The following is a 137,373-nucleotide window of genomic DNA, read 5'->3' on the forward strand; positions in this document are numbered from 1 at the left end:
GTGACTGACAAGGGCTTAATTTCCAAAATACACAAACAGCTCATATAATTTGACAAAAAAAAAAAAAAAAACACCAAAAAAACAAACAACTCAATTGAAAAATGAGCAGAAGACCTAGAGACTTTTGTCCAAAGGAGAGATACAGATGGCCAATAGGCACATGAAAAGATGCTCAACATCACTAATTATTAGAGAAATTAAAATCAAAACTATAATGAGGTACCATCTCATGATGGTCAGAATGGCCATCATTAAAAAGCCTACATATAATAAATGCTGGAGAGGGTGTGGAGAAAAGGGAACCCTCCTACACTGTTGGTGGGAATGTAAGTTGATACAGCCACTGTGGAAAACAGTATGGAGGTTCCTCAGAAAATTAAAAATAGAATTACCTTATGGTCCAGCAATCCCTCTCTTGGGCATATATCCAGAAAAAACATGGTTCAAAAAGATAGATGCACCCCTATGTTTACAGCAGCATGGTTTACACTAGCCAAGACATGGAAACCATCTAAATATCCATCGACAGATGAGAGGATAAAGATGAAATACATATATACAATGGAATACTACTCAGTCATAAAAAGAACAAAACAATGCCATTTGCTGCAACATGGATGCAACAAGAGATTATCACACTAAGTGAAGTAAGTCAGAAAGAGAAAGATAAATACCATATGATATCACTTACATGCGGAATCTAAAATAAGACACATGAACCTATCTATGAAACAGGAAAAAAAAATTAGGGACAGAGAAAATAGACTGATGGTTGCCAAGGAGGGGGGAATGGGAGACAGCAGGAAAGTCTGGGATTAGTAGATGCAAACTGGCATATATAGAGTGGATAAACAACAAGGTCCTACTGTATAGCAGAGGGAACTATACTCAATACCCTGTGATAAACCATAATGGAAAAGAAAATGAAAAAGAATGTACATGTATGTATAACTGAGTCACTTTGCTGGTAACAGCAGTAATTAAAACAACACTCTAATTCAACTTTACTTCAATAAAAAATAAATCAACAAGAAACTGAAATCTGCTGAGTGTGGCTGGTTTCTGCAGAGTACCAAGGCCCCTAGGCCTTCCAGTGGAACAAGATGTCACCTACTCCCTCATCCTTTCCCTTGTCTGAGGTTGTCTCTTCCTTCTTTCATTCACTCAGCCTAATGAGGCCATGTTCACCATCCACATCTTTAGGCTCAAGACTGTCTCTACTCAGGCCTCCAGATGGCCACCTTCTTGCTGTGTCCTTTTCTCTGTGTGTGCACAAACCTGGTGTATCTCATGTGTCCCCAAATTTACTCTTTTTATAAAACCAGTCAAATTGGATTAGGACTCACTCTAATGGCCTCATTTAACTTAATAACCTTTTTCAAGGTCCCATTTCCAAATGTACAGTCACATTATGAAGCAACAGATGTTAGCATATGAAATCAGGGGGTTATGATTCAGCCCATAACCCCACTGCTCCACTGCTGGAAGATTTTTCTTTCTGGTTGCCCTGCGATTCACTGTGTGGAAAATGGCATGAACCACAGAGAAAGCCAGTGACCACAGGGTCTTCTACTTCCTAAAACCATGCCTGCCTCAAACCAAGAGAGAAGAGAAATAGTCTTAGGGTCTGCACGCCCTTATGCATACCTACACCTTGTTGCAGAGATACATGGTTCATGTCCTAGGATCTGAAGCAACTTCCCAAGTTTTAAGAGTGACAGAGGAAATTTCTACTAGAGGCAGCTGTACCCTATTTTTTACCTTAGGATCACATGGGAAAGAGTCAAACCTTTGACCGTCAGACAAAGGCGTCTTCGAAAATCTCGATTGCTTTAGAGGCAAACGACAATGTAATAATAGAGCCAAGACAAGAGGAAGTAAAAGAACTCTGCAAGGCACAGTTAGTAGCATTCTGAAAATTAGTGTTTCTTGTTTGCTTCAAACCTTCTTCTTCTACTGGGCCTTGCTTAGTGTTAACAGGTCCTGTTTGCCAGGGGCTCTAGGTCAGTTCACTGAACGCCAGTTGTTTCCATTTTACCTTCCTAGTTGCTGACAGGTCCACCCCCTTCCCCTCCCTCTTATCAAGTTTCTTCACTTGTTTCTAATCTGTCTCAGTTCTCCCACTGCCGTTGGTTCTCACTTCCCTCAGTCCTTTCAAGCACTTTTGGTTTCTCCAAACCCTCTGCCCTTTCTCTTTCACTCATCAATCCCAGCCTGGCCAAATCACCCCCAGGCCCACAGACCCTTCACCTTACTCTCCAGTCCTTGATCCACTCCCACTACATCATTCCCTAGCCCTGCCCACTCTATCCTAGCTCCCCCTACCACCCCAAAGGAAATACAATCTCCCCCCCCCCTCCGCCCCGGCCAAACTTAAACTTTTTATTTTTTATTGGGGTATAGCCAAATAACAATGTTGTGGTAGTTTCAGGTGACCAGCAAAGGGACCCAGTCATACACATACATATATCTCTTCTCCCCCGAACTCCCACTCCCGAGGCTGGCACATAACACTGAGTAGAGTTCCATGTGCTCTACAACAGGTCCTTGTTGGTTATCCATTTTGAATAAAGCAATATGTACATGACCTTCCCAAACTCCCTAACTATCCCTTCCTCTTGGCAATCATAAGATTGTTTTTTGAGTCAACATAGACTTTTTAAAGGTGATTTTTTTTTTTTTTTTTTTTTTTTTGGCTGCACTGGGTCTTTGTTGATGCCCAAGGGCTTTCTCTAGTTGCAGTGCACAGGCGTCTTATTGCTGTTGACTTCTCTTGTTGCAGAGCACAGGCTCTAGGATGTGTGGGCTCGGTAGTTGTGGTTCCCGAGCTCTAGAGCACAAACTCAGGAGTTGTGGCACACGTGCTTAGGTGCTCTGAAGCATGTGGGATCTTTCCTGTACCAGGGATTGAACCTGTCTCTTGAATTGGCAGGCAGATTCTTTACCACTGAGCCACCAGGGAAGCCCCCAACTGTATTTCTGAATCTGTGAACTGCCTGTTCATATTCTTTGTCCATTTTTCAATTTGGTTGCTTTTTTCTTATTGATTTATATATTTGTGCTCTGTCTTTTATCTTTTATATATTCTCATGAATATTTTCTCTTAGATGTTCCTTCTCTTCTAACTAACTGGGTTTGCAATAGACTGAACAGCCTTTAAAATGCTGTCATGCCATTATAATGGAATTCTGAACAACTAAGATTTTGCAGAAATGTTCAAAGGTTGTTTTAAAAATTCCATCCAGTAAGAATTGTTGTAAACTTTATAAACAGCAAAAACAGCAAGTAAATATGGTGTATGGATCAGTAAATTGGGTTTCAGCAAATGGGTCTGCTTCTTCTACCAACATATATCTCAATACCACAAAATGTGACTGCATTTATTTGTTTTATATGTCTATTTCCCCTTCATATTCATTGCCTGTACTCATTGCTTTTAGTTACACAGCAATTCATTTTATTGTGGAAAGACTTAAAATACACATATGTGTGTGCACAACTGTAGCAAACATTTTTGTGCTTGCCAACAGGCATTCCCCCCTCACCCATGATAGCCAAGTCCAGATTTTGTTCAGGTATCCCCTCAAATTTGTTAATTGGATTATATAATTCTTTAGTTTTCTACTTGGTTTATGAATCTCTGAGAAAGTAACATTAAGAAGAGGGGTAGGAGAAACCCAGAAACATGATTTCAGAGCCCCAGGTCCTCAGGGTGACATGGGAGCAGGTTCACTCACTCAGTGACAGTGTAGTGAGCCTGCCTTTGTACCTGTTATGGGTTCCATTTAGAAGGTGCTCATACAAGTTCTGAAAGGGGTCTAAAGTGGATTCAGTGTGTGGCAGTTTACAGAACTGGTGAGCCGGCACACCTAGTTGATATCTATTCTTGTATGGGCTTTAGGTGAGGGAACTTAGCAAAGATGTGATGCATGACAGGCACTGCTATCCTGCTTGATCTTAGGGGAGAAGGGACTAACCCAGAGAAGGGAAGGTCTTTTCATGAGGGGCTCTGTACAACTTGAATTGACAGCCTTGTGAATGGAGAGACTGCATATGTGACAAGAGGTCAGGGGACTCTCAGGTTACAAGTCAAATATCACAAATATGTTGTTGACACAGACTCAGAGCCATGAGCATAACATTCTTTAGAGTCCAACAGTGCACACTTGGGTCCAACACGCCAGATGAATATGCTGAAGAACAGAAAAAACGCTTACATAGAGGAAGAGGAATCTTCTCTTCCATGTGTTCAATTTTTGTAATAAAATATTCCACATACAAAAAATTTAATATGTAAGAGATAAAGAAGGTGAATAAACATTGCATATCAATCAGCTAGCATAAGAAACAGAACATTACCAATCCCCTTGAAGACCATATGCACATTTCTGTTTAATACTCTGAACTGAAAACTGAACACGATGCCTACACCTCACTTCACATGTCACTGGCCAGAACTGCACTGCAAGCCCATACCTAAACATGTCATTTCAAGGGTGACAGGATGTTTGTGACTGCTTAGACAGTAGTTTTCAAACTTTTTTGTCTCAGAACCCCTTTCCATTCTTAGAAATTATTGAGGATACCAAAGAGCTTTTGTTAATGTGGATTATATCTATCCGTCAGGACCATATCAGAAATTGAAACTAAGAAACTTTTAAAATGTTTCATTTAAAATTACAATAATAAATCCAATACTTGTTAATGAACACACATACACTTTTTAAGAAAAAAATACTTTCCAAAACAAAAAGTAATTAGTACTTTACTAGTAACTAGTACTTTACATTTTTGCAACTCTGTCTGGCTTAATAGAAGACAGCTGAATTCTCATACTTGCTTCATCATTCCAGTTGGTTCTAATATCATTTTGGGTGAAGTATATGAAGAAAATTTGACCTCACAGAGATAAGTAGTTGGAAATGAGGGGAGAATTTCAAGCCTTTTCAGGTAATTTTGGATATTCTTATTTGCACGCTAACTCGCTTCAGTCACGTCCAACTCTTTCTGACCCTATAGACTGTAGCCCACCAGGCTCCACTGTCCACAGGATTTACCAGGCAAGAATACTGGAGTGGGTTGCCATGCCCTCCTCCAAGGGATCTTCCTGATCCAGAGATCAAAAACGTCGCTACATCTCCCAGATTGCGGGTGGGTGGGTTCTTTACCACTAGTGCCACCTGGGAAGCCCCATTTTGTTTGATATCATGCCGAAACCCAACATATGACAGCTTCTTAAAGGTTAGTAGCAATGTGGAATCTAAAACTGCATCAATGAACTCTTCATACTCTGTGACATTAAAAATCCATTGGGCTATCTTGCAATTGGAATAGCTTTTTGTTTTTTTTCAACCCATGCATCGTAGTTTTGTGACATCATGCATTGGGCATTTGGAAAATATTGGGTCACTAAATGTAGTGCTATTAAAATATGTCCATGTATTAGGTCCTCTTCCCTTTAGGAAGTAGAACTTAATTTCCCCCTTCTTGAGGGGGACTGTACACATGATTCACTTCTAAAGAATAGAATGTGGTAAAAAGTATAGAATGTGACTTATGAGGATAGACCATAAAAGACACTGATGCTTTTATCTTGCTCCCTTGATCTTGGGTCACTTGCACTGGGTGAAGCTAGTTGCCATGTTGTGAGGATACTCAAAGTCCTATGGAAAGGTACATGGGGTGAGATACCCAGTCTCCTGCCACCAGCTATGTGAGTGTACCATCCTGGAAGCAGATACTGTAGCTCCAGTCAGGCTTTCAGACGACTGCAGCCTCAAGAGACAGACATCTTGACAGCAATGTGTAGGTGAGTGAAACCCAAAGTTAGAACCACCTACATAAGTTACTCCCAAATTTGTGATCCACAGAAATCAAAAGATAATAAGTTTTCTTGTTTTAAATCACTATGTTTTGGAGTAATCAGTTATTCAACAACAGATATCTAATATAGTGAGCTTTGCAGATCTTCCAAATGTTGACACACATTTCATTATTTGACATATTTTTGAAATCACATTCACTAACATCACCACCAAGCTCATCAGAAGAATCTTTTAAGCATGTAAAGCTGTGAAGATATTTACATGGTAGCTTGGGTTTCCCTGGGATTCCCTGGTAGCTCAGCTGGTAAAGAATCCCCCTGCAATGCAGGAGACCCTGGTTCGATCCCTGGGTCAGAAAGTTCCCCTGCAGAAGGGATAGGCTATCCACTCCAGTATTCTTGGGCTTCCCTGGTGGCTCAGATGGTAAAGAACCTGCCTGCAATGTGGGAGACCTGGGTTGGGAAGATCCCCTGGAGGCGCGTATGGCAACCCACTCAAGTATTCTTTCCTGGAGAATTCTCAGGAGCCTGGGACAGAGGAACCTGGGGGACTATAGTCCATGGGGTCACAAAGAGTCAAACACAACTGAGTGATTAAGCACAGCACAACATGGGTTTCCCTGGTGACTCAGGTGGTAAAGAATCCCCCTACAATGCAGGAGACCTGAGCTTGAACCCTGGGTGGGGAAGATCCCCTGGACAAGGGAATGGCTACCCACTTTAGTATACATGCCTAGAGAACTCCATGGCCGGAGGAAAACCTGGAGAGGCTACAGTCCATGGGGTCACAGAGTCAGACATGACTGAGTGACTAAGCATGTGCGTGCACACATACACACACACACTCACATGGCAGATACGTTTTTCAAATTCTAATTTTTGCTTGAAAGGCCACATTTTATCATTGTCAACAATAATCTCAGTTGCTTCTCTTGAAGTGACAAGTCGACTTTTATTTTCTAGAAAACTTCTACTAAATACCCAAGTCCAAAAAAATCACTGTTGTCCAGTCATTCAGACACAAGAGATGATTTTTCAAAGAGAATCTAGCTCAGCTAGCAAATCAAACAAGCACAGAATTGCTTTTAGTTGAGCAAGTGACATTTACTACTGCCTCCAGGGGAGGAGTCCCACTGCATGGAGGCTAGCAGTTGGTATAACAACATCTGCCACCACAGTATCAGCCCCAGGGTGTCAACCTGCTCCACGGCTGCAGGTGCTGGTGTTGCAAGAAGACACAATTCACATGGACAATGTGTGAACAATGCTTTACTCTTTACCAGTGAAGAGAAAGAGCACGATCCGTTTCACTGATGACAGTCCCCATGGCCAGCAGATCTGTATGCACTCTTCTTGTGCTGCAAGCAAAGGGCCCAGTTCTCTCCCTGCTGCAGACAGATACAACAGTAGGGTTAGCTGGGTGTCACGTGATGCACACGGTTAAGCAGAACAAAGAAGTACACATCCAGTCCAGAACAGGGAAAGATATTCCCAAACAAAGGGATAGGCCGAGCCCAGACTGTAAGAGCTCTTTGTATCTTTGTAAGGAAATGTTCTGGGCCCACAGCACATTCTTAAACAACAGTACAGGGGTTGAAAGACTGAGCATGTATCTACCTTTTCTAACACTTTTTTCAAGATGAACATAGTTATCTTGAGATGCAGCAGACTTGCTTTATTATAGTTCCCATTCTGTCACACAGAATAACAAAAGGACACAGAATTGAGTAAAAGGAACACCTTTTTACAACTTCATTAAGGACATTCTGTTAATAGAAGAAACAACAGGCCCCAAATGGAGTCACTTGTGCTAAGCCCCATGTCAGCAAACCAAGACTTAATACCTAACCTAACAGCAGTTTCAGCTTCTCCCTGGAATGTGACCTTTAGCCAGTCAGTGTAAAATTTTGAGTAGCAATGATGAGGTAATCCTGATAAACCCCTGTGTTTCACCAAAGGAAGATGATCTTGCTTGAAACTCTGAAAAATGTGTTCATCTGCCTGTTTAGGGATACAAATAGTTGTCTTTTAAGACCTCTCACCCCCTTTCACCTATACTCTAACCCTCCCATTTTGCTTCAGTAACTGTCAGTCCCTTAAATGTCCACAGTTCCTTCTTAGTCCACTCCTTTCCTTCTATTTTCTTCTTTTCCTCCAAATGGTCCAGACCCTCTTTCTCATTTCAGTCCTATCAATTTCTCCCATTTCTAGCCAGGATGCTCTAAGTAGCTTCTAAGTAGCAAGATGAAAATAGGCAGCAGGGCCCAGATAAGGTGTTGCTGGGGTCTGAGGGAATGAAGCTGGGACTGGAGGGTCTGAGGAAGGGGGAGCTGACTTTGTACAGAATCCAAGCATTTAAGGATATGTGCTGTACCGGTCCTATATAGACATAGGGCTGGGGCCACTGGAAACATCTTGGGAACCACAACAACAGGTCAGGATCCACAAATTTCTCCCTTCCATGCTACTGTCCACACCTGTCCCCACAGCCCACAGCTTCGATTCCTGCAGTTACTGCTAGAAAAAGCAAAGTTATGAGATCAACACGGGGAGCCCTGTGGGTTATGCCCTTTTTGGCCAGGTCTTCACTTCTTCCCAGTGCAAGACAGGCAATGCAGCATTGGGAATAAGCTTTACCCAAGACCAAGACCATTGGAAGGACTGATGCTGAAGCTGAAACTCCAATACTTTGCCCACCTGATGCGAAGAAATGACTCCTTGGAAAAGACCCTGATGCTGGGAAAGACTGAAGGCAGGAGAAGGGGACGACAGCGGATGAAATGGTTGGATGGCATCATCTACTCGATGGACATGAGTTTGAGCAAGCTCTGGGAGTTGGTGATGGACAGGGAAGCCTGGCGTGCTGCAGTCCATAGGATCGCAAAGAGTCGGACGCGACTGAGCGACAGAACTGAACTGAACTGAACTGAAGGCCATCGAGCCACCGGCCTCTATTCCCAGGGTCGCCCAGAGGTGGGGACAGAGCACGCAGCGGTGGCAGTGCACGGCGGCTTTGGGTCTGGTCGTACGCGCCAGAGGGAAAGCGGAATAATGCACTGAAAGGCTGTTGCCAGGTCCTTTCCCTCTGACGTCCCGGTTTCTGACTCACTGACGACCCCTGGAGGTAGACAATCCGTAAAACCTCTTCCACCCTCTCGGCCACCGACTCCACCACCAGGCTCACCCTAACTTCCGGTTTCATGAAAAGAGCGCAGTTCCGGGGTGGGGCCCCGCGCGGCCTTGTGGGAAATAGAATCTTGTCAGGAGGATTCTGGGAGTCGTAGTTCCTACTGGTCCTTATGCGCACGCGCATTTTCGTCTTCGCCTCCCTGGGCTTCAGATGCTTCGCCGGGCGGGAAAGAGACACGTGAGCTCGTGTGTGGCTGGCCTGTAACTTGCGGCGGCTCAGGCTTTGTCCTCTGGGGAGGGGTCCCCAAGTGGAACGTGACGGACGGACTTGGATCCTCTGTCAATTACAATTGCCAGTTGTAATCGGGCAATTACAGCGGCAAGTGATAATCGCCGAGATGCAAGGTGTAGGAGCAGTGCGTAAAGGCTGGGAGGACAAGGCATCGGAGCCAAAGCTTGGGGGTGCGGAATAGAACCAGGCCCAAGGGCGACGCATTTAAAGAACAGGGCCTCGAGAGCGCAGAGTGCCCAGCGAGGAGGGCCGCGGTCGTGAAAAGACCCCGAGTCACACGGAGGGAGGTGGGCGTTATCCCCTGACAGTGTAAAACTGTTGTGGGTTTCGGTGGGGCGCGCTGCCTAGGCATTCCAACTTCAGAAAAATAAGGGCAGTGTGGCTGCTCTCCGGAGGGGTCTCAAGGGGAGGGCATTGAAGACCGAGTAGTAGTCCAGGGGGAGGCGATGGGATCCGATGGTGGCAGTGGACTGAGGGGATGAGGAGGATGGGCGGTTCAAGGAGAGAGGGGAGTTGAGGATTCTGGGACTTCTCGTGTGGGCCTCTGGCAGGTCTGTAGATTACCTCACTTAGTGAAATTCTTACTCAGAATCTGTTTCGACTCATTCACAGTGGGCATGGGTGTGGTGGGGTGGAAGGATAAGTGCTGTGTGTGAAGTTTCCAGAGAGAGGCCCAAGGATGTCAAGGTGTGTCCTTTGGCTTTGCAGGTTACATGGAGCCCAACATGCAGGGCACGCTCAGCTCTGGGCAGAGGGCTCTTTGTGCTGAGAGGAAGGATACACCCCACCCACCCTCGCCGAAGACTTGAGGGGTCCAGGAGTGAGTACGCAAGTGCAAATACATTGACAAAGCTATTCAGATGTATACTGACACAAAGAACCACACGGCTGTGTTATACGCACCCTTGTGAGCACAGGGGTGTGTAAATAAACACATAGCTACTCATAACCACATGCTCACCATACTCCCTACCCCAGACAAAGACCCTAGTAAATGTATCCTTCCTCTCAGCTCAAAGAGCCCTCTGCCCAGAGCTGAGCGTGCCCTGCATGTTGGGCTCCATGTAACCTGACATCCTTGGGCCTCTCTCTGGAAACTTCATACACAGCATTTATCCTTCGACCCCACCACACCCATGCCCAGTGTGACTCTCTAACCCTTCCTACCTTAATCTTCCCACCACCCTGGACTGATGTCAGAGAGAAATGGGGCTTGAATTTAGCTAAGGGTTTTTCCTGTCTGAATGTGTTTGCTGCGGATCTTCCCAGAGCTATAGTTCTGAAGATATTTGTGTGTGCTGGATTCTTTGGAGATTCCAATGAACGCTGTGACCCGTCTTCCAGGATAACACGTCTCTTTGTATCCACACTATCTGGAAAACAAAATTGAAACCCACCATGGAGCCCTGGTTAAGAACCTCTGTAGAGGTAGATAAGAAGGTCAGTTTCCTGGTTGTCCCCTCTGGAGTCTTCAGGTGGCTCTAGAGGGGAGAAGAGTAGGCCCCCAAGTTCGAAGAGGAATCAGAGTATGAGGAAGGGGCAGTCTCTCCTCCCACCCAACTGTAGCTTTAGTGATGGAGCCAGGCCCTCTGTCTTGCCAGACCTCAGCTGGGCAGTCAGTCATAAACACTAAATGGTTAGTGGGAGAGTCAGCCAGACAGGTAGTTCAAGCTTGGTTGTTGTCGTTCAGTTGCTAAGTCGTGTCTGACTCTTTGTGACCCCATGGACTAGCATGCCAGGCCTCTCTGTCCCTCGTTATCTCCTGAAGTTTGCCCAAGTTCACGTCCCTTGAATCAGTGATGCTATCCAACCATCTCATCCTCTGTTGCCCCCTTCTCCTTTTGCCTTCAATCTTTCCCAGCATCACGATCTTTTCCAATAAGTTGGCTATTTGAATCAGGTGGCCAAAGTATGAAGCTAAAGCTCCAATACTTTGGCCACCTGATGCAAACAGTTTAAGCTTTCAGGTGTTTAATTATGTAGGCTTAGTAGTTCAGTTAGAAAGACAGTAGGTTGGGACTTCCCTTGTGGTCCAGAGGTTAAGAATCTACCTGCCAATGCAGGGAACTGGAACTCAATCCCTGGTTCAGGGAGATCCCACATGCTGCAGAGCAACTAAGCCTGTGTGCCTAGAGCCTTTGCTCTGCAACAAGAGAAGCCATCACAATGAGAAGCCCACGTACCACAACGAAGCGTAGCCCCTAGAGAAAGCCTGTGCACAGCAACAAAGACCCAGAGCAGTAAAAAAAAAAAAAAAAAATTAATGATGAAAAAAAAAAAAAAGACAGTAGGTCAATCAAATGATTTGTGACTTAGAAACTTAATCAGCCAACCAGCCAGTACTCAGGATTAATTTTTCAGATGGACACTAGTCCAACAGGATCCATCATTTAGAAGGTCAATTTAATGGTCTGTCCATCAGGGAGCCAGTTATGAGACGGCCAAAGAGCTGGTTCATCAGTTAGATAAAAGGGCAGTTGGGGTGAGACTATATGGAGACAGAATGCCTCTTCTTGTTACATCTTGAAGACAGTGTAGGTAGGTGGAGAGAAGAGTTGACTCCTAGGCCACAAGAGGGAGCTTCAGCTTGCTGGGAAAGAGGGCTCATCTGTGCGTGAATATGTGCTAACTCGCTTCTCAGTTGACTATTTGCAGGAAAAAGAGGAAAAACTGCCGAACAAGGGGCAGGCTGAGTTGCCACTAGAGGGCAGTGTGGCACCCCCTTCATTGGCACAAGCAGTTTTGCATTTGTGGGAGCCCCAGTCTCTGACCAGTTTCTGAAGAAAGGGTCCTGAAAGGATTTATCATTTGGGGAGTGCCTAACTAAGACACACTCGGCTCCATGCTGGAAGAAAGCAGCTAGCTGTCCACCAGAAGGGCTTGCCTTTCCTGGGCCCTGGGGAGGAGGGAGGTTGGAGGAGTGCCTCACTGGTGGGCGCCCGGAACAGGGAGGGGTGCAGCTCCCTAAAGTAGAGGCACGGAGAGCAAGAAGTCCCCTGTTGAGATGCACATCACTTCCTGGGTTGCTTTTCCTTCAGTGCCTCTTGGGGCCACAGAGGAGCCAGACCCATGGCCTCAGCCTCCAGACTCCCATTCATTTGCTGAACTTTGGTCAGCTGCTGCTTCTGCAGTGGGCAGTAACTCTAACTCAAGCAGGAAGCTGGGGATTAGACAGAGATGATGAAGGAGACGAGGAAAGGATGAGCAATGAGCTTCCTCTCCCTTGGGAAACCATTGAGATGTTTATAATAAGGTGTCACTTTGCTTTTTATCAAAGCACAAATGCAGGACTCAGAAGAATTGAGTTCTTTTTTTCCCCAAAGGGAAGTGCATGAGCCTGGGGAGCTATACCTCCCAGTTATGCCTAGAGCATAATGCTGTGCCTCCAGGTGGCTTCCTGGCTTAAAAAATGGGCAGGGACATATTCTAGATCTGGCTGGTTTTGGTAACTCAGCACAGTTAAAAGAAAGAGTAAGTGGGGGGCAGTAATGGAGGGTTCATTGGGAGGATGACCCACGCTGCCCAGGGTTTTACCTGTACTCTCTCGTGGGAGGTGTCATCCTGGTTTTCAGATGAGGAATCCAATGCCTGAGGCCTTATACCTGGGAAGTGATACAGAACTGGTCTTGAACTCTATGTGGCTCAGTGGTAAAGAATCTGCCTGCCAACACAGGAGATGTAGGTTCATTCCCTGGGTCGAGAAGATCCCCTGGAGGAAGAAATGGCAACCCACTCCAGTATTCTTGCCTGGGAAAGCCCATGGACAGAGGAGTCTGATGGACTACAGTCCATGGAGTCACAAAGAATCGGACACGACTGAGCAACCGAGCACGCAGGTAAGGCGACACAGGCAGGAGAGGGAGGGTGAAGGGCGGGAGGTCGCCAGGTCCCGAGGAAGTTTCTAGGGGGGCTCTGGAGATATGTTTTAATTTCATTTTTAATGAAAAATTAAAATACGTCTCACCAGTTGTCTTATGCCAGTTCAGAAGAACCACATCTCATTTCTGGTAGCTTTCCATGGCCAGTGTCTACTATGTGACCACACAGCTCTAAACATCACCATTTGAAGGTCAGTATCTTTGATTAAAATGTTTACTTTAGGGTTTCCCTGGTGGCTCAGTGGTAAAGAATCCGCCTGCCAGTGCAGGAGACGTGGGTTTGATCCCTGATCTGAGAAGATCCCACATGCCACGGGGCAGCCAAGCCCGTGTGCTACAACTTTCGAGCCTGTGCTGTAGAGCCTGCGAACTGCAGCTGCCGAGTCCATGTGCCACAACTCTGAAGCCCAAGTGCCCTAGAGCCCGCGCTCTGCGGCCAGAGAGGCCACTGCGGTGAGAAGCCTGCACGCTGCAGTGAGAGAGGAGCCCGCGCAGCAGCAAAGATCTAGCACAGCCATAAGCAAATAAGATTGTTTTTAAAAATGTTTACTTTGGACAGTCAGGAAAAGCTGGATATGCATCCTGAATCAACGCAATGATACAATTGCTATTCAATCCTGCCAGCTACTTTCAAAGCTGGTCGTTTTGTTGTGGAAAGATTAAATTGATAAACTCAGTCAGCTGACTAATGATTTTATAAAGCTACCTGGCTGTCAAAATGCTAAAATGTTTGTTGTGTTAGGAATACTATATAAATATTCTTTTAGTAAAATCTCAAAAGAAACAAGGGAATTACTTTAAAAATATTAAAAAGTATGTCTCATCTATATCATGAAATCATGAAATATTATGCTATGGCTATAAAAGAGCTATCTTTCTTTCTTTCTCTTTCTTCCTTTCCCCCACCTTTCCTCTCAACGTGGAAATCTCTAAGACATACTGTTAAGAGAAGCAAGTTGATGAGAAATATCTCTAAGACATACTGTTAAAGGAAACAAAATATATTTTGAGGGAAGGAAGTCACAGGACAATATAGGTTAAATAATCTTGTTCCCATTTAAAAATTTATATATATATATATATATGTATGTATCTGCAAGTTAAATTCCTGGAAGAATATTTTTCAAGCGGCTCATTGTGTTCTCTCTGAAGGTAGGATTAGAGAACGTCACCTTTGAAGTTGTTTTCAGTATTGTTTGACTGTTTCCCAATGTGCACGTATTAATTTTAATCATGAAAACAACAAAGCTGAATATGCAGTGTGCACACCCACACTTGCCATAATCTAAGTCATTGAGACCATCGCCCTGAAACCAAGGACAAGCTCCAGCACCCTCAGCTGGGTGCTCAGTGTTTGTTTATAGAAAGGAAATGGGTCAGAACTAGATAATGAGGAGGATAGTTTAATGCCATGCATACCCAGTGTCTTAGGAGGCAAAACCTCTGCACTTTTAATGTTGGCTTTTATGCAAAATATCCACCTTTAACAAAACAGATGTTGCAAAATTGATTTTTAAAATATCTTCTGGTTCACCTTTACTTTAAAATCTTCAAGCTGTGTTTAGCAGTTCTGATTCAGATAGATTGCAAGTGGGAGCCAAAAAAAAAAAAAAAAAACTTGCATAGGCTTTAAATATTCAAGAGACAACACACAGCAAGGAGATCAAACCAGTCCATCCTAAAGGAAATCAACCCTGAGTATTTATTGGAAGGACTGATGCTGAAGCTGAAGCTCCAATGCTTTGGCCACCTGATAAGAGCCAACTTATTGGAAAAGACCCTGATGCTGAGAAAGATTGAGGGCAGGAGGAGAAGGGGATGACAGAGGATGAGATGGTTGGATGGCATCACTGACTCCAGGGACATGAGTTTAAGCAAGCTCTGGGAGATAGTGAAGGACAGGGAAGCCTGGTGTGCTGCAGTCCATGGGGTCACAAAGAGTTGAACATGACTTATTGACTGAACAACAACAACACATGATTTTCAGCAATAAAAAAAGACTTTGAGATAAACTATCACCCAGTCCAAGGCCACCAGCTGTGACACACCCTTGACCACCAAGTCCTGATGCTGCTGTCAGAGAAGGAAGCTGTAGCCCCTCTGTGGCCCAGGGTAGGACTCTGTCCCTCCCGGTCACCCTAGCAGGCCCGGCTTGGCCTATTGCTAGTCACACTGGGCCTCCCTTCCCCACGTGTACTGTAGAGTTTTCTAATTTAAAATGCTTTTATTTATTAAAAGATAAAACAATTAAAACTCACTTGAAACAGAGTGACATAGGTACAAACCATGAGTTACATGTATGAGTATTCTTCAAAAATTTATTAATAGAAACAGATGTATTCAAATGAAACACTGGACAAAAACAGACAAAAAAGGCTGGAATGGCAACGACATTGGAGAATCTCACTTTACATTTCTTTGCACAGAACTAGCACCATTTTAGGCAGAAATCACAGATTTAATTATAATTGCTTCTAATGTATAAAATACCTTATAAAGATTATTTAACTATCTAGTAACAAAGTTCTTCCAAAAACTTATTTAAAAATCAATCTGAATTTACCATTTGAAATTGACAAAAATGGTTTAAAAATTGATCCAATTCTACTGCTTGTCAAAGGGAATGAGCCATCATTAGTTTTATTGGGAGAAAGTGCCTGAATTCAGCTTCTGGTTCCCTTCTAACCACCAAGCAGATACAGTAAATTGAATATTTCATAGGAATAAGAGCACGTCTAAAACTGATCTTAGAAAATATTTTCCTAGACTATAAAAATACTAAATGGAATACAAAAATTTCAGCATGTACAGCAAATAGACTACAGCAGACAAATATTGAAGACATACTCGAAACTATCTTATACCACAATCATCATGAACATCAAGTATTATTCTAATAACTTTTTATGATTCATTCTGATTCAATGTTTGTTTCCCCTCAAGTTTTGTTGTAATGTCAGATACAGAACAGATTCTGTGTTTCTAGCAGAAGTTACTGGAGGCACCACTGAATAATTCTGGGTATTCAACTGGTTCTCTCAAAAAGTGCTGAAAGTGCAATTGTAGTACAGCCTGTTTCTTAGAATGGGGGTCAGCAAACTACAGCCCTCAGACTACAGCTGGCCCACTGCCTCGCTTGTGTGGCCTGTGACAGCCACGCTGAACTCATTCATGGGCCATCTGTGGTTGCCTTCATGTTGCAAGAGCAGAGTCGGGCAGCTGTGACAGGTGCTATAGGTGGCCTTTTGGTCCAGAGTCTATATTTACTATGTGGCCCTTTATGGAAAAAGTTTGCCCACCCCCGTTTTAAATCAATCACTTCAGGAAACCATTCACTGAACAAGGACAAGGTGAGGCTGTCCCAGATGAAGAGGAGGTTTGGCTGAGGTTTGCTGGTTCCATCACACAGTACCAAGGCAGATCAAAAGAAGACACATTTGAATTGGCAACTTTGGGCACTGAAATATTATTCTGGCATCCAAGCAAAGTCTAGCTGGGATAAAGTACCTTCCTTTCTCTGTGAACTGACCACTGTGTACCAAGTTACTCACGTACCCAATTACAGCAACATACTCCCTGTTCAACCCCAAATCCATGTGGGCCCCAAGCATGATTTCTGGCCTTTAAAAACTACCTTGTACCTTTAGCAGCCGACAGAACTAGAAGCGGACCTTCCCCATCCCTTCGAATTGGCGTAGATTCTCGGCGCTGCATCGTGTACCTTTTAGAATCCTTCCCTGTGACATGCTTCATAATAATTGGTACTACCACCACCCAGGGCCACAAACATGTCCTTTTTGATGAAGCGGACTAAATTTTCTAGGGGACACATGGGCTTGGGAGACCGCCTGTGGTGGTCCTGGCAGAATGAAGTGTGGAACGTGATGTCAACACCGTCATAGAGGATCCGGACGGAGTGCTCACGGGGCTTCTCCCTGTCCTGCCAGAGCTCAAAGACCAACCTGGCCGCAAACCTCGGGAACCTGGCTCCCGTAAGGCCCAAGGCACTGAGAATCGGGGCCAGAGTAACGTCATGAGCAGAGTAGAGAGTGAAAAGCCCTTCCTTCCTGCCCTCTGCTGTATGCTGCATGCGGCTGACAGTTTGGTTCAGGATAGGGTGGGCGCCCAGGAGCGCGTACCCCAGGTACAGCTTCTTCTCCTGCCTTTCTCTCTCATCCTCTATCTGATGCGTCTTGATCACCTTGAAGTGGTCCATGGTGATACAGCCGTTCTTGGTGCAGGGGAAGCTGACGTTGTGGCAGAAGAGGCAGAGCAGGGAGTCTATGGGGTTGGCAGCCCGGAGCTGCTTGGTGGGGATGTCCACGATCCGGGCCATCTCCTCGTAGGTCCTTTCTAGCTGCCTGTTATTCAAACGTAATAGGTACTGCCGGCGCTGCTCCTTCTCCAGGTACTGGTTCCTCAGTGGGCAATAGCAGTTCCCAGAGCAGAACAGAGCACTGGGCTGGTGCCTAAAATAAACCTTCTTCCAGTCAAAATCCGGCAGAAAGCCATAGAGCAGAGCCAGCCCACTCTGCAGCGTCCGGCTCTTGCCGGTGGTCTCTAAGTGAAGCTGCTCTGCAGCCCAGTCACTCGGCAGGAGCTTGTGTTTCTTCAGGTAGATGTCCCTCAGCAGCTGGCCGTTCTGCAGGTGCTGCACGACCCCTGAAACACAAGAGCGCCACACGCTTGTCTCACCACCAGCTCAGTGAAAGGGCCAGCCAGGGGAGTCAAGGCTCGCCCAGTGCTGGAAGGCTTCAGACACTGCATGGTTGCATCCTCGAGCCTGGCCCCCACTGCGAGGGACCCTCCAGAAGGGGCTCCCACCAGCATGTGAAGGGATTACACACAAAGGGGTGAGCAGAGTGGGGCCCTGTCCTCTGGACCCACGCCTTTCCATCTGTCTGCCTCCATCCCTCCTCTGGAGGAGGGCTGTGACTGGGGGGGCTCAGAGGTAAAACCAGCCTGCTGGTGGAGGTGCAGGGGGTAATGGAGACTAAGGAGAGCTTTCTCCCTCCTGCCCAGGGACAGATCGTTCGTCAGAGTGCCTGGGAGCTCACAGAAATCAGTCAGGCAAGGAGAACAAGTCATATCTTGGCTGCCCAGTTCCCTCCTTCATGCCACACTCCCTACTCCCCCAGTCCAAGGCTCTCTGCTCACTTCCTGGGTCCATTCTGCCCAGTCCTGCCCTTTAACCTGCTCATCAGCAACGATCCTCTCCCTGCACAGATATGGAATGATCTCCCAGGTACCTAGATGGAATATTTGGGGGGGAAAAGCAAATTGCAGAACAGTGTGTTTACTATGCTCCTTTTAAATAAAAATGAGGGGAAAAATAAGAATGTGTATAGGCAGCCGCCTGTGTTTTGTATAAAGAAACTTTGGAAGGGCGCACCATGGTTATCTAGGGGTGACAGGGGCACAGAAATGGGGGTGATGGTGAAAGAACAGGGATAGCAGCATGATTTTTAAGTTTCGCTTTAGTAGTTACAGTTTTGAACTACAGACAGGAACTATGCCACAGTACAATTAAAACAAAACAAAATCAAACACTGAAAAAGCCTTATCTTCAAGTAGGAGAAGGCAATCCAAGATAAGAGCAAGCTCACCCTCCAGCCAACAGGATGTTGGGATGGCCTTTAAGTGTGAGATCTGAGTTCCCTGAGAGTGTAAACCTCAGGCAGGCCCTGTGACCCGTGATGCCACTTATGCAGATGCCTGACTGGTCTGCAAAGCCCAACCACAAAGACAAGACAACTTCAGGCTGAAATGTGTGGGACAGAGGGAACTGTGTTGGCCCAGGAAGGGGAACAGCTCAGGGGGAGAAAAAAAACCATGAAGGCTATCTAGGTCCCACTCTGAATGAAGAGTATTGAGAGCAGAGTCCCCTCAGAGATCTGCGCTGGGACAGGTCTTAGCATTTCCAGATGACTTGCACAGAGGGGCCAACACCCAGAGTCTGTGCCTGGCCCCCAGTTCCTTCTGGGCCCACCTGGCATTCTGAGGCCACCTATGCTTACTGTGCACCAGACCTTTCTCCTTTAATCCTCACAAAAACCCAACAAAGAAAGCAAAAGGAAACTGAGGCCCAAGCCATTTACAGTTAAGATATGGCCGAGCCAGAGCTCCAGCTCCCATCTGGGCCCAGCCTGTGCTCTTAGTCCCGGCTCACGTCACCTCCTCCCTACACTTCAGGCTGAAATATTCAGGGTGTCTCCTCCTCTCCAAACACAACTCGCATCTTCATAACTTGGTTACTGCCCTTCCCTTTCTCTCCCAGTGAAATGCTCATCCTGACCCCAATACTATAATTCCTTTCTGTCCTTCTCTTTCTCCCCCAGGTGGAATTAATCATTCCCTCCTGTTCACACAGACTGCTGGACCTCTGAGGCATTCACTGCATCTGCCGAGCCTAGCATGTGCTAGAACTGTGCTCGGCACTTTACACACACTATCAATGTGTGTATCAATGCAACTTGCCCCCAGCTCTGTCGGGAATATGTTACCTGCCCCACTTCACAGGTCTGTTTACTCCAAAGCCTGTGTTATTCTGCCCGAACCTGCAGCTTGCAGCAGCACCCTCGGAGGCTTCCATGCGCTGTGCCATCCAGCTGCCCTCCTCCCCTACACACGGCAGCTGCTAAAGCACCTGGGACGGAGTAGACGCTAATGATCAGCTGCATCTTACATGGTTCCTGTGAGGTCCCCAAAGTGTGCACTCATAAATGATTATTCTAACAGCGATGCAAGATTTCAAATAGGAGATAAAAGTGACCATTAAAAGAGACCAAGGGAATAGGAGCAAACTACCACAAATAAGATTTCTAGGGTAAGGCTAATTTTAAAAACAATGATGCTAATAGGTCAATTGGAAAGAAAGATGGGGATGTGCGGGGAGCCAGCCTGCTAAAGGCCCAAATAGGCCCTGGGAAAAGGCCTTGAAAGAGGCCATTCCCTGTCCCGCCACCCCATGATAAAGTAGTAAAATATTTGCTGGGCCTCCTTTGTTCTTCCTTGAGAAAAACGTAGTAGTGACCTTCACTTAGTAGTTTACTTTGGGAATGCCAAAAACAAGATGTAAGCTTCTGCAATCACTTAAAACAAAGAATTGTATTGATGCGACAAACACCAGATGGCATTTTTTATGAATTATGTTTTCTGCTTGTACTAGTATAAAAGTAGCTGTTTTACTCAATAAAATCGCTGACTTGCCTAAAGAGCATTCAGCCCTCTCGACCCCATCCTTTACTATCATCTTTTTTTTTCTCAGGCTTCCGTGTGGTTGCGGTCGGGACTTGTTCATTTTGCCGGCTGGTCCCAGCAGGGATGAATAAACTATTTGATGCAATTACCCTGACCTCCCAGCCAGTTGATGGACACTGACCCTCAAGGACACCATCAGATTGTCTCAAGAACGTGAATGTATAAGTTCATCTCTACATGTGGCCAGGACTGTCTCCATTGACAGACACACAGCAAAACCATAGCGGCAGGGACAGTCAGCTTTTTTATCGCTGGGACCAGTCTCTGGAGGCCTAGTCATAGCTTGCCCTTAGAGTCTGTGAGTCATCCTCAGTCTTTATAATAAATGTCCTTTTTGGGAGGGGCTTGAGTTGGTTTCTGTTACTCACCACCAGTGGTTCTCAGCAAGCACGGTTCTGCCCTCAGGGAGGGTTTGGGTTGTCACAGTAACACGGGGAGGAGCGCTGCTGACCCCTTGCGTGTGGGGCCCAAGGACTGGACAGTCTTCACAAGGGACTGTTCTCTGTTCCGAATAACTTTTGAAGTACAAGACATCCCCATATGTGAAAATCCTTCAAGTTTTAATACTTTAATCCTTGAAGTTTTAATACTTCAATTTCAAAACTGTTTTTTTGTGTTTACAGACATATAGCCATTTTTGTATAACATTAACATCTACTGAATTTTCCAAAAATAAATTAAGGGGCATCTGTCTTTTGTTTTGATCACATTTGTCAAATAAATCATGTCCTGATATATGGGGTATTAAGAGTCATCAGTGCACATCCTTTGATCATTCTGCATTTGTAGCTGTCACCACACCCATCTACATTTATGTGCAAGCAATTGATTACTTCATTTTCTTTTCTAACAAAGGTGTGCTCAGACATTTATACTGAGATATATAGAATTACATAATAAAATCATTTCCTTTTGTTTCTACTTCATATTATAGGTAGGATACCTGATATAACTGTTTTGTAAAATTATGTATATAGAATGGTTATATTTGAATTTCACTTTGGGATAGTTCAGGGAGCACCACAAAATACTTAATAAAAGGGGGCTCTGGTTCTGGTAGGAGGAGGACTCCTATTTTTATTTATTTGTTTTTAAAATATTTATTCATTTGGCTGCTCCAGGTCTTAGTTGCAGCATACAAGATCTTCACTTGTGGCACATGGGATAGAATTCCCTGTTCAGGGACTGAACCTGGGTTCCCTGCATTGGGAGCACAGAGTCTTAGCCATGGACCACAAGGGAAATCCCAGGACTCCTGTTTTAAACTAATGCAGAGCTTGTGCACGTGGAACTAATTAGCAAAAGCTTTTGACAAAACTCCCTATTCAAGGCTAGTCCTCCAGAGCCTTCATCTTGCCCCACTTGGTCACTTACTATCTTCTCCCCAGTAATAACAGTTTTCAAAACATGGGGAAGCCATTGGGGTTTGATGGACCTTCTTTCCATCAAAGCTGAGGTCCTAAGATACTGGTGGATAAAGAAACAGAGTATGGCCTATAGGTCATCCTGATTCCTCCAGAAAGACCAGTGACCACACAAAGGCCCTCTGAGGTCTCAGACTGAAGAAGAGGAAAGCTGAAATCTCTCCGGGGCACCAGTTCTTTCTCGTCCCAACCCACAGTTAACTCACCAACCTATGCTGACAGTGAACTGGCTGCACAACAGTATGAACAGGGCTGCAGAGGGAGAGGTGGCTTTTGTGAGGAATACACTTGCAGACTCCATGCATGGTGGGGCTCTGCCATAGGCATGTCCCTCAGATCTGGGGCATTAAAACCTTTTAGCTGTTTTGTCTGAAGTATCTGGGAACATAGGACTGGTTACATACATCATGATCTATCCACAGTGGAAGAATATGCAACTATCAGAAATTATGTTGTTGATGAACATTTATTGGGAGGGAAAGATTATCACGATATATTATTAAGTGAAAAAGTGGGCTACAAAATAGTGCTGAAGAAGATACAACCTGTGAGAATGAGTGTGTGTGTGTGTGTGTGTTGTGTGCGCGTGCGCATACCCTTGACTGCATAGATATTAACACAAGAAGAAAGGTTATTAATTTCTTTGGTGAGATTATGAGTGCTTTAAATTCATCTTTCTTTTGCTTAACTGTCACCCCTACTTTCTCTTCCATGAATATATATATTTTTAATAATAGGAGAAAAGGCTATTTTTAATATTTAGAAATCAGACGGGACTTCCCTGGTTGGAGCAGTGGGTAGGAATCCACATGCCAAAGCAGGGGGCATGGGTTTGATCCTTGTTTGATCTGGGAAGATCCCACATGCCTCAGATCAACTAAGCCTGTGCTCCACAACTACTGAGCCCACACATGAGAACAGTCACTGAAATGAGAAGCTCGTGCACTGCAATGAAGAGTAGCCCCCACTTGTTGCAACTAGAGAAAGCCTGTACACAGCAATGAAGACCCAGTGCAACCAAAAAAATAAACATATTTTAAAAAAGAAGTGTTTAATGAGATACCTTGGTGGGCTCACAGCTGCTTGAGGTACAGTGCTGACTCACCCCCACGCCCACAGCGTCTCACCCGAGGCCCCGCTGCATGCGTCCACCACACACAGGAGTGGGTGGAAGAGTAAGTGGAAGAATGGTCATTGCACTTACCTGTCTGCGTGAGCTCTCCCATCTCACACAGCTGGTGACTAGAGTAAAGAGGCAGCGAGTGCAAGGGGCTTTCAAAAGAGGCTCCAGATCCTTTTGACATGTGACTCACAAAAGCCTCCAGTTTAGAGTGATACGGCTTCCTAAAGAAACAACACAGAGTTAGCGGTCAATGTGCTCTGATTTCAGCTGCAACAAGCAGTATCCCAAGTGAGCCATGCCCTTTCTCACCTGCAATAATAGTACATTCCAATCTCATGATTACTCGCCTGCTGACACCTACATATAAAACGCCCACTCTGTAAGGCCAGCCTGAGCCCCTGTCATCTCCCAGAGTGCCCACCATTCTCAAGCCCTGTGGGGGTTAGTGCTGACCTCACGCACTCTGTTCCCCACACCGACCTTACAGGCAGCCAAGCCTAGATTGGTGGTTGACCTCAATTTCTCCCTTCCCCGACCTTGCCCATGTGCCCTCCTGGGCTGCTCTGCTCCTCTCTCGTATCCCTGCATCCCCGAGTAGGTTTTGGCTCAGAGAGCTTTTGTCTAGATGGCGTGGGCTCCTCCTCGACCCTCCTGCAGCCTAATCTTGCCTTCTTCACAGGCAGTGAGGTCAACACAGGAGGCAACCCTAGCTGTCACCGCTCCGTGCCACCTTTCCAAGGAGCCTCATGTGGCCATTAGTCTACTCTGGCCCTGCCTCACTCTGAGGCCCAGGGTTCCCCAATGCTGTTCTCTGGCCACACGTAGCATCTGCCTTCCATACCCCACACTTGTTCTTGCACCGTTCCAAGACTTTCCACATGCTGCCTCTTCCTCCTAGAAAAGGCAACTCAACTTTCACTGGGGTAACCTTTAATCCTTAACTTAGGTGACCTCTGGAAAATCTCTTGAGAAGAAAATTAACTGATTAGGATAACCCATATCTCTACAGCTCACTGTGCATTTTGCACATATGGTATCTCACTGCATGTGGGGTGATAATGAAGAGTGGAAAAAAATAGGTTATTTATGAGATCTTATGAAATTTATAGTATTATTTATATTTCTGCCATGAAGTCACATGTGGTAAATCAAGATTTATCAGTCTAATCACAAATACACAATTTCCCTGAATAATGAAATGACCTATGAATATATACAAACATTTTCTCTGAATAATGAGATGACCTATGAATATACACACCTTTCCCTTGAATAATGAAATGGCCTATGACTGTTTATACATTGTCCAGCTGAACAGAGGTGGACAGATAGAGCAGTTCCCAACTAAGCTAAAGCAGCATGAAAAGAAGCAAAGATAAATTGTTTAATGGCAGACCCCTGCTGTCTGAAAACCTAATTAACTTTGGCAATGCTTTTACAATGGCTGCCAAAATGGGTTTATTATCTTTTGAAAACATAAAGCTAAAAAAAAAACCCATTACAAAAATATGTTTTAGGGAATGCTAATCCTGACATACAGTATATAGTCTAATAAATCACCCCGTATTGCTACAAGACATTACGGCTTTCCATAAAAACAGAGGATGTTATTTTCCCTGAGGCTGAAACACATATATATTTGCAAACTGGGAAATAAAATGTCCAGACTGATAATGAGGCTGCCGAAACGAATACACATAAACAAAGGCTATCTATCAACAGGAGTCAAATAATCTGCTCCAGGCCATTATTTCAGGTTGATGATGTTTGAGGATCTAAAAAAGCTTTGCTACCAATTTTAGAAATAAAATTTCCCCACTGACAGTGTTGGCTGGGAGGTCCAGGTTTTCAGGGAATCTGATTGGTTAATGATGCATTAATATCTAAGTGTATTCATGGAAACCTGTTTTTGATATGGAAAAATGACAATTCATGAAAGAAAAACTTCAGTTACGGATAATATAACAAAAGACTGAGTCTTTTAATCAGGAAGAGGACCAGGTAACCTGAGTCCTTGGGCCTGTCCTGGATCTGAATGATCAGGCCCTGAGGCAGGAGATGTATGGGCCCCAGACTGAGCAGCTGGCATCTGTCTCCTGAGAACAGATATTTCAAGATAAAGATAATGGCAGGAGCAAGAGGGAGCGGAGTCCTGCTTGGACTAAAGATAAAGAGACCACATATTACTCTTTCTTGAGGTCAGAGACCCCCAAACTATGCATGCAAAGAAAGGATCCTTAGGAGAGGGGGTGCTAGACCAAAATATGTTCTGTCACCTTCCCTGAGACCTCTGCGCTGCAATCTATCTTGGCTAAAAGATGCACGTGCACACATCGGAGGGCCCTTAGCCAGATCAACTATGGATTTAAAGCCAGACACAGCAAGATGACTGGCCGGAGGAAACCCAGAACTGCCTCCCAAAGCACAGGACTCTCTTTCTCTCTCTGAGCCAGTCCATGCTTCCTCTGCACATATATTCTCTCTAATAAACATTTTAGTTGTCTCACTACTTTTCATCTCTTTGCTAAATTCCTCAAAGCAGACAAGAACCAGGGAGCACAGCAGCCCAGATTCAAACCCTGGTAGGGGAACTGAGATTCTTGCTTCAAGCCATCACAGCCGAGGCCATCCCACAGCCTCCCAAGATCAGTTCTTCCCACCTCATATACTGCTCCATCCCTGGAGTTGAGAGGGTCCCTAGCACACAGGAGATAAATCAAAAACACATGTACATGAATTCAACTGGAAGTGCCCCACACTTAGATGCTTCAAGAAAAGTCCAAGCTTTCTATAATCTGCAGCAATGAATATAGAAAGTTCCCATAGTTTATTAATATATCCAGATTTCGATGGAAATACTAAAAACAAAGGCAATTGTAAGTGAGCCTTAGTTATATGACAGACTCTCTCTGGTCAAATTTTAGTCTCCTCTGAACCCTCTTCCCAACCAGGCCTCGATCTTTGGATTTATACCTGTCTTTGCATTGCCCATTTTTAGCAAAAATCCTGCTACAGTCAGTTTAGCCAGAATCTCTCACTCTTTCTTTTTTCTTTGGTGTGCTGGGTCTTTGCTGTGATGCAGGCTTTTCTCTGGTTACAGTGTCAGGACTTCTCATTAAGGTGACTTCTCTTGTTGCAGAGCACAGGCTCCAGGTACACAGGCCCAGTAGTTGTGGTGCAAGGGCTTAGTTGCCCCGAGGCATGCAGGATCTTAGTTCCCTGATCAGGGATCAAACCCACGTCTCCTGTATTCTTTACCATTGGACCACTAGGGAAGCCCAGAATCTCCCACTCTTGGTATCTGATCACCCTTGCTACCTGATCAAATTCCTCAACCCCAGTGGTATCTGATCACCCTGGTCTGCTTTCATCAAGAATCCTGTTGAGTCAGTTAACTAGAATCCCCTCACCCCGATGTGTCCTCATAGTAACTCTCCCTCGACTGACCCCCACCCTGCTCCTTGGCTAAAAAGCCCCACTTGTCTATGCTCTATCTGGAACTGAGCTCGGTTCTGTCCCTACTGTATTAACTCCTCAATAAGATCTGTTTTTACAGCTTTCTCTGCTCTTCAGCTCTGGTTTTTCTTTAACAGTTAGATACTAAAAACTATTCTCTGCTTCTTGGGAACTTTGTTAGATCCCATTTTTGAGATCCTAGCGGTAAGTAGCGGAGAAGGCAATGGCACCCCACTCCAGTACTCTTGCCTGGAAAATCTCATGGACGGAGGAGCCTGGTAGGCTGCAGTCCATGGGGTCACTAAGAGTCAGATATGCCTGAGCGACTTCACTTTCACTTTTCACCTTCATGCATTGGAGAAGGAAATGGCAACCCGCTCCAGTGTTCTTGTCTGGAGAATCCCAGGGATGGGGGAGCCTGGTGGGCTGCCGTCTATGGGGTTGCACAGAGTTGGACACGACTGAAGCCACTTAGCAGCAGCAGCAGTAAATAGAGTCACATGACTAAGTATTTGCCAGTGGAATGGAAGGATGTATGCGAATCTGTGTTTCGGCTTTCAGATCATGGGTGTGCCCCCTCCACACTCTCTTCCTTCCCTCTGGCCATGATTCAGGTACCCTGGCAACCCAGGTGCAGTCAAGTACACATCCCTAGGGCATGGTGGGAGCAACAACCTAGAAGGAACCTGGGGCCCTGAATGATCAAGTAAAGTAAAATTATACAACCTGGAATACTCATCTCAGAGCTTCATGCAAGAGATAAACTTCTGTTATTTAGGCAAAGCATTCTTGGTTCCCCTTTTCATTTTCTACAGCAAGTCCCCTACATACAAATGAGTTCTATTCTGACAGCACATTCATAAGCCCAACAAAGTTAGCTTAAGAAGTCAACTAACACAATCAGCTATATAGTAGTGTACTGCAATAGGTTTATAATACTTTTCACACAAATAATACATAAAAACAAATGCAAAAAATAAAGACTTTTAATCTTACCATACAGTACCTTGAAAAGTAAGATAGTACCAGCTACGTCACCATTGCTTTTACTCTTGCTTCCAGACATGCTGGGCTTGAAATAAAGCTACTGTACTACTGTACTCTATATAGTACTGTGAAGTACACAAGAGCACACCACCTGTACAGGCTGCTCACACACGGCAATGTACAGCAGACAGGTGAACAAGCCTACATGATTGGACATGTGAACACATGTTCATGTCTTCAAAAATTTGAAACTTAAAGGTTCATATGTAGAGGCCTTACTGTTTTATTTTTTGGCCATGCTACACAGCTTGCAGGATCTTAGTTATCTGACCAGGGACTGAACCTGGGCCCATGGCAGTGAAAGCAGAGTCCTAACCACTGGCCCATCAGAGAATTCTCCTCCGTTCTCTTTATTATAACAGCATGCACAAAAATGACTGTATCTGTGATGATGAATTTTTCTTCAGGAAATACCCATGTTATTGTATTCTCACTGGAAATCTACTTTCACATTGAAAATAGAAAGAGCCAGCAGTGCTACCATCTTAAGCCTTCAAACTATTTGCTTCAGAGTTCTTATTTACATTTTATATACATTTTCACAGCTATTTATTACACAAAGCTCTAGACAAAAGCCCTAAGGCTAATCCACACGTATATAAGAAAATGTATTGTGCTTTAGCTATCATTTGAGCAATCAGTGAGTTCTGCACAGACTAGTAAGACAAGCTGAGAGAGGTATAAGACCAGTGACACTGTTATTCAAAAAAGCAACTCAAAAAAGCCTGCATCACTCTCCATCCCCCTTCTGATGTCTATGTCAGAAGTTTTCTCTGTCCCTTTTTACACTTTAATAAAACTGCTACAAAAGTTCTTGAGTGATCAAGGCTGGTCCTGGGTTCTGAAGCTGTATCTTCTTCAGAGATCATGAATCCGACATCATTCACTGCAAGCTATCATCTTGGAGGCTTGTCTGGGATCTTCAGGACAAGTTCAGGTCCTCCTTTTGCCTGGCCAGGTGCTAATTGGGACTGGATCCCTCAGTCATGCTGGCTTGCTCCAGACAGGACCCACTGGATGTGTGGCTCTTACCTATGGGCATGGCTTCCCCCTGGCTGGATAGGGAGATGCACCCTAGGTCTAGATTTTATTCATGACTTCATGTTTTCAGTTTCCAGAGAAGCCTGCTAATCTGCCATGCCTTAAAACTCACTGGACAAGACTATAGAAGTGATGCTAGACAAAAAGTAAATTCAAGCAATTTTTAAAATTCAAGTTCAAAATGGGTCATAAAACAACAGAGACAACTTGCAACATCAACAAAGCATTTGGCCCATGAACTGCTAATGAATGTACAGTGCAGGGGTGGTTCAAGAAGTTTTGCAAAGGAGACGAGAGCCTTGAAGATGAGAAGCATAGTGACTGACCACCAAAAATTGACATTGGCCAACTGAGGGCAGTCATCAAAGCTGGCCTCCTTACAACTACACAAGAAGTTGCCCAAGAACTCAACGTTGACATTCTATGGACATTTGGCATTTGAAAGAAAGGTGAAAAAACTTGTAAGTGGGTGCCTCATGAGCTGACTGAAAATAAAAACATCATTGTTTTGAAAAAAAAAAAAAAAGCCTGCATGGCTGGAAACCAGAAAAAGTTCATGCCACAGATTTTTACAGTTTATGCCAATTAAAGAATTTATTATTTTATGTTATTAATAAAGTAAAATGCTAAAAAAAGATAAACTTAATATACTTTTATCAGTCTTTGGTTTTCTGGGCTTTTTTGCTCTATCTGATGTGATTACCCTCCTCACTCCCCCTTCCTGAAACTCTCCTTCCTCAGCTCTTATAACATCGCTCTCTTGCCTTCTTCCTGTTTGCAATTTCTCTATCTCCTTCAGGGATGCTTCTTTCTCTTGGTGCTATAATTGGCTGGTGCTCCTAGGACTCTATTTTTGGCCCATTCCTCACTCCACAGGCTCTGTGTATGACACCATTCAAGCCCACAGCTTCAGCTACCGTTTACATGCTGAACTCTCAAATCAACCTCCACCTCCCTGCAGGACAATGTTCCTGAGCCCCACAACTACTCATGAAGAGGCAGCTTCCACCATAAAGACTCTGAGTCACGGGAGGTGTCCTTGTAAAGGGAAACATTGGGGTGTCTGGCTCCTGCTGCTGTCAGCTTGGTGCACCCCCACCTGCCAGCCCAGAAGTCTCCTTCACCAGATGGGAGTAATGGGTGCACTTTAGAATGCTCTGCCTCAGAGGAGGCTATAAAATTAATAACTCGTGAAGATGAACTGGCACCTGGGAAGGCAACAGGCCCAGCTGGTGACCCAGATCCACAGTCCCAGAGGACAAAGACACCCAGACTGGGTCCCCTTTGCTGGAACACCTCCTCACTCTTACGCGAAATGTGTGTTTCTAATGACAAGTCAACATTTATTGTTATAAAAGATGGAATTCATTAAATGCCATTAATTAATTAAACATGTATATTCTACCCACATTCTAGAAAAGATTGAAAGTAGCTCCTAAAAATACAGAATATGGACTAAAATAGACCTTCCCTGATGGCTCAGTGGGTAAAGAGTCTGCCTGCAATGTTCGAGACACAAGAGATGCAGGTTCAATCCCTGGGTCAGGAAGATCCCATGCAGAAGGAAACGGCAACCCACTCCAGTATTCTTGCCTGGGAAACCCCACGGGCAGAGGAGCCTGGTGGGCTACCGTCCATGGGGTCACCCAGAGTCGGACATGACTAAGCGACTAAGCATACACACGGCACACATTCTATCCACTTTCTAGAAAAGACTGAAAGTAGCTCCTAAAAATACAGAATGTGGACTAATATAGTAGAACAAGGCCAAAAAGTCAAGACCAAAGGAAATGACGCAGAGATGGCTGAGGCAGCTGGTTCCTGGGAACTGCGCCTCTCAGGTGGGGGCTGCAGAAGTGGCCTCGTCATGGGGTCCTGCCATTGCTGTGGCAGAATGAGGGGCCCTGGGACCTGACCTGGTCTTGTGACCACAACCACTCAGAGAGGAAAAAATGCCGGGCCTGGGAGACTCCAGGCTGCTGCAGTGAATGAAACACCATTGCTCAAATTCTCAGCGGGGACAAGGTTCTGAGCTTTACTCCATCACCGCAGTTAGACCTCACAGGATTTCACAGCCGAGGCTCAAATCTACTATGATAGACTCATGAGAGGCAATGATGACCTGTGATTCTCACTGGGCTCCTGAATTCATTCTGCAACCGACCCAGTCCAACAACCAGGCTCGGGCTGGGCACCAGAGATATAGAAGGAGTGAGACCCAATGCCCTGCAGAGTCAGTGGTGTGGGAGGACAGAAACGAAACAAGGATGCTGGGAGGAGAGCCTGCTGGTAGGGAGGAAGCAAGCCTGCTGCCCAGCGGCCCCGCCAAGTGGGCTCCTTCCCTGGGAACAGCCAGGTGACCCCCAGAGCCCTCAGGGTGCCCAGGGGCCTTCCAGCATCAGCTGATTGGCCTGGGGGCAGACCCATTGTCCCACCTGAGAATTTGCAGCCCAGAGAAAGGCAAGCAGAAGCTAAGAGCTGCCCACTGGAGCAGGGTACCTCCCACCAAGCCTTTGAGGCTGATCTGGGTGCAGCCACCTCAGAGGCCCAGTGCTCCATCTGTCTCTGGGTTGTTCGAAGTCCTGTACAATGACAAGACTGAGTCAGCTGTTAACACACTGAAGCTCTGCTCTACCGAAGGAGAGAAGCCACTTCCCCTAGCCGCCCTCCCGCCACCCTGGATGCTCCAGCCCAGAAACTAAAGGGTTAACACCCAGCACAGCACGTGGCCTCTATCCCTGCCCTAATCATAAGGCTGGTTAAGGTCTGGTCATTAAATATTTTGTTCTGAGGCCCTTCCTGCACATCCCCCTTTTTGGGTTGAGTGAGACAGTGGTGGTGCCTGATACAAACAGAAGCCCTCCTAACGCAGTGGGAGAGGTTTCCTGGAAGGGGTGCAATCTCAGAGGGTCTTGGAGGAGCTATAGGAGGGGACCAGCAAGCTGAACAACAGGTACAAAGGCCTGAAGGGTAAAGAGCTGGCAGGCAGTGGTGGGCAGGGGCAGAGGGTCCCAGCAGAAAGGCTGCACAGAGGGCTAGAGATGAGGAAGAAAGCCAATGACTGCACACGGGCTGGACTCCACCTAGGTTTTCCAGGCTGTGGGACATGAAGACATGCATCCATGCTTGTTAATCACAGAAAAGACGACACAGATTCCTAGGCTTCGAACGTTGTGATCTCCAGCAGGAAATGAAAGCCTAGAATCATGTGGCATTCCATGATGTTTTTACAAAAAATGGTTCACTTCATCTTCCCCATGATATTAGACAATAAGAAGGCTGAGATGCAAAGGGTTAACCTGGAACTCCCGGGTTCACACTGCAGTCCACTGTGAATGGACAGTCCTGGCTGCTGGGAGGTAATGGTTCCACCCACAGCACTCCATCACCATAACATCTTCCCCACAGAGTCCTTCCCCATCTCCCCCCCGCATTCAGTAAGCTCTGCCTGGGAGACAATGAGCCCTCAACACACTTGTTGAGGCCCGGCCCATCACTTTGCTGCTAACCGTGCCTCTCACTTTAGAGCCATGCCATTTCCACATGCACACTTCTACTCTCTTTTCAAGTATTTTTCATCCTAAAGGCTGTCACCCAAGAGCAGGTTGTCTCTCCTCCTGTGAAGAATGAAAAGCCTGACATAACACCTTCCCTGTAAGTGACTCTGCAGCTGGTGATGTTCAGCCTTCTCATCCCACTTACTCCTCACCCCAACTCTGCATGCTCAGCAGCGTCATCCCCATTTCAGGAACAGAAGGCTGAGACCCAGAGAGACTAAGGGACTTACCTGCAGCCCTGAATGGAACAGCCACGCCAGGGTCTGAGGACTCCTGGCCCAGCGGTCATTGCACCATGTCTCAGCTGTTTTTTAAACTAAACAACAGCAGGGAGGGAGACCGTAGATAGCACACTGGCCAGCACTCAAATCTCAGCTTATCTGCTGTGTGGCCTCAGGCAGATGTCCTCAGCTCTCTGGGCCTCTGTCCTCTCAACTGTGAGATGGGATTAACCTGCAGGATTGTTCTGAAGATCCAAATCCTGGCAAACAGTACTCACTGGATGTGTGCAGGCCACTCCCCCATCCTGTCATCCTGCTTTGAATAGTTTTCCAGTCACCCTTTTGATCTGAAAAGAGATTCTTCTCAATGACTTTTAAGAAAAGTGCGATTTACCTGTTAGCCACCAGAGTGCAGTCAATTTCCGGGCGCTTCGTTTTGGGAATGGCGTACAGGGGGTACCTGTCCCCGTGTCGAATGAACACGTGCACAGAGACCAGCTTAAAATGATGTGGAGCATGGCCTGCGTGAGAAAAGCACGTTGCCTGGCTGTCACTCAGGAACAGTTTACACTTTCAGCTCGCAGAGGCCGGGAGGGGTGACCATGGTGGAGGGGTGCCATGCTGGGATGGAGTGCGGGGGGCCCTCTGACTACCTCACAAGGAAGGGCAGAGGAACGTGAGAAGGCTGCTTATGCCCCAGAGTCCCAGCACTCACAGGGAGGCTTTGGGGTGTGGCTGGGGGCTGGAGATCAGTGGAGTGGGGGCAAGACTGCTCAGGTAGCCTCTCACATCCATAGACTAGGGGGAGGCCCATGGAAGTAATGGAAACCATGCCTTGCTTTAAGTCTTTCTCTTGTGAAACAAGACTGGGCAGAAAGAGGTAACTAAACATCTTCTTTGATATACTTTCAGAAAAACAAAAGTCAACAGAGAAATCATATTTTCCTACACCTTTAATGCCAGACACCAGCAGGGTATGATGTGGGAGTCCTAAGCCCTGAGAGAGCCCGCCTGGGAAAGGGTTGAGCTGAGGGTGACCCCCTAAAGCCCTTCAAGGTCACCTCTCTGCTCATTCTCACTGGAAATCAGGATGACAGCAAATAACTGTGGAGGCATTCTCATGCGCCTCATGCTGCTCAAAGCAGTTACTTAGTCCTCCCAGCAGCCCTGTGAGTAGGGATGGCTTGTTATGCCCATTTTACAGATGAGGAAACTAAGACCTGGGAACTCATTCAAGGGCACAGCCCAGTGGCAACTGTAGGATTGGAGCCCCGGCTGTCTAGCTCCTTAAATGCCTTGTGAAGATGCTACCATGTCGGGCAGCGCAGCTGGCCTACCTTCCATGCTGCGCTCAGCCACACCTGGAATGTTGCAGTACAAAAGGGCTTCATATACCGGGTCCATCACGGGGGGCTCCGTTGCAGGGTCAGGCATGATTCTCTTTCGATTCTTGCTGGTCACTCCATTCTTGGTTGTCGACACTGGGATCAGGTGGACTGCAGGGAAAGCAAAGTAGGTCAGGAAACGTGTGATCATGGAGGGCACACGCCAGCTAGAGGACCCCAGAGGGCAGCTGGATTTTCACCGGAATTCACCTCTGTCTCAGAATTAGGCTGGACTTCAATGCATCAATAGCAAAATGTCAGCTTCCCATTCAAGAACTTGCCGGGGTCCAGCCCCAGCAGGATCCAGGGGAACCCTCAGGATGAACGGCGTCGGCGAATGACAGAGAGAAGGAGAGAGAGAGAGAGAGACACCAGACCAGGAAGGTGCGGCAGAGTCTGGCAGTTGTTTTATTTTCCACCATAGCCTTTAAACCCTAAGTTGGTACATTTCTAAGGGGCAGATAAGCATACAGACTTAGTTTAACATTATATCAGCTTGTGCTTCACGAAACCAGGTGTGCTCTGTCTATTTTTTGTTTATGAGCTTCTTTTCCCATAGATTTTTTGTACATTATCTTCTGGCCTTGAGGTTAGCAGAAAACAGAAGGTTGGCAGTCTCATGGTACAGCAAGTTGTAACATAATGGAAATACAATCTTGTTAACATAAAAGACAGTCCTTTTGCAGAAATTCTCAGCTAAATTTATCTAAAAAGTTTAACACACAAAGACTCTGTGGCTCTGGAGAGGCAGCCCCTGTTTAGCACTCCTGGTTAAAGCTAACAATTATCTTATTGTTTTTACACTAGGGCTAAACTCTTATTTTACTATATCTTTAACTATATTAACAATAGTTTCCACTGCACAACCTCAGCACATTAACATCAGTCAAACATTGATCTAATAACCATTTTTAAAACAATATTTTTTGCATTTTTTAATAGGGCTTCTTCACCCCCCAAAGGGCTCTGTGCCTATTAGGGCCTTATTAATGGTTAATCTCTATGTATAATATCTTTTGGCTTTCAGGCCTGTTGACAATTTATGACTTGCACCTGGCGCAACTTTAAGCAACTTCAGTAGCCGACCCTGTCTTTTTTGTGGTTAGTCTATTTTCTATTAGGTGTCATCTCCATGGGAACTAGATAGGATTACATTTTTTACAGAACAGAAATGCAAAGGATTGCAAAAACAGCAGATATGGCACAAAATAGGCTCTTAGTCTAAAAGTTAATTACCTGCAAGAAGTCGCCAGCTAATCTCTATCTAAACTATTTTCTATTAGGCGTATATGTGGCTATAATATTCGTGGAGCTTTTCTCACCCCGCGAAGGGGCCTATGCTTAATAGTTTCTTTTGTTAGTGTACTGTGCTTAGGATGTTTAGGACAATCAAGAGCATTTTGTGCAATGAGATTACACATTTATCAAACAAGCCAGAATGTCAGCAAAAGGGTTTGAATTGAAGCATTTCCTTCATCCCTGGCCTCTTCATAGGGTACCAGCGTCCAGGAGATGTATTAATTAGCTTTTAAGTTGGTCTTTATTCAGTGAAAGAGGAGCAGGAGAGCTCTCGGCAGGCAACACAAGAATCTGCAGCAGGGCAAATAAGAACAGCAGCAGAAAAGGGGGGAGGATATAGGGTAGGGTAGAGGCCGAGGCCAACCTGGAGGGTCCCTTATGCTAGACGGCCTTGCCTGTCAGGTATTTTTCCTCGTGACCTCATCATGGATGGGGTCCCGGACAGCCTTGCCTGCCCGGTATTTTCTTCATGACCTCGTCATGGACGGGACCCCCCGTAATGGCTCCCGGCATCAACTCTTTTAAAAATGTTTTTTTAATTTATTTTTTAATTGAAGGAAAACTGCTTTACAATGTGTCATTTTCTGCCGTACAACAACACAAATCAGGCATAATTATGTATGTGTGCTGTGCTCGGTCATTTCAGTCATGTCCAACTCTTTGCAACCTAGGGACTGCAGCCAGCCAGGCTCCTCTGTCCATGGGATTCTCCAGGCAAGAGTACTGGAGTGGGTTGCTGAGCCCTCCTCCAAGGGATCTTCCCGACCCAGGAATCAAACCCCTATCTCCAGCGTCTCCTGCACTGCAGGCAGGTTCTTTACCCACTGAGCCACCTCGGAAGCCCATAATTATATATAAATATCTTTTAAAAATACTTATTTATTTGGCTGTATTAGGTCTTAGTTGTAGCACATGGGATCTTCATAGCAGTGTGCAGACTCCCTAGTTTTGGCAAACAGGCTTAGTTGCTCTGTGGCATATGGGATCTTAGTTCCCTGACGAGGGATCGAACCCGTGTCTCCTGCACTGGAAGATGGATTCTGAACCACTGGACAACCAGAGAAGCCTTGAGTCCCCCCAAGCCCTGCCTCTTTCTCAACACCCTCACCCTCCCCTTGTCAATAATTATCTATGCGACACCAGGTGGGTCACCCAGAGAGAGGGGGCCTCACCCACAGTGGGGAAGGAAGAACTTATTAACGTCATGCAATCTGATTACTTTGTTCTGAACACCCTTTGAATTCTGGTAAACACTGAGGCAGAAAGCCATTACCTACCGAGTGCCTATGAAGTGCTAGACATGCGTCTGTCATATCTCATTTAATACCATCTGCCTTGCACTCTGGGGCCCTCTGAGTCCAAGCATGGATAGCTTATTCTCAAGAGACTATTTTACAGTGAAGAGAGCCACAGACCCAAGGCAAGGCCGAGGCAACTGCCCGAGGTGTATGTGCTGGAGGGAAGACATCTCAAGCTCACCCATCTGTTCTCAGGCCAGATGCTCCCCCACCCCCATCTGCTGACTGTCAAGGATGGACACTGCAGTCTGTTATGCTTGTCCAGCCAGCACCCCTCTTTCTGTTGGGGAACCACTCCTTCCCTGCCATGTGGTTCAGCTGAACTGCCAGGCACAATGTCAAGTATAATACAGACAAGAGGAGGGGACTCCTTTTCTCCTGGACACTGATATCTAAGAACAGAAACCCAGAGCTGCCCCAGTCATTCGTCCCTCCATGGACAGCCTCTGCCTGCAGTGGCCAGAGCAACAAATGAGGAGAGTTATCAGAGACAAAGAGGAAGGAAGATCTGAGGACATCCATCCTCGGGGCCCTGGGTCCAGATGTGGCTGAAGTGCCCATTCGATGTCCCAGTTTTGTAAGTCGAGAAAGTCTACTTATTATTTAAGCTAGTCTGACTTGGGCTTCTGTTCCTTTCAACCAAATGAGTGCTGGTTTATACATTTTATCAATTATTTATAAGCAGAAGTCAGTCCATCTCTTAGGTTAGTAGTACTCAATCTTTCAAAGAGTTCTCAATTTGGAACTACCTACAATAATAATCATTGTATTTTTAGCATCACCAACTGAGCAAATATGTGGAAACAGGTGTGCCCATGAATCATTAAGAGGAGATGAAAAAGAGGTAGCAAGAATACACAGAAGAACTGTATAAAAAATGTTCCTAATGACCCAGATAATCACTCACCTACAGCCAGACATCCTGGAGTGTGAAGTCAAATGAGCCTGAGGAACCATTACTACAATAAAGTTAGTAGAGGTGATGGAATTCCAGTTGAACTATATAAAATCATAAAAGATGCTGTTAAAAAGTGCTTGACTCAATATGTCAGCAAATCAGTAGTGGCCACAGGACTGGAAAAGGTCAGTTTTCATTCCAATCCCAAGAAAGGCAATGCCCAAAAATGTTCAAATTACCACACAATTGCACACATTTCACATGCTTGCAAGATTATGCTCAAAATCCCTCAAGCTAGGCTTCAAACAGTATGTGAACTTAGAACTTCCAGATGTAAAAGTTGGAATTAGAGAAGTCAGAAGAACCAGAGATCAAATCGCCAACATCCATTGGATCATAGAAAAAGTAAGAGAATTCCAAAAAAATCTACTTCTGCTTCATTGACTACGCTAAAACCTTTGTGTGTATCACCACAAACTGTGGAAAATTCTTAAAAAGATGGAAACACCCGACCACCTTACCTGCCTCCTGAGAAATGTGTATGCAGGTCAAGAAACAACAGTTAGTACTGGACATGGAACAACAGACTGGTTCCAAATTGGGAAAGGAGTACGTCAAGGCTGCATATTGTCACCCTGATTATTGAACTTATATTTTGAGTACATCATGCGAAATGCCAGGCTGGATGAATCACTGGCTGGAATCAAGATTGCCAGGGGAAATATCACCAACCTTAGACATGCAAATGATACAACTTTAATGGCAGAAAGTGAACAGGAACTAAAGAGCCTCTTGAGGAAGGTGAAAGAGGAGAGTGAAAAGGCTGGCTTAAAACTCAACATTCAGAAACTAAGATCATGTCATCTGGTCCCATCACTTCATGGGAAATAGATGGGGAAACAATGAAAGTGACAGACTTTATTTTCTTGGGCTCCAAAATCACTGTGGATGGTGATTGCAGCCGTGAAATTAAAAGATGCTTGCTCCTTAGAAGAAAAGCTGACATAACCTAAACAGCATATTAAAAAGCAGAGACACCACTTTACCGACAAAGGTCTGTATAGTCAAAGCTATGGTTTTTCCAGTAGTCATGTACGGATGTGAGAGTTGGACCATAAAGAATGCTGAGCGCTGAAGAATTGATGTTGTTTGAACTGTGGTGTTGGAGAAGACTCTTGAGAGTGCCTTGTACAGCAATGAGATCAAATCAGTCAATCCTAAAGGAAATCAATCCTGAGTATTCACTGGAAGGACTGATGCTGAAGCCAAAGCTCCAAAACTTTGGCCACTTGATGTGAAGAACCGATACACTGGAAAAGATCCTGATGCTGGGTATTGAGGGCAAGAGGAGAAGAGGACGACAGACAATAAGACGGTTGGATGGCATCACTGACCCAATGGACATAAATCTGAGCAAGCTCAGGGAGATAGTGAAGGACAGGGACGCCAGGTGTGCTGCAGTTCATAGGGTGGCAGAGAGTTGAACATGACTTGGCAACTGAACAACAACAACAAGGAATCCTTTAACTTCTTATTAATCATCATATAATATAAATGCATACATTTGAACAATAGCTAAAACAGGGTTCAATCACCAGTCTAAATCAACTTAAATTCCCTAACTACTTCTACAAATTTTCCTAATAGTTAAAGCTTCCCTTTGGCAAACATGTTATAAACAAAGGTATAAGATAAGCAATCCACTGAGAAGAAAATATTTACAACATATATAACAAACTATTTAATATTCAAAGTGCACAAATCTCCTAAAATTGAAAAATTAAAAAGGATATGAGCAGGCTAATTATAGAAAAATAAAAACCAGGGCAATAAACATACAAAAAAATGTTCAATATTATACATACTTTAAAAATACAAATGGTTATTCAGAGACATTCCTGGGTACAGGCTAGTCAGTTACAATTAAAGTTGACTCTTTTTCAGTTAAAAAAAAAAAATACAAATGAAACAATAGGATAGGATTACCTCCATCCTACCAGATTAGAAATCCACATTTTAACAATAATATCAGTATTGGCCAGGGTTTGAAACCTACATTTCCCTATATTTCAGGTGACAGAGGAAGTTAAAAGGACTTTTGGGAAGGAGTATTTGCCAATCACCACCAAAATGTTACATGTACTTTATTCATGACCCTATTATTCTATCTCTTGAAATCTATTCGACAAAAATATCAATTCCCATCACCAAGACATATGGCCAGAGAGATTCACTGCAGCACACTCTGCAGCTGCTGCTGCTAAGTCGCTTCAGTCGTGTCCGACTCTGTGCGACCCCATAGACGGCAGCCCACCAGGCTCCCCCGTCCCTGGGATTCTCCAGGCAAGAACACTGGAGTGGGTTGCCATTTCCTTCTCCAATGCATAAAAGTGAAAGGTGAAAGTGAGGTCGCTCAATTGTGTCCGACTCTTAGCAACCCCATGGACTGCAGCCCACCAGGCTCCTCCATCCATGGGATTTTCCAGGCAAGAGTACTGGAGTGGGTGCAGCACTGTATATAATATAACAACACAAAAAGGGAAATGACCTAAATATCTTTTATCAGCAGAACAGAATGTAACACCCACAGTGGAATATTCTGCCAAGGTTAAAAAGAATGAAAAAGAATAAAAGATTCTTTGATTTTTGTGAATAAACCAAGTCACTGGATATTTACATAATCCTTTTTATGGAAAGAAAAAATTAACCATAAGTTTATGAATATATAGGCATTTTTATTATGCAAATGAACAGAAAAATGTCTACAAGGACATTCCCCAAAAGTGCCTTTGGGGAATGGGTAGAATGGGGTGTAAAGAAGTATTTTCACTTGTTTTTCTGTGACTGTCTACATTGTTTTATAAATCCACACACATACATATATAGATACCGATATATATTCACAATAAACATATGTTATATATTACCTACATTCTATATGTATACAAATACATGTATATTTTAGCATGTCCAGGTATAATGATACTTTTTTTTCAATAAGCGTATTTTCATTCATTACTTATGATGAAACAACAATCACAGAGCTAGAGTTGGCCCTTCACCAACTAAAGGAGCCCTTCAGTTTGTCCTAAACCCATGTTCTTCCTAACAGGAAGGTCTGGAACTGCTAACACACAGCTCAAGTATCCAAAGGTCATTTACCATGGTGGGGAGGATTTGTGCCAGAGCAAGAGGACAATAAAAAGTATATGTCATAATCAGCCTCCAATTAAAATAAATAAGTTAATTTAAAAACAAAGAAAGGGGCTTCCGTGGTGGCTCAGAGAGACCTGGGTTCAATCCCTGGGTCGGGAAGATCCCCTGAAGAAGGAAATAGCAACCCACTCCAGTATTCTTGCCTGGAGAATCCTGTGGACAGAGGAGTCTGGTACAGGTTACAGGCCATGCAGTCACAAAGAGTCGGACATGTAATAATTAAAGAACATGTCATAATTAGCCTCCAATTAAAATAAATAATTTAAAAGTAAAATAAAGAAGGTGAAAAAAACAAGTACATGTCCTAAGGCAGCATGTTAATGACCCAGCCCTTCCAGCCACGTGGCACCCCTCAGTTCTTGACTCTGCTCTTTTATTAAGCGGTACCAGGTGCTGGCCCCTTGGCCATGCCTGTGGGCACACTCCCTTTGAATCTGGGCCACTTAGCTGAAGCTGAGGAGACATAATAATACAAGTGACCCTGGGACGGAGGGGCACGGGTCCCTGAGCATCCCAGAGTCCTCACAGTTTGCTGGTTTATTTGAGGGCACATGTGGTGAGGCCTGTTGGAACTGCTATAAGCTGAGTGTTTGCTGTGCTTGCTCAGACGTGCTCAGTCATGTCCAACTCTTTGCAACCGTATGGACTGTAGCCTGCCAGGCTTCTCTTCCCATGGCATGTTCCTGGCAAGAATACTGGAGCAGGTTGCCATTACCTACTGCACGGATCTTCTGGGCCCATGGGTCGACCTGCATCTCCTGGGTCTCCTGTGCTGGCAGGTAGATTCTTTACCATTGCACCATTTGGGAAGCCCAAGCTGAGTGTTCATGCTCCCCCAAATTCACATGTTAAAATCCTAACTGCCAATGTGATGGTATTTGGAGGTGGGGCCTTGGGGAGTAATTCAGTCAAGAGGGTGGAGTCCTCATGAATGGGATTAGTGCCATTATAAGAGAGATCCCAGAGAGCTGCCACCCTCATTTCTGTGATGTGAGGTTACAGCAAAAAGGGGGCTACAGGCAGACTCAGGTGTAAGGGAGCATCCTGGGGCTGAAGGACGCTGCTTCTTCTGGCAGGCCTCCCCAGCCCTGAGGACACATAGGAGCTCTGCTGATCCCACGCAGCTCATATGTCACTGGGCAAGAAAAAGGAACTGTAGGCGCATCAGAAGGAACAGTGGGCAGTCAAACAGATGGAAGAATAATGAGGTGTAAGGAGGTGTCATGCAGGGGTAGAAAGCTCCACGAACAGACATTAGTGCCCTGGGGCCACTGTATCACTGTGGCCAACACAATGACACAATAGGAGACCCTTTTATTAATAATTAACTCGGTATCAATGGGCACATGTTTTCTTTGTGGTGTGATTTCCCAATAGAAGACTTCACACGCCACCTGGGGATATGAGTCTCTCCCATTTATGCCTGTTGTACCTGCCCATCGCATCTATACTCACTTTCATCCCGTCATCACATCCATAAACCTTCTTGTATAAAAAGATGCCAGTGACGTCTCAAGGTCAAAGAATGGCAGAGAACATGACCTCTAAGAGGACCCCTTGGGCCCCCAAACACGCAAAAGTAACTAGCAAACTTCTTAGAACCAGAGTAAGACAATCAGATGCTGTTTCACGTAGGCCCCTCCCCTGTCTCACCCCCCCATCCCTCAATGCACAGAAGGATCCATGTGCCTCATTACCAAACATCCCTGTAGCTGTGACTAAAATTCAAACCAAACTGGCTGGTGCTGCTTTTTCCAGCCTTACACCTCACCTCATCGAACCTCAGGCAGAAGCAGGTCAAGGGACTTGTCTGGGGTCACTTGCCCTGTAAGCCCAGCCCTGCTGACCTGCCAGGCCTGGTATTTAGGCATCTCCCATCCAGCTATCCAACATTTATTGAGCATCTACTGGGAATTCTTCAGAGAATAAAAGATTACAGTTGCTGCCCTTTTGCCAGAGCTTACAGTCCAGCTGAGGAGGGTGGTAAGACACTAAATAAGAAAAAGCAAGCAGAAAGCATATGGGGAAATGGCCCTCTCAGTCACAGTGCCTCTGCACACCCTGGTGGTTGGTTTGGGGGTATGGGGGTAGGAATAATGCAGAAACAAACCGGATATAGAGGAGATACTGGGAAGTCACCACAAGAATGATCAAGAGGAGGCTCGGAAGAAATACCATCTATCAACAAGTCTCAGCTCAGCAGCCAACTTGACGAACATGTCTGAAGAGAGATGTTTCATCCAACAATGAACTGCTTCTTTTATTTATTCTATTGACGACTCCCATGGGAGAGAGGAAAGGAGAGAAAGCGAGTCCAGAGTCAGGGTCAGATCATGACCCTAGCCCTTAGGCTGCAAGCGCCTTCTTGTCTGGCCTTGGTTTCAGGCCCCTTAGATATTCCACATGCTCAGCAGGTCACGTGTATACAGCCAGCTCATCACCTGGGAATCACTGTGACTTCACGAAGACAGGTCAGTGCCTCTCTTCCAGGGCACCAGGCCCATGCCCACCACCTCCAGCTCCTCACTCCATATGGGGGCTCTGGCCCAGGGCAGGGGACAAGAATTTACCTGCTTCCAGGCCTCTTCCACCTGCTCTAGCATTCAGAACCCACTGTATGGATCAGGAGATTCTGATGGAACACTGTGGGCTCATCCCTGGGTCAGAGCACCACCTCTCCTTCCCTTCTGCAGATGGCTCCTCTCCCAGGTCAACCCCATGCTGTAGTGGGGGTGGTCATGACACTGTCCTTGCCATGTTGATGGTCCCCAGGGATGCAACCTGGCACTAGCCAACTGGGTCAATAAAGGCCCTTTCCAGGAAAGACAGCTTTCCCACATGGAAGAATCAGGGGACCTCAGAACTCCCGCCTCCTGCCAACCCTGCCCTAGTCATTTAGTTATCCTGCTGTTGTTTAGTTATCAACTCTTCCTCTGATTATACAGACACCCTGGCAGGTTTAAGTCAGGCATCTAGGATCCACAGGTGTCCCAGGGCAGGTGGGCAAGTGTTGGCTGACCTCTGTCTCCACCACTCTGGGTTCAGTTGCCCCACAGGTCTCAGCACTGACTGGACCAGCAAAGAACCTGGTGGGGCCAAGGTGTGGCCCCACCACCTGCTTTTCACCCTCCTAGCTCCAGAGTCTGCTTCACCCTTGTTGGGACCTCAGCCCTAGGCTGGTCACCATCCTAAGGGACTGTAGTCACTTCCCTCTTGCATCACTCAAGTCTGTCCTGAGTCAGCCCTGCAGCCATAATTCCCTTAAATAGTTCAGTTCACCCAACTATTCAAGGCACCTTCTTATAAGTTCAGCACCCCTAGTCCTGTCACCTGATTTCTGTGATCTCTTCCTCCCAAAAGATCAAAAGGTTCTTGAATTCTCTTTATCTTTGATTTAATTTGTGTCGATTTGATTACTATGTGTCTAGGTGTGTTCCTCCTTGGGTTTATCATGGCTGGGACACTGTGCTTCCTGGACTTGGTTAACTATTTCTTTTCACATCTTAGTTTTCAGCTATTGACTCTTTAAATATTTTCTTGGGTCCTTTCTCTCTTCTCCTTCTGGGACCCCTATAATACAAATGTTGGTGGTGTTTTTATGTTGTCCCAGAAGCTGTCTTTGTTTCTTTTCATTATTTTTTCTATATTCTACTTTGTGTCACTGATTTCCACCATTCTGTCTTCCAGAAATTCTGTCTCAGCTCCTCTGCTATTGATTCCTTCTAGTGTATTATTCACCTCTGTTTGATCTTTAGTTCTAGGTCATTGGTAAACATTTCTTGCATCTTCTCCATTCTTTTTCTGAGATTCTGGATTAACTTCACTATCATTATTCTGAATTCTTTTTCTGGAAGACTGCCTATCTCCACTTCACTTGGTTGTTCTTCTGGGGTTTACCCTGTTCCTTCATCTGGGAGATAACCCTGTGCCTTTTCATTTTGATTAACTTTCTGGATTGTGTGGTTTTTGTTCTGCAGGCTGTGGGACTGTAGTTCTTCTTGCCTATTCTGTCTTCCCTCTGGTGAATGAGGCTATAAGAGGCTTGTGCAAGCTTTCTGATGAGAAAGACTGGCGGTGAAACAAACTGGGTCTTGCTCTGGTGGGCAGGACCATGCTCAGTAAAACTTTAATCCAGTTCTCTGCTCATGGGTGGGGCGGCATTCTCCCTGTTAGTTGTTTGGCCTGAGGCGACCCAGCTCTGGAGTCTATGGGCTCCATAGGGCTAATGGTGAACTCAAGAGGGCTCACGCCAAGGGGCACCCTCCAGGACTGCTGCTGCCAGTGTCCATGTGCCCACAGCAAGCCACTGCCAGCCCATGGCCCCACAGGAGACCCTCCAACACTAGCAGGTAGGTCTGGTTCCTGTGGGGTCACTGCTCCTTTCCCTTGGGTCTTGGTGCCCACCAAGAGTGGAATCTGTTTCCGCCAGTGCTATGGAAGTCCTGCAGTCAAATCCCTGAGGATTCCCAGTCCCTCGGCCAGATCCCCAGGCTGGGAAGCCTGATGTGGGGGCTCAGAACTTTCACAACAGTGGGAGAACTTCTTTGGTATTATCATTCTCCAGTCTGTGAGCTGCCGACCCAGTGGGTATGGGATTTGATTTTATCATGATTGCACCCCTCCAACTGTCTTGTTGAGACTTCTCCTTTATCTTTGGACGTGGGGTATCTTCTTTTGGTGGATTCAGCATCCTCCTGTTGTAGGTTATTCAACAACTAGTTGCCCTGAATTCTCTTTATTGAGTTGCTCTGACAGACAACTCCCATAATTCCCTTAGACTTCCTCAATCCACTAAAGTGGTCTTTAATGTTCTTTCTTTCTCTAGCCTGCACTGAATATAAAAATGTGTGTGATTCTCAAATAAAAACCAGAGCCAGACCACCAGAGCCCCACAGTGGGAGTGGAGGTACTCACGGGGTTGAGGACTCAGCTCCTGCCCTAGGCTGTTCCAAGTTCTTATCTCCTCCCTGCCTGACACTCTTCTGACATCTGACACCTAACCCCACAGCGTGGCCAGAGTGCAAGGGGCAGGGGTCCCACTGTGACCTGAGCCCCAGCCGAGCTGCAGTCTCCTGGAGGGGCCAGGAAACCTCACATTCCTCTGGGGCCCCTGCAAACTGGCCTTGACCAGACAGGGTCCCTCAGGTTAGATGCTGCAAGTGCCAAGGACTCTGAATCATGACAGAAACTAGAAATCAGTCAGACATCCAAGACAGATCCCCAAATAGAACTAAGAAAAGAGCCCCAGCCATCTTCTACCACCTCAGGGCCTGGAGCCTCTCTACCTTACCTTTGAGAATCTGGAACGAGCTACTGATCCTCAGCCCTGAAAAAGGACTGTGTACGCTCTTTTACATTTGGCTTCCGGGGGTTCATAGCGCCTCTGAAACCATGTGAGACAATGCAGATGTCCATGGACTCAGGTTAAGAATGCAGTGCACCTGGAAACAGGTTTCCAATTTCAACACCCTCGAGTAGAGATTTTTTCATTTTACAAAATGAAAAGGGGTTGCTACAATTCATATAAACATGTGTTCATCCTAAAACAGGCACCAATACTAAGGTATAAAAAGAAGTGAGTCATGCCTAGTCCCACCACCCAGAGAACCCACAGTGAATGCTGCAGTGTGTGTGGCTCGAAGTCCTGCCAGAGATGAATGGTGCTCCAGTCCCTGCTCCGATGCCAATGGTGACAGGGTCACTATGGCTCAAGGACATTGTTGCCCCTTCCCCAGGAGCAAAAAGTTTTTTGTGTCTCAAAGGTCTGTATCCCACTGAGGCCACCAAACCAACAGCCCAGGAAAGTGGGTCAGGGTAGGTCATTTGCTTCTACAAAAACAGTCAAAAAAGAAGAGCGGTCAGGTGGATGGGTGAGTCATGGGGAGGCGACCTGAGTGACAGACCATGTGCTGCAGGGTGGGGACGTGCCTGCAGGTATCTGGATACTGTAGAGGCTGGTCATAGATAGATACCTGGGGCTGGGGAGAGGCAGAGCTAGGTTCTGAGTTTCCCATAAAGCAGACCCCAGGACAGCGTGGTCCAGCCCCTCAGACGACACAGGAAAAAGAAGGAAGGAGGCAGGGAGGGCAAGAGACGATGCTGGAGCCAGAACCAGATAAATCAGAGAGGGCCCTGCACTGTGGCTGAGTCCCTGCTTCTCGCACCCTGGGCGGCCAGCTCTGCTGAGCCCCAGTGAGGCACCCAGCTCTGGGGCCACACTGGCAGGAAGCACAGTGAGATGGTTCCAATGTCTCTGTGGGCATTCCTGACTGCACCTTCTTATTCAGGATTCAGATTCTGTACCCTCAAGACCTCATGTCTGATCAGTCTCAAAATCCTCGCCCTCCAACCCCTTCCCCCAAGGCAGGGTGCTACCCACATCACAGGGCTGTGCATCTGATTACCACTTATCTCACTTCAAGTTGTTTTTTTTTTTTTAATGTCGTCAGCTTGGAGCCCTGTTGCCAAGACAACGAGAAATGAGGCCCAAGCTGATCGGTGCAAACTCCGCCCAGGCAGGCTCCCACTGGGTCCCTGGCTCACCTCCCGTGTCAACGTCCCGCAGCTTCCTCTCCTGTTCGTCTCTCTTCGTACAATCCTGGCAATCTCCACATGCTCTCCTGAATTCACAGACTGATTTTACTAACACTTTCTAGTTTCACCAACGAGTCCTGACAACTTGCTCTCTTCTAAAATAGGAGATTCACCTTCTTAATCAATACTGCTGACTACACACACACACACTCTCCCACATAAAGGTACCACGTCTTTTTAGCAAACATATTATGGAGTCAATATTACTCAGTATTAAGTAATACTGAGATGTCTATGTAAATATGGTGTAACGGATGTAGGAGTTTTTCCTATTGGACATTTTGGTTCTTGACCCCCTTTTCCTACTACAAGCAGGGCTGCAATTAACATCTTTGAGCATACATCTCTATCCTCCAGTTTACTCTTAAGAGAAACTCTCTAAGATCAGAAACAAGGAAAGAGGGAAAGAAATAAGGAAGAAAGAGGGAGAGAGAGAGAGAAACAATGTCTCCACCCTGGGAGAAAACCAGAAATGATCCACAGACATAAATGCGTCCCATTTTTAGTTCATTGAAGGGCCCACCTGGTACCTACCTCCTCCAAGATAAGTATGACATGAATTAAGTCACTGATTTGTCTAGTTTAACTGTGTCACTTATCTACAGAACTTTTTTTCTACCCCAAAATATTAAACTCTATGTGGTAGCTACACACAAAACATTCAAAGAAAAACTAAGTTGAAAATTCTCAGAAATCAAACAAGCAGTTTCCCTGGTGGCTCAGTGGTAAAGAATCTGCCTGGCAATATAGGAGACACGGGCTTGATCCCTGATCCTGGAAGATCCCACATGCCCCAGAGCAACCAAGCCTGTACACAACTACTGAGCCTGTGCTCTAGAGCCCATGAAGTACAACTACAGAGCCCACGCGCCCTAGAGCCTGTGCTCCGCAACAAGAGAAGCCACCGCAATGAGAAGCCCGCATGCTGCTTCAAGGAATAGCTCCTACTCATTGCAACTAGAGAAAAGTCCGCACAACAACAAAGACACAACACAGCCAAAAATAAATAAATAAATAAATAAAAATTTAAAAATCAAACAATATAAATCTCCAAGAAAAGGATCATGATTAATTTAAGAAATACTAAATAAAAGTTGTACTTAGAAACTAAGAACCCATAGGTTAAAAATGCAAGCCCTCATTTTAAATTTCTCATTCTTTTCGACTTCAACTCATCAAAATAAAAATCCCGGAGGAAACTTATTGTGATTTTAAAATATACAATACATTACAGCCATAGCATTCTAAGGGTTGCCTCCCCCAAACTTTTGCCACTAAAACACACTAAGACCTCATGAATCCCCAAATTGATGCACATCACTCAGACATTTGCTTTTCTCCATAAAATGTATACCAGACAGAGAAAAGAGAATGACAAAGCCCCCCAACTTGAGGGCAGGACATAGGGCTAGGACCAGGAGCCTGCTTGCAGTTATGATTATGTGTATTTGGGCCTCAGCAAAATCCCGCCACCACATGCCAAGGCCCTGCAGAAGGGCCCACGAAGAGCAGGAGCTGCAAACGCCAACTGCCACCCTCGAAGAGTGGGCTGAGGCAAAAACCAGGGTGGGTGGACCAAGGTTAGTGTCACAACACCTGGCACCTTGCAGGGGTTCCTCGCTCTCCTGCTCAAGAGGCAATTTTCTTTTAATTTACACACTGTTCTACCAAGCTTGGCTCTGCCCTTTGCTAGAAGACAACAGACCCAAAGCAGCATGAGGGAGGGGACGTGGGGGCTGGAAGACACAGGAAAATGATGGCTATGCAGGGAAGGAAGGTGCCAGGGAAGCTACTGGACATGTGCATGCACACACACAGCACCATACACACATGCGTGCACATCCCACTTATACACACACCACACATAAACATACCACACATATACACATGCCACTTATACACACCCCACACATACACGCCACTTATACACATTTCAAACATACACACACCACTTATACATATCCCCCCCACACACACCACTTATACACACCCCACACATACACACACCACACACATACACACACCACTTATACACATCCCACACACACACACCACTTATACACACCCCACACACACACCACTTATACACACCCCACACATACACACACCACTTATACACACCCCACACATACACACCCCACACATACACACCCCACACTTACACACACCCCCACGTACACACCCCCCCACATACACACCACTTATACACACTGCACGCATACACACCCCACTTATACACACTTCAAACATACACACACCACTTATACACACTCCAAATATACACACACCACTTATACACACCCCACACACACACACCACTTATACACACCCCATACACACCCCACACATACACACACCACACACATACACACACCACTTATACACATCCCACACACACCACTTACACACACCCCACACACACACATACACACACCACACACATACACACCCCATATCACTTATACACACCCCACACATACACACACCCCCCACATACACACCCCCCACATACACACCCCACACTTACACACACCCCCACATACACACACCCCACACATACACACACCCTACACATACACACCCCACACATACACACACCCCCCACATACACACCCCACACATACACACACCCCACACATACACACACCCCACACATACACACCCCGCACTTACACACACCCCCACATACACACACCCCACACATACACACACCCTACACATACACACCCCACACATACACACACCCCACACATACACACCCCACACATACACACACCCCACACATACACACCCCACACTTACACACACCCACACATACACACACCCCACACATACACACACCCCACACATACACACACCCCACACATACACACACCCCACACATACACACACCCCACACATACACACCCCACACATACACACCCCGCACTTACACACACCCACACATACACACACCCCACACATACACACCCCACACATACACACCCCACACATACACACCCCGCACTTACACACACCCACACATACACACCCCACACATACACACCCCACACCACTTATACATACTTGTGTTCATTTGCTTCAGTCGTGGCTGACTCTTTCTGACACCGTGGACTGTAGCCCACCAGGCTCCTCTGTCCATGGGATTCTCCAGGCAATAATACTGAAGTGGGTTGCCATTTTCCTTCTCCAGAGGATCTTCTTGACCCAGGAATTGAACCTGCATCTCCTGCATCTTCTGCATTGCAGGTGGATTCTTTACCCATTGAGCCACCTGGGAAGCCTACTTATACATACACACACCACCTAAACACACCACACACATCATATACACGCACCACTTGCATGCATATCAAACACACATCACTTACACATTCACAAACACCATACACATCACATATACACACATCATATAAACACACCACTGACACACACATCATACATGCACAAGAGCTGGCTAGGCTGGCGTTCCGCAGCTGCCCACCTGAGAACCGGAGGCAGGTCACCTGCCCCCTTGGCTTCAGGGCCCCACCTCCCTGCTGCTGCCCTGTCTCTTTCATGGCCTCTCCTCCTCCGTCGGCCCACATTTTACCTTTGCCCTGTCCTTCCCCTCTGCAGGCACATGGAGTACAAACTCTGGAGCTGACAGGGCTCAGCACGGAACTCTCACCCCCCCACCCAACTCAGATTGCAGCTAGTTGCAACCGAGGTCCCTGCAAAGGACTGTGGGCCGTGGCTTGTGGACAGTCTGGTTCTTAAAAGAGGGGCTAGAAGTTTATGTGAAATTGCCTAGTTTAAAAACACTGGTAAATAAATTTTCCGAAGTGAAAACATTGCTTGGGCCAAAAAATACAAGCCCACAGACTGTGGGACTGGAGTAGCCTCCATGGGCTCCAAGGAGATCAGGGAATGCTGGACACAAGGTCTGCAAACAGGGGCTCCGACAGGCTTCCTCTTGGTCTCAGGCCCTGGAATCACCTCCGGTAGGACCTGCACCCACTGTGCTGGTTGGTACCGCCAATGGCCCGATGCACCTCACCAACACCCCAGCTCTTCCCCTGTTCCCCACCAGCCCATCCAGCTGCCTGCTTCTCCTTGCTCAGAGCACTCTCCCCCAGTCTCAGACTCAGGCCCCAGACTCAGGGGCCATTGGCCCCACACGACTGACCTCCCAGACTGTGTTCTGGGTACTTCCTTCAGCCTTTGGCATGCTCACCCCAGGTGGAGAGGGGACTGTGTGAGTGACAGCGCGGACACATGAATGGGGGCAGCCTATGAGACCTCCGAGTCACACTCCCCTCTCTCTCCACCCTGGTTACACTGCACCTCCAGATCAGCTCTAAGTCCGCAGCATCATCTGATGCTCTCAGCTCTGTTCCTTCCTTTTGGGCCGGACACCTTCATCAGAGCCATCCTCAGCCTTCAACTGGAGGGGGGAAGTAGCCCCCGAGTTGTCTCTGAGCATTACCTTCCCGCCAGCCTCTGAATGGGCAGCACCCAACTTCTGTGTATCTCAGAACCCCCAGGGAGAACCACACTTCTGATTCTCTGGGGAGAGACAGAGATCTGCTCTTCTTTGTTTTTGGAACATGCACTTTAACAAACTCCCAGGGCTACTCTAATCAAGGGACTTGGGAGACCACTCTTTGGCAAACGTTGTACCAGGCTGCAGCCTTTCCCAGACACGAATCTGATGACATGCTATCCTCCTGCTTCAAGGGCTCTAGTATCTTTAAGGTATAACTTGTGATGTAGGTGGCCCTGGCACAGTCCACCTTCACAGCTACACACAGGTAACGAACCTGGCCCTGCTGTCTCTTGCTCTGCCTTGGCACACCTGCCTCCATCTGCCAGGAACGCCCTTCCCAGCTTCCTCATGGACAACTCTAACTCATCCCTCAAGGCTGCAGCTCGGATGTCACCTCCCCTGGGAGGGAGTCTTCCCTGACCTCCTATGTGGGCTGGCTTCTTATCCTCCATCCTCCCATGTCACCCTGCCAAAATTCATCTCAATCATTCTATTTAACAAGCATGCACATAGTGATCACTATGTGCCAGGAACTGTTCTAGGTATATTACAAAATATCCTTCACCAACCCGATGAAACAAACTCTCGTTGTCCCCCTCCCCATTTTACAGATGCGGAACCTGAGGCATGGAGACGGTAGCAAACGTGCCTGGGCTCACACAGCTGGTAAGTGGCGGGGCAGGGACTCGATCCAGGCAGTCTGGCCCTGGAGTCCACGTTCTTTCCCAGCTCCTTGGGGGGCCGCCTCTTTCCTGTCTGAGCACGCTGTACCTTGTGTGCCAAGCATCTGCTCAGGATTCTCCTTCCCTAGACAGACAGCTCCTTTGGCCCTGGAGAGATGAAACCCCCAGGGCCCAGCACACAGTGGAATGTTTGCTGAAGGACAGCGCTATGCCAACTCGAAGCACTGGATCAACAAGGAACGATAAAATTCCCCAAACCTCAGAGTCTGAGAAGGCTTTAAAAGGGATCAGGTCCAGTGACCTGCCTACTATTCTATTCTTCACAGAGCGATGCTCCAGGCTGTGCGTCCTGCCAGTCCACCCCCACATGACGTGACAGTCATGAAGCTTCGCCTGCCGCTGAACTGAAACATGTCTCCATGCTCACCAGGCCACACAGAGCTGCTCTGACTCCTCTTACAGATACTGGACAGAGAAAAGAGCTCTTCAGATACTGAAGACAACTTTACTTTGGCAGGTTAAGCGCCCTCTTCTACCTGGGAAGTTGAGTTTCCAGTCCACCGTGGACATTTCCCTCAGAAACCTGCTCTGGTCCACCAGGGCCCTGCCCAAGATACCAATGCCCAGTGTAGACTGACCCCCCATCATGGCTGATGAACTCTGATTGAAAAGAAAGACATGCACGATATACTATTTCATAGGGGCTTCCTTGGTGGCTCAGATGGTAAAGAATCTGCTGCAATGCAGGAGACCCCAGTTTGATCCCTGAGTTGGGAAGATCCCCTGGAGAAGGGAAGGGCTACCCACTCCAGTATTCCTGCCTGGAGAATTCCATGCAGACAGAAGCCTGGTGGGCTACAGTTCATGGGGTCACAAAGAGTTGGACACAACTGAGTGACTAACACATACACACACACACACATACACAGTTTCAAAAGCTCTCTCCACAAATGGCTGAAGCAGCCTTTGCGATACCAAGAGCCCTGGCTTCTGAGGATGCATCGTGACAGGGCTCTGTACTGTTCACACTGACTGAGCTTCCCGAGCCAGAGGTTTTCCCACAAAATCTCCCTTCTCACACCAATGTTTCAAATCAGCAACAATGAACTTCATTTTATGAAATAAGAAACAGAGGCTCCAGGAGGCCACGCCTGCCCAAGGCTCACCACAGCTAAGTGGCTGAGCAGCATTCAAACCCAAGGCTGTGGCTTCAGGGTCTGGGAGCTGGGCTCCCGCCACGCTGCCATTTTGGGGCTGCTCGGAAGGTGGTAAAATGAGCACAAAATGAGCATGAAAGAAAGGGTTGAAGCAGGAACATGGACGATTACAAACGAGCAGAAAAAGCAGCAAAACAAGGAGCCATCCACAAGTCTTCATAACCCAGTATCCTTTCCTGTCACATTGAAGGAGTGCTGCAATCTGAGAAGTTATTTTCCCACTTGTACTTATTTTAACTAGAATAACTGAGGATATTTATGCCTGACTTGTTTCCTTCTTCAAGTATCAGGAATTTCAGAATCACTCTATTTCCAAACTCAAAAACATCAAGGACTTGAAAATACAAAATGGATGATTCTTAGTAATGTCTATTAGCATAAAGTGAGTCATTGTTACCATTTAAAATAAACATATTTTGAGAAGCTACAAACTGTATTTTAATCTTTTTTGTATCCTCTCCCAACCACCTCCACCCCAATAGTATAGAAAAATCTCCAGCATACATAAGCCCTTAATAAATATGTTAGTATACATACACACTTTCTGTACTGAGAGGATGAAACACCTATTTAAGCAACCTGATTTTCTCATTGTAACCTGGGTCATAACTTTCTTATATTCAAAACATCAGAAAAATAAAACTACCATAGTGTCGAAATAAAATACACAATCATAGAAAACAAAATTATACTATTCACTTAAAGCATAAGAAAACCAAGTTCCATTTGACTGTCTCAAATATATTATCTGAAACAATTATATGTGCTAATCTGATATTCAAAAATTAATCAAAAGAAATAGAGAAGAAAAAAAGTCCATATATTTTAGGGTAAGAATGAAAATATAGGTGTTACTTAAGCAGACATCTTTGTATTATGAATTAGTCCAGTTTCTTACAGCATAATAATTAGCAGCCAATAAAGTGATTAAATAAATAAAGCAATTTAACTCAATTTTCACCGAAATTGTTAAATTCCAAAGTTACAGTTTACCTAGAAGCAGAAGAGCAGTAAGAAGGTCCATATCTTAATATCTTTCCAAACTCCCAAAGCATTGAAGAATAAAGACCTCAGACCCAGGCTGGCCAATTTATCCTGAAAATTTTCCCTAAAATAAGTACGGCTGAAAATTGGCTCTCCTAAAACAGAAGGTACTTTCAGAGGAGTTATATAAGCAAAACACACAGGCCAATTCACTGACGTGGAAACCACCTCACGCCATAGAGACGCAGCAACCCAAGTAACCCACACTCACGTCTCAGAACCCGTCAGTGTCGCAAACGAAGAACCAAGGTTGACTGTAACATCCTACCTCTCCAAGCAAAGGATGGAAAATTTTTAATGAAAAGCCACAAACAATTAAATGACTGATTCCAAACACACTTTCCGGAAAAGATTTTTTTTTTTTACAGTTCATTAACCATCTAGAGTATCTTTAAACTTCTTATGCCCACCTTCTCTTAATCTATTTTCCTATTCTGGAAGGTTAAAGTGAGTGCTTTTACTTCTCTTTACTATTAGAAGTGCCTATCATATGCATTAGATGTGTGCATAGAATATGTCACAAATCAGAGGTGAGGCAGGGAAATTTGCTCAAAGCCTCCTCCCTTCAAAACACTCATTCTGAATGCCAAGCCTTTCCCATGTCCCTCAGGACACTCAGAACATCCTATCTGGCCACCTGCCCTTCCTCCCATCATGCAGACTGTGACAGCAATGCTACCTCCTCCCAGAGAGGTCCTAAGCTGTGATGAGAGCCAAGCACTTGTCTCCCACCCACCGGGGTGAGATGGAAAGTGGAGGGCAGGTAGGCAGCAGCAAAAATACAATTACCAGCATTGCACAGATATTTTCTTGGCTTACAAGTACACAGCACCAGAAGGATAGAGAAATAGGGTTCTGCTTTCCAGAGCAGGTGTAGATTCATTCATTCACTGAAACACTCCTGAGGCACCTCCTATGTGGTTGGCAGTGCTGGTTCCTGGGATAAAGAGGGAAGCAGAAATGGGCCCTGTTCTCAAAGAGCAGCCAGTCTTGTAGAAGGAAAAGACACATATCCGAAAAATTATGGTATTGCAAGGCTTCTCTGGTGGCTCAGATGGTAAAGAATCCACCTGCAATGCATGAGACTTGGGTTCTATCCTTGGCTTGGGAAGATCCCCCGGAGAAGGGAATGGCAACACACTCCAGCGTTCTTGCCTGGATAATACCATGGACAGAACAGACTGGCGGGCTACAGGGGGCTCTCAAAGACTCAGACACAACTGAGCGACTTTCACTTCACTTCATGGCTAGTGCAAGGAGTGGGGCAGGTTCAGAGCACCCCAGACGTACAACCAAGAAGCCCATACCCAGGTGGGGAGTGATGGAAGCTTCCTGAAGGAGAAAGGGGTGAATGAACCATGTGGAGGAGAGGATGGGATGGGAGGCAGATAGAAGGGAGGTGAGGAGAACAGTCCAGGCAGACAGACCGGCTCCAGGCATAGAGAACAGCTTGGATGTGCAGAGAAAGCCAAGCCACTCAGCAACGCCGTGGTGTAGAGTGCCTCCCAGAGAGCCACTGCTGAAGGGTTACAACCAAGGAAGTGCCTGGTTGGATCTGTGTTTGAGGACCACCACGCTTAGGGAGAGTAGGGGGCATAGATTTGGGGCTCAGCCTGAGCACAGGCCCCCAGGTATGGGCTGAGGGCAGGTGGTGAAGCCTATGGACTGGCCTCCTCAGCCATGCTGCTGCCTTGCCACTCCGGGTTTCCCATGCACAGTCCCTGCTGCCCAGTTTGGTACTGGGACCAATTCCTCCACCCTCTCTGATAATGGACACTCAACCCCCAAGCCAAGCACCTCTGCTGTGCGGCCCAGCACGAGGACACAAGCTGACCACTCACTGTCCTCACCGTGGGAACCTGAACTAAGGATCCAGGAATAACCAGGCAGTTGAGGCATCCAGGGAGAAGCCAAAAGTATGTCATGAGGCCAAGTGATTGCTCTTGTTCCTCACAAGCAAAGATGTACATCCACCTACCACTAGCACCAACATTAAAAAGACTAGGTTGTTTGAAACCCAACTGTTTATTTAAAGAACACAGGTAATGACCTAGAGCATGGGATGAGGGGGTAAGTGGGAGGGAGGCGCAAGAGAGAGGGGATATATGTATACTTACAGCTGATTCATGATGTACAGCAGAAACTAACTGTAAAGCAATTATCCACCAATTGAAAAAATATCCTATGATAAACAATAATGGAAAAGAGTATTTTTAAAAAAAGATGTATACACACATACACACACACACACATTCTTTTTCTGGTGGCTCAGACAGTAAACAGTCTGCCTGCAATGCGGGAGATGTGGGTTTGAACTCTGGGTTGGGAAGATTCCCTGGAGGAGGGCATGGCAACCCACTCCAGTATTTTTGCCTGGAGAATCCTCACAGATAGAGGAGCTTGGTAGGCTACGATTCATGGGGTCGCAAAGAGTCGGATATGACTGAGCGACTAAGCACATATCACACACACACATATATACATGCAACTGAATCACTTTGCTGTCTAACAGGGATTAACAACATTGTAAATCAACTACACTTCAATAAAAAACAAAGTGAAAGAAGAAAAAGAACAAAGGCTTTGGGATCTATGTGTTTCCTCCCCATGGGGGCTTCTACTCCAGAGAGAAGCCCCCTTACCCTCCCAGCACCCATAACCACACTCACAGAACTGCAGGCTGAGGCTCACGAAGGCCAGCAGTGCAGCCAGGGCCAGCAGCAGCACGAAGCGATTGCGGAAAAGCATTATTGTTTATTTTATCTTCTCTTCATGGTTTCACCTCAGATCAGGAACACGTCCTGCGAAGAGAGGAGAGGCAAGAAACATGTTTCTGAGGCGGAAAACCAAGTCTGTTAACTGAAAAGAATCTGATCAGCCCTGTCCTCCAGCAGGGCAGCGTGAATCCCAGTCAGAGAACAACTGTGCACTGTTGCTGGTGTCTTTGCCCCCAAATCAGCCTGGCTAAGAAGGCACCCTTCAAATTAATGAGCGGAAACCGTTCTGGAAGGCTTCGTTTATCTGATCTCAACAGGCAAGGAGATTTTACGACATGGCCTTTGCAAAGAAAAATGGACAGGATGTTTATTGAGCACTTACAGTATGCCAGACCCAAGAAGTATTTACAAGGACCAGGAAATGAACACCCCATTCTGATCCCCAACTTCTTCAACCATTTCTGATGAACACTTTGCTATGATGACCCTGCGTCTTTGATCTCAGTAATTACCCTGAATGTCAATCACTGCCTCATGCTCCACTTTAACACCTTTAGGGATGGCTGGGCTGTGTCTAAGATATATTCCTACATCAAGCAGCCCCATAAGCTAATTAGAGACCTCCCCCCAACCTGGGACCACTGGGCCCATTTCAGCTGCATCCATGGGTCATCTTGCAGCCCCACCCACCATTCTAATTTCCTCTGACCATGTTAGGACTCTGCAGAAGGACTTCACAAAAATGCCAAATGTGGTTCTAAATGTCCATTCTGTGGGGAAAAAAAGGGAATGGTTGCCATGGGTATTTACCCCACTTAGATACCAAATTTATTTTCTGGTTCTCATTGGGGTTTAAAATAGAACTTGAAAAATCACAGCCTCTTCAGAAAAGGTTCTTAGCCACAGCAAGATTATAACCATTATTTCAAACCTGATTTTAGCAGCAGAAACTTTTTCTCCTTCAAATACAATAGAAAAGCAATCAGATAAAAGATCACCTGCTAATATGGTAAGCGTTGCACAACTCCATGACTATATTAAAAGCTACTGAATTATACACTTTGGGTGAGTTGTATGTGAATTATATCTCAATAAGGCTGTATTTTTAAGAACTTATGCAGGGAATGAGGCAGAAGCCAGAGACCTGGGGTCTCTTGCTGCCCCCCACCCACCCACCTTACCACCACACCCAAGGCCCTACAGGGGAGTTTAAGAACCATTCCTTTAAGGGACCTGTCAGACCTTCTACCACTGGACAACACTGGCTAAAAGACTGATGAAAATACACTGTACCTCACAAATGAGCCTGTATGTCCAGCATCCAGCAACCCTGTTAACAAATGAATCCCAATTTACACCTTCAAGTGAGCTCTGCTTCTTTCCCTTTAGTCACCACTCCTTTCCAGCGACCAGAGCTTCATGTCCCAAGATAATCTGTCCTCCTGGCGACACCCACCTCCTTGTCTGGGTAGGGACTCAACAGCCTCAGAAGCTCTCTGACATCTCTGGCTAAAACAACACATTACCCTGGCTGATCCCATCAGGATTTAACATACTTAGGACTCCAAATAAATGTTTGCTCTTTCCAAAACTGAAACTCCCCGTGGCCTCCACCTGGGTGTGTTTGCAAGGACACCCACAGACCCTGAAGGCAGCTCACCAGAATCTGCATTTGGTGAGGGGCCCAAGGTCAGGGCTTCTGCACTGAACCCCCGAGGCGGCTGAGATCACAATGAGACAGGATGTGGGCCCACTGATGTGCAGCCCGTAGTTTTGCCCTCCTGAGGCAACAAAGAGGGTGAAGCCCTCCTGTAAACAAACCTCATTCCCAGAGGTAAAGCATCAAGCCTGAGTGGCTCTGGGCCCCTGATCCAGGCTGGAGAGTTTCTTGCCTGGGGTGTCTGGGACGCATCACAATCCATTCTCTTGTATCCTTGACCGGGAGGGAGACCTTGGCAATACTCATCTGCTGGTTCAACAGTTAACTGTCCCCCACTCACCCTGCCGCAAAAGAAAACAACCAAAGTCAAATCCAAGTCACAGCCCCTCCACCTCTCACTGGGACAGGTTCGGCTGCTCGGCCAAGCTCTCCAGGGATGAGCACGGAAGGCGCCGCCACTCAGATGCAAACACTGGGCAGTATTTCCAAATCATACCCTAACTAGGTGGAACGTCAGCATTCCCTCAGAGCAGCCTCCCCGGGGCAGCCTCCAACCTTTGCTCCAGGAACCAGGAGCTTCTAACTGCTCAAAACCATCCATTCCCTTGGGTTTCCCATGACATGCCCCAGGGACAGGCTTGGTGATTTCAAACCTGCCCGCGGAAAACCGAACCTTAAGGGCATGAGGTTATTAATTGGTGATGACAGATATGAAATGAGAGGTGTGCCTCTAAAGTTTTCTGCTGCCTTTCAGGGTCACCCCACACGTCCGCACACTGACTCTAGTTGCCACCCATGTAAGTATACAGAAGAGGCTGGCTCTCGGCACGTGCCAGCTTGCTAGCTACCCAAGGACGGCTCGCTGCTTCTGGTTCACTAGCCTGTGGATTTCAGAACATCTCCCTCACTAGTCATTCCCAACTGGATTTGTTTACTTTACAATGATCCTCTTAGAAGGGGATCCTTTTAATTTGGGGAAGGTGAGTGGGGAGTGCACGTAGAGATTAGATCACAGAACAGGGAGAAGGTTCAGCTCAAATACCTTCTTTGGGTGGGTGTCCCTGTACCCCCAACAGTAAATATGCTAGAGCTCTCTCTCGTGTCTCTGTCTCCCTTCTGTCATGTCATTGCCTTCTTCTGAGACTAATACCGCATCTGGAATGGCTCCTTTTACTTTACATAAACATCTTCAAGTGTTCCTGCTTGGCAAATGGCCTCTAGGAGGGTCCTGCAGCTCTGCTTTTCGTGTGGGGACCACCTCTTCAGCAAGTGCAGGTGAAGTGCACAGAACTCTGGAGGTGGACAGACCTGGGTCAGAACCCCAAGCTTGGTGACCATGGGCCAAGTTACTTAACCTCTCTGAGACTCAGTTTCCTCATCTGTAATTTGGGACTAATTATGTTATGAGAACCGAATGAAAGGCTAAATAAGTGTAAACCTCAGTCAAAAGAAAATGATGTCAGTAGCTTTGCTACCTACTCATTTTCTTCTTCGGTTTTAATTTGGCTGCATCAGTTCTTAGTTGCAGCACATGAGATCTTTCACCGTGGTACACGGGCTCTCTGGTAGTGGCACGTGGTCCGAGGAGCTCGGGCTGGTTGCTTCTCAGTATGTGGGAATCTTAGTTCCCCCACCAGGGATTGAACCCATGTCCCCCTGTGCCTCCTGCATTGCAAGGCAGATTCTTAACCACAGGACCACGAGGGAAGTCCCCCCTACTCACCTCTGTCAGTTCACTCTACTGCTTCCTCCCTCTTCTTGAGAAATAGGAATAGTTTTTTAACCAGTTTGTTGGTTCCTCCAGCTACATGAGTACTGAAATGGTCACATGTTCTTGTCCCCATCCATCGCTCTGTCACTCCAGCTCAAACGCTATCTTCAGCATCTCACTGTGCAAACCAAACCTTGCTGTCTGGGGAAACCACCCACCCCCAATTTCTGAGCCTGGTGGTGTCTCTTGCCTCTGCAGCTGGAAGACCAGACTTGCTTCTTTGGTTGCTCTGCACTTGGGTGTGCGAGGTGAGAACTTTATTCTGGTACTAGGCCAGGTCTGGTCCTTCAACCACTTCCTGCCTCCAGCCTCTTGGGAGACTTCACCACCCTCATTGGCAGATGAGGCTGCTAGAGCTGCTAAGGAGGCCATCTATGGTTTTCCCGACACTGGCATTTTACACGAGGACAAATCACAATATGGTTCAGGGTCATCTTCAGATGGGCGTCAGGTAGAAACAACTGCTTTTGCTAGATTAAATCTCAGACTTACAGACAGCTTTGATTTGTTGCAGTGATGGCCCCCACTGTGTTCATGCTTTTCTGTATTCTTGGCTTTGGGAAGTGTCCCAGACCGACTCTAAGCTTGGACAAGGTCTATGCTTTGGGCACAAGCCAAAAGCTCTCTACGCTTTGCAGACAAGCTGCAAACAAAGGCATGAATAGCACTTTCGCATTAGGGCTTGTCTTCCCTGGCTGCTTTTAGAATACCGAGAGCACCGTGTGAAGACACCCAGGCGAGCTGCTGGAGGATGAGACCACACGGGGCCAAGGCAAGCACTCCCGGCTGAGGCTCTCTTCAACCAACCAGGCTGCCTGCCAGTCACCATACATGTGAGCAAAGCCATCCCAGACCTTCTAGTCCAGCCACACCACCCATAGATGGAGAGTCAACCCAGACTAAAAGAACTGTGTGGCCAACCCCCAGGTCACACAAAATATGAAGGCTGCTGTTTTCAATCCTTTGGAAGCTTGATACATGTAAAGCAAAAACTAGCTATTCCCATAGAGAGAAAACATTTTGGGTCTTTACCAGGAAATCCTAAGCCAGGGTGTAGATTTCCATATCCTCATCTTTTTTCTGCAGGCCCCACATGCCAAAGCTCCATCTCATCCACATTCTTCAATATGCTGAGGGCTTTTTGGGAAAGGGGATATATTTAGTTCTAGATTGAAAATACTGAGGATATGCTGGGTTAACCAGATGGCTGGGATCATGTGACTGCCTTACTGCTTTTAGTTTTCCAGCTACTGACATCTCCATGTACCTGAGGCTTTTCACTTGATGACACAAGCCTTCACATGGGAACACCGAACATTGCCCCTTGATAAGTAAGCTCTGGGTTTCTGTGCCCCTACTTTCTGACTCTCTCTTGGCAGTCCAAATGGCAAATAATGATCAGAATCTCATCACTTCCACTCGTGCTAGCACCAGCCTGGTGTGTACACAGCCCAGGGGCAGGGGAGGGAGCAGCACATTGACACTGAGGCCTGAGGTAAGTACCTCCGTGCTGTTCTCCTGGAACTTGTGTTCTTAGAAAACGGGATAGGAAGGTCACGCTCTGTTCTTTTCATTCTAAACAGCTAAATAATAATTATATAATGCAAAATTCACATAGCTTTGAAGTTTGTGTTTGCAGCTGGAGCTAGGATCCCAATGTGTGTGTAAGCGCTGTGTGTAAGCAGTGTGTGTACACAGGTGTGTGCCCACGTGAGAAGCCTGTGCCTGGCTCCAGTGCGTGCGTCTTCGCTTCTTCAGTGAAAAAAGACCCAGGGGAGCCCCAACACCGCAGAAAGCACGAGGCTTCAGAGGCTGGCAGAACTGTGTCCGCTCTCCGCTCTACCACTGCCTTGTCTGTGACCTCCTGACAACTGGACTTCGCCAAGTTTCAGGACACTGATCTTTAAATAAGACTGGGGATAAGAGTATAAATGAGCAGAAGGGCAGTGAGGAGTAAATGTCACGATACACAGAGCACTTGGCACAAAGCAGGGATGTGCGATGTCGGGCTCCCCAGCTCTGGAGAAATCATACAGACCTCCCTGCTAGTAATTCAGTCATCCGACTCTTTGTGACCCCATGGACTGTAGCCTACCAGGCTCCTCTGTCCATGGGATTTCCCAGGCAAGAACACTGGAGTGGGTAGCCATTCCCTTCTCCAGGGGATCTTCCCAACCCAGGGATCAAACCCAGGTCTCTTGCATTGCAGGCGGATTCTTCACCATCTGAGCCACCAGGAAATTCCACCATCTAAACACAAAGATTTGCCCTTTCCCTGAGCTGCTGCTTCTGCCACACACTGTGGTTCCCCTTCCAAATCCTGGCCACCGCCACTTCCTATTCACTGGCCCAGCCCCATCCATCAGTGGGGAGCCACGTGTGCAGCTTGTTCCTGCCCCTGCCCCCACCATGCCAGCCTTCCTCAGGGCTGACTCAGCTGTGGTGTCCCGCCTCGCCACAGGTTTTCCAGCCTGGAACATGTGTCTCGGCTTCTGTCAGAAGACAGGCTTACCAGCCAACGGACTCTGTCTCTGTGGCTCAAGCTCCAGCGCCATTCTCCAGAGTCCCTTTCTCCTTTCCATCCCTGGTGAGGAGCCTCTCTGGCACTCAAGAAATCAGGCACTCCTTGGGTTCCCTTCTGGTCATAATCCTGCATATTCCCTGCACGGGAGCTTGGAGCACGCACACCCCTGGATCTCCTGCAACTCCTCTAGTTACCCCACTGGACTTGTCCAAGTCATCCCAAGTGATAGCCGGGACTCGGCCCTCAACAGAGACTCCACAGTCTGCTCACTCACAGCCCAGAAAGCAAAGTCCACAGTGACAGAAGAGTCACTGCTACATCAGTAGGGGGAGTAGGACTGCGACCTGCTTCAGGATAGCTCCCACATCTCCTAATCCTCAGACATCACTGTCCATAAATGGAAGATGCTCTTGACTCAATATGGCAACAGGACCAAATCCAACCCCTACAAATACTTCAGTGGAAACAACTGCTTCATGGTGTGGGCTGAACATCTAATAGTCACCAGTCATCAAATGTCTACTGGGCACAGTTTTAGTCCCCACTGCTAAACCCACAAAGTAAAAAATACCTTAAATCCAGAAATAGAATTATTACTCTGCATCCCTGATGAAGCAGCAAAAAAGAAAACAGATGAACAGAGAACTCAGTCACCTTAATTCAACTTTACCATAGATTTGAAGAATGAAAGAAAATACTTTAGAATGTAATTTTGAAAAAAAGCACTAGGAAATAGGCAGGTCTCATTACAGTATTATGGTAAATACCATTTCTGAATTAAGAGGAAAAAAGGAATATATCAAAGGCATTTTTACAAGCTACCATTCTACCATCAGAGATTTCCAAAGTGCAAGCCCTGGCCTGACTGCCACCCTGTAAAAGCTGGAAATGCCACATTTAGTGACTCCAGTCTCAGAGTCCCCTTCAAAGTGTACAGAATTTAGGGTTTTAAACATGACAAAGACCATTTGAAAGAAAAATGTGCATTCAATTATCTCATTTGTGTAGTTAAAATACCATTACCAGGAATAGAAAGATGGTATTAAAGAAAATGCTTTAGATGTATTCTATACTTTGATTTTTTTTTCAGTCCTAATCATTTTGGCCCAAGTAAATACAGCATTATAATTAAGAAAACCCTAAAGTCTATAATTGTGAAGTAAATATGAACCAAACAAAGGTAAAAGCTACATCTTCATCGTCCTCCGTCTCCAAGGTGACCTCAAAGTGGGGTTTAATTGCAAAATCAAAGATGCCTGGCTAAGAATAAACCAACCTTAAAGTCTGATGAGTGAGAGCCTGATAGATTCCAGAACCTCCTGGAAAGCGCCACAGGGGCTGTGGGCTCCCAGATGTCACTCACATTCCAGCTACTCAAGTGACAGCTAATGTGCAGGCTGGGCTCTAAAGGTTGAAACCAATTCATTCAACCAGTCAATCAGCTGATTCAAAATGTTTATTTCCCCGAAGCCAAAGCGCGCTTCCCTGGTGGCTAAGTGGTGAAGAATCTACCTGCGGATGCAGGAGACGTGGGTTTGATCCTTGAGCCAGGAATAATCCCTGGAGAAGGAAATGGCAACCCTCTCCAGTATTCTTGCCTGGGAAATCCCATAGACAGAGGAGCCTGGGGGCTACAGCCCAGGGGGTTGCACACAGTCAGACACAATTTAGCAACTAAACAATAACAACTTCCAAAGTGCCGAGGATGCAGGATACAGGACACAGTTTCTTCCATTTTGAAGCTTATATCTGAAATGTACTTATGGGAGAAAGGATATGAGATCTAGGAATTGCTTTAAAATATTCTGGAAGTGCGGGTGAGGTCGGTGGGGAGAGGTCAAAGAGGAATTAACAAAATAAGACTGGCAAACTGTGACAACTTCTGAAGCTGGGTGATGAATCTTAGAGGGCACATCATATAATCCTCTGTCCTTCTGTGTATGTTTGAGGTTTTAAGCATTAAAAAAAAAAGAAGCAGCTCACAGTCTGGTCAGTGCAGCAAAGAGTAAATGGACCATTAGGCTTGTGACACTAGAACCATCAACGAGAGAGAGAATTGGGGAGGGAGGGGTTGACCCACCTAGGCCCAGAGAGGATGGCAGGTTTCCTGTGCAGGAGGCTCTGCCCAAGTTCAGTCTTCAAGAGCAGCCTGGAGCTGAGGCATTTGTAATTGCATTTTAGGAAAATAATTGTATTTTAGGAATGAACCAAAGAAACAACCCTAAATGAGACCATCCTGACTCGAGGGGAGCAGGAGGAGGGTTGGCATCATTGTGGGTGAGGAGACCCTGAACAGGGAGGTGGGTTAGCCCAAGCGCCACCCCACAGTTTCACGTTCAGTGAGTCTGCTGCACCTGGAGACCGCAGGCTGCCCAGAAACCCCACTGGGGCTGGGTCAGGGAGCCCTGATCTCATCTGGATCTGCTCCTCCATGTGGAGTTTGCCTGTGGTCTGGTGCCGACAGGTGGGTGGCCGTAAGAGCCTCACTCCCCCCACCTAGGCCAGCCTGCCCACAAAACCAAGGAACCCCACCACTTAGAGGACTATACTGCATACCCACTGGCACCCCCTCCCTTCCTGGAGTCCCCTCTGAGCACAGAGCCACTGACCTCCAGCATGGAGCAAGAGGCAGCGTCTGATGTCAGGAGCCAGGCCACCAAGCAGTGTCGGCTTGAGGGACAGGCCTACTTCAGGCACTGACCCTCATTTTCTAGGGCTGGGGCTCCACCTCTCCCCAGCACAGCCTCCTCTGGGAACACAGGACAAGAGCAGGCCGAGGTCTCCCTGTCCCTCTCAGCAGGGGCGACACTTGAAAGGATGCTTGCGAGCCATGTGATGAGCCCCCATGGAACATTCTGCACTGCGCCCCACACTGACCCCTCCCCAGACGGCTCTCTCACCCACAATACTCTCCTCCCGAAGAACAGCCTGTGCTGGTGAGGGGTAATGTAACCCACAGTGCCATGCCCAGACGTGGCAACAGCCCCTCCTGGCTATGGGGTCACCAAGGAGGGGGAGAATCACAGCAGATCACCCCCGAAGTTGGCCCTGATTTCTGGGCTCCCCATGACCTGGCCACACCTCACAAATCCCACTGCAGTCCCAGTCCTACCCATGACATGGAGTTAAGTCTGTGGGCCCTGGAGTCAGATGGCCGGGTCTCCTTCTCTAACCCTTCATGAGCCACAGCTGCCCCATCCACGAAATGGAACAGTCCGTCTCACAGGGCGTGTAAGGGCTAAGGGGGTCAATTCACGTAAGGGACACGGCCCAGTTCCGGGCTCCCAGTAAAGGCTTTAACACCTACCACCCACATGCGGCTGCTCAGCCTGCTGCCGCCTGTCTCTGCACCCACTCCAGAGGCAGAATGCCTGTGCATGGGGGCCACGCCAGAACAAGTCAGAGCTTGAAGAGGTCTTAAACACCACCTGGTGCAAGTCCCCTGTCTGACTGGGAAGACAGGCCTAGGGCAGGTGAGAGCTGGCACAAGGCTCCAGGCTGCTCAGGGAGCCTGGCCCTCCTGGCTCACACGCCTGCTCCACAACCTGAGAGTGGCAGCCAGCACTCTGCTGTGGTCACGTCCACATCTGCCTCTTCACTGTGGCAGACACTCCTCCAGTGGTTATTCTCACTTTCTTACCAACAGAATCCTCTAGGTTTCAGCTGGACACATGGCCACCCAGCTAGAGAGAGCTAGTTCCCAGACTCCCTTGCAACTAGTCATCATCATGTGACCCTGTCATCATGTGACCAGGTTGCACCCAAAGAATTATGACTGTAAGTAATCTCTGCAATTCTGGGTAAAAGGAGGCTTCCCACACTGCCCCACTCTGCCCTTCCTTCCTCCCCACCCCACACTCTGAAACACTGGAGTAGTGGTGAGCCAGCTTTCTTGATGTCCATGGAGACAACATTCATGTGAATGACAGAGAAGAATCCTAGATGATCCTATGGGAGAGTCCACCCAACTCCTTGACCATCTACCAGTTCATACTTTTTGCTGTTTAGTTGCTAAGTCATATCCAATTCTTTGCAACCCTATAGACTGCAGCATGCCTGGCTTCCCTGTCCCTCACTATCTCCTGGAGTTTGCTCAAACTCATGTTAATGAGTCAGTGATGCCATCCAACCATCTCATCCTCTGTCACTGTCGTCTCCTGACTTCAATCTTTCCCAGGATCAGGGTCTTTTCTAATGAGTTAGCTCTTCACGTCAGGTGGCCAAAGTACCGGAGCTTCAGCTTCAGCATCAGTCTTTCCAGTGAGTATTCAGGGTTGATTTCCTTTAGGATTGACTGATTTGATATCCTTGCAGTTCAAGGGACTCTCAAGAGTCTTCTCCAGCACCACAATTCAAATCACCAATTCTTCAGTGCTCAGCTTTGTCTATGGTCCAACTCTTACATCTGTACATGACTACTGGAAAAATCATAGCTTTGATTATATGCACCTTTGTCAACAAAGTGATGTTTCTGTTTTTTAATACGATGGCTAGCTTTTCTTCCAAGGAGAAAGCATCTTTTAATTTTGTGGCTGCAGTTACCATCCGCAGTAATTTTGGAGCCCAAGAAAATAAAATCCATCACTAAAATGTATCTCACAAGCTTTGTAAGTCATTGTTATCTCAATTCTTTTAAAGCAGCCAGTGAAGTACCTTAACTAGAATTCACCATTAGCTTTAAAGAACACTGGTCCTCTCTATGGGGTCTCCCTCTGAGGATGTTATAAATATGCACACACATATTCATGGTGAAACAGGCTGAGCATCACTCTTAGATGTGACATAAATGAGACATGGCTGGGGTAACCTTTGTCCTTTTTGAGTTGTATGTTTTGTTTTATCTCAAACTATTCATGTAGCTATCCAGATGGCTTGGCTGCAAGTAACAGAAAACCCTGCTAATGCAAAAGGACCCATCAACATTCTTACATAATGACTCACAATGTTAGGAACTGCTGCTCCAGAGTGGCTGAATTCAGCAACTTGAAGGCATCATCAGGAAGCCAGCATCTCTTCATCTCTGGGCTTTCTGCCATCCCCTGTGCTTAGGACGGCTCCCTTCGAGAGTCACAGATGGTGACCACTTTCCAGGTATCACACTTGGCACTACACAGAAGCAGAAGGGGACAATCCTGCACACTTCTACTAGAAGCCAGGATGCCCTCCCAGAAACTCTCCAGTGGACTTCCCCAAATGTCTAACGGCCAGAACTGTGTCACATGCCCATGTTCCAGACTGATCGCTGGCACCAGGAACGGAGCTCAGAGATTGGGTAAAATCAATAAAGATTCATCTCCTGGCAGGATGAGACCCACACAGGGAGGGAGACGGTGGAGACCTGAACAGAATCGGAGTTCTGTCAGGGCGGAGGGAGGGAGGGGTGCCTGTACCAACCCACAGCTGGAGAAGATCTGACAACACACACAGTCATTCTAGAAAATTATTCTCAAACCCAGTCATCTGATGACAGTGGCAGCCCTTTTCAGATCTAGCAATCAAAGCACATGTCGCCATAATGATATGTTTAAGGAGCATCAGTGCTGGTTTGCTTGGGTATAACCAGCAGAGCAGCATCCCTCAGCCTACTGACGACAGGCTCTACTAAAAAGACCTTTTATTCCACATTCACATGTGCTTAAATATGCAGCATGAATTATTTGTCATTTCTTCCCAAACAGGATTTTCAGACAGATAATCTGCAGAATTAGTATTTTTAAATCCCGGAATGAGTAAAGTGATTTTTCCGCCCCCCTGCATTTTTGAGCTACAGGTACCCACCACTTTCCCCTTTGAGATTTTTGCCAGCTCGACAAAGGATAAACTTGTGAGGGCTACTGATCATTTCTCAGGACCAGAACAGACTAAAATAAATAATCCAGCAAGCCAGGATTTTCACTTTTATTTTATCTTCAGTGATTTTTTTCCCTGACATTTGAGGAGATGTCTGGGTTCCAGCCAACTTGGCTGCTTTGCTCTTTCTTAAGTTTTAGAAGCACTGCATCTGAAACTGGCATTCTTATTTTAGAATGTCAGAGCAATGATAAGTACCTCAACACAAAAAGGAGAACACGCAGTTGGCAAGCCTTACTCACCACAAAACCACTTAAAAATATAGCTGATTCTTTTTATTTTGCAAGCAAACTGTGTCAATTAAAAGTTTCTTAAAATGTCAAGGAAAGCACAAAAGGACTGAATAGGCAGGGCTGTAAAACTGGAAATGTAAGTGGTGTACAATTGAAGATTTCAGTGATAAAGTCAAAATTTTAAAGGCAGAAAAAAAAAGGCTTACAATGTCCTGAGAATCTCAACTGTGCAAGTTGAATCAGACATGCCTGAAAGTACAGGCTGCCAAGGTCACTTATGCTTTTTGAAAGCTGTATTATCTATGTTAACAATACTACAGGGAAATAGAATTTTGCTATGGACAGATCCATGAACAGAGCACTTGTTCACACAACAGACTGCGGCATTTCTCCCAGGGAGGCCTTGCTCAGGCTGGGGGCACACTCACTGAGAGAGCCCTGACAAACCCGTGCTCACTGCTGGCCCACCTCACGGCTCAGCTGTGGCAGGGCATGGGGCCCAGGTCCTCTGCGGGTCACTATCACTGCTGGTGCTGGTGGGCAGGAGCTCTCTGCCTCTAAAATACCTTTCAGAAAACTTCTGGGTGGGGAGTAACTAAGCCTGTCTGCCACAACTGCTGAGCCTGTGTGCTGCAACTACTGAAGCCCTCATGCCCCAGAGCCTGAGCTTTGTAACAAGAGCAGCCACCACAATGAGAAGCCCGTGCACTATAAGGAAGAACAGCCCCACTCACCACAACTAGAGAAAGCCCAAGCGCAGCAACAAAGACCCAGCTTAGGCACAAGGAAATAAATAAAAAATTTAAAGTAAGAAAGAAAACTGCTGGGTGACTCAGTGTGAGGCTGGCAGCATCAGTATCGATACGGAATTAGCCCTCCTACCTAAGGAGGTGGTTTACCTGCTGGAGGTGCTGTGGAGGGGTGACGGGGATGACTTGTAGCAGCACCCATATGCTGAGATCCAAAAATTCTCTGATTCAGATGTTCTGAGAAACTCTCAAAACTGGTGTGGTTTTTTGTCTCCTTTGCATGTATGAAGATACAGGTAAAGCAAAAACAGAGCTAAGAAGATGGTCACATAGAATCACAGACATTTATCTTGGAAGGAGTCTGAATTGCTATTTAGTCTCAGCTTCCTTCCATCCAGTCTCATCACTTCATGGCAAATAGATGGGAAAACAATGGAAGTGGTAAGGGACTTTATTTTTGGGGGCTCCAAAATCACTGCAGATGGTGACTGCAGCCATGAAATTAAAAGATGCTTTTTCCTTGGAAGAAAAGCTATGACCAACCTAGAGAGCATATTAAAAAGCAGAGACATTACTTTACCAACAAAGGTCCATCTAGTCAAAGTTATGGTTTTTTCACTAGTCATGTATGGATGTGAGAGTTGGACTATAAAGAAAGCTGAGCGCCAAAGAATTGATGCTTTTGAACTGTGGTGTTGGAGAAGACTCTTGAGAGTCCCTTGGACTTCAAGGAGATCCAATCAGTCAATCCTAAAGGAAATCAATCCTGAATATTCATTGGAAGGACTGATGCTGAAGCTGAAACTCCAGTACTTTGGCCACCTGATGCTAAGAACTGACTCATTGGAAAAGACCCTGAAGCTTCGAAAGATTGAAAGTAGGAGGAGAAGGGGGTGACAGAGGATGAGATGGTTGGATGGAAGCACTGACGCAATGGACATGAGTTTGAGTAAACTCTGGGAGTTGGTGATGCACAGGGAAGCCTGGTGTGCTGCAGTCCATGGGGTCGCAAAGAGTCAGACATGACTGAGCAACCGAACTGACTGACCCTTCCAATAAAGTAGGAAATAACACTATAATAAGTTCCATTTAGATTGAATCCTCTTAAAGTTGTAATGAAATACAAGCCTCAAAGTCAATGGTATTAATATATATAATGGTGAAAAGCTAAAAGTTTTTCTCTAAGATCAGAAACAAGACAAGGATGCTCACTCTTGCCACTTTTATTCAGTACAATACTAGAAGTCCTAGCCAGAGCAATTAGGCAAGATAAAGAATTCAAAGGCATTCAAATCAGAATGGAAGAAGTAAAACTGTCTCTAGTTGCAGATGACATAATATTATATGCAGAAAACCCTAAAGATTCCACCAAAAAACTGTCAGAACTAATAAACAATCTCAGTAAAGTCACATGATACAAAACCAATACACAAAAATCAGTTCTTTTCTACATTAAAAACAAGCTATCAGAAAAAGAAATTAAGAAAACAATCCCATCTACAACTGAATCAGAAAGAATAATACCAGGAATAAATTTAACTAAGGAGGTAAAAGATCTGTACACTGACAACAATAAGATATTGATGAAAGAAAGTGAAGACAAAATAAATGGAAAGATATTCCAGGCTCATAGTTTATAAGAATTAATATTGTTAAAATGTTCATACTACCCAAGGCAATCTACATATTCTATCAAAATCCCAATGTCATTTTTCACAGAAATAGAAAAACAATTAAAATTTGTAAGGGACACTGAAGAACACAATTAGCCAAAGCAATCTTGAGAAAGAACAAAGCTGGAGGCATCACACTTCCTGATTTCAAGCTACATTATAAAACTATAGTAATTAAAACAGTATGCTATTAGCACAAAAACAGACACATAGATCAATGGAACAGAATAGAGAACCAGAAATAAACCCACACATAAATGGTTAATTGATTTACAACAAAGAAGCAAAGGATAGGGAAAGGATAGCCTCTTTGATAAACGGTACTGGAAAACTGGACAGCCACATGCAAAAGAATGAAGCCGGATCCCTATCTCACACCATACACAAAAACTGACTCAAATGGATTAAAGATTTGAATAAAGGCCTGTAATTATAAAATTTGTAGAAGAAAATATAGGGGGGTAAGCTCCAAGATCACTTAGCAGTGATTTTTTTCTTTTTTTGGGGGGGATTTAGACACCACAAGCAAAGGCAACAAAAGCAAAAATAAAGAAGTGGGACTATATAGAACTCAGAAGCCTCTGCACAGCAAAGGAAATCACCAACAAAATGAAAACAAATGAAATAAAACATCTGCAAATCATATGTGAAATAAGGAGTTAATATCCAAATTATATATAAAGAACTTACACAACTCAACAGCAAAAAAACAAGCAATCTGATTTAAATAGAGAAGAGAAACTGAATAGACATTTTTCTAAAGAAAACATATAAATGGCCAACAAGAAAATGAAAGTATGTTCAATGTCACTAATCATCAGGAAAATGCAAATCAAAACCACAAGGCGATACCACCTCACAGCTATTAGACTGGCTATTTTCAAAAAATACACAAGATAATAAGTGTTAGGATTTGGAGAAAAGAGAACCATTGTGTACACTGGTTGGACTGTAACTCAGTGCAGTCCCTAGAGAAAACAGTATAGAGGATCCTTAAAAAAGTAAAAATAGAACTACCATATGATCCAGTAATTCCACTTCTGGCTGTATGTCTCAAGGAAACAAAATTACACTCTTGACACATTTGCACCCCACATTCACAGCAGCATTATTTACAATAACCAAGATTACCTCTGTATCTATTACATCTTTATACACATTACATTCTCTTTATCCATTCACCTGTTGATGGACACTTAGGTTGTTTATACACACAAAGGCATGCACATACACACACACACAGCCATGAAACGGATGTCATTCAGCCATGAAAAATAAGGAAATACTACCATTTGTGACAGCGTGCATGGACGTTGAAGTCATTGTGGTTAGTGAAATAAGTCAGACAAAATAAGACAAATAGCATATGATCTGACTTATATGTGGAATAATCTTAAAAACAAAACTGAACTCATAGAAATAGAGAGCAGATTGGTGGTTGCCAAAGGTAGGGAATGGGCAGTAGGAGAAATGAGCGAAGGCAGTCAAAAGGTGCAAAGTTCCAACTATAAGATAAATAAATTCGTGGGATGTTAGGTACAGCATAATGACTGTGGTTAACAATACTCTATCCTATATTTGAAAGTTGTTAAGAGAATAGATCTTCAAAGTTCTCACTGTAAGAAAAAAATGTTTTGTAACATTGTGAGGTAAATGATATTAACTAGACTTACTGTGGTGATTATTTTGCAATATACACACATATACCAAACCCTTATGTTATACACCTTAAGCTAATACAATGTTGCATGTCAACTGCATCAATCAAATTGAAAGAAAAAAGAAGATAGGATATAAATTGGTGTTGAGTATATATGAATGTATAGTGCTAAAAAATAAGAAAATGACCAAAAGAAAAGAGAGAAAGGCAAACTTGAAAGTCACAAGCTACAGAAACAGAGCTTCCACAAGCTTGGCACCCCAAATCTGTGTAGAACACAGGTCCTGCCTCTTTAACACACCCCCATCCTTGATATCATTGTCCTGGAACCAAATCAGACTGTTTTTGGAAACGAAAAGTAATCTATTGTGTTAAGCCACTGAAGTTTGGAAGTTTATTTGTTATAGTAGCTTAACACAATTCCTAACAATTACGTGTCCATATACATAGGCTTTTGATAAAGATTAAGCAAAATATCATGAAACACCTGAGTCTTAGTAGCTCAGTCATGGTTAATTCCTTTATATTCATGGGTCTGCCACCTACGTGAAAATACACCAATAAAATCTTGCTTTTTTTTTTTTTTTTGCTTTGAAGCAAGCATTTTATAGGAATATTTAAATGTATAGATTGGGGCTAACCCCTAAACTTATTATCAGGCAACATTTTCTGAAGAGTTTTATTTACATCTTTAAATCACTTTGTGATCTGGTATATGCGGCTTGCCTTGAACGCTTAACTTGAAACTGAGAGAAGGTGAGATCTCACTAGATGGCGAGCCCTTTCCAGTTTTCCAGAGTGAGTCATACTTGTACTTTACTAGCAGTTCTAAAAAAAGTCAAAGGGTGCTTAATGAGAAACATGAAGGAAGAAGCTATTGACGCAAGTGCTTTTGAGAATGCCAAACAATGGGATAGCCACAAGACCAAATAAGCAAATACTTATTCTGTATTCTCACCCTACAATTGAGTTTTCACATATGTCTACTAAACAGGGCAAAGAGCTATCCTGTAATATTTACAGCTTTCACAGTCATCTTCCAAAGTCTGCTGCATGATAAGTTGGGTACTACTGTGTGTATTTACAGGACATCACGGTGGTGGGAATGTGTGCTGTGGATTGTGTTCTGTAACACTGCTATGAACTGTTGGTTATGGAAGACTGGCTTTGCCCACCAACCCAGGAATAACTAACTGCAGACTGCCGTATCACTAGTCTTGTTATGACTGATCGAATCAGGATGGAGAAATCGCCTCCTCTCGAATTTGGGACGTCTCTGGTATCTTCTTTTGTAAGAAAAATAAAACCATTCTAACAGACTCATTTAAAACTATAATGCAAAATCTTGTCATCCCCAGAAGGATGGTCATCTAGCATCTTTCCAGCAGGTGGTCATCTGAACGTTCACCCTCTAGTGGTTTCCCATAATGCTCTTGGGATGATGACCAAACCCTGCCCATGGCCTACAGACCCAGCCTCACCTCAAGTCCATGCACGAGAGCCCCCCAGCCATCCTGGTCATCTCTTAGCCCCACAAAAGAGCTGTGCTCCTTGGGGACTTGGGACCTGTATCCATGCCTGTCCTCTGACAACCCAATTAGGAGATGGGGAAGCCAGGCAGATGTCTGCAGGTACCAGTTCACAAGGGGCACAGCCCCTCACAGGAAAGGGCCTGAGGTGGAGAAAACTGTACATTTCTGGAGCTGCTTGGGCAGAGAAGGGAGGTGGGACTGCAAGGGGCCATTAGGTTTATCTTGCCGGGAGGACTCTGGTGAGGCGGGCAGGGCAGGCAGGTTTGAAGCCAAGGCTAAAATGCTCAGGGGGGCAGAGCATGAGAGCAATGGAAGTTTTAATGCACATCCACAAATTTTCTGTCCTATTTCCCACCAGAAAGTGGTCCTAGATCCTGGGAACAGGCATTGGGACTGCCTTGATGAGTAGAAAGGCATAGACATGATGTGGTGTGAGCTCCAACATTAGCTCAAAAAAGTCTATGCAGATTCCACCTGGCTTGTCTCGTTTGCTCTTGCCTGGGCCACATGCTTCAGAGCTCCAAGGCCACAACACAGGAGAAAGCCCACGAGAGGCCATCTGGGGATAGGGATGCCCAACAGTAGACCTATGAGTGAGGGACCCTTTGAACGATTCCAGATCAGCCATCCCCTGAATGAGTATGTGAGAGATCTGAGCCAGAAGCATAAGCTGAGCCTGGTCCACCTCCAGACCATGAGGATGAGAGTAAAAGGATGATTATCTTAAGCACCCAGCTTGAGGATTTGTTTTGCACCAACACTGAATGACACGAAGGCTAGGAACTTGAGTCTTGCTCCCTGATCTTGTATCCCCAGTGCCAGGAACAGTGCCTGGCCCAAAGCAGGTGCTTGATCAATATTTGTTGGAAGGATGAATGAATGAACAAAGGAGCAGCTTATTCTACCCACCAGCAACCCACCCTCGGTACCTTCTTCTGGCCGGCATGCTCCCTTTCCCAACTTGCTGACTCCCGATCAGCCCTTGGATCCCAGCTCCAGAATCACTTTCTCCTTTCTCAGGGTAACTGCCCATCTCCTGTCTAGATGAGCATCCTGTCTGATACCCTCGAATCATCCTGTGTTTCTCCTTCATGACACCTCCCAGGACTATCATTACATAACCAAGCCGCTGAAATTCCTGGCTGGCCCACTGCCTCCTGTGCTTGACTGTAAGCCACTTCACAGCAGGGATGGGTTCTGTCTGTTCACAATGTGTCTCCAGCGCTGAACAAAACCTGGCACAGAGTCCGCTGAGAGCACGTCAGAACAGTTCTGGACGATATCCAGCTTAACTGTTTTTACTCACGACACTCGTGATACCAAATGTATGGGGCTTTTTTTTCCAGTTTTCTGACACCAGCTGGGTATCCCACAATTCAGTTTGCTTCTGACGCTTCCCATCCAGAGTCAGCTTCAGACCGCACAGGATTAAGGGCTTGGTCCTCAAGACCTCTCCCACATCAGACGCCAGTCACAGGTCTCCGCCCCTAGGCTGCCCACTTCTGCCCTGCTTTGGCTCCCAAGATAGGAGACTTCCTGCAACCCCTCTACTTCAGGTTTGATCATTTGTTACAAGAGCTCATGAGTCTGGAGGCAGAATAAGTAACTATTATTTACTGTAGATTATCATAAAAGATACTCAGGAACAGCCAAATGGAAGAAACACACTGGGCAGGATACGGGGCAAGAGCACATAACTTACACGATCTCTCTGGGCTCACCACCCTCCCACCACCCTCTGTGTCTGTCAACCTGGAACTTCTCTAAACCTCACTGTTGGAAGTTTTCTGTTGAGGTTTTACGTAGGCTGCTGCTGCTGCTGCTAAGTTGCATCAGTCATGTCCAACTCTGTGCGACCCCATAGACTGCAGCTCACCAGGCTCCTCTGTCCCTGGGATTCTCCAGGCAAGAATACTGGAGTGGGTTACCACTTCCTTCTCCAATGCATGAAAGTGAAAAGTGAAAGTGAAGTCACTCAGTTGCTTCCAACTCTTCGCGACCCCACGGACTGTAGCCCACCAGGCTCCTCTGTCCATGGGATTCTCCAGGCAAGAGTACTGAAGTGGGTTGCCATTGCCTTCTTCATGTAGGCAAGAGTACTTAAATCAATGGCACTGATGACTGAACTCTACCTCCGGCTCCCTTCTCTCCCCTACTTATCATTAAAACCCCTTAATCCTGCCTTGGTCTTTTGGGCAAAGGCTCCCATCCTAAAGCTATCTAGCCTCTGTTCAGTTATATGTCATCTCATCAGCATATAAAAGACACTCCCTGATGGCTCAGATGGTAAAGAATCTGCCTGCAATTCAGGAGACCTGGGTTCAATCCCTGGATCAGGAAGATCCCTGGAGAAGGAAATGGCAACCCACTCCAGTATTCATGTCTGGAGAATTCCACTGGACAGAGGAGCCTGGTGGGCTATAGTTCATGGGGTCACAAAGAGTCAGACATGATTGAGGGGCTAATACTTTGGACACTTAGCACTCTGGAGATTCCAGGGGTTTTAAGAGCGGTGTGCCAGAACCTGGGACAAAGACTGAATATTAATTTTTTTTATGATACCACAACAGCCAACCTCATTATTAGAAGCTTCAAATTATTAGAATTTTCACTGAGTTAGAACTAGCCTGTTAACTACTAGCCTATCTTCCACCAGGCTTTCCAAATCCACTCACACCTTGGTCAAACCACACAGAGCTTGGGGAACCCAAGAGGTTGAGTGTCTTCTTCAGGTCTACACAACAGTCGGGGGAAAAGCTGAAACCTGGAACCAGCTCTCTGCCTCACCAGTTCAGTGCATTCCCACTACACCACACTGCCTCCTGGATGTTTTTACGGATGTTAAATGCTCTAGCAGCATCGTAATCCTCCAACCAAAGAACAACAAACAAATCTGGGTGCTTTTCATAATGGAACATATGAAATGGGTGAAGCTTCTTAACACTGAATGCATGGTATCCAAGACCTATACGGAACAAGAGCTCACGTGATCCTTTAGGCACCTCCCTGCCAAATACCTACGGGGTGAGACCCTGAGCAAACATTTAATTCAGATTTTAATTTGGCCCCTATTTCCGGACAGACCTTGGGTCAATTTTCTGCAGAGGGATTCTTTTCTCTTCCTTGTCATTCCCAGGGTCTTTGGAGATTAAGGACAGAAATAAATTCCAGGTGATCTGCAACAGTTCAGGAGGACAACACCTTTGAACAACTAAGCCTTTGACAATGCAATGACTGGGAAAACAAAATGTGGAAATTTTAATGGGATGTGATGTGAAAAAGAAAAAAACTACAGAATCATGTACTGCATGGCTAAATTTTTTAAAGGTATATATGCATATGCTTGGAAAACTAGGATGGAAAGAAATATAAATTTTAAAATGACATGGTATTTCTCATCCTTCGGATGGGCAAAAAAATGAGACTATTCATTTCTGCTGCACACTACTATCAAAAGGGATGAGTTCATGCACATACTGTTAGTGAGAGGGTTAACTGGAATGGAATTTGTAGAGAACCAGTGGTCTTATTAAAACAATAAACACACATATCCTTTGCCCTAAGAATTCATATTCTGGGTATCTAATTCCCAAGACTGCTCACTCATGTGTACAAAGCAGCACTAGGAATAACTATAAAAAGTTGAAAACTGAAATGTTCTTATGTATAGAAATGGCTGGAAAATTACAGTTTGTCCATACAATGGAAGATGACTCAGCCTTAAAAGGAAGAGGTGGGTTTATGTGTGGGCATGGAAAAAACCTCTGGAGACACTGCCCAGTGAAAGATAGAAGAGAGAGTGCTGGCATAGCAGATATAGGAAAATTTCATGTAGGTAAAACATACATTTGCATATCTTAACGGACCTATGGAAATTTTAAGACAACATGCAAACCTACTGAAAAAGGTCTGGAGGGAGACAGCCCTCTAAATTAACAGGGGTGGACTTTTAACCTCGATTGTATACTTTTCAATGTCTACTCACATATTTAGTGCTCTCTTTGTACAACGTGTTGTGTACAGATTTTAAAAGATTTAGCAATGGCAGAAGAAAATGTTAATGCTGCTAAAAAAAAAAAAAAAAAGCAAGCCCTAATACAGCCTGTATAGTGTGAACTCAATTTTGTTATAAAGTAGATACATTACCAAACTGGACTGAGTGGTTTTAAACAGGAGTGGGAGTGGGACTTTTTACTGTTTACTCTTCAGAATTTTGAACCTATTACTATTTTTTAAAAAAATACAAGGAACAAATTTTTTTAAAAAACGGAAAGAGAAAAAATGCCCTAATGTTACGGGTGCTTATAGCTGGGATTACAGATAATCTTAATTTTCTTTAAAACAAATCACAAGATAGAAGACTGACAGGAAACTCTTTAAGCAGGTGGTGGCATCTTAGAAGATTTGTCATTGGTAATTTTCTGCATTTTCCAAATTTTCCTAAGTAGACATGTCTTACTGTTACAATCAGAAAAAAAAGAAAGCTGTAAAGTTTATTTATTAACGTGGTTAAGCAAGAAGTCACAAGGTGGGTATAGGATAAATTATAAAGAGATTAGTGGTTTTGAAACAGTGCCCCTTTCAAAACTCAATGCAACATGGAACTTGATGTATAAGACAGATAAAGGCAGTTTGCTAGGAGGGGCTGCATGCACCTCTAGGCAGAAGCCCCATCACTGCAGAAATCAGGGTTCTAGGAACACCATCGGGAAATGCACTGTACAGAGACTGGGCTTCAGGGGGCGGGGTGGGGGATGGCGGTGGCTTGTGCTGGGATGGTCAGAGAGGGCTTCAGGGACTCAGCAGAATCCGTGTTAAAACTGAAAGGGCAGGAAGGACATCTGTGGGCATGCCTGATGTGAGGCATTTGGAAGTAGATAAGTGATGTGGGTGGTGGTGCAGAGGCGGAGGCACAGCCAAATCCTCTGAACTGTTGACTGCTGGCAGGCTTTACACATTGACTCATCAGTGAACAGGTGGAGGATGATTGGGACCAGACTAGGTTCCTGTGGGAGCAGGGAGCCACAGCAGGTTCCGGATGGCATGCATGACAGAATGAAGGCGGTATTAAAGAAACATCACTGTCTACGGATGGATACACCCCTGCATATTCATTCTACCCTTGAGTTGTAGCAAGACGCTGGCAGCAAGAAGACAGACAACCTTCTGGGCCTTGAGTTTCACTGTCACTCAACTCAAGGTTTTGTCACGGTTGTGCTGCATTTGGTCAGTTCTATCTCATAAGTAACCTGTATTCCAAGGCCAGTGGGGTTGGGAACCCCAAGCCACAGCTTGTGATACTTCCCTGGGATTGAGATCCAGGCTGTGGCACCTCAGGCAAGTTGCTTTACCTCTCTGAGCTGTAGTTTCCTCACCTATAGATGGTGATTCAAATATTCATTTAACAAATATTTACTGAGCATCTGCTATATGCCAAGTACGGTCATAGAAATGGGATCAGTAGTGACCAAATAAGCCTAAAATTTCCACCCACGTGGAGCTTAGATTCCAGTAGAATGTGAAATTACCCATTCCTGGGTTTGTGGAAAGGATTGGATGAGATGTTTCTGGGATGCACTTAGGGTAGTAATGATTCTACACCTAATTCCAATGTGTAGGGGGTTTTCTTCCCACAGCACAAAGCAATTTTCTATCTGACACCAGCTAGGTGTTCACTCCAGCCCACAAGGGGCACCCTGAGGAGACTCAGGATGAGAAAGCACACGATACTGGCTGAGGTGCATATCAAAGGAATGATTTCAATGAGCCCTGGCTTTTACAGCTTCCCATTCCCAGAAGAGGCTTAAGATCTTTAAATTGAGATATCTGGTTTTCTTTAATTAACAGTGATCTTTTGATAGTCTAACTACCTGATCTTTGTAGCAAAAACTCCTATATACCCTGGTCCCTCCCTGACCTCTTGGGAGCAGTCTCTCACAACTATCTGAGATGCTGGGTCCCTGGCTTAAGTCCCCAGTTTTGTCTACCACATAAAACATAATTCTCAACTTTTAAGTTGTGCACTCTCTTCCACTGACAAACTCAACTCTGACACCATCTATCTGGAAATAGCCTCAGCTCTCACAAGTTAAGGGCTTAATCCCACAAGGCTGTCCGCTCACTGCTTCAGATGCCAACTGCAGATCCAGGTTGTCATCTGTGCTTCTAACTGGCTATAGATTGAAGTTCCAATGAGCTCCCTCTTTTTGGGTTCAACTGATTTGCAAAATGGCTCACAGAATTCAGAGGAAACAATTTACTTACTAGACTACCAGTGTATTATAAAGTATATGACTCGGGAACAGCCAGATGGAAGAGATGCACATGGCAAGGTATGTGGAAAAGGTCTTGTAGCGTTCACGGTCTCTCGCAGAGTACCGCTCTTCCTATATCTCCATGTGTTCACCAACCTGGAAGTTCTACAAACTGCATCCTTTGGGTTGTTATAGAGGCATCACTGAGGCAGGAGATAGATGGGCCCCAGGCTGAGCAGCTGGACTCTCTCCTGAGGACAGAGTATCTGTCTCCTGAGGACAGATACTTCAAGATAAAGAGCAGAGTGGAGCTGAGTCCTGCTTGGGGAAAAAAGATATGTAGGCCAGATATTTCTCATTCCTGGGATCAAGGAGACCTCCCAAAGTACATGTGCAGAGAAAAGTTCCTCGGGCATCAGGGAAGGGAGAGGGTACCAGCCAACAACATGTCCTGCCAGCCTCCCAGAAACTCACGATGAAATCCATCTTGGTTAATAAAAGATGTACGTGCACATTGGGGAGGGTCCTGAGTCACAGAGCTATACACAATGAGCAAGATGATTGGCTAGAGAAAACCTGAAAAAATATCCCTACATTAGCAAGCTAAGTCAAAAGTGCGACTCTCCCTCTTGAGCCCGCCTGTGTGTCCTTTTCACACGAGTCTGCTTCTAATAAACACTTAACCCACTTTACTATCTCCATCTCTTTACTGAATTTTTTTTTTCAAATTAAGACAAGAACTGAGGGACTTCCCTTGTGGTCCAATGGCTAAGACCCCATGCTTCAAATGCAGGGGGCCCAGGTTCAATCCCTGGTCAGAGAACTAGATCCCACATGCAACAACTAAGAGTTCATGTGCTATAACCAAAGATCCGGAATGCCACAACAAAGACTAAAGATGCCAGTGCAGCCAACTAAATAAAATTTAAAAAGACCAAGTTTAAAAAGTTTTAAAAAGACAAAAACTGAGATCATCATTACCTAGGCATAACTGACTAAATCACTGACTAATGGTAACTGAGTCAACCTCCATCCCCCCCAACTCTTCCCCAGAAATCAGAGGTGGTACTACTGAAAGTTCTAATCCTCTCATCACAAGGCTGGTTCTCCTGGCAACCAGCCTCAAACCTTAGGTTACCTGGAGGCTTAACTGACCTCATTCACATAATGAAAGACACCTTTCCAGTCTCCTCTAGGAAATGTCAAGGGTTTGAGGAACTCTGTGTCAGAAACAGTGACAAAGAACAAATAGACACTTCTTATTACAAATCAGAACATCCCAAGTTGTAATGATGCTCCTTCTCTTCATTTTATCATAATGCATGTTCCCAATTGCATTTGGCACCAAAAATGTACCCCAGAAACACACAGGACTGATCTACAGATTGAGATCCTTCTACCTGGAAACAAAGTGCCCTACATTTAGCCCTGGGCTTAGACTAGCCTGAAAGTTCCTCTCTGCACCCTACCCCCCCAGCACTGCCAATTCCACCTTAACAAACAGGGCTGGGAAGGCAGAATGAAAGAAACCACCCTTGAGGCCATTCATCACAGAGAAGGCTCTTCTAAACCCTAGATCAGCCCTCATTTCCATGGGGAGATGAACAAAACTTTATAGGCTGGTGACAGCTGGTCCGTTCTCAGGTCGTGCTAACCATGGTCCTCACCTAGACATGAACCTTGAATGGACCATCCCATGGAGATGACTCAGCCCCTCCAATCAGGCCAGCCCAGGGCAAGACCAATCTTCACTTAATGGATTTCAGCATCAAAGGTTCATTTCAGTGTGCTCACAGGGTGGGGAACAGGCACAACCAGGACATATTTATCCTGAGCCAACTGGCCAGAAGTTTTGGTATGAGTTAAAAGGAGGAAAAAAAAATGTAAGCAAACTTTAGAACCTTATCTTTGGGGCTCCAAGAATGTGCTCCACCAAAAGCTTAGCTGGCACATATCTTGATACAGAATGACAGTTTCCAGCTTTTCTCACCAACTACATGCTGGTGTTCTGGTGCCAGCCTCTATTTTTATAGCCTGAATAATGCTAGGATTATTTAGGCAAAGGACCAGACGAGAGCTGGAGATAGAGGGACAGGGCACAGGAGGTGATGGCAGAAGCACTGGGGCCCGCATCCTACTCAGTCTCCAAAAGTCGAGTCTGGGACACCCTCCTCTTAGAACCCAGACCTCGAGCCCTTTGGGGCTGATTCATCTGCCTTGTTCACTGCTCTAACCCCAGGACCTGGAGCAGAGCAGTGCTTAATGAACGAATGACCACACCGCCCCACCCCAACTTCAGCACAATGGACTCCTCGCTGTTGCCCCAAAACCTAAGTTCCCCTTCTGCCAACTCAGTGCCTGCCATTTCACTCTCCTGGCCCAGATGCCTTCTTGATCTTGTTAACTCTCACTCATCCATGAACTCAGCCCAAATCCTACCTCCCCTGGAAGCCTTCCCTAATCCCAAGGCTGGGTGAGGTCCCCCCACACAGGGCAACCTCAGCCCTCCCACAACACTTCTCAACCTCACAGGCTTGTGTCGGCTTCCTTGCCTACCTCCCCCAGGACTGGGTGGATGCAGAGCTGAGGAAGCAGCAGGTATTCAACAAGTATCTGTGGAAAGAAGGAAGGGAGGGAGGGAAGAAAGATACCAAGGATCCTGTGGATGGAGAAGCACCTGTCACAGAAACCTACAACAGATTGAGTAAGAACAAAACACCAGAACCCAACAGATCAATGAACCATTCACCAACAAGTTTACTGAAAAAAAAAAAAAAAATTGCAGGAAGTGGTGGGAAAATACTTTTCAGTGGGTTCAAATGGGAAGCAGAGGCCACTCTGCTGTGGCCTCTCCTCCTCTCTGGGGGTGGGGGCTGGAGGGGAAGAGACATGTTGGGAGTCTGGGTGAGTGAGGCCACTTGAAAGGGCACAAGCAGCTCTCATGGGCTCAAAGTTCTTGAAGGTTCCTCTGGTATCAAGGAAGTTGAAGGCCATTCTTTCTGGAGTAACCTCTAACTGCCGAAGGGAACCAACTAGGACTCACTCCCTCAAAGCTGTTAGGAACATGGCCTGAATCAAGAAAGAGTGATAATGAGGAACTTCCATTATTCTGCTGACCCAGTTCCCAAAGGTAGGAACAGAAGCTGGGATTTAAGACAGATGATCTGGAAAGAAAGACTATTTCTGGCTGGAGCTTTCTTAGCACAGCATTTCTTTCCAAGACAGACACCTCCAGTTGCCCCTCAATATTCATTTATTCCTTACTAACAGAATCCTGATTTGGGGGGGGGGGGGGGGGAGTCGCAGGCTTCCCTAGTAGCTCAGTTGGTAAAGAATCCACCTGCAATGCAGGAGACCCTGGTTCGATTCCTGGGTCAGGAAGATCCCTGGAGAAGGGATAGAATACCCACCCCAGTATCCTTGGGTTTCCCTTGTGGCTCAGCTGGTAAAGAATCTACCTGCAATGCAGGAGACCTAGGTTCGATCCCTGGATTGGGAAGACCCCCTGGAGAAGGGAAAGGCTACCCATTCCAGTATTCTGGCCTGGAGAATTCCATGAACTTCCATGGGGTCACAAAGAGTCGGACACGACTGAGCGACTTTCGCTTTCACTTTGGGGCTGGTGGTGAGGAACTGTCACAGGCATTGTCAGCTCACCGTAAAACCCACCTCCTCTTCCTCTTAGGCACTGGGCTGGACCACATTTCCCAGCCTCCCTCACAGGAGGTATGGTCATGTGACTGACCCCTGGCCAAGGTCAGTGGGAGCAATTCTCTATCAAGTCTGGCCCATAAAATCTTTCCATCCTCCATCTTTCATGTTCCTCCCTTTTTCGCTGACTGACGCAAACGGGCATGACAGCCTTAAGAGCTTGGATCCCTGAATCACCTGTCGGAAAAGAGCCCCTACCTCCCTTATCAGGAACAGCCATTTTGGACTCTGTGTGAGCAAACAGTTAATGTCCATCATATCTGAGTCATTAAATGTAAAGCAGAGCCTTGAACATGGCTCCACTTACAGACAAATCTTTTTCAACAGTAAATACACTACACAATCTGAGGTTGGTTGAGCCCACAGATGTGGCACTGCGGATATGGAGGGCCAACTATAGTTACATGCAGATTTTCTACTTGGGGGTGGGGGAAGGTCAGTGCCCCAAACCTCTGTGTTGCTGAAGGGTCAACTGCATCTGGTTTGTTTGTTTCAGCGGTGAGCCTATCTAACTCCTCTAAGCAGCAGTGTGCCCTGCTAACTACTCATATGACCCTTTTGACTGGGAATGGCCATGTGACACAGTTCTGGCCCTGACACGTTAGAGGAGGTCTGCTGGATGTTGTGGGGGACATGTCTTGTTTTCCTGATAAAAGGTATCAAGGTGGCTGGCACTTCCTTCCTGCAGCAGTCAATCTGCCATCATGAAGAAAAGGCCAGGAAAAAGAACAGTGTGTCAGTTCAGACAGAATAACCCCTACCTTCAAACATCTTGTTACCCGAGAAAAACAAACCATTATTTGTTGAAGCCACGAAGGTAGGTTACTCTGCCGCCTAACACAAGTCTGGTTTACAACCACTCATTCATTCATCCATTCATTTATCCCCCCAATCTTTACTGAGGCCTATTTCATGCCAGTTCTTAAGCTGAGGGAAGAAGATACAGAGGTGAGCTGGGTGTAGCCCCTGCTCTCCCGAAGCGCCCAGTGAAGCTGCGGAGACAGGCCCACGGGCAGACAATCTGAATGCATTGGGAACAGATGCCAGGGTGGCACAAGATGGTCTGGGGGGTGTGAGCGATGGTGGTGGGTGAGCACGGAGGCAAGGAGCTCCCAACTCCCTTTCTGGCACTGAACACACAGCGCAAACACCCCTCAAGCTAAAAAGCAAATAACAAGAATGTGCTGTGCTCGGCCGAGCCAATTGCAATTACTTACTGCGTGTTGAGTCCCTAAACACCATCAATTAATGCAGCTGTTTCAAGATAATCAGCAGTCATTAGAGCAAGATGCACAAGAGGAGAATATAAAAACTCACACGCCACTGACTTAGACATGCCGGAAAGTCTGTGAACCGAGGACGAGACAGGCTGGCTTGGACCCTTAGACCCTCCTGCCTGCTGACATTAGGATCTCTCTTTCTCAAAGACACAGTCATTTTTCGCCTTGAAGACAGCCCAAAAAATCAAACGTCTATGCCATGACCTTCAACCATAAATGCCCAAACTTCGATTCTCAGGTCTGTGTTTCCATTAAGAACTGCAGTAGAGACAAACTGGCAACAAAAATCAACCCCATCTGGGAAATCAAAACCAGAGAAGTCAGAGCAGTCGGGGAACCAGCTGGAAAGTAAAGGTTCTCCTCCTTTTAACTCAATGCTGCCTACGCACAAATAATTTTTCTTTTTTAGTGAATGGTATTATTGGCCATTTCTTTACTTTCAAAGTATGGGGAAAGTATTTTAAGAAAACAAGACAAAGCCTCATTGACCTCAGATTCCATAAGTTTAAAAATAAATAAACTAGGACTTCCCTGCTGGTACAGTGGATGAGAATCCAGCTGCCAGTGCAGGGCACACAAGTTTGATCCCTGGGGTGAGAAGACCCCACATGCCACGAGCAACTAAGCGCGGGCATCACAACTGCTGAGCCAGAGTGCTGCAGCCACTGAAGCCCGTGAGCCTGGAGCCCGTGCTCTGCAACAAGTGAAGTCACTACAATGAGAAGCCTGTGCACCGCAATGAAGAGTAGCCCCCTGCTCATCGCAACTACAGGAAAGCCTGTGTGCTGTAATGAAGACCCAACACAACAACAACAACAACAACAAAATTTTTTTAATGAATAAAATAAGCAGGTTCCTCATTAAGAGGGTTGATTATCCGGTTTCCAGTCTGACTGCCGACTTGTGAGTACAAAGAACTCCAGTGGAGACCAGAGGGTGTGCTAATCACGCAAAGCAGAGAGGCACTCGGGTCCTGAGGCTGCAATCACAGGCTCCTCTAGTCCTCCCCCCAGCGCTGGAGGCCATCACTAGCTGGGCAGGCTGCCACACTGGAGCTTCTCTGTAGGACCCACAAAGCAACTGAGGGTGAGGTCTGAGGAGGAGGGGCCGCCCTTTCAAGGACCAAGTATCAAACTCAGGCCTGTCAACAGTCCCAGAGACTTTCAGATCCAGAAGGTTCCAGCTATGGCAGACACAGGACACATGACAGTGTCAAAACCACAGGCCCAAAATGGAATCACTTGTGCTAAAGCCATGACACCAAACCTAGATTTAATACTTGACCCAACTGCCATTTCAGCCTCCCCCAGATATGTCATCTTAATGGGCCAGTTTGGAGTTTTCTGGCCAGCACTAATGAGATGATCTGTCATGTGAGTCCTCTCTACCACCCAGAGAAAGTAGAGATAAACTACAAGATAGACCCTTGCCCCTCGCCCAGAAGAACGTGACTTGGCTTGAAACAACCCTGGATTTTCTTTTGTTAATAGCCTCCTTGCCACTCCCTCCTCCTACTTATAAAAACCGTCTCTTTGCACAGCCCCTCAGAGTGCCCTTCTGTTTACCAGACGGGGTGCTGCCCATTCAGGACTCTTGAGTAAAGCCAATTAGATTTTCACATGTACTTGGTTGAATTTTGTTTTTCTCTGGCCTTCTGCCTCAGGCTAGTCCCGGACTTGCTCTCAGGAGCAGCTGTGCCATTCATCACTCAGAGAACTGGGTCTCCGGTGGGATCATCGGTTTCCGGGGTGATGGACATTCAGTCCAGAACAGTGGTCAGGGCATCTGGTGCCATCGACCAGGACCAGGAATATGCTGGCAAGCCAGGTGCGTAAACACTGAGTTCACAGTCTCTTATCATGCTTCCCGCTAACAACCTGAGGCCAAGAGTGATAGTTAAAACATGAACAACCAGCATGTGTCAGACATGGACCAGCCAAATGAGTGCCTATGTTCAGCAGCGGGCAAGGCCACGTCATCAGAGTATACCAGCTGAAATATAGCACTGTGCCCCACCCCTCCTGCCTTGGTCAACCCTTCACAGGCTATACTCTGGCCTCCTGAGGCCATAAAAAGTGGCCTGGAGTCAGGTGAGTGCCCAGGAAATGCCTCTGCTATTATTCCTGTCCTTCACTGTGAACTTGTGTATGATGTCCTCCATTCTATGGGCAGGAGGCTATGTGTATCTTAACATCCTACTTCCATCATCTCAGTGCAGTCGGTTGGTATGAAAAATGTTTTGCAACCCACTAATATTCTTGCCTAGGAAATCCCATGGACAGGAGTCTGGGAGGCTACAGTCCACGGGGTCACAAAGAATCGGACACGACTGAGTGACTAAACAGCAAGAGCGTTAAGGAATGAATGGTTAAAAAAATGAAGACCAAGAAAAACCACAGCTAACATTAAGCATGTACTATGCATTCTAAGTCCTTGTCATGTACTGTCTCATCTCAGCTTCACAGTAATACCATGAAGTGGGTATTAGTATCACCACCTTGGTTTTACAAAAGAGAAAGCGGAGGCATAGAGAGGCTGGGTAACTTGTCCAAGGGCACAAACCTAATAAGGACAGATCCAGGACTTAAAGCCAGGCTGGCTGCAGGCTCTACACTCTGACCCACTGCACTGTGCGGAGCACACACCCACAGGAATGTTAGTATCAGGAAGTCACCAGAGAACCTCTGACACCCACACACCCTGAGAATTCCTTCCAGATGGTTTCTGATGACGCTAAGTCAATGTTGGTTGACTTACAGAACATTTTAGAGAAAAGCAGTACCTACTTTTACCGCTAAGCAGGAGACCACCTGTAATTTTTACATAAGTAACCACATCGAGTTATCAAGCACTGTAGCAGGAAGATCTAGGTACATAGTATTTCTCCACTCAAGAGATCTGAATTCTAGGGGAAGCCTTTTAAACACCCTGTGGTTCAATGTCCCCATCCCTAAGAAGATCCCAGACCTGATAGAAGGACTAAACGAGATCATGGACACAACTCCCTATTTAAATGGCAAGCTACTACATAAGCAAAACATATGATCATAATGATTAATATATTTCAGTAAAGGGACAGATAAAAATTTCTATACCTATCAATCTATACTTGTCTAAATTCTATGTTGTGTATACTTCTACGAAAGGTCCTCTTTATATCTCTTCACATTTCAGTAACAACGTTTAAAGCTTAATTTACTTCTGTAAGCCTGGGTCCTTCCATTATCACTTCTGAGCTTTCAGACATTTCTACTATAACTTTAATAATTTTACCTTAATCTTTCATCTTAGAAGCATAAAAAGTTAACGAGGCAGTAAATATCTTACTCTAACTTCAGATTCTTCTATATTAGCAGCTGACACAATTAGCAAGCAAGAGCTTCATTTTACTTTATAATTAAAAAGCTCAAAATGATACTGCTCTGTCTCTGAAGGCCTGGAGTTTGGTGTTGGATCCAAGAATGAGGTGGGTCTAGGAAAGTACGCTGTGGTTTCTGTCAGCTGGAAAGACACATGTCTCCATGTAATTGAGGGGTAGGACAAATAGTATTCAAACTATTTGTAAACCGGGTGTAAATGATGATGCTAACCACAGACAGGAGTGGAGAGGAGAGGAGGGGGAGGAAGTATCAGAACCAGGTACAATGATTTTCATCTTAATCTGTTCTTTAAAGCTATGGTTTCTATTCTATTGATTGTGGCTCTCTCTGGAAGTTGGTTATACACAGAGGCAGAGAGAGTGGTAAGCAGATGACAAAAGGATGCCTCATAATACAAAAACATGAATGCATAAGTTGGGGGAGTGACTATGCAAACACATAATTTTCAAGTTCTTAAGTTGCTACCACTAGATATTTAAGTTGCTCCTCTGTCCACGGGATTCTCAGGCTAGAATACTGGAAAGGGTCGCCATTTCCTCCTCCAGGGGATCTTCCCCACCCAGGAATCAAACCCATGTCTCCAGCGCCACCTGCACTGCAGGTGGATTCTTTACTGCTGAGCCACTGGGGAAGCCCCAAGCACAGGTTCAGATCCTCTCAGCAGTCTCTTTTGGCCACGCCCCTCAGCATCCCAGGTGTGAGCTGGCTCCCCCAGGCTGGACCCCGAAGCAATATCGTTGTTGCTCAAGCCACCTTTTCCAAAGGGGCACATCCCTCATTCACCACTTCAGATGACTCCGTGATCTCCCACCTCCCTGGGTCCAGCTCTCACCTGGCTTTCACGGCCTTCTAGGAAACAGAATGGTGGGCCCAGCACACCTTATTTCAGGTAACTGTGAGGTCATTTTCCCTATCTCAGCAAATTTGCTCCTAATGGTAACTCCTCCCCCAGAATGTGGGCCCATGACACATCATCCACCAACCAAGAACTTCGTCCCAGGGCTAAAGCCTACCCCTGGGAGTTTTCAGAACCTTGGCTATTCTGTCATCCCTTTTCCTACTTCCTCCAGATAGCAAGCTTACTCTCTTCCTCTCTCCCTTCCTCCCTTTCTCTCTCTCACTTACAGATCTCAGGCATTAATTAAGCCTCTTCTAGAAAACAGCTGCAGGAATCCTGGGTATGAGCCAGACCTGGAGGCAGAGACAGTCCGGGTGAGGAAGATAAGCCCACAACAGTTTTGAACCCACAAGTAGTGCAGGTTCCCACTTCAAAGTGACATTCCAAATTCCAATCCTTCCCAGATTCCTGAAAAAAGGAGACACAAACTGCTCCCACCCCTGCTGCCTCTGGCCATTCTCTCCAGGGCTGGCCTTTGATAGAGGCGGCAGAACTGGACTTTGATCCACCTGCCAGGGGGTCATGGCCACCCCCCACAGTCAGAAACACCTTCCCCAAACACCAGCCTCTCTCTCCTCAACAGGTCAGCAAATCAGATTGCCAGAAAAGTGCAAGAAGGGGTGTTCTTAGCTCTCTCCAGGGTGGGCAGCCCCCACTGGAGTGAAGATGCTGTGATCTGAAGCAGCTAGCGGGACTCCACAAGTGGCTTCCCCCTCATTATGCACAGGGATGAGGGACCCTGAACGGGGCTGCGGCCACAGCCCTAGAGGTGAAGCCGTCGAGGACTCACCCCTCACCAGAGAGTCTTAGCTCCCCATGGTGGCCATCACCTTCTCACTCCAATCATGGCATGAAGACAACTTATTTTCTTCCTGGAAACTCTGGACTGCCCCCTGAGTTAGAGACCCAGTTGTCAAAGTTGGACCCATAAGTTATGCTCTCTGCCCTCAATACACACAGAAATGAATGTCTCCACTCAGATATTTCTTTAAAATTTGATGAAGGATAACATTTTGGAAACAGGGCAGCACAATGGGAAACATGGGTTATGGACTCTGATAGCCTGGATTCAGGAGGGACAACCACTTGTTTCCTAAACAGACACTGATGACCTGTCATTTAGAGTGGAAGCCTGGGTGCTGCGGGCTCAACGATGGTTTCACCCTCATGGGCAGTAGGGCATCTGACATTCAATAACTCATCACACAGCAGCCGAGGGAGGGCTGAGGAAACACCCACAGGAATTTGTGGGCACTCAGAGGGACCCTATGAGCCCCAGTGTGACTGGGGGCTAATTACTTACTAATTCACTATTCAACGGTGAAAACTACTGAGCTAAATACTCTTCAAACCAATCACTGGAAAGAAAGAGTTGCAGATACCTCAGTTCCACAAATGCTCTAAGTGCGGTGCTTGCTGCAAAGACCGGGTGGCCCACCTAGTCCCTGGTGCCCGAAAGTAGCCTCCCAAGTATCAGTGATGGGGGGCCGGCCAGGAGCTAACCTGTAAAACAGACACGCCTCCTCCATATCCTTTCTAAAACACAGTTGTTTTTGTCGTGTCCTACTCTTTTGCGACCCCATGGACTGTAGCCCGCCAGGCTCCTCTGTCCATGGGATTTCCCAGGCAAGAATACTGGAGTGGGTTGCCATTTCCGTCTCCAGACAGGAACTGAACTACTGTCTCCTGCATTGGCAGACGGATTCTCTATCACCGAGCCACCAGAGAAGCCCTCTCTAAAATAGGCAATTCATTCAATCCAAAATTTAATGAAAGCCAGGAGAATGGATGGGGCGGATTCCTGCACTGGTTTTCTGACTGTCACCCAACATTTCCACCTCTCTCTAGGAAACTGGAGGTTTTTTAAACCACCTGTTTTTTTAAACCCTCTTCCCAGAGCTGTCCGAACAGCGCACCAACACCTCCAAGAATGAATTGTCGCCGAGCCGGGTCCGCAGTCACCTCACGTTTGTGAGGCTGGCCGAGCACGGCGTGTTCCACACTCGGGTTCATCCGCGGGCCTTCTGCAAATAGCAACAAATGTCCCCAACTTGTGAAGCCTTCTTGAGGCTCCCTTAGTCGCCCACCCCACGCTTCCCCACTCTCACGCGATCTGATCCCACAACTCTCGTGATTTTACTTTGCGAATGCTTACAAAGCACCCTGTCTTCCCACGAAGGCACCAGCCACCCGGGCGGGGATATCCCCCCCCCCGCCCCCCGCCACCGAGACGCCCCGCCGAAGCGGGTAAAATATGGCTCCAACGCCTCCTGCACCGCTAAACCTTCAAACACCCACTCACAGGTAGAATTCGACAGACCGCTGCAGCCACCAAGAACGCGGCCAGCTCGAAGCACATCCAATTTCGCGTGTATGACAAAGCCGGCTGCTTTAACCTAGACAAGTTCGCGAGCAAGAGCAACAGCGCGGGGTGGAAACCCCGCAGTCCTGATCTGAGCATCCCGGAACGTTCACCCGCGCGTGGAGCTACCCCTCCGCGCGGCCCCGGGAGTCCCGGGGGCGCCGCGCGCAGGTAGCGGCCGGAGCAGCTGGCCCCACCGCCGAGAAAGGCCGCCGAGAACTTGCTGCCGCCTGCTTACCTGGAGACCCGTGGGCTCGCGGCGGCCGGGGAAGAGGGATCTTGCAGAGGAGCTCCAGTTCCGGCTGCAATCAGGCAGCAGAAGTGCGGGGGCCGGGCCGGCGCGGGCCGGAGGGGCGGGACCGCGCGCACCGAGGCGGACGAGGTGCGGAGCTGGAGAAGCGGGAGGCGGCGGGGTTTAGAGGAGGCACGCGCCGGGGGGTGCGGGGCAAGGACTTGGGAAAAGGGCGGCGGGATCCTAGGCCGGGTTAGGGGGCGCTGGGGCTAGGAGAGGGGGCCGCGGATCAGAAGGCGGGGACTGGGATCCAGGCGCGGGGGCTGGGGGACGGCTTAGGGGGAAGGAGCGAGTCGGGGCCGGGGTCTGGGGAAGAGGCGGGGATGGAGAAGGGAGCTTGGTAGCCGGGTTCAGACCGGGTACTCTCAAGCGCGCCTCTGACCTCCCCCGCCCCCGCACCCCTCTCCCACCGGAGTCACCGCCTGGTCGTCCCGGCCTTGGCGCGTCCGTAAGACCCCCTCGGTGTCCAAGCCCGAACCCCAGGGACACCCGCCCACCTCGAGCCTCGGTGGGAGGCTCCGCTCAGCCTCAAAAGCAACCTCCTCGACCGCGGCCCGCGCCGCGCTCACCGCCCATGGTCCCGGCCCGGGCCGGCTCCGCCGCAGCGCGCCCGGTTCCGCGCTTGCCGCCTGCTCGGCCCGGCGCAGGGGGAGGCGAGGGCGGCGCGCACCGACTTCGGGCAGCGAGACATCTCGCAGCGCCCCCTACTGACCTCGCGGCGCTCGGGGCCCGGCCCGCCCCGCGCTGGGCGCCCCCGAGCTCCGCCCCGGAGGCGGTGTTGCGGTGCGGCCCGCCAAGCCAGAAGGGAGCGGCGGAGAGGACACTGACTGGAGGAGGCCAAACACAGGCCCCAGGGACGGGACAACCATCGGAGATCTCGCGGGCGAAAGTCGCGGTCACGGGCACGCTGAGTGCGCGGGGACCGCGGCCACCTGAGCGCAGGGCCTCTGCGCGCCTAACTACGCCGGACTCGGGATCAGGAGTGGACGCACGCCTAGGTCGGGTGCGCACACACGGCCCGGGCCCGGGGCCCTAGTGCGGGGCGCCCGTGGGCCGTGGGCCTGACCCGGCGCTACCCGGGGTCCGGTGCTGAGCTGGTCGCCCGTTTTGGGGGACCCACCGTTACTGGGTGACTGCAGCCTCATAGACCCAAACTGTCCCGATTCTGGCCACCTTGCCTTCCCCACCACTGCCCTCCCCTCCGCCCCCAGCCTACTCCACGTTCCCTTCCGGCCCCAGCCACATCCGGCCGTGTGTGTCAACCTCCAGGCTGCTCCCTCGGGGTGGCCTCTAGGTGCCCTGCGGAGTCGCCATCCTGGCAGCCTCCATCCCCACCCCTTCTCTGAGCTACCGGCAAGCCATTGAGCACTTGTCTGATTTCAGTAACTCTCTGTTAGACACACTTGAGGCTTGCAGTTGAACTTGGTTTGATACTTTATGGGGGCGGGGTGGAGGGGTCATTTCTCTCCAGTGTTGGGCTCTAGCTGGTGGGGATTACTACTTGATTTCTCTGCGCAAGATAATCTGACCCACGGTGACTGTCAGAGAGGCCTTTGGTATCAGTTCCAGGACTACAGTGACCCCTACGTACCTTAGAGCAATTGGTCTTGAGCAAAATGGGCTCCTAAGTATTTAGGAGGCCTTCTGAGCAGGCTTTCTGGAGGCGTTCCTCCCATGGCCTCTTCTCTCATTCCTGTGCTGGTGGCTCCCAAATCCACACTCAGCCCAGAGATGTAACCCACATTTCTACTGACTTTCTGGCTTTCTGGTCAGAACTTCCCATCTCAGTTCAGCACTCCCAGCACCAAATTCTATCTCTTGCCAGCTCCCAAGAGTATCTACTCAATGGTCTCATCACGTCCACAGTCTCCTGCTTTGCCTTCCTCAGCTGAAGGCTCAAGGTCCAGGGAGCTTTAGCTTCTAAACCCTGATTACCTGCCTTTCTCTTCCTATTCCTGGGATGCCAGGCTGTGTTCAGATCCTTCCTGCCCCGACCTCTGACACAACGTTGCCCAAGCATGAACTGTACCTCCCAGGACAAAATCGTTTCACTGTCCCCTTTAGCATCACCCATATTCTCCCACCTGGCTCTCAGGCCACCCTACCCACCCGACACCTCTCCTCCTTTCCTTCACAATCCCACTGACTATCCTCTCACTAAGTTCAGGCTCTACCCCTTCCCTGGTGCTGCCTCCCTCTTCCTTGCACAAGTTAAGGCACTTTCTGCTCTAAATCAGGGGTCCCCAAACCTGAGTAGGAGCTGGGCAGCACAGCAGGAGGTGAGAAGCACAGCAAATGAGCAAAGCTTCATCTGTATTTACCAGCCACTCCACATTGCTCACATTACTACCTGAACTCTGCCTCCTGTCAGATCACCTGCAGCATTAGATTCTCATAGGAAAATTATCACAATGTAATAATAATAGAAATAAAGCACACAATAAATGTAATGCACTTTAACCATCCTAACCTCCCGTCTCCCCACTCTGTGGAAAACTTGTCTTTCACAAAACTGGTTCCTGGTGCCAAAAAGGTTGCTAGGGGGACTTCCCTGGTGGTCCAATGGCTGAAACTCTGACCTCCCAGTGCAGGGGGACTGGATTTTATTCCCTGGTCAGGGAACTAGATCCCACATGCCACAACCAAGGTTCAAAGATCTGGATGCAGCAACTAAGACCTGGGACAGCCCAATGAATTGAATTAACTTTTAAAAAGGCTGCTAAGGACCGCTGCTCTAAATGACAGACAGCCCAATTCACACTTACTTAAACAAGAAGGAACTGATTGACTTACGTAAATTAAAAGCTCAGGGCACATCTGCTTCAGGCCTGGATTTAGCTCCGGAAACTAGAGCCTTTCAGGGATGCTCCACCTCCCAGCTTTGCTTTCTTCCATGTGAGCTGTACTCTCAGGCTCTCTGCTAGACCCCAGCAGATCCAGGCTCACAACCTCACAGCTGCAAGGCCAGCAGAAAAAGTGCTCCTCCTTGCCCACCATTCCCGAGAGCCTTGGGCCTGACTCTGGTTGGGTCACCTGTCCATCCTGTCCTCCCAGCCACTGTGACCCCATGGTGGACAAGTGCCTGCTCCCGCATCCCTTCTCTGTCACAACAGGACCGTAGGGGACCCAGGGGCACCACTGCTAACCATTTCCCCACAAAACACACCTCATTACAGTTCACCTGGCCGCAAGCCGCCTGCGTTGGCCCAGGGCATTTTCCAAACAGAAGAGTTCCCAACAGGGCCAGAGTTCCAAAAAGGAAGAGGGAAACCAGACCCTCTGCTTACAGCTTCCTGTCTTCTTACCATACGCCCTCCCTAAGTCAAGACTTGGTACAGAGGTGGTCTCAGGCCTCTCCAGGAACCAGGCATCATATTCTCCCTAGATTCTCCCTCTGTCTCTTTCCTCGCTTCCCCGATTCTCTGATGGCTTCAATTCCCCTTTTTTCTTGGAGGAGGTGTCCTCTCCCTCCTCCCTGTGGACTTTGGGTTCTGAGTAGTACCCACCCATCCTGGCCCCTAGCGTAGTAACACTCATTGGCTGAAATTTAAAGGAGGAAGGGGCTACAAGGAGAAAAAAAAAATTCCTACAGGGGAAATATATGTGAGGAAGCATCTCAAAACCATTACTGTCATTCAGTCTCTTTCCTCTGTGGTTGGTGAGGAGGTAAGATGTGGCCTGAAGCAGCTGGTGACCTCCTTGCCAGCACCTGGGGTGGCTGTGCCAAGCTGACCACCCAGAGGAAAACAGTCGAGAGGCAGCTTCCGTCATGCCTAAAACCAGGACCTGGATCTTTCAAGTACATGTCCAATGAATCTCTGCTTCTCCCCCAAGCAAGCTAGAATTGGTTTTTCCATAAAGTGCAACTGAAAGAGTTCTGAGTAGCACAAGCCCACAGCACAGCACCTGGCACATTGGTCCCTGAAAAAGAATAATCTTTCATCATCATCATTCATGTGATAGGGACAAACCATGCCCATCAATGACTGTAAAACAGAGGAGAAAGGAAAAAGCACAAGTGACCATTTGCTCATAACTTTGGTTTCCCCTTCTATTCCCAGACTTTGTCCTTCCCACATACATATTTGGCCCCCAGGGAAACTCAAAATTCATTGAAAGTTGAACCTCCCATCTTATAAAAATAGTCCCAGACTCAGCCAAGTCATGAATATTCTGCCAGGCAGTACTTACTGTCATTCTGTGCAAGCAGCCCCTGCCTGGAGCAGCTGGGAGCAGGTGCCCATCTTCAATTCAGTTTCAATCCGTTGAGCATAAAAAAGCTGAGCAAATATTTGTACAACCTCCTTTGTCCTGCTCTGTAGACTTAAAGAAACAGTGGGCTACTGCACCTAGCCTGAAAGGATTGACTCGGGGAAAACAAGAAATCTAGGACAGGGTATGAGGTAAGAACGATACCAGGGAGGCCCCTAGGCACCCGGGTGAGGTGGTCGATTGTCATCAGGTTCTAAGTTCCAAAGGTCTGTGCAGCCCACAACCTGCCTTAAGACAGAATTACACATCAATGCAAAACATTTCTTTTGTGCCCACCACAATATCTAGATTACTGATATTTTTTCAAAGTTCCATTTACCATGGATTTCCCTGGTATAAAAGTACCCACTCATTGTAAAAACTTGGGAAAAGATGAAGTACACACAAAGATGAAAATTTAAATGACCCATGATAAGCGTATGTCAAATAATAAGGTAAACATCCAACCAAGATTTAAAGCGGGATGACTAACCCATACATGCTTCCATTCCACCACTGGCCACCCCAGGACCTCAGGGAGATAAATATCTTACAAAAGGTTAAAAGTCATTTCTTAGGTCCTTTCAAATCTCCTGCATTCTCCCTAACACATATATAATTTTCAAAACTGTTATCACAGCCTCCCTGCTCCAGGGTGGTCCATGCTCCATTGTTTATGTATATGCATGATTCATCGTACCCGATACCAGCTGCGACCTCATCTCCCCAAGCCAACAGGCTTATTATACAAGTCCCTGCCCCTCCGAAGAGCAATCAGGGAGGGCAAACTCATTTTACCATCTAGCTGGGTGAAATCTAATTAGAAAGGCAAATCTGGAAGAACAGAACACAAAATAACCACGTTAAATAAAAAATAAGAGATGGCTTCAAACCTGACCTTGAGCCAAAAAAAAAATCACAGAGAACTGAAGTAATTTACTGAATTATAAGTCTAAATATTCATTTTGTCCTCTAAACTCTGAGCCCAACCAAAAGATGTTTCTAGGCAAAAAAGAAACAAATAAGCACTGGATGAACTCACACAAATCTTATTTGGAAATCACAAAAGGACAACAAGGATTTCAGCTGTCTATTTCATCTACAACAGTGCCGGGAACATATGTATTAAAGTTGGATGAATGGATGAATGGACCTGGAGCCCATCCCCTCTGTTTTACAATTAGAAGTCAAGCAGAAAGGAGACAGGAGGAGAGTGGGGATCTGGTGGAACTTTCTGCAATCTTGTGACTCCTTGGAAGAAAAAAATGGGAGATTAGTGCCCATGAGATATGTGGGGCCCAGCTAACACCCTAAACTTCAGTCAGGACTGAAAATAGAAAAGATGGAAGCTAGGAAATAGCCTTGGAATTCTGAAAGACACCATTGCCAATGTAGAATTCTATGCTCAGAGAAACGAGGGACAGAAGGGTAATCAATCTGCCCCAAATTAATCACAGTAATGGAAAAGAAGGTGACATTCTGCTATTATTGGGTGGCGTCTCATATAGATGCAAATTAAGTCAATAGTGTTTTTCGACTCTTTCAGATCCTTACTAAATTTTTTTCTACTTTTCTGTCAATTATTGAATGAGTGGTTGACATCTACTATAATTATTATAATTAATTTATTTCTCCTTTCAGACCTACTAATTTTTGCTTCATGTGTTTTTAAGTTTTTATTAGGTACAGAGATGATTGGGATTTTATGTCCACTTGATAAATTGCCCCTTTATCTCTTTATCTCTTTTAATATCTTTGATGTGAAATCTTCATCTGATGTTAACATAGCCAGTCCAGTTTTCTTTAGGATAATGTGGTACAATCTTTTCCATCCCTTCTTCTTTAATCTATTTGTCTTTATATTTAAAGTGGCTTTTGGTGAGTATAGAAAAGTTGTATGTTGCTTTTTTATTCAACCTGACAATCTCCACTTTTTATTTGAGGTGTTTCAACTATTTTTATTTAATGAGATTAATATTGGGTTTAATAGTATCATTTTTCTATTTTCTATTTGTACCATTCTACACATTTTTCTTTTTTGTTAATTGAGTATTTTTTATGTTTTCTTTTTAACTCCTTTGCTTATTTGTTATGTCTCTCTTTTTTTTTTTTTTTATTGTCAGTGGTTGTATTAGGGTTCTAGTATACATTTTTTAGCTTATCACAGTCATGCTAATTTTATTTTACCACTTGATTAATAGTATAAGAAATGTATTAAAATATACTTTGATTAGTCCTCCTACCCACTGAAATGTTTTTATACACTTTATGTCTACATTTTAAAAACTCATTTTATTTATTTTTAAAGCTTTATTTATTTGGCTGTGCTGAGTCTTAGTTTCAGCATGCGGGATCTTTTGATTGTGATATATGAACTCCTAGTTGTGGCGTGTAGGATCTAGTTCCCTTACCACAGATCAAACCTGGGTCCCCTGGATTGGGAGTACATAGAATCTTAGCCACTGGCCTACCAGAGAAGTCCCTGTATTTACAAATGTTACAAACTCTGTGATACATTGTTATCACTTTTGCTTTAAACCATCAACTTCTCTTTTAAGGTGATTTTTAAAATAAGAAAGAGTCATTTTATTGTTACATATTTACCATTTCTGGTGCTCTCCATTTCTTTGTGTGGACTCATATTTCCATCTAGTATCCTTTCTTTTTGCCTAAAGGATTCTCTTTAACGTTTCTCACCCTATATGTCTTGTGGTGATAAACTCTTCCAGCTTTTGTATGTCTGAAAAATATCTTGGTTTCACCTTTGTTTCTGAAAGATATTTTCACTGGGTATAGAATCCTAGGTTGATAGCCTATGTCTTTCAGTTCTTTAAAGATGTTGCATCACTGATTTCTGGCTTCCCAGTTGGCTCAGTGGTAAAGAATCCACCTGCCAATATAGGAGACACGGGTTCCATCCCTGGGTTGGAAAGATGCCCTGGAGGAGGAAACAGAAACCCACTCCAATATTCTTGCCTGGAAAATCCCATGGACAGAGAAGCCTGGTGGGCAATAGTCCTTGGAGCTACAGAATAGTCAGACATGAGTGAGCACGCACGCACGCACAAACACTGATTTCCATTGTTTCTGACAAGGAATCGGCTGTTATTTTTCTTTCTTCCTCTTTACATAATGTGTCTTTCCCCCCTGCTTGCTGTTATAATTTTCTCTTTTCAATGCTTTTAATTAATTAGATGATGATTTGCTTTGATGTCATTTTCCTGTTGTTTCTTCTGCTTGAGGCTTAATGAGAAACCTGTTCACTTCCCCTTGAGGGAAGGGGCTCAAAAGAGTCCTTCCACCCAAGAAACTAAAGCACTTAGATCTAGCTGCTCCCTCAATGCCCAGAGCACCCAGTATATACTCACACATCTTATGGGAGCAAAGCACTAAATATCCCTCACCCCTCCCTCCTCTGCGCCCTTCTCTCTATCCATCATGCCTGGCTCCAACACCCTCTCCTACTCCCTTGGATCCTCTGTGGGTTACAAAGTGGTCATTGAGCCATAGTCTGGGGTGGGGTGGAAAGCAGGCCTGGGAAAACTGGGGTTCTTCCTGCTATCTTGGAGAACCAAATATAGGATGGACCCAAGTCCCTTTGAAAGAGTGACAGGCTAGCATAAGGGCAGCATGGAGGAGTGGGTAGAGAATGGAGAGCTTGCAAAAAGCCTCCACTCCCCACTGAGTACCTAGGGCATGCCTGCACTGTTGTTGGTGTTACTGGGAAGAATAAAGTCTAACTACATATTGGGGTTTTTTGTTTGTTTGTTTTGTTCACTAAAAGAATACTGTCTATATATAATGGGCTTCCCAGGTGGTGCTAGTGGTAAAAAACCTGCCTGCCAATGCAGGAGATTTAAGAAATGTGGGTTCAATCTCTGGATTGGGAAGATCCCCTGGAGTAGAGCATGGCAACCCACTCCAGTATTCTTGCCTGAAAAATCCCATGGGCAGAGGAGCCTGGCAGGCTGTAGTCCATGGGGTTGTGAAGAGTTGGACCTGACTTAAGAAACTCATCATGCTGTATATAACAGCCTGCTGTGGGGAATTCTGTCCCTCTGCTTGAGGGTTAAACCAAAGTGCCTTTGTTCAGGGAAACACCCTGACCCTGTCCACTTGTGAATGGCTGCAAGAAAAAGGAAATAACACATCTTTGTCCTGAGAATGGCCATTCCAGGAAATATTTGCAAGATTAATTGGCTTTTTACTTTAATCCCTCACCTCTTCCCCATCTGTGTTCTATAAAACTGGCCAGAACCCCAGTAAGATGGTTATTTTGAGACACTAGTCTGCCATCTTCTTGGTCTGCTGGCTTTCTGAATAAAGTTGTTATTCCTTACCTCAACACCTTGTCACCCAACTTTTTGGCCTCTCATGTGGCTTCCCTGGTGGCTCAGAGAGTAAAAAATCTACCTGCAATGCAGGAGACCTGTTTGATCCCTGGGTCGGGAAGGTCTGCTGGAGAAGGGAATGACAACTCACTACAGTATTCTTGCCTGGAGAATTCCATGGACTGAGGAACCTGGCAAGCTATAGTCCATGGGGTTGCAAAGAGTAGGAAGACTGAATGACTAACACACACGCACGGCCAGCAGAGCAGGCTTGGACTCAGTAACACGGGGGCCTCGAAGACAGCAGTGAGTCGTGGCTGCCTGAGCAGCTTGCTAGGCCTGTCTGGGGGGACATCTGGCCAAACAAGCAGCAGATAGCAAGTTATCCCTGTGGGCTCAGCAGGAAAAAACATAATCCCATTTCATGTAAGGGATAAAAGCAATAGCTAGAGAGATTAAATGACATGCTTGGATGACCCAGCAACTTAGTGCTTGAGTTAGTATAAAATCAAGGCCCAGGGCAGGTTTCTGTGACCCTATCTCATGCTTTGCGTCAGGGCAGCCCTCCCTCCCGGATCAAGACGCCCGCCCCCTTCTTGTAGGGCAGATGTGTTCAGCATGCACCTTATGACATCATGACTCTCCAGCAAGGTCATTTGTGCAGATCCCAAGTGCCTGAGCAGGGTCTGTACCACCCAGAGGTGGACCCCACTCAGCTCCTGCTGCTTCATGTGGTTGTGGCTTGTCACTGCAGCGGGCCTGTGAGCTTCTCAGATAGTGATGGCTCTGAATTCCCCAGAGTGCCTTGCACATGCCTGGCAATCAATAAATGTCTGCTGATCAAGTCCCTGCTAATGAATGGCGATGACTTCATCAGTAAATATTGATGGATTTGAGACTCCTGCTCACTTTGGACAAGTTGGAGCTTTTGCCAAAGGAGGCAAAAAAGAATTCCCAATAAGCTGGATGTGTTCCAGTACCTTACATGGACAAATCTGTAACTGATTCAGGGGAGTACGTGTGGGGGGGGGGATGGGAGGTGGGGTGGGGGTGGATCGCTCTGTTGTCATGGTGACTCTGAAAAAAAAAATTTCTTTAATGGCATCCCAGACATGAAGACTCTGAAGTAATGGCCCTTTTAAAATTGAATCATATTAATAAGATCTATCCAACTGAACCATGCTTCTTTCTTTCTTTCTTTCTTTTTCATTAGATGCATTATTAACTTAGCTAGCTGCAAGACCCCATAAATGCAAAGTACCCATTCAAGAAGAACACCACTTCCAGCATGGAATAAATAAGATACAAGTCATTAATTCCAGAGATCCTGGCAGATAAAGAACAAGTTCTGTGAATAGTGATCTTCAGGTTACAGGTTCTTGAAGGGCCTGGGTGTGTGTGGGTCACTTCTCTTGAGTGAGTCCTCAAAACCTGGGGCAGTCCACACAAGCTAACAGACCAGGCTATTCACAAAGCATTAGAAGGAGGCTGAGGGGAAAGAAAACAAACAACCACTCAATTCCATAGAAGTTCCATATTGTACAAAAGAGGGATTGCAAGAAGCTTCAATGTCACAGCTCACCTGCCCAGTACAGCCTTTCAGCACTGGATTTGGTGATGTTTGGTATGTACTAAGGAAGCAACATGAGAGCTGGATCATAAGGAAGGTGAGTGCCAAAGAATGGATGCTTCTGAACTGTGGTGTTGGAGAAGACTCTTGTGAGTCCCTTGGACTGCAAGGAAATCAAACCAGCAAATCCTAAAGGTAATCAGTCCTGAATATTCATTGGAAGGACTGATGTTGAAGCTGATATGTCAATACTTTGGCCACCTGATGCAAACAGCTGACTCATTGGAAAAGACCCTGATGCTGGAAAAGATTGAAGATAGGAGGAGAAGGGGACAACAGAGGATGAGATGGTTGGATGGCATCACCGACTCAATGGACATGAGTTTGAGCAAGCTTCAGGAGTTGGTGATGGACAGGGAAGCCTGGCATGCTGCAGTCCATGGGGTCGTCAAGAGTTGGACACAACTGAGCGACCGCACTGAACTGAAGCAAGTAATGTGGCAGATAGACTCTAAAATATCCCCCAGTCATCCCCATCTCCTGATAGTTACACCCTTGTATGAATAAGGGTATGATCTGTGACTTGCTTCTAACCAGTAGAAAATAGCAAAAGAGGTGACACTTTTGTGATTATTTTACATAAAACATAACTTCTGTCTTGTTAACTGATGATTTTGATGAAGCAAGATGCCATGTAGTGAACTATACTATGGAGAGACCCTCTGACAAATGAGGGCACACTTCGCTAACAGCTAGAAATGAAGTGAGGGTCTCATTCCAACAATCCACAAGGAACTGAACCCTACCAACAACCATGTGAGCTTGGAAGTAACTTCTTCCCCAGCCATATCTTCAGATGAGACTCCAGCCCTGGCCAATTCCTTGACTGCAGCTTCATGAGAAATCTGGGAGAGGAAGACTCAGTTAAACCACACCTGGATTCTTGACCCACACAAACACTGAGATAATAAACGTGTGTTGTTTTAAGCCACTAGCTTTGTGATGAGTTGTTGCACAGCAATAGAAAACTATTACAAGCGCCTATGCGTGTTCTTAGTGCCATGGACACAAGACAGACTGTTTGCTGCTTTCATGGACATTCCTTTCTGGTGGAGGAGACAGAAATAAGAATATTAATAAATTACTGCCATGAAGAAAAAGAAATTAAGGCAAGAGAATAGAGAAGGAGGTGGATGGTATTTTAGATAGGGCCGAAGAGAGGTTGTCTGTGAGGATGGAGCTTTGAGCAGAGAATTGAAGAAGTGGGCGTATTAGAAGGAGGAGCATTCCAGAAAGAGGGAATCGCAAGTCCAGAGGTCCTGGGGTGGGATCAAGTTTGGCAGGTTGTAGCCCAGTTAGTACAGGAAGTGTTATAAGAGCTGAGCTCAGACAGTTAGTGGGGTCAGATCACAGATCGCCCTGCAGACTGTGGGGAGGGTTTTTTTACATTGGCCATGTGAGCGGACAGGCCTGAGCCCTTTGAGCAGGTGAGTGACATCATCTGACCTGAGGGTAAGAGTCAGTCTGGAAGGATGATCCTCTTCTAATACCCATAACATGAACTGCACAGAAGCTACATAGGGCCTGGAAAGTGACTAAGAGTCTCTCATCTATTTTTCTTCAGGGATTCTCCCAGAAGCCCTGTGGAATAGGTGTGACAGGTACGGGAATTCTTCCCCAGTTGCATCCCTCTAGTTCAAAAGGCTTATCCATGTGGCTGGACTCCTGAGTCCCCTCCCCACACTCAGGAGCCCATTAGAATGGAGCCAGGACAAATGGTGTGTCATTCCAGACATGACTTGGGGACCCTGCTCATAATGTCAGAAAGATGTGATTATTTGCATGGGGAATGATGTGAATGAAAAACAGTGCTTTTCATGCACAATAATTTCAGTAAGGCAAACAGATGTACAAGAATCTTTTTGAAATGTCAGAGAACTAGATTCTGAAAGCATTTCTTGTGAATTAATTATATATTAGGTTATTTCTAACCTAAAATGTTTCAAATGTTATTAAGATGTTGGGTGTTTCTTTTTAATTGATACTCTATTTTTCTTTTAGAGGTTATATATTAATAAATATATTAGAAAATTTTTATACTCACATTGATTATTAATCCCTCAACCTTATTTTTTGTAAGGTTTGAATTCCACACATGCATTGTTTTTGTTGAGTAAACATAAACCTCAGATTTGAAAACAAAGTCTGTATCATTGCTGAAGTTAAACAATTAAGTAAAGGGCCTCTATGTTTTCTTGGTGGGTCCTGCTTGTTTGGACCACGGGAGAGGAGTAAGGCAGGAAACCTAACCATATTGGAAAACAGGTGACTAAAACCTCACCCTGCCCTCCATCTATCCCCTCATCCGTCCCTTAGTTCACCCAATCCATCCATCCACTCCAACATCCATCCACTTATCCACCCATCCATTCATCTGTTCATCCATCCATCCAACAAGTATTTAAGGAGCACCAGAGTCAGATGTTGTAATGGAAACATGGAGATTAGGCAGACATGGCGTGTGTCTTCACATAGTAAATCTTTGCTCTTCACACAAAGCAGGGTACTTTCCCTCAAGCAGCAAGTCCTCACTGCTCTGGAGCTCTCATTTATGCAATCACACATCTCAGCCTTGCTGGGGGATGTCCAAGTAAACTTTGCTCTCCAGTCTTGGGGACTAGAATCCAAGAGATTTCCTCAAATCACTCTGGGAGATGGTTGTAGCCAGAGTGGACCATCAGAGGTCTCAGACTGATCATCGAATCCAAAGTCCTTCTGATGCCTAATTCACAGAGGAGCTCTTTTAGGTACCAATACTAATAGCACACAAAGCCTTCTGAGCAAATATTCAAGTGCATTGAATAATTATGACATATCAGCAAGATTGATGAGTATGTTCTTTTTTAAAAAAAAGTGTATGGTTCTTTTTAGGTTCTATTCCTCTTCTGGTTCTGCCCTAAAATTCTGATGTGTTCCCCAAGGTTAAATTCTGTACCCTGAGTGATCTCAGCCACTTCTTTTACCAAATTTGAATCCTGGTCCGACTAGATTTCTTAAGCCCTTGACTTGTGTGTCTATTCTCCTGCTGGACTCCCATGTCCCAAAAGGGAAAGAAATTCAGTGCATCCTAAACCAAGCTCATGGCAAGTACAAAATTAAGTCCCCAAACCCTAAGATCTGATGAATGAAATCCACAGGTGATGTCTTGTGGGCTCTCCAGAGTAGCACAGAGAGACTATAGCTAATTCAGGGACATGAACCCAGCTCAAGAAGGAGCAGCAGAGGGATTCTAAGTGGCAGAGAAAATCAGGCCTTCAGGCAGAAAACTATGCTATTATCCAAGGAAGGGAGACCTGGAGAGAGGGTTCTGGAGAGACCTGCCATAGAGAGGAAACTTAGCCATGGGGTGGGAGGTTATTTTAGATTTCTCTGGTTAAGGACTCATGCTTCCTAGGCAGCTGAATGATTACAATGTTACCTTCTAAGCCCACTGACTCCTTCAGAACCTTCCTGACTCCAGATCAGAAGCCCACTCTGTGAATATACTCCCTTCCAGGGGAAGGGGGGTACATCAGTCTCCTGTGAGTATGGTTATGTGAGCCAATCCTGAGTGGCCCGAGAATTCCAGACCAGTTGGAACCTGGACTCCTCAGGTTCCGGTGGCCTAAGAAGGCATGGTCTATTTTGTACTGCACTAATGACATCCAGTTGATCCACATTTGCACCAGGGAGCATGACACCTTCTTGCTGTGATCTCAGGACCACTGGTTCTGCCATTTCCTTTATTTATTCAAACACCTGAGTGTTCTTCCTTAGGAGCCATCTCTCCAGCAACTAAGGTTTCCATGCTGTTCAAGCGCAGTTTTGCACATAAGTATAAATTGAGAATTCCATGGACGGAGGGACCTGGCGGGCTACGGCCCATGGGGGTCACAAAGAGTCGAACACGACTGAGTGACTAACACTTTCACTTTCTTTAATAAACTGATTCAATTTGGGGAGGATTTGCTAAAGAAAAACACTCCATGATCCAGAAATTCCATTCCTAGGTCTATAATAAAGAGAAATGAATGCATACATCGCACAAAAGAATGTTCATCCTAACCTTTTCCATAATAGCCAAAACCCCAAATGTCCATCAGCGGAACAATGGATAAAACACTGTGGATATCCATACAATAAAATATTACATAGCAAGAAGAAAAGAAAGAAGAATCAAGTAGTGATACATGCAGCAACACAAATGAATCTTATGGACATACAATCAATGAAAAGAGACACAGAAGGCTCATTCTGTATCATTCCATCCACATCAAGTCCAAGAAGAGGCAAAATAACAAGTCATAGAGGTCAGAGTCGAGGTGACTTCCAGATGGGGAATGCTGACTGTGAAGGGTGGAAAGGAAACTTTTGGGAGCTGGACATGTATTGAGTTAGCTAAAAAGTTCATTCAGGATTTTCAAAACCTCCGTCGAGAAAACCCAACAGAACTTTTTGGTCAACTCAATACTTTATCATGATCTGGGTGATAGCTACATAAATATATTCATATGTGAAAATTCATTGGTTTTACATTGAAAAACAGTGCACTTTTGACAATTTACTTTGTCACACTTTTTCAGGCTTCCCAGGTGACTCAACTGGTAAAGAACCCACCTGCCAATTCAGGAGACATAAGAGAGGTGGGTTCGATCCCTGGATGGGGAAGATCCCCTGGATTAGGGCATGGCAACACACTCCAGTATTCTTGCATGGAGAATTCCATGGACAGAGGAGCCTGGTGGCCTATAGTCCATAGGGTTGCAAAGAGTCAGGCACAACTGATGTGACTTAGCACTCAGGCACACTTTTCCAATGTTGAAAAAGAAAACAAAAAATGGAAAAATTTTTTAAAATTCAGTTGGTCTTGAGCAGAGTATTCCTTGAATCCAAGGAGATCAATTGTATTTAATCTCTCATACAGACTCTGACCAAGCTACATTTTTCTTCAGAGGTAGAGAGTAAATATTTGAGTAAAAATTTTTCTGGGCTATACCAGCTCTGTCACAATTATGCACGTCTGCCCTTGTAGCAGGAGAACAGTCACAGACAGTAAGTAAATGAGCAGGTGTGTTTGTGCACCAATAATACTTTACTTAGAGAAACAGGCAGAGCATCAGATTTGCCTGCAGACCATACTTTTTGACCTCTGATCTAATCCATTGTTGGTGACTTCCCAGGAAAATGGTTGAGACTGCTTCAAGGTTGAGAACTTCAAGGTTCACCAGAGAAGAGTGCAATGATCCATTAGTTATGTCTGTCAAAAGAATGAATATAGGTACCTGTACAACTGAATCAGGGCCTTCCCTGGTGGTTCAGATGGTAAAGAATCTGCCTGCAATGCAGGAGATGTGGGTTCGATCCTTGGGTCGGGAAGATTTCCTGGAGAAGGGCATGGCTACCCACTCCAGTATTCTTGCCTGGAGAATTCCATGGATGGAGGAGCATGGAGGGCTACAGTCTGTGGGGTCACAGAGAGTCAGACACAACTGAATGACTAACACTTCATAACTGAATCACTTCGCTGTAATGACTAACACTTCATAACTGAATGACTTCGCTGTACTCCTGAAACTAACATAACATTGTAAATCAACTATTGTGCTGTGCTGTCACTTCAGTAGTGTCTGACCCAAAGTGGAACATTAGAATTTCCTGTTCATAAAATTCCCTGAGCCACTTTTGCCAATTAGAGCACCTCTCCAGGGCACCATTCTTCTCTGTCCTCCGTTTTTTTGGATTTGTTTGTTTTGGCTGCACTGCGGGGCATGCAAGATCTTTAGTTTCCCAACCAGGGATGGAACCTGCGCCCCCTGCATTGGAAGTGCAGGGTCTTAACCACTGGACCGCCAGGGAAGTCCTCCCCTTCCCTTCTGCTTTGCTTTTGTTCACAGCCCAGCAGTGGCAGCACCCCTCCCCACCTCGTTTTCAGAGCAGCGTAGCCCTCCCCAGACTCTACCCCACATCCAGTCTTCCTTTTACATCGTGGCCAAAGACCACATATTCCGGCTATGCAACGGGGCACCTCCTGTGAGCCCCTGCGGTGCCCCAGCCTCTGCCAGGAGGAGGGGAAGAAGGGAAACTCCTCCCGCCTCTGACCCTCAGGGATGAGGGGGGACGGTAGTGGTGGGGAAGGAACTACAGCCAGTTTTGATTTTACTTATTTATATGATTTTTATTGTAGCGTGGCATGTGGGATTTTAGTTCCCTTAGCAGGGATGGAACCCGAGTCCTCGGCATTGGAAGCGCGGAATCCCAACCACTGGACCGCCACTTGAAGTCCCCGTTTTGATTTTAAGAAACCACTCTTTAACCTGGGACACCTGCCTCGCACGCCCCCTCCGCCACGCCCAGCCCCTTCGGCGGTCCGTCTCCCTCAGTGGAAGAGATGCCTCCTATTCCTAGAATCAAACCTCCCGTGTCTGCAGTTCTCACCTCTTCGGTCTCCTCACTCCTCTACTTTTCTCCTCTTTCTCTGGGTCTCAACTGCTGTCTCCACCGACTTCTTTGGATCTGGATTTAAAGACTCAATTCTCTTTCAGTCTTTGGGAGAGGGAAGGAAAAACAAAAGCAAACACAAACCCGCTTTAAATCTCGTGATCCATTTCCACCTGCTGCCCTATCTTTCTCCTCTTGTCCTCAGCCAAGATCTGGAAAAGTCGTCTCTGCTCATGGTCCAGGCACCAGAGCCCCAGCCTTTCCAGCTGGCCGCCGCCGCGGTCTCCTCCACCGAAACCCGCTGCGTTCACACCGCGGGCGACCTCTCTGCAGCGGCATCTAGCGGCCACCCCGCAGCCACTCCCCTCTCCGCTGAGTCCAAGCCGGAAACTCGCCCTGCGCTCCAGACCTCCAGACCCGTGTCCTAGGGCTTCATGACCTCATTCTTGCTGCATCTCAGCTCCTCCCGGCCCGCCCCTGAAAGAGTAGTTCTACTGGACTCGCCAGGCATCTTCCCACTCTGGGTGCTCTCGTTGAGCAACGCTGATGTCATAACCATCATTTCTGACGCCACGCCTCTCCTTGGAAAGTTCTGGCATCTTGGGGAAGATGGTTATAACAGGGACTGAGGGTTGCATTTACTCTCCTCTTTTTGCCTAGTAACGGATCACTGATAATTACCGGGTTACGTTATTGTTCACACAAAAAAGATGGTATTTCCCAGCCTCCCCTACCTGTGGTTGTGGCCCCATCACTTGGTCCAGTTGAGGTGAACTCGTCACGCTGCAGAGCTGGGGGTGGGGAAGACTTCACTTGGGGTCACCTCCCGTCTATCGTTTCCCCTTCCTCCTTTTCACTGACTGGAGGGAGATGTCATGTTTTACTCCACTACCAACTTGGATCATGACCTGACTTCAGGGATAGGTTCCGAGTGGTAGATCGCAAATGATGGGAGCTGTCTGGATCCTGGACAACTTGGCAGCGCCTCAACACCTGCCCTGCATGCTCATTTGGACTTCTCTTATGGGAGGAGAAAACATACATACAGAACAGAACACTGCACCGTGTGTTTAAGTCTCTGTTGAATCTGTTGAGTTTGGGAGTCAACAAGAATCCTGATATATCTCTCCTCCTCTTGCCCATTGAGAAGTTATTGATCTTCTCCCATCCCAAACCTGGTCCTTCTCCCATGTGTCTTAACACCCCCTCCCACCCCATTCCCTTCCTGGCCTTCCCCTTGTCCACACCAGAAGTGGTAGTTGTTGAGTTGCTCTGTCATATCTGACTCTTTGCAACCCCATGGACTGCAGCACACCAGCCTTCACTGTCATTCAGTGTCCCCAGGAGCTTGCTCAAATTCATGTCCATTGAGTCGGTGATCTCATTCAACCATATCATCCTCTGTCGTCCCCTTCTCCTCCTGCCTTCAATCTTTCCCAGCATCAGGGTCTTTTCTAATGAGTTAATTCCTTGCATCAGGTAGCCAAAGCATTAGAGCTTCAGCTTCAGCATCAGTCCTTCTAATGAATATTTAGGGTTGATCGTGTTCAATTCCCTCCTGTCTTCTTACACCTAGCCAGTGATCAGATCCTCACTGTATCTCAGGATGCACACTGCCTCTAGCCCCTGGTTCAGGCCACTGTAAACTGTCACTCCACAACCACCCATAGCTCTTGGGGTCCTGGGGAGCTGGGAAACTGCTGAATACAGGCAGTGATCCTGGGAGCTAAGCCTGAAGTGAAAGGAGAGACGGAGAGGTGGAGGTGACTTGGAGCTCTGATGGTAGAATTATTACAAATAACAAAAATTGGGACTTGCCTGGTGGTCCCGTGGTTAAGAATCTGCCTGCCAGTGAAGGGTACATGGGTTTGAGCCCTGGTCTGGGAAGATTCCACACACCACGGAGCAACTAAGCCCATGCACCACAACCACTGAAGACTGTGTGCCTGTAGCCTCTGCTCCACAACAAGAGGAGCCACTGCAAGGAGAAGCAAGGATGAGTAGCTCCCAGTCTCCACAACTAAAGAAAGTCCATGCACAGCAATGAAGACCCAGTACAGCCAAAAATGAAACAAAAATTACAAAAATTTATATAAGCAAATCATTTCCTTAAGTTGATGGCTAAATGTTAAAATGTCATTTTTCATACCATTTATAATCCTGTCACAGTCCCTTTAAAAAAGTTTGGTTAGATTTCAGTGAAAATTATCCTCCAGAGTAGTTCTCGTTCTTCCCACCCCCATGGAAGGGAAGGGGTAACTCTACTGCGATTAGTATGTATGGTGAAGAATTTCATGCTAATGAGGTGTGTCAGCAGTGATAATTGAACCACATTTAAACAAAACCATAAAAGAATGAATGCACATGCTTGCATTGGTGAGGGAGCCTGGGAGCCTGCTTGATCAAACGGAAGAGGAGCCCCTGAAGGGACGTGAGGACGAGGGACAAGCCCTGGCTGCCCCACCATTTCCTCCAGGTCCAGCCAGATGGAATGGTGTCACACCCAATAGAAAAGCCAGGCCAGATTTCAACATTTGCTTTTGAGATCTGCTGCAGCAGGCCTTTCCTCGGGACTTCCCTCTTTCCCCCCAAAGTCATTTCCAGCCACTGCTTCTTGGGGAGACTGAATTATCAATTCATAGGCTGTATGTATGGAGAGTAAGGAAGGACAGTCAGGGCCCCTGGGCATGCTCAGGTTTAATCTTCCATCTACTAAATAACTGCTGTGTGCCTGACTCCCTGCTGACAGCCTCCATCATCCTCTGGGAGAGTTTTTCATGCCAGTTTTGTGGGTGGGATACTGGCACTTGGAGTGGTGAAATGACTTGCCCAGAGCAACCAGGGCAGTGCAGCTTGAAAGAAATGGGCCTGGGACTGACCTGAGTCTGTCTGACTCCAAATCGCTGCTCATTCCCTGCTCACCAAGTATCCTGAGCCTGGATAAGGATGTCCATTACCTGCAGAGCTATTAAGAATTCTGAGTCTATGGGCTTCTGTCATGGCTCAGTGGTAAAGAATCTGCTTGCCAATGCAGAAGACATGGGTTCGATCCCTGATCTGGGAAGATCTCACATACCACAGAGTGACTAAGTCTGAGTGCCACAACTGCTGAGCCTGTGCTCTAGAGCCTGGGAACCACAACTGCTGAAGATCTTGGGCTCTAGAACCCATGATCAACAAGGGAAACCACCATGATAAGAAGCCCTCGCACGCAACTAGAGAGTAGCCCATGCAGCAACAAAGACCCAGCACAGCCAAAAATAAGTTTTAAAAAATAGCACCAACTTTGTATTTCAGGATACTTAAAGAGAATTCTAAGTCCAGGAACTTTCCTGGCAGTCTAGTGGTTAAGACTCATGCTTCTACTGCAAGGGGCATGGGTTCAACCCCTGGTTGGGAACTAAAATCCCACATGCCACATGACTGGGTCAAAGAAAGAGACAGAATTCTGAGTCTAGGGACAAACCCCAGAGATTCTGCTTCAGTTGCTTGGAGCTGGAGCTGGGAGTCTGTTTCCACGAGGGCCCCAGGTCTCCCGGTTGACCCTGATGCTCAGCTGGGCTAGGACTGGCCCTGCATCAGGTCCCACTGCCTCAAGGTGATCGAAGCTGCTGCCGCAGTGCTGCAAGGAGGGGTTGCTGCTTGCCTGCCCCTGATGAGGCAGCTGCAGCCTTGCACAGGGGTTTGGCCAAGTATGAAACAATTACACTCAGCAGTAGGCCCAGGAGAGCCTGCTGTAAAGTGGAAGTGCCAGTAGACAGCTGTGTCCCTTTGTTTTTCCTCCCTAACACCAGGTTCAGGGATTGTAACATTGAATTCTTTGTGCATTTGACTGAATCTAGTCTTTCTTCTTTCCATCCATCCCATACAGAGTTGCCAAGTTAAGCATCTGGGCACAGTGTCAGTGAATGTCAGCTCCTGTTTGAACATTTGCACTGGCTTCTCCCCATCCAGAGGGCTCAGGTGAAGCTCCTGGCCCCAAGGTGGTCTGATCTGACCTCCTGCTCCTGCCTTCTCTCTTGCTGGTCTCCTTCATGAAGATGCTGGACGCTTTGCTCTGTTTCATCCCTCCTCCCCTCCCTGATTTGGAATACCCTAGAGCCCTTCTTTATTCTCCAAATCCCATCCCAGCTTAAATATCCCCATCTCCAGGGAGCCCTCCATGATTGGCCTGGCCCATATTCCTTCTTAGAACACGCTGCCTTGGATTCTGCTGTGTCCTGTGATTTTCACATGCCTGTATTCTAAGAACAAAAGTAGAGGTCATGTCTCAAGGTCACTGGCTGGGTCTTGAATGTCTTCCCCTCTCTGCACCTACATTTCCCAGCTGTGCTTAGAGCCCTGGGTTTTCCTAACAATTTCCTTTCCCCTCCTTCCCCTGTTCTCAAAACTGCCTTGCCCTGTGACCCATTATTCTGCCATGAAATCAGTAAGCGAGTTTGTGATAATTCAATCATGCTATTTAACTTTTTCATTTTGTTAGAAGAAGAGCTAAATTTTATGGCACATCTACCTTTTGTTAGGGGTTGTGCCTCAGTTATCTTATTCATCAGGAAAACTCCCTGAGGTAGGTGTGGTATCCATTCTGTTGATGGGGAAACGTTCGGGAAAGTTAAACCATACGCCCAAGGTCCCACAGCCAGTGAGGGACCAAATCCGGAAGAGAGGTTCAGGTAAGGGACATTCAATCGTTTCCGAAAACTTCCTTCCTGAGCTGCAGTGTTAACAATAGCCGCTAGACGGCATCTGGCTGCAGCCGCGAGCGCGGCAGGCTTAAATGGCACGCTGGTGACATACTGAACCTGTTGTGCCTACATTCACCACCAGGGGGCAAGCGGCGGAAAGAAATAGCACAAAAGGGTCGCCTAAGGGGTGGCTTAGCCACTAGACTAGAGAAACTTGTTTTCAAATGACTGGGGAACCCATTACCTTAGGGCTGGGGTAGGCACAGAAGCTCATTGATTATTTTAGTTATTCTATACATTACAAGTTTCGAAATGTGTTACTGAAATCTTCCTCACGTATAATTTAAGCACCATCAGTTCAGTTCAGTCGCTCAGTCGTGTCCGACTCTTTGCGACCCCATGAATCGCAGCACGCCAGGCCTCCCTGTCCATCACCATCTCCCGGAGTTTACCCAAACTCATGTCCATCAAATCGGTAATGCCATCCAGCCATCTCATCCTCTGTCGTCCCCTTCTCCTCCTGCCCCCAATCGCTCCCAGCATCAGGGTCTTTTCCAATGAATCAACTCTTTACATGAGGTGGCCAAAGTATTGGAGTTTCAGCTTCAGCACCCGTCCTTCCAATGAACACCCAGGACTGATTTCCTTTAGGATGGACTGCTTGGATCTCCTTGCAGTTCAAGGGACTCTCAAGAGTCTTCTCCAACACCACAGTTCAAAAGCATCAATTCTTCGCTGCTCAGCTTTCTCCACAGTCCAACTCTCACATCCATACATGACCATTGGAAAAACCATGGCCTTGACTAGACGGACCTTTGTTGGCACCAAACTCTAAGCAGAACTTTAATCTTTCTTGTTGACTTCAAGTTATCAGCATGGTTGGTAAAAAGCAGAATCTCATTTCTGCACCTTCCTGGCTTGGCCAACAAAGAAAACTACTTTTAATTATCTCCTGTAGACTGAACACTTTAAATGCTTTATCCCATTTCATCTTTACATTGTTGAGGAGTTCCAAGAAGTGAAGTGACTTGCCCAAGTTTACATAGTAGAGCCAGGATTTCAACACCAATGAATCCAACTTCAAAGTTTCTTACCCTCTTGAAGCCTTAGTCACCTCATCTGTTCAAGAGGCATAATTATAATAACACTAGTCTCAGTGTCGAATAAGATAATTAATATGTGTGAAATGCTTCAGAGAGGGCAAAGATGTGGGGGATTAAAGTGGGTGATGTAAAAGATGCTGGTGGCCTGAGGTCTGTCACATGGTGAATCTAAAACAGGTCCCCAAGCCCATTCTCCCTTCTCTAGCACCAATAACATTAGAAATTCCTGTGGCAGGTCTCTTCATATCTGATTTACACAAGAAACTGAGGCCAAAAAGGGGATGAGATTTAGCTGAACTCTTTGAACTGGCTGGTGTTCGTTAATTCTCATGGAGTCACGTACTTGCCAAACATTCCTTGAATACTTATCATGTATCAGGCCTGTGCTAGGCCCTGGAAAACAGAGATGACTAGGTTGAAGGTGCTGCCTCGACTTTCAGGTATTCACACTCTAGAAGAAGCAGGACTGCATTTTCATCCCCACTCAACTCTGTGATGTCACCTCACCCATACGTGCATTCATAGACCCACCTACCAATTAACCCATTCATCTACTCACTCCTCCATCCATCCACCTATTTGCCTACTATCAACCTACCTGTCTATCAATTCATCCATTCATCCATCTACCCATCCAACCACTTATCTGTACATCCATCTAAACAACTGCTTATGCTTTTGTTTTTTGGGTGAAGTTCCTCAGTAGTGCTCCCACAGTCATTTGTGTTCCCTTTGTCACCTCACTGATCACTATGTTATAATGGTTTGTTCGCTGGCCTATATTCTCTTATAAATAGAGAGTTCCTGGAGGATGGGAAATTGGACCATGTAAGACATTCAGTAAATGCTTGTTAATAAAGCATTGGCACCTAAAATAGGAGCTGGGCACTCAGGGATGGCCTAAGACAATCCACTGGAATGCAGAAAGACCACTTTAGAACTTCTGTTTGCACTTTAGTTTTTAGTTCAATAGTAAGAATATAGTTAATCATCTCCTGGTATTTGATATCCAGATTGAAAATGGTATTGCTGACGGATAATCCTGCCTCTCTCCTAGTAGGTGAGGCATCCTGAGAGAAGGATGAGAGTCTTCACCTATGGATAGACTGCTGAGAACCCCTTTCTCTCTCTCTCTTTTTTTGGCTCTGCCACACAGCATGCAGATCCCTGGTTAGTTCCCTGATCAGGGATCAAACCTGCACCCCCTGCAGTAGAAGTGGGGTGACTTAACCCCTGGACTTCCCAGGGAAGTCCTGAGAACCCCTCTCTTGTTTGCTGGTTTTCAAGCTATTGAAAATACAGTAATTCTTCAACTGTGGTGTCACTGATGTCAATTTATATAAGCGAGATTTTCAAGCAGCAAAATCTTTGTTTGACTTTGTAACAAGATACTGAGTAACCAAAATTTCTGAATTAGTTGGTGGTTAAATATGTTTAATATCATCCCCCGAACTGAATATCGTATGACAACACTGGGCTTTATATTTAGCAAAACATGGGGGTCAACCAAGAAAGGAGATGTGGGATTTGGGTCACAGGGGATTCCCTGTAGCACAGCTGGGCAGGGGATGTCAGAATGGCTGCTGAGCAGCAAGCCCAGAAGGTAGCCAGTGCAGATGGAGCTGATGCTGGAGGACTTAGGGGAAAATGACTCGTTGGAAGGACTGATGTTTAGCCAGGATATGCCAGTTTAGGTACTTCTGAGTTGGTTGTTGAACAGCAGCTAATGTGAGCCACCCTCTTTCCCGGCCTAGCCTCTTCCTGGCAGCTGGACCTTACCATGATTCAGATCCAGACTCCAGGAGTTAATACCTGGCACAACAGAGGGGCTTCTACCATCTGCCCCTGGCTTTGGGGGCAAGCGCTTTGTCCATTCTGGTCACTATCTGCTATGAATTATCCCCATATATTGAATTAAAGTGGGTTGGTTAGTGATTAAATCTTTTCAGCATAATTCTCTGCTCATTAGAGTATCTGTTATAAATGAAAGTTTTTAAATAAAAGTGAGGCTATGAAATAGACAATAGTACAAAGAAAAGAAAGGCAAGCTGAAATTCCAGGACAAACAAAAGGCTTACAGGAAAAACAATGTGTTCATAGTATGTTGTTACAGTGACTGGCTGAACCACCATCAATATTGGCCTAATCATAGTCATGCAAAAACTGCTCCTCCATTTTCAGTTTTTAGACTTGGCCTGTAAACAAAGAGCAGAAATGTTATTTATAGTTGTGGAACAGAACATCAATCTTGAAAAAATAAAGTAAAGCTTAGCAGGGCTGGGAGGAAGGAATAGAGAGGGAAATTAATATTTTTCATCTCACCAAGGGAAAGTCAAAAGGCAGTGGAGAAGGATGATGGGTTTAGAAGCAGAAATATAAAGGTAGTATTTATACTTTTATAGTCATCCAAGCAAGGAATGCATATGAGTATCTGAACTCAGATTAATCAGGAAGCTGGTTAATAGACCATACCTAAAATTGGTCATTCTAGAAAGCATGTTAAAGTCATACTGTCTTAAGATACAGAGTGAACCACCAGCAGAGCAACTGGAAGAATTCAGAGTGACCCCATTAGGAGCCCGGGACGATGGCTGGCATCTTTCCTTACAAGTTCCTCTGTGCTTCTTGATGGTGCATGTGCTAAAACCTCCAAAGCAGTAAATGGAGGTTTTTGTGTGATTAAAATGTTTGAGGTGGGGACTGTGACAATTCTGCATTCCATGGCAGTTTCTGAAATCTAAAATTTATTGACAGACAGCTTTGCTGAGAAATCTTGCCATTCAGACTCTTCTCAAAGAAACTGGGCCTCTCTTCCCTGCTGGGTGGTGGGGAGGGGATTGACAGGTCAGTCTGTTTACAATTTACAACAACACTGCTTGTCTGTTGCTATAGGAAGCACGGGGGACTATGGGGACCAGGGGAGAGATGTCCTATCTGCTCTGAGTTAAAAACGCTGCCCTCGGCCAGGTGCCCCCTGGATTGAGTTCTGAAACAGTGGAGCTGGTGGAGATGAAGGGAAGGGCATGCGGCCAGGGCTGGAGTTTGCACAGAGCCAGAGGGCAGGAGGGGCTGGCAAGGCAGCCCTTGGAGCACTGCGCAGGGCAGGAGAGGGCCCAGGATCAGGCAGAGAGCCAGCGGGCAGTTTCCCTGCCCCTCCTGGGTAGATTGCCGCATGCCCTGCCCTCCCACCCACCTCCTTTGACTTCATGTGTCTTGGTTTCCAGGCTCTTTCTGGCTTCTGACTAAGGCTTCTGCCTTTTTAGCTGACACAAAATTGCTCTCTTTTCTCCCTGCTGCTGGGTTTGGAGATCCTGTTTTTTGGGCTAGCATCTCAAGGCTCCCCATGGTTCTGCTGTCCAACTTCCTCCTCAGTTCTGACTCAGGTCTTGGGAACATGGTTCCCTGAGGGCTGCCACTAGCTCATGGGGTGGTTTTGTGCCTTTTCCTACAGGCAAACACTGCTTGGGTCAGGATTCATAAATAAGCAAGAGGAGTATTGACTGGACTTCAGTCCCACTGCCTTTCAGTTGGGGCCTTGGTGCAGTGCTCAACCTGCACAACTGTACATGGAGAGCCTGACATTTAAGAACCTGCACAGCTTTCTGGCAAAACAAAACAAAACAAAACAAAACAGCTCTCAGACTAGTGGGAGTTTAGAAGGGGTCAGCTTGAGAACAAAGGTACTGTTGTATTCATCTTTAATAGCTCAGTGTCCAAGAACAGGGTCTGGCACTTTGTGGCTTGAGTAGATGGCCTCACCCCATGTTCTCCAGCTCAGATGCCAAAATAAGAGCAAGGGAAGCCAGGAGCCTCATTGCACAGCTGCACTGCACATCCTGCCTGGTGGGGCCAGGGCTACACCTTCAACCTCTAGTTCTCCTCAGCTCAGGCTTGGGGCACCCCATTTCTCCCCTTGTGGGACTCAGTCTAGGCAAAGTATCTGAGGCTAGAGGTGGGAGTGGTTTCTGAATTTTGCTTTTTTAATTATTTATTTATTTGACTGTGTTGGGTCTTCGTTGCCCTACGCATGTAGGATCTTAGTCCCCTAACCAGGGGTTGAACTTGTGTCCCCTGCATTGGGAGGCAGAGTCTTGACCACTGGACAACCAGGGAAGTCCCTGTGAAATTCTTTTACCCAAAGGAAGATCTGTTCCTCACAGCCAAGGAGAGAGAAGGAACAGGCACTGCCATGGAGTGGTTATAGCCAGGATGGGGAGATACTAGATTTATCATGAGAACAAATAATGATAATTCAAAGTCACATATCAGGACCAAACCCTGATAAACTCTGACCAAACCCCGCCCCACCCAGACTCCACCAGTGAGCAGACCCACTGAGCCCTGCCTGGGGCTCCTGGGAGCCTGGGGTGAGCCTGTACCGCCTGCTACCAGCTCCAGGGCTCTTTGAAATTACCTGTTACGCCTTAAAAATTCATGAGAATTTTGCACTCTACTTCCGGGCTTGTTGTAACATAATATTGTGTGTTAAACTTCTTCCCGTGAGTAAAACAGAAGCTGCAGAAAGAGGCCTGAGTTTCCCTATGACTCCACATCCTGCCAGCGCAGTCTCCGAGTGGAGACAGCCATTCTGCTATTTTTCTGTCTCCCTCCCTTTCTGGTGCTGATGACTCAGTTTCTCTCCGAGAGAACCATCCTCCCCCATTCTCTGTCCATAGTCAGACTCTGCCCTCTGTCCTGGGGGCGAGACCTCCTAAGTCAAATGTCCTTCCTCTGAGCCCAGTGGTTACTCAGGAGTGAACATGTGACCCATGCTGAGCCAGTCTGCATCAGTCTTAGGACTTCTGCTTCCACTACTGGGGTGGATGTCTAGTGGCCTCGGCCTGCAGCGGCTTAAAGCGTGATGTCACTATCTGGCCAGAGACTGAGGACACTGAAGCCTAGCCACTAGACCAGTGGTCAGTGACAAGGCCCTGGTTTCTTGAGTTTGCAGAAGAGAATTCTGACAAAGACAGAAAGTAGAGAAACAAGTAATGTGTTTATTAGGAGGAAAAAATACAGTACGTGGGATTAGACACTGGCAGACTCAGAGAGAGAATCGCACCCTCGTGGTAGCTTGAATCACTTTAATGGGGCATTTCTTCCGAATCCTCCTTGGCCAGTCATTTTGATTTGCCTGGTTCTGAGTCCGTGTTTGGTTTATCTCAAGATCCTCCCACCATGTGTGTGTGTGTGTGTGTGTGTGTGTATTTCTTAGCCAAGATGAATTCTAGCAAAGAGGCTTAGGGGTAGTTGACTTACTGTGATGTGAGGCCCGCTCCCTTTTTGACCCCTAAGAAGCCTTTCTGTGCATGTGTAATGAGGAAGTCTCCTTGACTTTGAGAATGAGGAATATGTGGTCTTTTATCTCATCTGAGCAGGACTCAGTCTCCATCATCCTGCTTTTATGGTGTTTCTGCTATTATGGAGCTTCTGTCCGTAATAATTCTGAAATTGTTCAACATGAGGCTCATCTATCTCCTGTCTTAGGATGAGAAGGCCTATTCTTGCTAGAATGGCTAAACTGCTGGGAGACAGCCTGGAAACCTTGGGGCCTAGTAGAGAAAAACTAGGGAATGAATCAATCCAAAGCACAGCAGAATTCAAACAGAAAGAGGAAAAGTCCAAATGGGCCGTGTAAGTCCCTGGATCTAGCTATACCTGAAGCTGTATAATCTGGGGGTTAAACTGGCTTGCGTTAGGTTTCTTTCACTTGTAACCCACAGAGCTCTAACTAATTCAACCCGTGGACACATGCCCCAGTTAGGAGGCCCAGTCTGACTGGAAAGAATTTCAGAACTTTGGCATAGGAGCCAGAAGACTGGATTTGGGTCCCAGCTTTCCCACAAACTTGCTCTGTGATTTTAAGGGTTGGATTAGGTCATCTCCAGGGTTTCTTCCAACTCTAAGATCTTCTGCCTAAAAATCTTACAGAAATGTAATGAAAGGCAAATTTACCGTGGTCTTGGGATGGGATTTCTGGGCTGCAGATCTGGAGAGTCTGACTCGGTGTCTGGGTGGGGCTTAGAAATCTGTATTTCTAATGCAAAGTCCAGGTGGTTCTGATACGTCGCCAGGTTTGGAAACCACTCAGATTCTTCAATTCTTCTTCTTAAGGCAGTTGTTTAAAGAGTCATCTGATGAGAATTTCCTGAGCACCTACTATGTGCTGAGTCACCTTCTTCTGACAATGGCCTTCCTGTTGGGTGGGGAGGGGACCCTCCATCCTCACACTGCACTTTCTGTAAAATCCTGAAGCTGGCTCCGAGAAAGAACATACATCACTGGCGACATACTTCTTCAGTCATTCAATTGCTTCATAAATGGTATTTAAAACTTTTATTGATGAATAAGCCATTCACTGTCCACTCGGTTCATTTATAAACAGCAAAAGGTGAACGCATGCATTTATGTTGCCGTTGCCATTGAGGTCTCGTGTAAAACCTTAACAAGCCCCTGCCATGGCAACCGTAACTCCCACATTACTTGAATTCAAATGGCTTATTATCAAGATAAACATTTATTCTATTAAGGTATGCAATATGAGTGTCATATTTTATACATGGTTACTTGTAGCATAGTTCAGCTGGGGGCCAACACCATATTGAATTATTTAAAACCATTTCTCCCTGGGTTATTAAAAAGTTCAGTAAAATATATATTAGTGTATAAAATTTTAATGCATGGTTCACGTTGCAGTATTTGCAAGCTCTTGGTCCTTAGAAGGGGAAAGCCAGGGAAGGCACACTCCACACAGACTGTGTGTTTGAGAAGTTGCTCAACCAAACACAGCCTACACTTTGTCTCAGCAGAGACTGCCCACCCTGCCAGGCTCTCTTATACAAGAAACAGGCGGGGAGTCCAGGATAAGGGACAGCCACCAATAGTGGTACCGAGAAGACTCTGAGTCCCCAAACTCAGTGACTTTGACCCTTGCTGACCTGATTACAGAATGAAAGTGAAAGTCATTCAGTCATGTCTGACTCTTTGCAACCCGCCATGGACTGTAGCCCACCAGGCTCCTCTGTCCATGGAATTCTCCAGGCAAGAATACTGGAGTGGGTTGCCATTTCCTCCTCCAGGGGACCTTCCCAACTCAGGGATGGAACCCAGGTCTCCCACATTGCAGGCCACCAGAGATTACAGAATGGTATCTACCAATTCTGCTGTGTGTGACCCCTATAACTCCCAGGTCACTCAGGTGGGCAGGGAATCAGGTGTTCCCTGCACTGTTATTGACTTGTCCTGTGAGTGGTCATTTTTATCTTCTCTGAACCACACCTTCCTTAGAAGGGCTAAGTGGGGCTAGAGTATATGGTTTTATAAAGCTCAGCCAATGGACTTCAGTGGTGGTCTAGTGGCTAAGACTCTGTGCTTCCAGTGCAGGGGGCCCAAGTTTGATCCCCAATCAGGGAACTAGATCCCACAAGCTGCAACTAAGAGTTCACATGCCACAACTAAAGATTCCGCATGCCACAAGGAAGATCAAAGATCTGGCCTGCAGCAACTAAGATCCAGTGCAGCCAAATAAAAATAAATAAATGAATATTAAAAAAACAAACAAACTCAGCCAAGGCAGAGAAGCCAGCTTTGGTCCTGTTAAATTAAGTCCCGCTGTGGTCAATCTCCCCTCCTGGCGGCCCAGAGACCCTGTATCGGCACAGCAGGCTCTGCTGGCCAATGCCTGATCCTCCCAAGGTGGGACGGGGGTCCTTCAGCTTGAGCACGTCATGGCACCCCCGTGAGTCACAATAAATACCAGGGTGGTGGGTATATGACACACAGCCCATGAAGTGCTCCCCGAGTATCCGTTCCCGTCCCACACATGTCAATGCTATTCTAAGGTCTGACTTATCCACATTGTCTCACTTTTCTTCTTTATCCCACCCGTGGTGGCGGGGGGTCAGGCTGGACGTTCAGCGAGTGAGTGTTCTACGGCAGGAAAATGGATCGGTTGTTCATTTCTCGTATCCTTTCTGCAACAGGAGACCCTCTGACGGAGAAGGTCATTTTTCTCCCTTATCTTGCTTCTCTGAACAGATGAGGGCAGAGAGGACCAGGGCTTCTTACCTCTGGAGATGTCAATATTTTGGGGTTTCAGACCCCAGAAGAGAAACTTCCAGGAGTCTTCAGTCAGGGTCCCCAGAAGCAGGTCCCAAGAATAAGGATTTGGGACAGTCTGGAAGGCAATCCCCAGAGTCACAGGTTGGGGAGTGAAGCAGGAGCTGGAGGGAAATCACTTACTCCCACCCCCAGACACCTGGGAGATGGTGGGAGATACAGCACTGTTTCGCCAGGGGCTGGTGGGCTTTTATCCACCAAGGGATATTTGTCATTGGCTGAAGTTGCTCCCAGGGCCTTAGCATCTGGGCACTTCTGGCCTGCACCCTGCACCCCACACTCTCCTGCACCCCACACTCGCCTGCACCCCACACTCTCCTGCACCCCACACTCGCCTGCACCTTGAGAAGCCCTTGAGCAGAGTCTCAGGGGCTTTGTAAGAAGATGCTCTTGGCCTCCCCAGAAAGGTGAGTACTAGGGTGAGGAGCAGAACACCTCCAGTGACCCAGAACCAGATGGACAGAGCCACGTGGAGGAGGTTAAGCTTGGCTGTCCATGAGGAGAGGCTGGAGTCTGGGTGTGGGTGACTTCAGGAGATGGGGGGAAGCCAGTGGTGGTGAGTGCATGCAAGGTGAGGATGACACCTCACTTCAGGCCAGCAGCCCCGAGGGAAGGCACACAGATGTCAGGGAGGGGGCCTCAGTATATGTGACTCTGGGGAGCAGCAGTGAGCAGATGCTGTGCCGAAGCCAGGCAGGAGGAGCTGACCTCACCCATTTTAAATGGATAATGTAGACCATGAGAATCTCAGTGGTGGCTGTGATGACCTGAAGACCAGAGATGTTTCCTCAAGTTTTTAGGACTGTGTAAATCCCCTTGGCTTCTTGAATGACCCTGGAAAAGGGAGGGTATCCCCAAACATGAGTTATGTTGGGCATCTCACTGTCCTACTAAGTGGGAGCTGAAAGCCAGATTAAACTTAAGTTAAAAGAAAAGAAAGTACAGTTGTCTCTCAGTGTCTGAGTTGAGGCAGTGGGTGGAAGAGGTGATTTTTTCCAGGGCCCTCTACAGATACCAATATCTGGGGATGCTCAAGTCCTTTATATATTGATAAAATGGTGTAATATTTGCATATAACCTATTGCACATTCTTCCGTGTACTTAACTCATCTCTAGATTACTTATACTATCTAATACAACATAAATGCTATGTAAATAGTTTCAAGTTTAATATAAAAGCTATGAAATTACTTATAAATAGAATGTAAATAGTTGCTAGCATGTGGCAAGTCCAAGTATTGCTTTAGAAACTTTCTGGAATGTATTTTTTCCTGAATGTTTGCTATTCTCAGTTGAATCTTCAGATCCATGATATCAACGGCTGTCATGGAGGGTTTGTTGCCCTTGAGTGTTGTGGAACAGATGTAAATTTCAGTGGTTGGAGTGAATAAAGTTTTGAAATCAATAAGGAGGAGAAGCCTGAAGGGTGAGCCCTTGTACTAAAATCCTGTGTGTCCAGCAGGGACACAATGGAAAGTCTTTTTTGCAGCAAGTGAATAGCATCAAGAGGCTGGAACACAGAGCAGAGAGTGATTTTTAAATGACAGAGACTCCCCCAAACTGCCTCTTCATCTTTAAAGACTAGCAAAGTGTGTCAAGTCATGGAGAAGATGAAGAATAGGACTTGGATTTTTTAATATTTATTTTTGGCTGCATTGGGTCTTCATTGGGCATATGGGCTCTTTTGCTGTGATGCATGGGCTTAGTTGCCTCTTCAGCATGTGGGATCTTAGTTCCCTGACCAGGGATCGAACCTTCATCCCCCATATTGGATGGTGGATTCTTAACCACCGGACTACCAGGGAAGTCCCTGGACTTGGATCTTATGACAAAGTCTAGATGCTCATGAGAACTTTAAAACTGAGTAGGACATCCTGTTCCCCAAAGGCAGCCTGTTGCTTTGAGAGAGAGCACAAGTGGAGACAGGTTCAAGAAAGGCCAGGAGGAAGTCACATCTGACACAGGCAGGTGTGGCACTTGGGGATTTCAAAGTTCGGGGCAACTGTGCCTGATGGAAGTTGTCTCCTGACCTTCCCCCAAACACCAGATCTGGCAAAGCCATTGGGAAGGGCAGGCCAGTGTGTGTGTGGGGTGGCAAGACACTGAGCTATCTATCTATATCTACCATGAAGATCTCAGTGAATATGTTGAAAACATGGTACCAGTAACTCAGATGTCCACAGCTGACAGAATGCACTGTGATCTCACTTAGATGGAGGCACATGACAAACTGGAAGGAAAAATTAAAAACACCCAGAGTGGGGACTTCCCTGCTGGTCCAGTGACCAAGACTCCACGCTCCCAGTGCAGGACACCTGGGTTCCACCCCTGGTCAGGGAACTAGATCCCACATACTGCAACTAAAACACCTTGCATGCCACAACTAAGACCTGGCTGGCACAGCCCAATAAAGAGATAACCAAATAAAATATCTTTTAAAAATTCTTAAAAAAAAAAAAAAACCCCGAACATCCAGAGTGCATCCACCTAAAACACATGAAACAGATATTGTTAAACTATCGAAGGAACCCCCACATTTATTTACACACACATGCTTCAGGCCAGCCCTAAGATAATAATTCTAAGCCTTGGGTGATGGAGGAGGTGTCTTTAAGAAATCAGGGTCTGAAATGCATCCATGATTCCACCAGAAGCATGGGGGGTATGGAGGAAACTTCCAGAAGCAAGTGGGGCCTCAGCTGCAGGGGTGAAGTGTGAAGCAGTAGAGTCAGCTGAGGAGGGCAGGGAGCACAAGCGTTTCTGTGTAGCAGGAAGGGCAAGTTGGAAGGTTCAGGACAGGGGATGGAGACATAAACAAAGGTCGGGTCGCTGTGGTTCCCTGTAAGTATTAAGATCATATATTACTCTCTAAATTGGACACTCTGAAGAAACACTTTATTTTGAGATAATTATAGATTCACATGCAGTTGTAAGAAATAATACAGAGGGGTCCTGAGTACCCTCTACCCAGTTCCCCCCAGTGGTACTATTTTGTAGAATGATAATACAAGGTCACAAACAGGAGCCTGACATTGCTAGAGAGAAGATACCGAATACCATTCCCAGGACCTGTGCTGCTGTGACTTTTAGCTGTGCTAATTCCCTTCCACCACCTGTCTCTTTAATCCTAGAAACCATTCATCTGTTCTCTACTTCTATAATTTTGTCCTCTCAAGAGTGCTATACAAGTGAAATCAAACAGTGTGTAACCTTTGGAATAGGTTTTTTCACTCAGCAACATTCTCTGGAGATTCATCCAGGTTGTCACATGGATCAATAGTTCATCCCTTTTTATGGCTGAGTAGTATTCCATGGTGTGGACGTGACACAGATTGTTTAACCACTCGTTTGTTGAAGGACATCTTGATTGTTTCCAGATTTTAATTTTTTGAGGAACCTTCACACTGTATTCCACGATGGCTACAGCCATTTACATTCTACTAACTGCACGTGGTGCTGCTAGTGGTAAAGAACCTGCTTGCCAACGCAGGAGATTGAAGAGACACAGGTTTGATCTCTGGGTTGGGAAGATTCCCCGGAGAAGGAAATGGTAACCCACTCCAGTATTCTGGCCTGGAGAATCCCATGGACAGAGGAGCCTGGCGGGCTGCAGTCCATAGCGTTGCAAAGAGTTGGACTCTACTGAAGCGACTTAGCATGCAAGCAAGGGTTCCCTTTTCTCCACACCCTCACCAGTGGTGTTGCCCCTAATTTTTATTTTACCCATTCTGATAGATGTGCAGTGATACTTTATTTTGGTTTTCATTTGTACTTCCCTAGTGGCTAGTGATGTTGAACACCTTTTTGTGTGCTTATTTGCCATTTGTATATGAATGAAATGTTTGTTCATGTCTTTTGCACATTTTCTAACTGAATTATATATATTTTTTCTTTTAACTGTTGAGCTTTGAGGGTTCTTTATATAATCTATTATAAATACTACTAGTCTTGTTGAATATGTAGTTTGCAAATATTTCTCTCATCCTGAAGCTTGTCTTTTTATCTTCCCTACAGAGTCTTCCAAAGGTTTTAAATTTTATGTAAATCCAAGTTATCATTTTTCCTTTTATGGATCATGCTTTTTGTGTCAATTCTAAGAACTTGTCTCCTTAGATCCAAATGAAGCACTTTGAGAGCAAACAGGAAAAACAAGACGGAACCACAACTGTGGTGCCTGGTGCAAGGATGCCTGCTTGCACTGTACACATATCAAGATAAATAGCTGTACTTATTGGGAAGCAACAAGATTGAGATTTAGGTAGAAAAGGGATTGGCAGGGCTGAAAGTGAGTGAGCCCCTTAGGGAGAGGCTTTTAAAATCCAAAGAATCCAGAAGGTCATGATGGAAAGAGCCTTAGGAATCATCTAGACCAATCTTCTCAATGTATGGATGAAGACACGGGGTGGGGAGGGCGCTAATAATGAGCACCCCCATCAGCGGCTTCTTAATCACAAATCATGGAAACCTTTAATGGAGGAGTCGAGAGATTTGTTAGTTTCATAACTTTAATGCAAATTCAGGCCAATGGGAATCTTGTTAGGTCTGCGGTGGGGCCTGAGAGTCTGCATTTTTGATAATTTCTCAGGTGATACCTGTGCTGCTGTCCATGTAGCAAAGTTTAGAGAACATTAAATAGCTCACAGAAGGGACTTAGCAGGTGGTCCAGTGGCTGAGACTCTGAGCTCCCAAGACAGGAGGTCTGGGTTTAATTCCTGGTCAAGGAAATAGATCCCACACGCTGCAACTAAGAGTTTGCATCCTTCAACTAAAGTTAATCCTGCGTGCCGTAACTAAGATCCGACACAGTCAAATAAATAAACATATATTTATATAACTCACAGGATTTCCAGGTGAGTCAGAAAACAAGTCAAGGCAGCTTCAGGGCAGGAATAATGCCTGGATCCCTGTGAGAAGCAGAACTGTGGGCCCTACGTGCTGCTGCCTGAGCTCCCCCCAGCTCCCCACCCACTGCTGCCACCCTTGCTGAGTTGACCCCCTGGGGACCTGTTTCTTCACATCATGAACTTCAGAACTACAGGATGGCCCGGGGTGTCTGACCAACAGGGTGGGGTTTAGGATGGTCTCTGGCTGCAAAAGAAGCTGGGAAAGGAAAATCCCCTAGCCCAACCTGCCTAACCCTCCTCGTAGGGGGTCCCCAAACTCAGTTCCAAAGGGTTGCGTGTGTGTTAAGTCACTTCAGTCGTGTCCGACTCTTTGTGACCCCATGGGCTGTAGCCCACCAGGCTCCTCGGTCCATGGGATTCTCCAGGCACGAACATGGGAGTGGGCTGCCATGCCCTCCTCCAGGGCTTGCTGACCCTCATCTCCTCTGTCACCTGCATTGCAAGTGGGTTCTCTACCACTAGCACCACCTGGGAAGCTAAACAGACAGAAAATTGTTTGCTGTCCATTACATCTCTCATTTACTATCAAAGTCTACAATCTCTTAACAACCAATGAGATTTTTAAAAAATTATTATTTAAAAAAATTATTTACTCTTAGTTTTGGCTGCTCTTGTCTTTGTTGCATCTTGCCGGCTTTCTCTACTTGCGGCAAGCAGGGGCTACTTTCTTGTTGCGGTTTGTGGGCTTCTCATTTCAGTGGCTTCTCTTGTTGTGGAGCATGGGCTCTAGAGCACGCAAGCTCAGTGGTTGTGACCTGCAGGCTTAGTTGCTCTGAGGCATGTGGGATCTTCCTGGACCACCTGTATTGGCAGGTGGATTCTTAACAACTGGACCACCAGGAAAGTTCCCTAATAAGGTTTAAAGAACTGAAATCTGGAAGGAAGAACACATAAACTCAAGTGTATGAGGGCCAATAATAATTTTTTGTTCCTTTGTCTAATTAAAGAAGTGAGTGAGTGTTTATTGAGTGTCTACTATGAGCGAAGCAATGAAGGGGAAGGACCCTGTATTCATCTTTCCATTTTGTCAAGAACTAGGTTGCAAATATCCCTGCAAGTTTCTTTAGGCTTCTGACTTCTCTCTGACCTGCGGAAATCACAGAATGGTCTATCTTCAAGAAAGAGAAGTTTCCTTGGCATTCATGATTCCCTTGAACTTCTGTTTGGGTTTCAATTCATTTGCACCAAATTATTAAACTCCACTTATTTATTTCACCAGCAGGCTCATGGAACAGTTTTCTTCATACAGAGGGGAGAATGGGCTGTCTTTCTGGAACATTCCAAAGCATAATTGGAAGATGATCATCTTATAACAATCAGAGAGAGATATGGCACACCACAGATGAAAGAAGCCTCAAGAGGTCAAAGTTTCCAAAGTAATAAACAATGGAAAGAAGGAAGATAGAAGAGGTATTGCTACTGATGGTCAGTATGAAAATCTGCAATCCTAATTCAGACATGCAGATATGTACCTTTATGAAGAAAACTGGAAATGGTAACTAAAAGGGTAAGTATATAAGATTTTTTTCTACTTCTTTAAATTTCATTGAAAGGATTATTGACTGTTTAAATAACAATAACAACAGCAACAACCCACAGTGGCTTGTAGGGGTTATACATACAAGTGAAATATATGACAGCAAAAACAAAAGGCTGTGATGGGTGATATGAAAGCATAGGCTGTAAGGTTCTTCTACAATATGAATAGTGGTAAAACATCACTTGAAGGTACAACATGAGAAGGTAAAGCAGTATAAACCTTAAAGCAACCATTAGCAAAACAAAGAGCTTTAGTTTATAAGTCAACAAAGGAGGTAAAATGAAGCATAAATAATACTCACGTGTGCTCAGTTGCTTCCGTCATGTCCAACTCTTTGTGATCCCATGGGCTGTAGCCCGCCAGGCTCCTCCACCCATGGGATTCTCCATGTAAGAATAATGGAGTGGGTTGCCATGCACTGTTCCAGGGGATCTTCTTGACCCAAGGATCAAATTCACATCTCCTGTGTCTCTTGCATTGTAGCGGAGTCTTTACCCACTGAGCCATGTGGGAAGCCCTAAACAATACTCAGGTCATTCAAGAGAAGACAGAAAATGAATAAAAGGAGCACAGAACAGATGGGACAAGAGCTACTATTAAAAAAAAAAAAAGTATTTCTTTTAGGCAGTATAAAGTTTTTAGCCAAGTAGAAAAATCCCGGGATACATGACTTCACTGATGAATTCTATGTAACATTTAAGTAAGAAATTATATCAACTTTACACAAATTTTCCTAGAAAATGAGAGAATCCTTTCTAACTTATTCTAAGAAGTCAGTATTACCCTGACACCAAAAACAGACAAAAGACATCACAAGGACAGAAAGCTACCGACTATATGTCACTAAATTGATGCAAAAATTTAAAATAAAATGTTAGCAAATCAAATCCAATAATGTGTAAAAGGGGTTGTACATCACTTGTGAGTTTATCCCAGGAGCAAGGTCAGTTTTATGTGTGTCAACTGATCAATGAAATTAATGAACTAAAAAAATCCCCATATAATCATCTCAAATATGGAGAAAAACACTTGATAAAATCCCACATCCACTCCAGATAAAAACTCACAGCAAATAGCAGTTTCTTCTAATGGAAACTTCTTCAAATTGTTAAAGGACTTTTATGAAAAGCCTAGAGATAACATCTTAGCTAAAGAGGAAGACTGAATACATAAAACCAGGAACAAAACCAGAATGTCTGTTCTCACTATCTCTATTCAGCATTGTGCTGGTGGGTTAGCCAATGAAATAGGCAAGGAAAAGAAATAAAGGCATTCAGACTGATAATGAAGTAGAGCTGTCCTTATTTGCAGGCCACATATCTGGCTGCATGTAGAAAATCTGATGAAATTTACAAAAAAGACACTGAAACTAATAAGTGAGTGCAGCAGTGTTGCAGGATACAAGAACACAAACAAACAAACCAGTTGTATTTCTATATACTAACAACCAATGACCAAAGTAGGAAATATTTTAAAAAATTTTTATTGCGATATAGTTGATTTACAGTGTGTATTAGTTTCAGGTTACAGCAAAGTGAACCTGTTACGAATATATCCACTCTTCTAAAAAATGTATTAACAGCATCAACAAATATTAAATACATGTTAAATACTTAGAGGTGAATCTCTAAGTTGGACACGACTAAGCAAATGAACAACAACAAAAGAGGTGAATCTAACAGAATCTGTGCAAGACTTATCTGCTAAAACGGCTAATCACTTTTGAGAGAAATTAAAGAAAACTTGAAAAGAGAGATATATGTTTTTCATGAATTGGAAAGCTCAGTGTTGTTAAGAAAGCCATTCTTCCCACATTGATCTATAGATTCAATGCAATCCCTATTGAAATCCAAGCAAATTTTCTTTTTGGGAGAAATTGACAAGCTGATTCTAAAACTTGTGTGTAAATACAGAAGACCTAGGATAGTCAAAATAAATTTCATAAAGGACAAAGTTGGAGGGCTAGTACTAACTGGTTTCATGACATTATAAAGCTGCAGTAGTCAAAACCGTGTAGTATTGGCATCAAAATAGGTAGATCAGTAGAACAGAGTCCAGAAAAAGTTCACACATATAGAGACAACTAAATTTTTACAAACATGCAAAGGCAATTAGGTGAAGAGTAGCCTTTTTAACAAATGGTGCTGGGACCTTTAGGTATCCCCAGTGGCTCAGTGGGTAAAGAATTCTCCTGCAATGCAGGAGACACAGGAGATGTGGGTTCAATCCCTGGGTCAGGAAGAGCTCCTGGAGCAGGAAATGGTAACCCACTCCAGTATTTTTGCCTGAAAAATCCCATGGACAGAAGAGCCTGGCAGGCTACAGTCCAACAGGTTGCAAAGAGTCAGACATGCCTGAGCAACTAAGCACCAAGCGCTATACAGGAAAACTTTGATCAACATCTTACAGAATACACAAAAATTAACTCAAGGTGAACCAAAATCTAAACACAAAACCTAAAACTACAAAACTCCTTGAAGAAAACAAAGGAGAAAATCTTGTGAGCTGGGGTAAAGCAAAAATTTCTTTAATAAGACACTAAAAAGGGACTTCCTTGATGACCCAGTGGTTGTGGGTCCACCTGTTGGTGTCAGGGACACAAGTTCAATCTCTGGGCAGGGAACTAAGATCCCACGAACCATGGAGCAACTAAGCCGGTATGCCAGAACTACAGAGCCCATGCTCTAGAGCCTGCAAGCCACAGCTATTTAGCCTGCACATGCCCCAGAGCCCACACATTGTGAACAGAGAATACCCCCGCTTGCCACAACTAGAGAAAGCCCATGCAGAGCAAGGAAGAGCCCCATGCACCTCAGCAAAGACCCAGGGTAGCCAAAAAACCCCACCAAAATCACAGTACATAACAGAACAAATGAATGATCTGGATTTCATTGAAGTTAAAGATGTCTGCTCTTAAAGGACCCTAAGAAGAGAATGAAAAGACAGGCTACACACTGGGAGAAAATAAAACATACGTATGATAAAGGATATCAGATCTAGAGTATGTAAAGAACTCTCAAAATTTAATAAAAACCAAACGAAGCCAATTAAAAATGAGCAAAAGATGTAACAGATATTTCCAAAAAGAAGACATATGGATGGTAAACAAACATATGAAATGATATTTAACAGCATCAGTCATTAAGTATCTGGAAATGAAAAACTCAGTGAAATACCACCTCACACCTAAACTTATTTAAAAAGAAAAAAAAAGCTAATCCTATCAAAGATGGGAAGGAAGTAGAACTCTCACATACTGGGAAGGTAAAATGATGCAACAAATAATGTGGCAATTTCTTTAAAAGTTAAACATACACCTGCCATATGGTCCAGCATTTTACTCTTTGATATTTACCCAAAAGAAAAGGAAGCACATGCCCACACATGAATATTCAGAGCAGCTTTATTTTTAATAACCCCAATCTAGAAGCAACTCAAATGTCCATCAATGGCCAATGGATAAACAAATTTTTGTGTACACTACTCAGCAGTAAAAAAGAATGAACTACTGCAGCGCATAAAAACATGGACACTTCATAAAACAATTATCTTAAATGAAAGAAACTAGATTTTTAAAAAAGCACATAAAAATCAAGTATGTTCATTAGTGATCAAAAAATGAAAACCTCAAGCTATTAAACTCCAAGTTTAGAGTGCAGTTAGTGAAGATAACACTGATGATGGGAAATTATTAGTAATCTGGAGATCAAATGAGGGAATTTTATTTTCATTTTTAAAGATTGGTTAGAAATGGCAAGTTGATTTCAATAATCAGGATCTCACTAATTATCAACTCACGTGCTCAGATATAAATGTCCAACCTTCCATATCAACTCGCTTGCAGAGAATCCATTTGTTATTATTATTATTATGGACAATTTTAAACAATGAGTAGAATGAGCAGTATAATAAACTCTCATGTTCCCATTACCCAGGTTCAAAAATTTTCAACTCATCGCCTATCTTATTTCATCTGTAGATCCCCCTGTGCCTCCAGCCCTGACATCAGGCTATTTTATCTGGAAATATTTGTTTGTGAAATATTGTTTCATTCATGAATTGCATTATTTTCAGTCTCTGTTTCAAATTTCTAGTAATTCAGAACCAGTCCTGGCAACTTCATCAGAAAATCTTGGGGGTGGGGGGGCAGCGGGGCTGGGAAGGAATGTAGGACGGCCCACACATTGATCAACTTGCCAAGAGATTTTTCTTAAGAAAAGAAAAAAAAGGCTTATCTTCTCTGTTTACAAAAAAAAAAAAAACCATTTGCTTTTTCTGTAGCTAGTGGGCAGTGATATTCTATTAGACTCTCTGTGAAAATCCCAGGAGCTGTTGTGTAACATGACTGTTATCCAGGAAAGGAATGTGCATTTTTAGATGGAAATCTGAAATTCTAGAATGTGTCCCCTGTGGGCAATCGGACTCTTACAGGCATCCACACTTGCTTTACAGGAGGCTACTTGATATGGGAAGTAACCCAGCAGATGCTGTGTTCCCATGAGTGCCTCCAAGACATCAGAGATGTCTTCATCTTCATCCCTAGAGATGTTTTCACAATGGGGTTCTTTGTTCTTCAAAACCTTCAAAAATCTCTCCACCCGATTTTCTTTCTCGTCTTTTTCTTTTCCCCTACTGTGGAACCATCCACCTTCTCAGATGCAATAGCTCTACTGGTTGCTGCCAAGGGAAATACTGCATTGAATCCAAAGTATTTTTAGTGGGAAAGAAATAACTTTGAAAACAGAAATATTATTGATACTGCTTCTTCCCCTTTTTTTGTTGTTGAATTTAGGTATGCTATACATAAAAGTACAGGAATCCTAACCATATAGCTTGATGAATTTCTACAACTATATGTATTCATGTCACCATCACCTGGATACAAATGTGGAACCTTTCCAGGACCCCAGCCAGCTCCCTCATGTGTATCCCTAAGATCAATAACAAAGCCCCCTCCGAAGTAACAGTCTTAATGACTTCTACAATCAGAGCTCACTTTTGCCTGTTCTTGAACTCACCTAGGCGGAATTGTGTATTCTTTTGTCTTTTAGTTGACATTGTTATGAGATTCATTCATGCTACATATAGTAGTGGTCCATTCCTCTTCAAAAAACCATAATGTATTTTTTCATTGTATGAATATTGCCTCCACAGATCATCTCTTTTCCTGTTGATGGACACTTGGGTTGTTTCCAGTTTGGGCTGTAAGGAATAGTAATGCTCTCTTGGTCAGTTATATATATGGTAATCATTTTCTCTCAGGCTATGTCCTTGTATTTTTACTTTCTAATATGTCTTTTGATGAAGAAGTTATTAATTTTAATGATGGTCTATATGTGTGACTTTTTCTTTATGATTACTGCATTGTGTACTCTGCTAAAGAAGTCTTGCTTGCCCCAAGGACATGAAGATTTTATCTTATGTTTTCTTCTAGAATTTTTGTTGTTGTTGCTTTACATTTCAAGTTTAGGTCTCTAATCACTTTCAACTGAATTTTTTGTCTATAACGTGAGATAGAGGGAAGGTGTGTGTTTTTCCACAAGGACATGCAATTGACCCAGCAACACTTGTTGGAAAGACCATTTTTGCCCCCACCGAATTTTAGTAACACAATCCATTGACCATATTAGCAAAGTCTATTCTTTTCTATTCGTTGGTCTATTTGTTTATCTTTATACAAATCAAATGATCCTAATTTTTATATATTTACAGTGAGGTTCAATATCTGATAAAATAAATCCTCCTACTCTTCCTTTTTCTGATTTTTTTTTAATTGGAGGATAATTGCTTTAAAGTATTGTGTTGGTTTCTGCCACACATCAATATGAATAAGCCACAGGTATACCTACATCCCCTTCCCCCTGAAACCCTCTCCCTCCCCATCCCAGCCCTCTAGGTTGTCACAGAGCACTGAGTTGAACTCCCTGTGTCACACTGCAAATTCCCACTTGCTATCTATTTTAAGAAGATATACAGATAGCCAACAAACACAGGAAAAGACGCTCAGTTCAGTTCCATTCCGTCACTCTGTTGTGTCTGACTCTTTGCGACACCACGGACTGCAGCACACCAGGCTGCCCTGTCCATCACCAGCTCCCGGAGCTTGTGCAAACTCATGTCCATCGAGGAGTTGGTGATGCCATCCAACCATCTCATCCTCTGTCATCCCCTTCTCCTCCTGCCCTCAATCTTTCCCAGCATCAGGGTCTTTTCCAAGGAGTCAGTTCTTTGCATCCGGTGGCCAAAGTATTATTACTTGAGAAATGCAAATCAAAAGTACAATGAGGTGTCACCTCACACTGGTCAGAATGGCTATCATTTTAAAAATCTACAAACAATAAATGTTGGAGAGGATATGGAGAAAAGGGCAACTTCTTGCCCTGTTGGTGGGAATGTAAGTTGATACAGCCACTGTGGAGAACAGTATGGACATTCTTTTCCTTTTTTTTTTGATTGTTTACAGCAATCTTATATACTTTGCATTTCCAAGTAAATTTTGAATCAACTTGTCAATTTCCACAACACAGCTCAGAAAATTATTATTGTCACTGTATTGATTCTATAGGTCATTTTGGGATGAACTGACATCTTAGTAACACTGAATCTTTCAATGAACATTGTATGTTGCTCCATTTATTTGGCTCTTCTTCAATGTCTCTTGACACTGTTTGTAGTTTCCAGTGTACAGGTCCTACACCTATTTCATTAAATTTTCTTATTTTTTGTTACTATAAATGACATTGCTAACATTTAATTTTCTAACTGTTGCTAATATGTAGATACACAATTTTAAAAACATTGTTCTTGAATCCAGTGACCTTTCTAAATTCTCTTACTAATTCTAGTTTTCTATAGATTTGTTTTTATGTATACAATGATGTCATCTGCAAATGTTGGTTGTATTTCTTCTCTTCCAATTTTCAATACTTTGTAATTTCATATACATGTCTTATGGAACTGCTTAGATTTCTAATATAATGTTGCATAGAAATAGTGGGCAATCTTTCCTTAGTTTGTTGGCTAAGAGGAAAGCATTCAATAATTTATCATTAAACATGATATTAGCTGTAGGTGTTTTGTAGATTTCTTTTACTAGATTAAGAATGTTTCCCTCTTCCTAGTTTTCAGAGTCTTTTAAAATCATAAACAAGGGTGACATTTTAGCAAATGTTTTACTTTTACATCTGAGATGATAATGGTTTTTCTCTTTTACTTGGTCAATATGATGAATTGCATCATTTTTTGATTTTTAAATCAACTAATGAAACAAACCAACTTTGATCAAGATAAACCTTTTATCTTGGATTTGCTTTGCATTTTTGTTTAAGATCTTGTATTTCTATTTTGTGTAGTTTCTGGAAATGTCATGTGCATGGTGGTGGTTGTTCAGGAGTGGCCAGATACATTAACTTCTGGTTGTGCCTGGGTCAGACT

The 137,373-nt window shown here is 45.7% G+C and overlaps 1 protein-coding gene and 1 long non-coding RNA gene across 4 annotated transcripts; both read right to left on the reverse strand.

The window, feature by feature from the left end:
• Positions 1 to 3,559: 3,559 nt before the first annotated feature.
• LOC136173635 (uncharacterized) lies at positions 3,560 to 9,014 on the reverse strand. The gene is made up of 3 exons (XR_010664254.1): positions 8,522 to 9,014; positions 7,105 to 7,212; positions 3,560 to 4,193 (listed from the first exon to the last, which is right to left on the reverse strand). It is a non-coding gene; the product is annotated as an uncharacterized lncRNA (long non-coding RNA).
• Positions 9,015 to 15,387: 6,373 nt separating this feature from the next.
• On the reverse strand, positions 15,388 to 94,129 carry PXYLP1 (2-phosphoxylose phosphatase 1). Of its 3 annotated transcripts, XM_065942489.1 has the most exons (8): positions 93,458 to 93,596; positions 92,907 to 93,058; positions 92,223 to 92,330; positions 57,084 to 57,215; positions 33,590 to 33,748; positions 32,647 to 32,773; positions 23,012 to 23,151; positions 15,388 to 17,785 (listed from the first exon to the last, which is right to left on the reverse strand). In XM_065942489.1, exons 4-8 carry the CDS (start codon positions 57,160 to 57,162, stop codon positions 16,848 to 16,850), a joined length of 1,443 nt encoding a protein of 480 aa, XP_065798561.1. In that variant the 5' UTR covers positions 57,163 to 57,215; positions 92,223 to 92,330; positions 92,907 to 93,058; positions 93,458 to 93,596; the 3' UTR covers positions 15,388 to 16,847. The 3 variants fall into 3 exon arrangements, with proteins under 3 accessions (XP_065798561.1, XP_065798560.1, XP_065798562.1); XM_065942488.1 differs by lacking the exon at positions 92,223 to 92,330; XM_065942490.1 differs by lacking the exons at positions 92,223 to 92,330; positions 92,907 to 93,058; positions 93,458 to 93,596 and adding an exon at positions 94,081 to 94,129.
• Positions 94,130 to 137,373: the final 43,244 nt, after the last annotated feature.

Source organism: Muntiacus reevesi, chromosome 8, assembly GCF_963930625.1.
Source record: "Muntiacus reevesi chromosome 8, mMunRee1.1, whole genome shotgun sequence".
NCBI classification, from domain to species: Eukaryota; Metazoa; Chordata; class Mammalia; order Artiodactyla; family Cervidae; genus Muntiacus; species Muntiacus reevesi.

Bases quoted from the DNA above. Each gene is read 5' to 3' on its own strand.
- PXYLP1 (XM_065942490.1), bottom strand. From the start codon at position 57,162: ATGCTTTTCCGCAATCGCTTCGTGCTGCTGCTGGCCCTGGCTGCACTG. The intron at 33,749-57,083 runs GTGAGTGTGGTT...CTTTCCCTGCAG, and splicing joins GAGCCTCAGCCTGCAGTTCT to TCCACCTGATCCCAGTGTCG. The intron at 32,774-33,589 runs GTAGGCCAGCTG...TTTCTCACGCAG, and splicing joins GGCTGAGCGCAGCATGGAAG to GCCATGCTCCACATCATTTT.